At 46.6% G+C, this 144179-nt stretch overlaps 3 protein-coding genes across 4 annotated transcripts; 2 read left to right on the plus strand and 1 right to left on the minus strand.

Annotated features, from left to right (window-relative positions):
- The first annotated feature begins 13675 nt into the window (after window positions 1-13675).
- LOC129069924 (ATP synthase subunit alpha, mitochondrial-like) lies at window positions 13676-15332 on the plus strand. Its single transcript, XM_054572680.1, has one exon. It carries the CDS (start codon window positions 13722-13724, stop codon window positions 15330-15332), a length of 1611 nt encoding a protein of 536 aa, XP_054428655.1. The 5' UTR covers window positions 13676-13721.
- Window positions 15333-38113: 22781 nt separating this feature from the next.
- TACR2 (tachykinin receptor 2) lies at window positions 38114-50515 on the plus strand. Its single transcript, XM_054572427.1, has 5 exons — window positions 38114-38511; window positions 43163-43357; window positions 45431-45584; window positions 46815-47011; window positions 50120-50515. Exons 1-5 carry the CDS (start codon window positions 38129-38131, stop codon window positions 50334-50336), a joined length of 1146 nt encoding a protein of 381 aa, XP_054428402.1. The 5' UTR covers window positions 38114-38128; the 3' UTR covers window positions 50337-50515.
- Window positions 50516-52222: 1707 nt separating this feature from the next.
- On the minus strand, window positions 52223-112320 carry HK1 (hexokinase 1). Of its 2 annotated transcripts, none has more exons than XM_054572682.1 (18): window positions 112152-112320; window positions 94039-94201; window positions 82485-82633; window positions 77806-77925; window positions 74681-74776; window positions 73737-73836; window positions 73438-73621; window positions 71876-72031; window positions 69274-69507; window positions 67064-67368; window positions 65257-65405; window positions 64823-64942; window positions 63433-63528; window positions 61316-61415; window positions 58950-59133; window positions 56838-56993; window positions 54732-54965; window positions 52223-53106 (listed from the first exon to the last, which is right to left on the minus strand). In XM_054572682.1, exons 1-18 carry the CDS (start codon window positions 112212-112214, stop codon window positions 52962-52964), a joined length of 2754 nt encoding a protein of 917 aa, XP_054428657.1. In that variant the 5' UTR covers window positions 112215-112320; the 3' UTR covers window positions 52223-52961. The 2 variants fall into 2 exon arrangements, with proteins under 2 accessions (XP_054428657.1, XP_054428658.1); XM_054572683.1 differs by lacking the exon at window positions 112152-112320 and adding an exon at window positions 101563-101817.
- Between the last annotated feature and the right edge of the window lie 31859 nt (window positions 112321-144179).

The raw sequence follows: 144179 nt of genomic DNA on the forward strand, positions 1-144179 counted from the left end.
ATGAAGCGGAGACACCCCTGCAGAGGGACCCTGGGGCTCTTTGGGGATGTCACAGCCTTGCCTGGGCTCCTAAGCTCCTTCATGGTCCCTCCTCACCCCCAACCTGAACTCCAAGTGCTGAGAGCTGCCCCCGCCCATTTTTGTAAACACTTGTAGACCTCAGAAGTGGCAACCTAGTTTCAACTTTTCTTTTTCCAGGAGCTCTGAGCTACGGGTCAGCAGGTCTAGTGTCAATCCTGGTTTTGCCATGAACTTTCTGTGAAACTGTTAAATTATGTGGCATAGATAGTGTTACATACAGGTGTGAGTGTGACCCTGGCTGCAGATTAGAACCACCTGGTGAGCTTTAACTGTGTCCTGATATCAGTCCTGATAGCCAAGCCCCACTCCAACCTAGAATCCCCACCTACTGGGGCCTGGGAATCAGTAGCCCTGTAAAGGTCAGGTACTTTCTGAAGTGCAGCCAGGACTGAGCATCCCTGGGGTAGAAGTGGTCATGAGGGTGAGGTGGTCAGCCAGCATTTTATCAGAAAGGCCCTCAGCAAGGTCCTTCAGCCTCTCTGGTAGTATGCTGATAAAGGTTTAATAACTATTTCCGTGGCGGAGGACCCTGTCACCATTTTCCATAGTGTAAATACTTCTACCATATCTGATATCAAATTACCAAATAGAAGTCAATGACCCTGGGAGTTAGAGAAAATACACAATCAGACGCAATCAGCACAGCAGCCTCTGAGTCTCTCCATGTCTCAATCCACCCACCCCCAAGCTTTACTGGTTAGCACAGAGAATGCCATAATGAATGTATCAGTGGAATTCACGGCTCATTAATTAGCATGGCAGGAATTAGAAATGAGCTCTCCTCTGGTGAAATTAGTAGTATTCAAGATATGTAGATTGTCTAAAATGGTTTGGGATCACCATCCATTCCTTGTTCAAAGTAAAAGAACCTTCCTTAGGGATTCAGCACCAGGCTGAATCCTTGAGGGGTTGTTGGGAAACACCCCACCTGGTTTCAGGGACTGTAGCCTCCCCAACAGGCGAGAGGGCCCCAAGGCTGGAAACAAATCAAGGAGGCCTTGGGAAAATAAGCCACTAAGAAGATGAAACCTGCCCCTTTGTATCCCCCTGATTGACCCTGTGATGGTCGCTTGTTGATGACAGGTAAGTTCTCTCATGAGGAGGGACAACCTAAGCCAGACATTGGCCAGTATGAGCAGCAGACAAGGACTTGGCGGACAAGGAGAAAGGGCAAAAAGGCCCGCACCCCTTGGCTCAGCTTCCAGGTAGCCAGAGTCCTCATTCTATCTGAGAGAAGTCTCCTTATCTCTTGGTGGCTCTGCCCCACCTGCCTGGCTCAGGCCTAAAACAATACTAAAGGCCCTAAACTGGATCCGGTGGTTCCCAGGGACAACCAGGCCTAGAAGAAAGTTCCTCTAAGCATGCTTTGTTCTTTCCTCAAAAGCTATGATAACCGGCTCAGACTGGGAAGGAGATTTACATTATTCATAGACCCTGACCTGAGGCAGATCTCCTATGATCCTTCAATTGTCTCTGCCTGTTTTCTGTAAACATTGCCTTTTGACATTGATTGATGAGCTTTACATCCAAACCCCTGTGCATATGGTTCTCAATAAAAGCCTTTGGACATGGGGGTTTGGGGCCTTCTCTTTCCTAGGGAGAACTCCTCTCCTGGCAAACAGAGAAGTGTTTGCAAAGACTTGTGTTTATTCCCCCCACCATGACAACCCCAGGACGGGCTCTGCGGGATTCAGAGCCCTGCTCCCTCCTCAGCTGGCTCTGAACAGTGACCCTCAGATCCAGGAGCCCCACACCCCACCATGGTGCTCCCCACAAAGTGTCGCTCCCCACAACAAGGGGTCCCATGTTTAGGTTATTCTGGTTGCCTGATGGGACCATCAGTCTAGCTGAATCCTGCCTCAAATGTTGCACCTTCCTTGAGTGTACCTTCCATGCAAGGTGGTCAAGCACCTAAAAGGACAGAGAGCTGGGCCTTCACTGACTCTACAGAACAGACTTTACAGAACAGGTTTTGTGGCTACTTTATAAATAAATGTTTGTTTTATAAATATTTGTATGGACGACAGAATTTGTTCTGAGATCTGTTTCCACGATAACCTGGCAGGGAGCTTGTAGGTAGAAATAAGTAACCCTTTTAGTGGCTACTACTGTTTATGGAAAAGTTTATGCATGACCAACTTGGCTTGCATAAGTCTGCATTGGGGCCACTGGGCAAGTGGCCGTATCTGGGCCTCTGTTTGCCCGTGTGTGAAACCATGAGGTTGGACTGTTTCTCTCTGAGCTCTAACAGTCCCAGCTAGAGTCCTCACAGTTGAGTCAGTCAGCAAGTGATACTGAGCTTCGCCTATGCCAGGCCCTGACCCTGGCTCTGGGCACACAGCTGTGAACAGCAGAGACAAGAGCACGTATTCTTCTCTGTTCAGGGAGTGCGGGGTTGCTGGGGACATGCAACACATATAAAACAAATACCTGAAAAGGGTAATCTCAGGCACTGATAGGTGCTAAAGATCTGGGAGAAGAGCTTCCAAGTGGAAGAAGCTCTACTTGGAAAGGCCATGAGAGAGGAAAAACTTGGAGGGGTCCCTGGGGCTCATGCAAGGGATCCAGGGAGAGTAGAAGGGGTCATGGTCGGGGGCATAGGCAGAAGCCTCATAGCTTCAGTAAATGGTGTAGTTTTATGTATTTGCAGCTTCAGTGAAAGAGTCACTGACAGGTTTTAAGCAGGGACCCGAGACAGAGTCTGATTTATGCTTCAGAAGGCTGCTGCATGGAGGGTGGGCAAGAGGGGGCTGCGGCTGGGGCGCGAGGGACGCTGGTTAGGGAGACGTTGCAGCAGTCCCAGAGCAAGGCGGCTGGGGCTTGGTCTAGGGACACAGCACTGGAAATGGTGACAAGAGGTTGCATTGGGGACATGTCTTGGAGACAGAGCCAACAGGGCTTATTGATAGATTGGGTATGGAATGTAAGGGAAAGAGAAATCAAGGATGATCCCACATGCTTTTATCTTGAGCTGCTAAGTAGATGCTGCTGTCATTTACACAGGTGAGGAAGATCAGGAAGAGAAGGGGTTAGTGGAGCTTGAGTCAAAAAATGACTTCGCCCCCTTACTCTTTCGAGATATCTTTTCAAAATCCAAGTGAATTTGACCAGGGAACTCAGATTGGATGATAAAAGTTTGAGAGCCATCAGATCAATTTAAACATCACATCACTTACATCAGATCACCTAGGGAGAAAATGTAACAAAAGGAGAGAAGACACGGCAGACCCTGGGGTCCTCCAACACGGAGAGAATGAGGGGCTGGCAAAGGACACAGACGCGGGCCAGCCGGTGCTGTAGAAGGATGATGAGGCCGGTGAAGTGACAGGACAGTCTGGAGAACAAAGGGCTTTGAGAAGTTAAAGGAGACCGTGACTGGTGCGGCTCAGTGGGCTGGGTGTCTTCCCAAAAACCGAAAAGACATCCGTTCCATTCCCAGTCAGGGCACATGCCTGAGCTGCAGGCCAGGTCCCAGGTTGGGGGCGTGCGAGAGGCAACTAATTAATGTTCCTCTCCCTCTCTTTCTCCCTCCCTTCCCCTCTCTCTAAAAATAAATAATTTTTTTTTTTAAGTTAAGAGATGTGCTATAGGACTTCGTGTCCTGGGCATTCCTCTTAATACACTGAGGCTTTAATTATGACCTGAGAGGTCAAGTGGGAGTACAAGAGAGAAATGAGCATCAGCTTTAAAGATGTGGGTCACTGATGACTTCGATAAGAGTCTCTCAGAGATGCAATGGAGACAAAAGCCGATGGAAGTGGATGGAAGAGAGAAAGGAAGGGGAAGAAATGGAGGAGGAAAGTACAGGTACCGCAGGAAATGCGCACTCCCAGGGAGGTGCAGGAAACCATCCCCATGGCAAGGAGTGCACAGGTGAAATTCTTCCCTACCCACCAAACCTCCTAGAAGACCAAATATGCAAGAGTTAGCCTCTAGGTTGAGGAATTTAAATGCCAGGAATTCTTTACAGCTTCTCCATTGTTAAAGAACAAAATTCAGATAAATCTGAAGATCCAATTGGCTTTATTAAGTGATTCCTAAACTAGGAGAAGTTGTACAAAATGGAAAAAGCTTTTTGTGCAAAAAGAGGCTGGGACTAAGAAGGTAAAAGAGCAGCTCGCTGTAGCCAGGACAACTCACAGGGGAGGCAGGGACTCTTATCAATCAGATTACCTCACTAGCGTGGATCCGGAAACTCCAGACTGATGGATTTAAAATTCCACTCCTGGAAGTGGCTAAACTCCAATTAGAATAGTTACTAAGTTTTAGCTTGGTGAGGTGGCTTAGCAAAAGTGATTCCATTCTGGCCTCTTGCTTCTTTTTTTAATAACAAGAGGTGGAATCTATTTCTCTACCTCTTAAATCTAGGTGAGCCCTTTGACTTGCTTTTACCGATAGAATGTGACCAAAGTGAATTTGTTTGAGTTCTAAGCCTAGGAATCAAGAGGGTTTACAGCTCCTGCTTCGGAACTCTGCTGCTTTGAGAACAAATCTGAGCTAGTCCGCTGAAGAGACCGCAGTGGTAGACCCAAGGTTCCTGGCTGACAGCCAACTACCAGACATTTGGGTGAAACCGTCTTAGACCATCCAGCCCCTCACCCCCAGCTGACTATATCTATGTGAATAAGCCCAGGCATGACGAGCTGAGCCCTGCCCAGATGTGCCCAACTAGAGAATCATGAAGGAACACGTCATTGTTGTTTTAAGACACAAAATTCTGGAGAGGTTATTATACTGCAAAAGCTAACCAGTATGGCCTTAGAGCCAGAAAACAAATAAAACCCATGAACTCAAATACTTATTCCCTTTGTTTCTTATCTTCCTCCAGTTCTTCCCCCAAAGTACCGCACTTTCGAGTCTATTTATTTAATTCTTAAGAAGAGACTTCAGTTGTCCTCCAGGTTTTTCTTGCCTCTGTTCAGTGCAATCCCCCGGCTGATTTTAGGCCACTTCTCCTTCCCATCCCATTTTAACTCTCAGTGATGTCCATTTACTCTCTACCAGTTATTCATTTAACATCACACACTGAGCTCTGGGCTTTCACATAATTACTTCTCCAATATCTCATAGCCCATGGAATCTGATGTGTGAATCCCACTGTACAAATGAGGAAACTGAAATTCAGAGAAGTAACTGACTTTTCTCCATGAGGAAATTCAAGCGCTTTGTGGTCCAGCAAACAATGTGCCTTCTACTCTCATGCAGTTATAGCTCCAGCTACGCTAGAATGAAACAATTTAACTATGGACTTTAGAAAGCAACTAGGAACAACACATGCAGCTCAAATATTGAGTTAATACTGGTTAGAGTTGAAACTTTACATGGAGTAGATTACTGCAAGAGATTACTTCCGTGAGATTTTAAGTGTTTTCTGTAAAAATTTTTTAAAAAGACCAATCAAGTATGGAAATGCTGCTGGATTTCTTTATATCTTTTAATGTGAGAATGGAAATTGTGTATCTTTAGGAGGAAAGGATACTCAGCCTTTCTCAGCTATATTTAACCATACAATTCTGTTTTCCCAGACACTAGCTACTGACATCTCAAAGAACTAGTATCCTGCAAAATGTCCTTTGGGAAATGCTACCTCATGGGACTGGTTCCTAATTCTTCTGGAGTTGAAAGTGACCTCCTCAAAGTTGTATGCTGTGTATTTAAGAAGAAAATAAAAAGCAACAGAGGTTATTTCTGTCTTGTGTTTGACTTTGCAAATTACAGAACTGTCTCTGCTATGATTGTAAGAAAACCATATCTGTCTGTGTCCATACTTCGTAGGGCCCTCCAAGGGGTCAGGAACACTTACTCCGAGGGGTAAGATGACTTTGGGGCCCAAAAAGATTCTGGGCAAGAGCCCCCAAGGAAAACCAAATGCTCATTACTCAGAGTAGCCTGGGTCACTCCAGTGGTTTTTCATCCCTAAAAAGCTGCCTCTAAAAGGCTTGCTCCTTCTAGCCCCTCTCCCTACTGCCCTTCACTTACCTCCGGGGAAAGCTGGCTGCCCCACGCCCCTCTCTTTGCATCCCATAGTCTTTCTCTTACCCTTGGCTGCTGGATACCCCTCTATCCAGCCCCCAAGCCCAGGACTGTTTCTGGGGCCTTCAGTACCTCGGGGACTTTCCGCCTCTTCCAGGCAAACAGGACTGAGTCAATCACCTGTCCTAAGAGGCCCATTGTGGTCTGCCCCTCCCCACCCCCTTCTTCTTGAGACATGATCCTGGACCAGCTGTGTAAACATGTCCTCCCATAGAGGTCAGCTGAGGCGCCCCTTCCCACTGTCCTGTGTCACAAGGCTGCGCCTGACCAGCTGTCTAGAGCAGATGCCCTTAGGAGCAGCTGTGGGCGTGCATGGTGCGTGGGGCTGGAGAAGAGATATGTTAATAACCTAACGGACTGCTCATGAGAACTATGACCGAATAACAAAACAGCCGTGCCATAGAGCGCTGCACAGCCACTGGAAGTGATGTGGGAAGGCACTGAGTCTCGTGGGAACTGATCTTCATACAACTGAGGCTGTGTCTGTTTAGGGAGGGCGCTGGGGCCTAAATCAGGTTCTTCTAGTTCTGAGACGTCAGCGAGGCTTTCTGGGCCTCCATTCCCAGGGAGGGGTTGGGGGACAGAGGAGAGGTGTTGCAGGAGAGTAAAACCTATGGAGGAACTGTTGTTGTCCTTTAGAAAGGAGACATCTGCCAAGTCCTGGGAGAAGTGCCCCCACCGGAGCTCAGAGGACCACCCTGGAAGGTCCTACATACAGGTCAGTTGGGCCAGGTTGGGGTCCCAGGGCCAGCAGTGAGGTCAGGAACTAACAGAGCCCAGTCGGCTCCTGCTTACTATGCCCCACGAGCCTTTTGGAAGGGAACAGGCCCTGAATGCACACTGCCCTCAAGTGATAGATGAATGCAGGAGTTGGGGGCAGCCCTGGGGGTCTTCAGCATTGGGGCGCTGGGATCCAGCTGAGGGGGAAACCAGGAGGCCTATTTCATGATATGACTGGGGAATGGAGAAGGCTACCCAATGGTAAGTTCAATATGATCATAGATTTTTCCCAAAATGTACTGCCTCTCCATGTATAGGGTGTGAGGTCTCGCTGACATGAAAGAGGGGCTCTGTTTTGAGAAGAAGGTGGGAGGAAATGAGAAATCAGCAGATGTCCAGTCCTTTCCTGTACAACTTCGTTTCCCAGCCTTGGTGTCTCCACAGTCTTTAGGACATTTTTCATTCCTCATCGAGCAACAGGGTCCTGCGGCCACATGTTCCTGAAGGCTGCATGAGGCTTGGCCATTGAGCACGTCACCTGCCGCTCTCCCAGAAACTCTGACTGACACAGATGGGAGCCTCGGCCCCAGACACGCAGACACCCGCCGTGTCCCTGCCTCACACCTGGCTCCCAGGGTGACTGGGAGAGAACACTCGCCGTGGTCCTGCCCTGGGACATCCTGTCTGCAACCCTCAGGAGGAGAAAGAGGTGCCCTGGTGAGATGTCTCCTTTCTCTTATCTGTTCTTTCTAGCATGATCAACCATTCTGGTTTGCCCACCGCTGAGGGTGGTTTGTGGCACATGGTATGTTCAGTTGTTTTTAATCTTCACTTGAGGATCTGTATACTGATTTTTAGAGAGGGGAAGGGGGTGGGGAGAGAGAGAGGGAATCACCCATTGGTTGCCTTGCTTCCTGCACACGCCCAGCCTGCCACCTAGGTATGTGCCCTGACCGGGAGTCAACTCCCTGACTTCTTGGTTAATGCTCCAACCAGCTGAACCACACTGGCCAGGGCAGTATGTCCAGGTTTAAAACTGGAACAGTTTCTAGAAACCATAACAGTTTGCCTGGGACTGAAGGGTTTCCCAGGATGTAGAACATTTTGTGCTGAACCCGGAAAGTCCCGTACAAAACCAGGACAAGCTGGTCACCCTGCTTCTTTCCAGCCTTCCCGCCATCTCACTGGTGCTCAGAGGGGAGCAGCCAGTGGTGAAAGAGTGTCAGGCCGGTGCCCTCGGAGGAAAAGTGAGAGGGGCAGGAGGGAGAACTCAGGCGGTAGGACCTGTGGCCTCGCCTCTCCGCAAGCTGCTATCGGGGAGGAGAAACTTATTAGAAGGAGATCCCTTGGGATAGAAGTGGACCCCATGGGACACGTTGAAGGAGAACTGAGCTCCCTGAAGCAGCACTGGGCTGGGAAACACGTTTGATTCTGTCAGGAAGGCGGGGGCAGGGGTCACATGCCAGCTCTACCACACGGAAGCCAGCTCTGAATGAGGACACTGGGAACACGGTTTACCCTCTCAGGACACCAGTGCCGTCTGCGAAACGGGACCCTTCAAAGTAAGCAAATGAAATTACCAAGCACTGTACCTAGAACAAAGCAGGGACTCAATAACCATGAGTCAGCTCTGCCAACAGCTGACACACTTCTGCCCAGTCTAACGGGATGAACCAGAACCACTGGCTGTGGAGCGGGGCAACCCCTCGGAGCCCACAGGACCGCCCCCTCTCCTCACAGCCCAGGTGCTGGCTCTGTGCCTGCCATCCGCCCTCCGATGACTTGTGTCCTCTGGCTTACTTTCTCCATCAAAACTTTTTACAGCCACCTATCCGTGCTGGTTAAGGAGGTGTTTGTATGCCCCATTACAAATGAGAAAAGGGAGAGGTGGGGTATTTCCCCCAGGCCACAGAGGGCGTTAGCAACAAACCAAGACTGGCAGTGGTGGTTCAGGAGGGCCAGGGCTGGGGGTCTTTAGACATCATTATGTCCAAGCCTCATGAATGGACACATTGCTCATGGTGTATATTCATATTTCATACCCTTTTCTACATGTGTACTATGTAGAAAGTTTGATAAAAGTCTTCTCATTTTAATTTGCATTTCCCTCAAGTATATTTTTACATATTGATTAGACATGCATAGTTCTACAAATTTCCTGTTTCATCCTTTGCACATTTTCCAGTAAGTCACAGATTAAGTGAAAGATGTCAAGGCTGACAGGCTGAGAAAATGCCATCCCCACCTCTTCTCCCCACAGGGGAGGGGCCCGTCCAGCTGAGGAGACTCCTGGCTGGTCTCCTAGCGCACTGACAGAGGAAGGGTCGTGGAGCCAGCCGCTAGCAGGGTTGGCTTTGTGGGGCTCAGCCGGGCATTCTGGGGAAGCACCCTGGGAACACGGGCTGACAGGGTGTTGAGCCAGGCCCGTGTGACTGATTGGCAGTGGCAGGGCTCCCAGGCATCACCTGCAGCTATAGTTTCACCTGTTACTCAGGAGGCAAGGGCAGTGGCCTGCAGAAGGCCGGGTGCTGCTGGGTGCTGCTGGGGGAGGAGGGAAGCCTCAGGCTCCCGGGGCAATCAGAGGGTGCCAGGAATGGGGGCTAGGAAACACAGAAGTCGGGCCTGGCCTCGATCCTATAGCGATTGAGGAAAGGATGGGAGGCTTTTAACACGCAGAAAACACCCATGGATCTGCTAGTCTATGCCAGGAAAAGTTTACAACCCACAGAGTCCTGCCACATGCTGGTCGCCGTGGGAGCCCAGCAGGCCTTAAGCATGGACATCACAGTTTGCAGTTCACAAAGCACTTGCACCTACATATTAAAACACTTAGCACCCCTCGATTTACTTGGACATGGGCCCCCTTCTCCACTAGATTTGCAGCACCATGAGGCCAAGACCATCTTACCACCGTGGTATCTGGGCGCCTGGTGGGGTGCTGGGCACAGGTAGCTGCTCCTCAAACACGGAAGCCCTTTGGCCATGAGGGCTGACTCTGCTTATGGTACATTTCCGACTGCAGACTTCAGTCCTTGTCTAGGCTTCCGCAAGAGGTCCAGTGACCCAGGTATTTGAAGAAAAACTTGCAGGATCACCAGGAGGATCAGTTCTCTTCTCTCTAACTTTCTGATGCCCTTCTACTTCCTGTATTTTCCCTCAGGCATTTCAACTTCCTCTTTCCTGTTTGCTGAGCAACACAGCTAAGCTTCAGCACCGACTTTCTGTCTTGCATACCCAAATCCCGCTCTGCCCTGCTCAGAAAAAACAAAAGGCCTTCCATTAGCAAAATATGATTTTCTGTTACTAACATGTGTTGACTGAACTATTTTTTTCTCTCCCATGGGGCATCAGAACAGCTTTGTGTGGAAATCAAGACAGGGAGCCTTCTTGTTTATTCATAAGGTTACTTAGTCTTGGAGTGTGTGCCCAGAGTCACACAGCCCCTTAGGATCTGTGCAGGGACTTGAACCTGGGTCTAGTTTCCTACTCCTACTCTGTCTCCTCAAGTTTCCCTCCTCAAACACTAGAGCAATGTTTGCTCATCGTCCCAGGCAACAGGCCTGACTATTTCATAATGGCTGCTGAGTAACCAGGCTAGTCCGGACTTCTGAGGGCTGGGGAGCGGGGCTCCCCACTGTGAGTTGAAGCTACTTTTTGGTACCGGGTAATTAAAGTCAGGTGGGAGTGAAGGGAGTTATGGTGAGTATACTTCTAATGAAAAAAGAAAAAAAGAAAAAAATCTAACCCCCCTCTAATTTTACGCCCTTCTGAAGCCAAATCAGCTGCCCCCAGAACATCCTCTAATTCAGCATTGCTCATACATTTTTTAATATTACCCAGAAATGTATTTTACATTGTAGCCAAATATACACACAAAGCACACAGCTGAGCAACAGTTGGCTGAAATAAACGCACCTTTACCACGTGATGCATGCTTGTATTTTCTATACTATCTCTTTTGTTTTAACACTAGTGACAACCCACTGTGTGACATCACTAACATAATTCAAGTTACTGATAGAATGCCTCCAGAGAAGGCTTACTAGACCTATTTTAGCAAATAAGAAAGTCACACCTGGATTTGCAATATTTGTTTGTACAATACCCAAGATATTAAACTAAAGCGGCACCTTTATAAACTTAAGTGAATCTGTAGCAGGGAATAAAAATTTATACTAGTCTGGTTTACCATGAAATGGGATTAAAATACAATGTACTAACAGACTCATAGAAGATTCATGTATTAAGTTTCCTTTATAAGATTTTGTTGACATCAGCAGTTGCAACTCCTGCTTAACCAAGGAATGACCTTGGCCACAAGAAATCGGGCAAGTGATTCATGTCAGAACTGCAGAAACGCTGTCTGCACCCCCTCTTCCTAGATATCGGCAGTAAAACTGCAGATGGAGCGATGAAACTACACGGTGATGCACGCAGGAGATAACACTGAAACATGAGGAAAGCTGAGAAACTTTCCAAGAACAGAGCTGAAAAACTGCACATGGCCACAAAATCCTTAGTTCCCCTCTTCCCACAGTTCCCCTACATAAACTAGCCAGGATGCCTGAGATGCTAAGATGGGCTTTGAGGCAGGAGACCTCCGTCTTCCAGGTGGCCATCATCTGAATAAAGCCACTTTCCTTTACATCAGCACCTGCCTCTCGAGGGTTGGCTTTAAAGTGGCAGGCAGCCGGACCTGCGTTCAGTTTTTGGCACCTGAGATGGGACAATGTGAGCCTCAGTAGGGCCCAGACAGCCCGGGCTGGGGTCCCAGCTGCTTGTGGCAGGCTGACCCCATGGCAGAGATTGCAGGAATTTCTGAGAGGCTGCTGCGAGTCCTCTATCTCGGGGACTCTCCCTGCTCTCCTCAAGGCAGCGGCCACCTTTAAGTGCTTTACTGATGAAAGGAAACAGGAGGCTGGGGAGTCGATGGACCCCAAACTGGGTGAAGTCTCTGGTGTGCACAGCCAGGAGCCCCCAGCCCTGCCATCTGGGTTCTTTGAACCATTTGGGATTTTGTAGGAATCAATAGGCACCACGTAGCAGCAGGCACGGATCAATGGCTAAGAAAGTTCCCAGTTCCCCGGTGTGGGATTTGGAGCACACTTTGATATTCTGGTTTACGGATTTCTGGGTTTTGAATATTGTTCTGTTTGAGAGCTCTCATCTGTCTGTTCTGTTTGGGACTCTGAAATGAAACTTCGGCTACATTTAGTCTCTGCTTGATTTCCTATCTTTTAAGGACTTGGCTTGCTCTTTGCTGTTTTGTTCACACAGGGAATCCTGTCTTTGTCATCTGGGTATTGTGGCATTTAAAATTTGTGAAAGTCATTCACACCAATGTCCCTGTCTCTCTTTTTAGAGGGTTTAGTTTGAAAGTACTCATTTGGTTGAGGTTTGTCTTTGCTTCAGATGTTGTTTTTGTTTCTGTTTTGAAATGGGCGGTTCAGTCTCAGTCCCCTCAGAGAACCCATTAGGTCGCATTTTAGCTGACTGGTCAGTTTACAGCCATAAGTCAATGCCTAATTAGAACTGTTTTGTCGAAGGTCTAGTAAATGGGATGAGATCACTTATGTGCAAGATTTTATGTTATTACATCGTAAGGATTCTGCTCAGAAATGATTTAAGTTGGTAGTTCAAAGAGAGGGAAAAGTTCTCACTTTCCTCTCAGACTGTGAACTCGGGAAGAAAAAAATGAAGAGATAGGTCTTTTAAAGACCCGGAGTCCTCCTCCTAAAGGTACGGGGGCTGTGGTGGTCCCAGGAACAATGCGGGAAATGAATGCAACGCCCAAATCCTGTGGAAACAGCAGGGGTGACTGCCCCACCTCAATGTAAAGGGAAAAAACGAGCATTTTTAAACTCAGGAGGCTAAAGCCAGCCTAGCCTGATATCTTCCCCATCTCTCCTTCAGTCTCCTTAAAACTGGCAAGGACAAACAAACAAACAAAAAAAAACACAAAAAAATCTTGCCTTCTCTACAATTACTAATAATACTGTTTATGTGTATGGTAAAAAATATAAGAACTATCTCAAATTTTTTTTTTCAGGATCATGTGGTCTAGAAAAATACTTGACATTAAAGCTGGTTTAAATTTAATTGATATCTTTTGAAGTTATTAACATAAAATATATTTGTTTTGCCTGGTTTGCATGAATAAGTTCATGTTATTTATCTCTTGACAAATTTGTCAAGAAAATAGCTTGAGTAATAATTGATTTTAAAATCTCATAAAGTTTTTAAGAACTAATGAGTAGATGTAACTAAAGAGAAAGATTTTTGATAAAGATTTCAGTAATATATACATTACTGTATATATACACATATACACATATATACAGTAATATATATACCTAAACAGATATATATGTGTATATACACACACACATATATACACAGTAATAGATATCTGTGTGTGTGTGTGTGTGTGTGTGTGTGTGTGTACACACATAAACTTAGTTTCCAAAGTCTCAGGTGACTTGGAACTTTGGAGTTTTGCTGGGTTAAATAGTGACAATTATTAAATATAAAGATATATTGAGCCCTGGCTGGTGTGGCTCAGTGAATTGAGTGCCAGCCTGTGAACTGAGAGGTTGTTGGTTCAACTCCTAGGCAGGGCACATGCCTGGGCTATAAGCCAGGTCCCTATTTGGGGGCATGTGAGAGGCAACTGATGAGATGTTACTTCCTCCCTTTCCCCTCTCTAAAAATAAATAAAATATTTTTAAAATAAATATATAAATAGGTATTTTGAAATAACAGGATACTAAAATATTAATTGATCTGAGTTTGCCTACTTTGACTTCTTACTGCAGAGAAGCTAGAAAATGGATTTGGGGTCAGTCCGGAGGCTGCGGCTGTGGAGGAACCATCTGAGAGCTGCAAAGATGTTGTCTGTGCGCGTCGCCGCGGCCGTGGCCCGTGCCCTCCCTCGGCGAGCCGGGCTGGTCTCCAAAAATGCTTTGGAGTCATCCTTCATTGCTGCAAGGACTCTCCATGCCTCTAACACTCGTGTTCAGAAGACTGGCACTGCTGAGATGTCCTCTATTCTTGAAGAGCGTATCCTTGGAGCTGATACCTCTGTTGACCTTGAAGAGACTGGGCATGTCTTAAGTATTGGTGATGGTATTGCCCGAGTACATGGGCTGAGGAATGTTCAAGCTCAAGAAATGGTAGAGTTTTCTTCAGGCTTAAAGGGTATGTCTCTGAACTTGGAACCCGACAATGTTGGTGTTGTCATGTTTGGAAATGATAATAAGGAAGGAGACATTGTGAAGCGAACAGGAGCCATCGTGGTTGTTCCTGTTGGTGAAGAGCTATTGGGTCATGTCGTAGATGCCCTTGGTGATGCCATTGATGGAAAGGGGCCAATTGGTTCCAAGACGCGTAGGCGAGTTGGCCTGACAGCCCCTGGGATCATTCCTCGAATCTCTGTGCGGGAACCGATGCAGACTGGCTTTAAGGCTGTGGATAGCTTGGCGCCCATTGGTCGTGGTCAGCGTGAGCTGATTATTGGTGACCGACAGACTGGCAAAACATCAATTGCTATTGACACAATCATTAACCAGAAACGTTTCAATGATGGAACTGATGAAAAGAAGAAGCTATACTGTATCTATGTTGCTATTGGTCAGAAGAGATCCACTGTTGCCCAGTTGGTGAAGAGACTTACAGATGCAGATGCCATGAAATACACCATTGTGGTTTCAGCTACTGCTTCTGATGCTGCCCCACTTCAGTACCTGGCTCCTTATTCTGGTTGTTCTATGGGAGAGTATTTCAGGGATAATGGCAAACATGCTTTGATCATCTATGACAACTTATCCAAACAGGCTGTTGCTTACCGTCAGATGTCTTTGCTGCTGCGCCGACCCCCTAGTCGTGAGGCCTATCCCGATGATGTGTTCTACCTACACTCCCGTCTGCTAGAGAGAGCAGCCAAAATGAATGATTCTTTTGGTGGCGGCTCCTTGACTGCTTTGCCAGTTATAGAAACACAAGCTGGTGATGTGTCTGCCTACATTCCAACGAATGTCATTTCCATCACTGACGGACAGATCTTCCTGGAAACAGAATTGTTTTACAAAGTTATTCGCCCTGCCATTAACGTTGGTTTGTCTGTATTCCATGTTGGATCTGCTGCCCAAACCAGGGCCATGAAGCAGGTGGCAGGTACCATGAAGCTGGAATTGGCTCAGTATCGTGAAGTTGCTGCTTTTGCTCAGTTTGGTTCTGATCTCGATGCTGCCACTCAACAACTCTTGAGTCGTGGTGTGCATCTGACTGAGTTGCTGAAGCAAGGACAGTGTTCTCCCATGGCTATTGAAGAACAAGTGGCTGTTATTTATGCTGGTGTACAGGGTTATCTTGATAAACTGGAGCCCAGTAAGATCACAAAGTTTGAGAATGCTTTCTTGTCTCATGTTGTCAGCCAACACCAAGCTCCGTTGGGCACTATCAGAGCTGACGGAAAAATTTCAGAACAGATGCAAAGCTGAAAGAGATTGTAACAAACTCCTTGGCTGGGTTTGAAGCTTAAACTCCTATGGATTCACGAGAAATACCAGTTTGATGTTGTCGTTGTTTCTTCTTGCAATCAGTTCCATTCGTAAAAGGATTACTCTCATACTCCAGATGTACAGAAATCACCTTAAAAATAAAGGTTCCATATGCTTGGTGAAAAAAAAAAGAAAGAAAGAAAATGGATTTGGATCTGTTAATGAATATATCTTGCACTTTATTTGAAGTATGTCTCTTGAAAATGTGAATGTGTTTGCCAATGGGGGGAAAACTGTTTCTAAAAGTTACAAAATGTATTCATAAATGTATCTCTCTAAAGAATGCTAATATCTTTTAGCTGTCACTAAAAAGTAAAGTTTCTAAGAATTTAGAATTCTAATTAAGTTGGACAGAAATTGTATAGTTTGATAATAGAAGGTATAAAGTATGAAAACATTTGTTAAAGAAAAAAAGAAAATAATTTGTTCTAAAGTTGATTATTCCTGAATGAATTTTAAAAAGCAAACTAAAATGGACTGTGTAAATTGCAGACTGTCTATACAAATTGAAGATTTATAAAGAGAGATCTTGAGAGAAATTATATAGTTAAGCCAAATAATGAATTTAATTAGGTAAATGAATCTAAATATCAAAAGTAAGCTAATGCAGAATTCATTGGGTTCTTTTCAGTCTATTAAAAGGGAAAAAGTTATCCTGTATTTGCCTAGAAAGCAAAGATTCTATATATTTTTAAAAAAATAGTTATGTGTTATATTGTGTTAATCAGATACTTGATTACTTAAAAACCCATATTCTTTATCATAAGAACTAAAGTCTTTCTGGCCTGTATTTATGTTTGATACTTTTATTGTCACTTTAGATAAATAATTTAATAGTTTCATAATGATATATAATATTTTGATTAAATATGTTTGACAACCTTCTCAGGGTTTAAATTTTAAGAGACTCTTTCTTGACATAAAATTGGCTTTGGGTCATTCCAATGGGTCCCTGGAATACTACGGGGATTTGTTCTTTCTCCTTATGAAGAAGAAATTTTGAACAAATTGGGCCTATTTAATATGTTTAAAGTACATGGGAAGTTCTGTCAAATAAAGAAAGAATAACTATGTTCTATTTGTATACACATATTATTAAAATGAATGTTCTAGAGATTATAAAAAAAATCTCCAAGAGTCTGCAAACTTCTGATATACTTTCATTTATAATTTTAAGTTACCTTAAAATGTTGTTACAAGAAAGCAAATTCCTTTGTCAATTGCATTATAATCAGATCTATAACCATGTCATTTTAAGGGGGCTTTTTGTCATTTAGAGACAATGACTGTTTTACTCTGATGCATTTACAAATATGTTACATCTTCAGAAAGATCCATGGAAAGGACTCTAACTTTCTAAATTACATATTTCTGAGAATAAATTTTCATATTATATTAATTGGATGAAGATTACTAGAACTCAATGGAATAACTGGATTTATAGAAATAATGGCAAAAATCAGCATAAACAAAAATTGATTATGGGGCAGAATGAACTGAATATGATTGTAGTTTTGTAACTTTTAAAAAAATGTATTGCTAATTTTTAAACTGTTTGTTTTTCAGACATAAAGAAACTTGTTTTTTCCCTAAAGCAAATTGGTAAATTATACTTTGATAAGCAATATTGATGCATTTATAATTTTCTCCCTGCTCGATCCCTCTGGAATTTGGAAACTCTTAATGAGTGAATAGTAATATTTCCATGGCAATATGTTTATTTTCATAAATCCAATAGGAATCTGATTTCTTCATAACAGAACACATAAAGCCAGTTTCCAACTATGTTTTCATTAAACAAGTCTTTGACTGGAAAGTCATGTCTGAGAGAGACATGCGTAGACTCTGGATGCCACCAGAAAACTTTAAAGAATGAAGATTGACTTTGAAGCCAGATAAAGCCCCTTGGAGAAATGGCCTGGTACCTTGCTTATTCATAAGGTTCATGGCAGTCTTTCCAGGTAGAAAATAGAGATTGCTTTCCTGGGAGATGGTAAGGAAGAACATCAAGACATTTTGAGGACCTCAAGAACTTGAAGGACTCATCCAAAGTTATAGGTATTGCAGGCAAACTTATGGCAACTGAGTGGCTTGGCTTCTTTGCCCTGCAGGGCTAACTAACTAAAGCTCAGTCTGGAAATTCCTTGTAAGATTCCAGCAAAGCACATTTAAGAGAACCTATATGATCAATTGTTATTACTGTTATGTTTATGCAAATAATTGGGCCAAATTGAAGCTGGACTTAGTGTAGTAAATGAATTGGTCTTGATTTGACTCTTTGATAAAAATGAGGATAATTTTAGGGCTAGAAATTGTGTTTCAGTAGACTCTATAATACACAGTTATGGATATTAAAACTCTAGTTCAGTTCATTGTCTTCAAAGCTTTATTGTTCACTTATGCACAGACAAGATCAGAGCAAGGACACTAGACCAGGTGCAGAAGATCACCAAAGTAGAAAGCCCGGGTGTCTAGTAACTGGCATGGGAAAGAGAAATAAATAAAAAGAGGCACACAGACAGATGGTGAAATGGAATGGTGACTCAGATGATAAACGAGGGGGCCTAGGGGCTCCTCTAAACACCTCCTGACCAATCATTATTTCCCCACTGGAGCCTTAGATAAAATTGACAGTGGGAAACAAATTGATTGACTTGTAGTAGATATGGGAGCCACGTACTCTGTATCAAACACTAAACGGGCTGAAAGAAACAAAACCCTGCAATACTCTTGGCCATAGGGGTAATGAGGCAATGCAGCAACAGGCCTCCCTCCAGCCTTTAGAATGCCAACTCAGAGATCTTAAGTTATCACACAGCTTCTTCTATTTGCCTAAAGGTCCCATCCCTCTCCTGGGAAGGGACTTGCTCTGTAAATTGCCCACCCAAGTAACCTTTTCTCCTGAAAGGCAGCAGCTTCACCTACAGGTCCCTCTGGAACATGCACTCCAACTCCAGATGCCTTTAACCTGTTCAGGGAGACCCAGAGAGAACTGTTCCCTCTGAGATCTACAAAAACTGTTTGAGCAGCTGCGACTCCAGGGAAAGCAATAAATATTCACCTAAATGGCCTGAGACATCCCCAGAAAAATCTCAGACAATGATAAATATTTCTTTAGATGTACTCTGTTATTCTGGTGGAGAAAAACTGAACATCAGCATGTACTTTAGAATCTCTCCAAGACTTTAATCACCATAGCCAATAAAATTGCCACCTTCCTTGCTAATATGCAGAAATCTCTGGACTCTCTAGTTAAATTGTCTTAAATAATTGAATTGCCTTAGACTACAAACCAGAAGAACAAGGAGGAGTTTGCATGACCATCAACTCCTGTTGTTGTACTTACATTGACACCTCAACTCAGGTGGAAGCAAGCACCACCAAAATCAGGCAATAGGCTACCTGGCTTCAACAAACATTGGACCATCACATCCCTCTCTTTGAGGGATATGGAGACTGGTTTGTGAGTCTATTTTCATGGATACCATAAGGACTCAAGTCCATATTAGGAGGAATTTAATTTAGGTTTAACCATTCTTTTCTTTATAATACTTGTCTTTATTGTTTTGAAGCTCTTTATAACTTGTTTCTCCCATGCCAGAAAAATTGTAGTGTCTGCTCAACAGGCACCTCTAAAAAAATATATCTGCTTTTAACTCACAAGATTTTGTTTTACAATAAGCTAAAGTTTTTCACTCCTCCAGAAGATTCAGAGGACATCAATATCTCCATAGATGTTGAGGAATAAATGACAGTGGGGAATTGTAACAGGGAATAAAAACTTATACTACACTGATTTACCATTAAATGGGATTAGAATAAAAAGTACTAACAGACCCATAGAAGATTTATGTATTAAAATTTTCCTTGTAAGTGCTGTATTTTGCCATGTATAATGCATACTTTTTGCCCAGTTTTAACATATATTTTATTGATTATGCTATTACAATTGTCCCATTTTTTTCTCTCCTTTATCCCCCCTCACCATGAACCTCTCTCCCTCCAGCATTCTCCCCCCACTTAGTTCATGTTCATGGGTCATACATATAAGTTCTTTGGCTTATCCATTTCCTTATACTATTCTTAAATTTCCCCTGTTTATTTTGTACCTACCAATTATGCTTCTTAATCCCTGTACCTTCTCCTCCATTCTCCACCTTCCCCCTCCCTGCTAATCTCCCTCTATGTGATCTCCATTTCTGTGATTCTGTTCCTGTTCTAGTCATTTGTTTAGTTTGTTTTGGTTTTTGTTTTCTTAAGTTCAGTTGTTGATTGTTGTGAGTTTGTTGTCATTTTACTGTTCATAGTTTTGATGGTCTTTTTCTTAGATACATGCCTTTAACATTTCATATAATGAGGGTTTTGTGATGGTGAACTTTAACTTTACCTTATCTGGGAAGTATTTTATCTGCCCTTCCATTCTAAATAATAGTTTTGCTGGATAGAGTAACCTTGGCTGTAGGTCCTTGCCTTTCATGACTTTGAATACTTCTTTCCAGCCCCTTCTTGCCTGTAAGCTTTCTTTTGATAAATCAGCTGATAGTCTTATGGGAACTCCTTTGTAGGTAATTCTCTTCTTTTCTCTTGCTGCTTTTAAGATTCTCTCCTTATCTTTAATTGGGTAATTTCTTTATGATGTGTCTTGGTGTGTGCCTCCTTGGTGTGGGTCCAACTTCTTTGGGACTCTCTGAACTTTCTTGATTTATATGTCTATTTCCTTTGCCATATCGGGGAATTTTTCCTTCATTATTTGTTCAAATGAGTTTTCAGTTTCTTGCTTATCCTCTTCTCCTTCCAGCACCCCTATGATTTGGATGTTGGTATGTTTAAAGTTGTCCCAAAGGTTCCTAAGCTTCTCCTTATTTTTTGGAATTCTTGTTTCTTCATTCTGTTCCAGTTAAGTGTTTATTTCTTCCTTCTGTTCCAGATCATTGATTTGAGTCCAAGTTTTCTTCCCCTCACTGTTTATTCCCTGTACATTTTTATTTCACTTTGTATAGCCTTCACTTCTTACTTTATTTTGTGGCCATACTCAATCATTTCTGTGAACATCTTGATTACCAGTGTTTTGAACTCTGTATCTGATAGGTTGGCTATCTCCTGATTGTTCTTTTTCTGGAGTTTTTATATGTTCTTTCACTTGGGCCATATTTCTCTGTCTCGGTGCGCCTGTTACATTGCAAGGGGCAAGCCTTAGGTATTTGGCAGGACTGGACAACCCACTTCATTGTGTCATGGTGTTGTGTGGGGGGGAGGGGTTGGAGAGGGAACAATACTGCTTGCTCAGCTCTAGCCCCTGCTTCAGTCACTTCCTCCACTTCACACAAGCAAATTGTGCCCTTCCAGGAGCTGCCCGGGTGCTGATTCCTGGATCTGTGGGCTTGTGTATGCTCTAGGACCCAGTGGGCCCCTCCAATTTAGTCTCCTATGAGATTGGCAGTTTCTTCTGCCAATGCAACAACCCACACAGGTTTTTACAGCTAGAGGGTTTTGTTTGTTTGTTTGTTTGAAAGATTTTGTTTATTTATCTTTAGAGAGAAGGGAAGGGAGGGAGGAGGGGAGGGAGGAGGGGAAGGAGAGAAACACTGGCCTGCAACCCAGGCATGTGTCCTGACTGCCCTGACTGGGAATTGAACCTACAACGTTTTTGTTCACAGGCCAGCATTCAATCAACCAAGCCATACCAGGCAGGACTACAGCTAGAGGTTTTGAGGCTTTATTTCCCTACGCTGGAACCCTTGATTGTGTGATCTGTCTCAATCCACAGTAGTTTCTCTGGATTTATCAGCACATAAATGTGGGACTGCCCAGTCTGCCAACCACTGCCTCGTCTGCCCAGTCCACCAGCAGCTGCCTTGCTGTGTGTCCTCTCCACCCCTGCAGCCTGTCGCCACCCTTCCTACCAGTCTGGATGAATGTTTCTTCTTTAACTCCTTCATTGTAGGACTTCCATACAGTTCGATTTTCTGGGAGTTCTGGTTGTTTATTGTTTTTAAATTGGCTGTTGACCTTCTTTTGGTTGTGCAAGGAAGCAAGGCACATCTACCTACACATCCATCTTGGCCAGAAGTTTTTTTGCCCAAATTTTTGAGGGAAAAATAAGGATGTGCATTATACTTGGGTAAAATGACTACATACCATGGGTATAATAATCCTGTGAATAATGCACACAAGAACATGGTGTATATTATATGTGGCAAAATATGGTGTTTTGTTGACAACAGCAGTTGCAGCTCCTACTTAACCAAGGAATGGCCCTGACCACAAGAAATTGGGCAAGTGACTCATGTCAGAACTAGCAGAAATGCTATCTGCACTCCCTGTTCCTAAATATCAGCAGTAAAACTGCAGATGGAGCAGTGAAACTACAGGATGCACACAGGAGATAACACTGAAACCACCCAAAAGCAGAGCTGAGAAACTGCACACAGACCAAAAATTCTTTAGTCCCTCCCTTCCCACGGTTCCCTTATTTCAACTAGCCAGGATGCCTGAGATGCTAAGATGGGCTTTGAAATAAGAGTTCCCCATCTTCCAGGTTGCTGGCACCTGAATAAAACCACTGTTTTTTATATCAACACCTGCCTCTCAAGTATTGATTTTTGAAGTGGTGGGCAGCCATACCTGCATTCAGTTATAAATCCTAAAATTTCCTTGACCAAGCATTGCATATCCGCTACCCCTTACCCTTGCCAGCTTACTCACTCGCTATGTAACATAACCAGGAAGCCTTGAAAGAGGAACAGAGACCACATAAAGCCCCTATATCTCCAGAGCAAGGGCAGGTTTGGAGTCTACTTCTAAACTAGAGTAGGAGGACCAGTGATAGGAGAGAAGGCACATCTTTTTTTTTTTTTTTTTTTTTTTGGACCAGGTAGAAGGAAATTGCTTGTTCCCAGGAGCAACCCCACCAATGGAACCCTAACTCTTGTTAAGGATGGGTTGTTTCTGCCAGCAGACTGTGAGGTCCTTGAAGTGCCTACCTCACCCAGCTGACCACCATGGACCTGAACTGATGGACTGATGGGTCCCAGCTGGCCAGTGAGCATCTGGGGACACATAGGATAGAGAGAAATGAAGGAGTGTCTGTATACTAGATCTTTCCTTTGCCAAAGGATCAGGAGAGCAGAAACTGCTGTGTCTTCCACCACTTACTGGTTTGGCCTAGCTCCAGAAATATCAACAGTATAAGGACTAAGGGGGGAAAAACCATGTGCAAGTAAAGAATAATCACACCTGTTTAAAAGGACTCAGCATCATAAGAGAGGAAGCCCTAGTTGAACACACAAAGTAGAACTAGCAGGAAAGACAGAAGGCGATTTTAAATAAAGGAAAAAAATGTTATGGAAACTGTGAAGAAGATGTAATTGTAGAAATACAAACAATTCTTGCAAAAAAGTATGTCTTTTAATGTAACAATTCAATGGAGGTCAGTGCTGAGAACTGAATCTATGGTCTAGAAGATAAAATGAGAGAAATATCTCACAATACAGAACAAAAACACAAAGAGGTGGAAATCAGAAGAGAAAGATAAGAGATGTGGGGACCAGATCCAAGATGAAGAAATGTGGCAAGTGCCATTGGCTGACTAACTCAACCCCATTCCCAACCTCCTCCTTCCTTCCCAGACTCCACAATGGAGGCTGAACATGTGAAATACACTTATTACCAGTTTCCTTTGTTATATGACATAGTTCTGGCCCATAACATAAGTGTCCAGAAAGATTATTTTTTTCTAATATGGAATGCATATGCAATTAGTACAGTACTTTTTTCTGCATTCTCCCTACCTTGAAGGCAAGCACTGTTCCTGGAGCTGCAGCAGCTATCCTGTGACCACAGGGAGAGGCCCAAGAAAATTAAAGAGATGTCAACACAGACCCTAGTGTTGCTGAACCAAAGCCAGCAACTCTACCTACCCATGGCCTTCTTGTTAAATAAGAAAAATAAGCATCTACTTATTCAAGTCATTCTTTATCGATGTTTCTGCTACTTACACCTGAAAACATTCCTAAGTAATATGAGAAGAAATAATTAATGAAATTATGAAAGAAAAGTTCCCCATGAAGAAAAAACTTGTTTCCAAACTGAAAAGACTCACCAAGTACATTTAAAACTCATACTCCTTTATACATATGGTATAAATTGGTAAATTCCTGAATTTCACTGAGAAATGAGAAAAAGCTACAATCTTCTGGTACAAAGAGCAAGTTCCTTAAAAGAGTATCAGACAAACATTAGATTTTTCATTTTTAGCTCCTGAATGTGGGAGACAGGGAAACATCAATAGATTATTGAGAAGAAATAACCATAATCTAAGAATCTTATCCTGCTAAGATTATCATTCACTTGAAAGACAAAAGAAAAATATTTTTGGACATGCAAATTTTCAGAGAAAATACTTGTACCTAGCCATGTCCCTATCCTACATAAATAGAATCTTCCAAGAAGTACACTAACCAAATGGCAATTTAAATCAGAAGAGAGATCTCAAGATGGAGGGAAGATAGAACACAATGGTAAGCAACAGATGTAGTTAAATCTAAATGGATCATGATAGCATGACTGGATATGTTTTATTAAATAAAATTTTAAGTGAGAACTTTTGGTATAGAAGATCTACATTAAAAATAGCTCAAGATTAAAAATGTTAAATGATCTCAGCAAAACCCAGGAATTTGGGTGGAGAGAAGATGGGGAAGACAAAGCTTTCTAGTTTTATTTATCCTGTAAAAGAGAGTGTAAGTAAAGTGTCTTATTAGAGGAGATGTAGTTATTTAATCTTTACGTATTAATAAAGAACTAAAGATTTCATTATGGCTATTAGAAATGCTATGGCAGGTATTCTAGAATTTTACCAATAAGCAAAAAGGAAAAAAGAAGAGAGAGAGAGAAAAGAACCACATTGCACAAAATAAAGTGTAAGTGTAAAATACAATGGAAGGGATAAAGTAGTTCACTTACAATGTTGAATGTGAATGGGTTCACACTCCTATCAAAAGATAGATCATTGGGTGCATTTAAAAAATCTAGCTATATGTTGTTAACATGAAACACACCAAAGAAGTGAAAGGAGAAATTTTAAGTAAAGGAATGAGCTAGGAGATACCAGGTACAGACAAACAAAAAGAAATTAAGAGTCCCAGCATTGATATCAATATGACATACAAGACCAGAGCATGAAATAGGATGAAGTAGTATATTATGGAACTTTAATATCTGTTGGATAGCTACAAACTTTCATGCACCAAACACAACAGCAGAAGTATATAAAGTAAAAATTCTTAGATTTTACAGACAAATTTAGTAAAAAAGATACAGTTTTCAATATTTCAATATACTGTTTTCAAAACTTGATAGATCAAGTAAGCAAATAATCTGATAAAAAAAGAATTGAGTAATATAATGAAGTTTAATTTAATAGAAATGTTTAGTATTTTTAATATCAGAAATACTGAATATAAGATTATCAGCTGAAGGAGATAGCCACAGACAGTAGATTTTTGGAAGTCTCGAACAGACTGCTTAAGATCAGACAAGGTCAACATCTGACATCATCAGAGGTCAACATCTGACATCATCAGAGGCAGATCCAGAAAGTAAAAACAACCATCTCCTACCATAAAAGTTCACACCACAAAGTCAGGAAATCAAGACAGATCAACTTAAGAATCAGAAGCAAAAGAGAAGAGTCTCACAAATAATGGGAAGACAAAGAAATATGCTCCACTCGAAGGGAAAGGAGGAATCTTCACAAAGAGAACTAAATGGAATAGAGGCAAGTAAACTATCAGATATTGAGTTCAAAACAACAGTTCTAAGGAACCTCAATGAGCTCAGTGAGCTCAGAGGGACTTACAAAAAACTACAGGGAAACTACAACGAACCTACTGCAAACTATATCAGCATGAAAAAGAACATAGAAGCTATCAATAAAAGACAAGAGGAAATGAAGAATACAATTTCTGAATTGAAAAACACAGTAGAAGGATTAAAAGCAGGCTAGATGAAGCAAAGGAGTGAATCAGTAAGCTGGAGGATAAGGTAGAAAAAAGGTCCCAGAAAGAGCAAGAAAATGAAAAAAGACTTAAGAAGAATGAAGAGGCATTGAGGGAAATGCAGGACAACCTGAAACATAATAATATCCTTATAATAGGGATACCAGAAGGAGAAGAAGAGGAGGAAATGATAGATAACCTGTTTGAAAAAGTCATGATGGAAAACTTCCCTAATTTGAGGAGAGAAAAGGTCACACAAGTCCAGGAAGCACAGAGGGTCCCATTCAAGAGGAACTCAATGAGGCCCACTCCAAGACACATCATCATTAAAATGGCAAATATCAAAGACAAAGGCAGAATCCTAAAGGCAGCAAGGGAGAAACAGGTAGTAACATATAAGGGAACCCTGGTGTGGCTAGCAGCTGACTTCTCAACAGAAACACTGCAAGCCAAAAAGGAATGGCCAAGAAATATTCCAGGTAACGAAAAGCAAAGGCCTGCAACCAAGACTGCTCTACCCAGCAAGGCTCTCCATTAAAATGGAAGGCAAAATAAGGAGTTTCCCAGATGAAAGAAGGCTAAAAGAATACACCTCCACCAAACCCGCAGTGCATAATATGCTAAAGGGACTGCCTTAAGATGAAGGAAAAGGGTCTATGAATACCCAGTTCCTTGCAGACTTGCCAATACTTGATATTACCAATATTTTTTAATATGTATTAATCTGATTGTGACAATGATGTGTTATTTTAATTGTTCCTTTATTATTTGTTTAATCTGTTTTTATATATTTCTTGCCTATTTCTATTATTTTTAAAAAAGCTTTTAAAAAATAAGTAAAGAATATACATCATTTTCATATGTCTCTGGAAAGTTTACCAAAGTTAGTCATGTATATGACCACAGTGGAAACTTTAATACAAAGCAGTGATTTCACAAAAAATGTGTACTAATATAGGCAAATAAAACTATAAATCAACAAGAAAATACTTGATTCCCCCAATTTTTTGACTCTTTGAAAATTATGAAACACTCTTCTAACTGTTAGATCAATGAGAAAATTGCAATTAAAATAAAATTTTCTAGAAAGTAATGAAATAAAACATACATCTAAACTTAGGAGTTATGGTAAAGCCATACTCAATAAAAGCATTATGGTTTTAAACATTTTTAATTTATAAGAGAATGAAAATGTTTGACTTCCTTCAGTTTAAGAAATTAGAAACAAAACCAGTCAAATATATCATCTCATTCAAAAAAAGTAAGAGGCAATAACTTAAATTTACAAATCAAGAAATAGTAATGTTATGTTTATAAGACATATGGACATAAATTCCAGGAAAACAGCTAAAAGAATTGAAATCAGTTGCATCTGGGGAACTAGAATTGGGTTAAGAAAGTATTACAGGGGACCATTTTTTATGGTTATATGTCTGATGTTATTAGTTGGCATCTTACACTATATAAGTATATTAGTTTGATAAAATTAAATTTAAAAATTTTTAAAGAGTGAATGGAGCCTTGGCTGGTGTGGCTTAGTGGATTGAGCCCCAGCCTATGAACGGAAAGGCCACTGGTTCAGTTCCCAGTCAGGACACATGCCTGGATTGCAGGCCAGGTCCCCAGTTGGGGGGCGAGGCAACTAATGTATTGATTTATCTCTCAACATTGATGTTTCTCTCTCTCTCTCTTTCTCTCTCCTTTCCATTCTCTCTAAAAGCAAATAAATAAAATCTCCAAAAAAAAGAAAAGAGTGAAAAGAAAGTGGATCTGGGCACTTTGACCCATCACTGATATGGTGAAAAGGGTTGAATCTGAATTCTGCCTCTACCGCTTACTCATAAGATTGTGATGAACTTAGCTTTTAAGTCGCAGCTGCTTCTTCTTTTGTAAAATGGGGCACTGACTTGTACAGCCACTGTAGGGGGGCCCAAGATGGGCTCCGGCTTCCTGCAACAGACCAGGTGTCCCCTCCCACTGCCTTTCTGGGCACAAACAGGACCCCCAACCACAGACACATGGAGATTTAACCTGGTCCATCTGCTCCTTGGTTTCACTTCCTGCTTAAAATTGTTTGGGTTTTGATTTTCCATGAACCATAAGTATTTTGTGTATTTTTCCATAATCTCAAGGTCCCTAGGCAGATATTAGCCATAGTTTGTGAATTCTGAGCAAAAAATAGGTTTAAAATATTGTTTTGAAAATGTTAAGAACAGACATCTCTACATCTACATCCACATTTAAAGAGAAAATGTATTTCTTTATGCTTCAGTCACTATAAACAGAAAAATTATAAAATTAGAAACCTGGGGCAAAATTCAAAATCACAAGAATGAGTAGCTCAGTTGGTTAGAGCTGTAATCCCTATATGCCAAGGTTGTGGGTTCAGTCCCCAGTCAGGGCACATACAAGAATCAACCAATTAATGCACATCCACAATGTTGTTTCTCTATCTCGCTTTTCCTTTTCATCTCTAAAATCAATCAATAAAAATAATAATGATAATAAAATTAAAAAAAACAATAAAATGTACCTCTCATGTTGTAAAAATTAGTTCCATTCATGTTTCCACACAACATGGAGCACAATCTTTCCTCTCAGTGGGAAAGGGGTGGTGTAAGTGGGGAAGGCGGGCATTTGAAAAAGCAGGAACAGTACAGCCCGGTGAGTGTGGAGATGGGGAGGGGCACTCGCTTGGATCTGTGTGTGTCCCAGGAAGGCTTCCAAGAGGCAGGCTGCGAGGTTAAAGAAAGACCTGTCAGTGTGAGAGGGTGTGGAAGAGGGTCTCAGGACAAGGGAAGAGTAGTTCCCATACTTGGCGGAAGGTGGAACCACCTGGGACCTTTAGAAAGCACCGAGGCCCGCCTCCCACCCCCATACATCCTGATTTAATTGGTGTGGGGTGCGATGTGGTTTCAGGGGTTTTCAAAGCTCCCCAGGAGATTCTAATGGGCAGCAAAGTTTGGGAACCACTGGCCTAGACCAGGGCTTCATGCAAGAATTGGAAAGAATGAAGAGAAAAAGAAGGGTTAAGATTTAAGATATAGCATGGACAGGAGTAGGTGATAGTGAGAAAGGAGTGAGGAAAAAAGACGTTGGTGGTGATTTGATGCCCAGGTTTCGGGCTTGGGTAATTGTGGGAGTGCTCCATTTCCTGCGATGCAGAACAGAGCAGGAGAAAGGGGTGTGTGGGGGAAGATCTGCTGATTAGAGATAATGCATGCTTATTACAGGAGATTTCGTTCAATAAATATTGTAGCAGCCCTGGCTGTGGTCATGGTCATCGTGGTCGACGTCATCATCATTCATCTTCATCACCATCAGATTGAGAGGCGGCTTAAACCCCTTGTGGTCCTGAGGAGTAAAGCAGTGAGGCCGCCCTCTAGTGTTGTCAACGGTATAGTACAGGCACTCAGGCAGCAGTAAGCACATGTGCAGCAGTCTGTACACATGCAGCAGGTGAATTGAGCACAGGTAGGAGCAGAGGGTGGAAGTGGGAGATTAAATATGAGTAATACATGGTCTCCCTCTTTTTTTTGAGGGATGTGGAGACTTGAGTGGTGGTGGAGTGAGGGGGGTGAGGGGCACCGCGAACCGGTCATGGGGTGGGTGAGGGGCATGAGGGGTATATGGTCTCCCTCTTAATGCTCAGGCCAGGATCTCCCAGGTGGGCCCCCTGATCAGCCGAACTGTAAGGGCCTCCTTTGGATGAGCTGCTGTCTCTGCAACGTGCTCACACTGTCGAGGAAACCTGAGCAGAGAAAAGGACGCTTCATGGGGAGTCTGAAGGCCTTAGCAGCTCTGCTAGCACTGGCTCGTGGCCTCCAGTGCGTGCCTTGTCTGGGCATCAGTGTCTTTACCAGAATTAGGCATGTGTCACCCAGGGCTAAGGCTGTGTCTGTGTTAACGACCACAACACAGACTTTGGGCAATGATCACAACAGCAAGTGGGCAAGGCTGACATCCTCTGCCCTCCAGAGAAAAGTCTAGGGGCAGCGCTTGTACTCTCCCGAAGGGCCTACCAAGTGCCAGTGAAGAACAGAGAGCAATGCCCTGGGAGGCTCCCAGGAGGAGGTGGCATTCCAACCTGGGCCCTGAAGGGATGAATAAATTATGTCTGTGTCAAAACGCCTCACCGTTGGGACATTCTGGAAAAGCTTATCATCAGAAACGCCACGCTCTGTGGTAAGATAAAAAAGGGGTGTGTGCTGCGGAGGCAGACCACGCTTTGACTATTGTCTCCTCCCACTGTGTGACCTTAGACAAGTTATTTAACCTTTATGAGCTTATAATCCCGTCTGAGAAATTGGGGTATAATAAATTAACAACAGCAAACATGTATTTAGCCCTATGTGCCAGGTACTATTCTAAGCAATTTACCTGTATAACTAATGTAACCCTCACAAGAAGCCTATGGGGTAGTACAACTAGCCCCATATTACCGACAAGAAAAATGAGACACAAAGAGGTTGTGTGACTTGTTCAATCACCACGCATATGGTTGGCACTCAGTAGCCACTGCTGTGACCGCAGCAAGGACAGGCACTCGATTGCACTGAAAGAGGGGCGCTCACCAGCAGTGCTCAGTCTCCTGGGGGGGCCCCAGCGACGGAGAGAATGTCAAGAGATAGGAGGTGACACTCTCCAACCAGCATCAAGCACAACGTATGATCATTTGTGATCACATCATGATACCCTAGGGTCCCTGGGACTTCCCCAAAAGGGACTTTGTGGGCAAGGAAGGGCAAGGGCTCTTCGAACTGGCTTCTCCCCGCCAGCCCCCAGGAGTGCCGTGGCGCCAAAACCCAGCCGGGTTTTAAAGAAGAAAGGTATTCCCTCTCCCAGCTTCCCAAGCGGCTCAGGGCAGTCATGGGACCTCCTCTGGCCAAGCAGATGTAAGGGATAAGAGGGACATATGCTGGCAGGGTCCTGGGAGACACTGTCCTCCCAGACAAAAGAGAGAAACCTGGCGGGAGGGACCTTTTCCTCCTGCCTGCTCCCTTCCTGGGATGGGAGTGCTGTCAGGTAAGAACAAGATATTAGGAGCTGTTAGAACCATGATATAAAAGGCCATAAAAAAATCAAAATTCTCATAGAAACTTTGATATTCTTCAACTGTTCAGCATGGAATCACCTATCTCCAGACTTCTTGTTACATGAGAAAAATAAGCACCTATTTATTTAAGTCACTGTTTCTTACAGCAAAAAAGTATCCCTAATATTACATCCAAATTGTTTCAGGGTGTCCATTCACTTATCCAATCATTCATTTATTTAATCAGTAAATACCATTGAGCATATACTATGAGCCAGGCATGGTGGAGGGAAGGGAGGCTGTGGCCATAATCAAGACACACATAATTTCTGGCCTCATGGATTTCTTAGCTTGGTAGGGAAAACACACTTTGACCAGATATGATAGATAGATCAGTGTGTTAGCAAGGAGGGAAGTGCAGGGATGCTGTCGGAGTATAGGACAAAGATAATTAACCTGGGCAAGCATCAAAACAGTTCTTGAAGGCTACTGTATTATTATTTAGCATTAAGCGCTATAATAGAGAGACCTCAAAATACAGTGCCTCAAATGAGGGAGAAGTTTTGTTCTGTTCTGTTTTGTTTTGTTTTTCCTTTTCATGTAACAGCCCTGGGCTCTGCCACCCATAACATGTGGCTTCCCTCTCTGGATGAAAGATAGCAGCTCTGCCCAGTAGGGAGCGGGGAGTGAAAGCAAAGGGCAACTCGGAAATAGATATATTTCTGGCCACATCCCATTGGCCATATCTTAATCATGTGGCCACATCTAACCTGGAAAGTAGCGGGTGTTGGAAACGTAGTCTTTAGCTAGGCAGCTAGGTGACAGCTAACACTTGGGGAGGTTCTGTTGCTAAAAGAAAGAAGGGCAAAGTGGTCCTGAGGGATAGGTAGCAGTCACACCTGGTGAAGGACTGGGCTATTTCCCTCTTAACCCCGAGACCAATGGGGAGTCATTGGAGGGTTTTAAGCAGGAAGTGCATGGTCACATCTGTGTTTTTAAAAGATTCCTATGTGAGGCCTGGCCAGGTAACTCAGATGGTTAGAACATTGTCCTAATATGCCAAGGTTGTGGGTTCAATCCCTGGTCGGGATCTTGAATACATACAGGAACCCATGAGTACATAAATAAGTGGGACAACAAATTGATGTTCGTCTCCTTCTCTCTCTTTCTCTCTCCCTCCCTCCCTCCCTCTCTCTCTCTTTCTCTCAAATCAATAAATTTAAAAAAAAAATTTTTTTTAGAAAGATCACTGTGGCAGAGGTAGAGGATGGGGTGGAGGGGACCCATATAATACAGGAATAGTATAGAGGCTGCTGAAGGAAATCTAACAATAATGGTGACCTGAACTCGGTGGAAATGGACAAAAGGGATTATGGGTCCAGGCACATATTTTGGCTGAGTGGAAATTTTTGTATAACAAGGAATAATAAGGACTTGATGGGATTCCATTGTGAGTTGAAAGCACATAACACCTTTATTCGACCCAATTTTCCATTGATCGGGGGTCTTCAGAACTCCCCTGCTTCATATGTCACTTTAGTGGAACTAAACTTGAGTAACCCAAGATGATACTGTGAGAGCAAGTCAGCTGTACTTTCCAGTGGAGCCAAGCCTGTAATGAGGTCAGGCTCTGCTTCCCTGCCAGGAAGTGGGTAGGGGAAAACATATTTTTCAAATAATTCCAAGTGGACCCCCCCCCCGCCCCCGACCAGGGTCAAGATCAATGGCCAAAAAGTCATGTGGCCCAAAGAGCACATGCTGGTGTATCCTCAAGGAAGTGGTACTTAAGGTGTCCTCAAAGAACAAGTATGATGACAAAGTCCCAGAAAGGACATCCAAGGCTCTCCCATCACCCCACACTCTCCCTTTTCGGCCTCGTCTCTGGAGCAAGAGATGGATATTCCAATCATTTTAATATGGAAACTTAGCTTTAGTTTTTTCTATCTTTCTTTGCACTCTTGAAGGATAGAATGCCTTTTTTTTTTAATTCCTAGGAAGATCTGATGATTAAAGTTGCCTGAGCCCATGAGGAAGGCAGAATTTTTTATTTTTATTTTTATTTAAAAAATTTTTTTGGTTGCTAGGGTTCTGGCCTTATCAAAGACATCGTGAGAAGGCACGAAGGATGGCGGGCTTTAGAGGAGTAGGCTGTGCTTTTCTAGAAGCAGAGCTTCCTTGAGAGGGTCGGGGGAGGAGAGAGGACTGACTGTGTGGCTGGGGAAATGAGCACTCAGTCGCTCTCCCTGGCGGGGCCTGGGAGGAGTGACCGTGATGGGGCCGGGGGGGGGGTGCTCTGGAAGGACGCATCTCTGGGGCCCAACCCCAGCTTAGCCCCCAGTCTCCAGGTCCCAGGCATGTCTCAGAAACGACAGTCCCCGGACCTCAAGGGCCCTGCAAAAGCGGGAAGAAGAGGCACCGGCACAGTGACCTGTGTGGATTAACAACCAGTAAAGGCCCCACCCCAGATGCCTTGCCACTGAATAGCCCCAGGTTGGTTTCCCTGCCAGTTCAACAAGATGGCGACCAGAAGCCAAGACTAATTTGATTTTTAGAGAATAAGGGAATGGGAGTTTCCTTGCACCCCGGGTCTGTGAACTGATATTTATACTTGCGACATCTCCTGTCCCTTTCCTGCAGGAACCCTGGGTGCCCACCAGCCTAGTCCAACCTTTCTGTCCCCTCCGCCATTACTTCCAGGAGCCATTCCAGTGGCAGTGCCACTCACCCCTCAAAACCCCAAACTCCTCTCTTTCCCTCCTCTAAAACTTGAAGCTCATGGTGTCAGCCGTTTGACACATGGGTATGGCAAGTTCTCTCTGCTACGCTGGGACGTGGCCCCCGGCTTGGCCAGAAGCTTTATGAAGGTAGAGATGTGACTTTTTTTCCTAACTCTGGGACAATCATTGGAGCACCTGCCCAGTCAACAGACCTGCTGCAGGGCCCAGGGCTTGCTCGGCCCTTCGTCAGCCCCCTTTCCACACCTCACCCACGCCGCAGAGCTTGTTGCCACGCCCGCCGGCACCCTGGGCAGACACCAAGTTCCCTCTGTCTGCACCCAGGCCGCCTCTGGATAACCCCCAGTGAGCCAGTCAGCATGGAGGTGTTGGGGTGCCTCCTCCTAGGACAAGCCTCGCCTACTTCCTCCTCTGCCTGCCATAAATAGGCAGATTTTGCTGGAGCCTGGTGTTGAGAAGTGAACTCATTTTGTGTTAAGAGCTTCTAAGCTCTGTGTACACCAGGACCGCAGCAAATGTAAACACTGGCGTCCTCTCTTTTCCAGCTAGATAAATGTCAGGCTTTCAGGGCAAAGCACTACCCCAGCACACTCCCTGTGTTTAAAAAAGGTGTCAGCTGCAGCCTTGCTCTGGGCAGAGGCCAGTTCTCTCCCTCAGCTGAAGTTCCAGATCCTGGGCCACTGATGCTCAGGCCAAGGGGCCAGCAGCCCAGAGCTCATCTCCTAAAGAGTCCAACCCGGAACCAGCCCTCCAGCTTACAGACAAAGCGGGGCTGCCCATGAGGAATAGTTTCTGGAATGCTCTGGAGACCTCAGTGTCTTCCAAAAGCCCCACTGCAGCCACGTGCTTTCAGTTTAAGCTTTAGATCCTGTGAAAGTAAGAATGCTACTCCCTTCACCCCTGACAGGATGATATTTTAAACTTTATTCATTATTTGTTATTCATTCATACATCTGATATTTATTGAGCATCTACTATGTGCCAATATGCCTGGCGTTATATTCTTCTGACCACTCAGAGTTGCCTAAAATCGGATCATTAGTGTTAGTCCCATTAGTTTAAGGCTTTCCTATCTATATATGTTAGATGTAAGTAGATACATAGCTGTATAATATATTTATAAGATTCCCTATCTCTCACCCCTGAGTTTTAGTTTAAATTTTATTCATTTTCAGTCAACCAACATTTATAGGACATTTATGATGCTCTGGCAACTCTCCTCAACACAGGACATAAACAAGACAAAGGCCAGGCCCTGAGGAGCTCCCATCCATGCTACAGGGAGGTGGCTTTGATGGGTCTCAGGGGAGAGGCAGCAGACAGACCAGGAGAGGTTGTGGAGGACAGAGAGGAGTGATCAGAAACGTGAGCCCCGCTCACTGACGATGGGACCTGGGCAAGCCCACTGTTCTCGGGGGCTTCCTCTCCTCTTCTCCAAATGAGGCACTAAATTGAGGCTCCTGGATCCTTGAATTTCATGGACCAATAAAATATTAAAAGCTTAACAGAGGGAACCATATGGGTCACCAGCTTTTTATTCCACTGAGTAATTTTAGAGAAACAGCAATTTTAGAGAAAGAAGAAAACCAGGCTAACTACCACCTGCCATCACCATTATTTCATGAAAGAAAGGGCATTTTAACTCAAAAAGCAAAAAAGGGTATAGTCTCAGAATGAAGACTGATCCTTCCAGCTGGATTTGTTTGGCTCAGTAAAAAGCTCACTGCATTGTCATTGTCCTCACTTTGCTCAATTGAAGTGAACTATGTAGCGATTAGATGACCCGCAGAACTTTCCAGCACTAAGGCCCATCTACGTGGGACTCACTGAGGTCTTGACCAAGTGCCCAAGCCCAGCCGCGCCCCCTTTCAGGCACTGTCCGAGAAGCACCCAGTCCTCGGCGTCCTGGAGATCCCGTTCTCTCCATCTACCTCCCCCATCCCTGCAGCTACTCCCACCTTCTCCTCAAAACTCCCGGAAAAAAAATTCCTCTCTCAACTCCAGTCTTCAGGCCTCCAGCCTGGGACCCATGAGAGTACAAATTAATGAGGAGCACGGGTGAGCTCACAACCTGCATACCAGGGAGGCTGCTGTTCAGCTGTGGTGGACGCTGACTTGGGCTCCCACACTCTCTACGGCAGGGCACGCCGGGAGTGCTCTAAGCAGACCGCATGCAGCCCTCGCTTCCTTCAGTCATTGTCTCAGCTGCAAAGAGCTGCCTCGTGCAAGACCACACCCCTCCTCGGGACAGCCTACACCCAGTGATGGATGTGGAAGTGTAAAGACCTGGCCACCTTGGCCCAACACAGGGCTACTCTAACGGGCCATTCTAGTCCAAAGGGATCCACAGGGTTGTCCAAGGCTGCTGTCTACCACAGGGCAGCTCAACTTCCTCCTCCACCCACTATTACTTCCTCCTCCCTTCCCCGAGTGCGGGTCCCTAATAAACATCCTGTCCTCTAAACTCTGAATCAAAGTCATTTCCTAGAGGTTCCCAACTAGCTAGTGGAGGGGACATCCCATACACGAACCTCAATGAGCAAATCAGAGGGTTCATGTACCCATAGGAGCTAAAAGAATTCAAATATTTTTTTTTTCATTTCACAAAGACTAGCCTTCAAGACCAATGTAAAGCGATGGACTCAGCAAGTCAACCCTGAGCAGCAAGGCTGATCAGGAACCTCTTTGTCCTGGATGGCCCCTCACCCTCTCCTCCCATGAAGTTACAAGCACCTAGTTGGAAAGCTGCAAGAACACATGGTTTAAGGAGGGGATAAAAACTCTTAGGTTTAATAGTTCCAAAACAGAATCCCCATTACATATATAATGGCAGAGGTGGAATGATGGGGCGATGGGGAATTTGTACTGCTGTGGACTTCTATGACTGGCGATACTCTTTCTAGTGTCACAGCCCTGCAGTGTGCTTGCACCTGAAGCCCAACAAATTCCAGCTTCCTGGGAACAGGAAGCAGAACAGCAAAGAGAGAAGGTTGTCTTGTGTTTACATCCTATTTCTACACGTTCTGCCTCTGAACCCTGGCCAGGAGAGCAGGAGACAGAAACAAGCCCCGAAGTTGAGTGGATGCTGCTGCTGTCACCAAAAGAGATCAAAGGCAGAGGCCCTTCAGCAAAGTACAGAAGTCCAAACAGAAGCTGGTGGCCTGCTTCATAGAGACATCAGGCCTCTGCCCCGTGGCCTGGCCAGGACTGGCGCCAGCCATGTCCAGTGCTGACTCTGGGAGGGCAGGAATCCCAAGAGCCCCACAGTAAACACACCAATGGGAGGAATAAGGGCCCAGGAAGCAGACCCACCCCAAGGCGTAGGGGCTGGACTCCCAAAAGACCAACCACATGCTTAGCACAGCAGGGCCGGCGATGCTAGTGAATGAGAACCCCCTCTGCTTTAATGAGGGGCACACTCTGCCCACCTTCAGGTCCCACACACCCACAGGTGTGCACAGCCACGCATGTATAATCACTCAGAAACAGTATTGCAGCTGCCCTCGGTGCCTGACACATGTGCACACAGTCAATGACCAAGAGCAGATTCCCGTGGACGAACCCAGAGCAGCTCCACCCAGCCTTTCTGGGGTTCACAGAAGAGGCAGTGAGCCTTATCCTTGTCTTGTGAGAGTGGTCCTCAAAGTGAGGTCCCTGAACCAGCATCATCAGCATCATTTAAGAACTAGTTAGAAGTACTTTCAGTTCTGCCTTCTCTGCAGAGCCCTGAGCTCTCTGGGTGGCCTCCTGTGGGCTACCCCTGTGCTAAGTAGACTTTACACACATCATCTCATTTAAAACTCACAAATACAGTAAGTCTTCATTTATCATTGTCGATAACTTCTGCAACTTCAAGCAAAACAATGTAAAATAAAACCAACTTTACCCTAAGCTAATTGATATAAACAAGAGTTAAGTTCCTGCAACACCTCATCAATGTTATGATGAAATGACATTGAATGAAACATTATTCAAGGACCTGTTGTATACCAAGGGACATACACAGGTTTTTCCTCCTCACCCCCCACCCCCACCCTCCGCCAGCAAGGAAAGCTGAAGCTCAATGCCCGGTGTCACTGAAACTGACTCACACCCACATTGGCTCCCAAGCACATACTCCTAATCACTTTCTAGATAGAGCCCCTGGCCCAGGCTGAATATAAACAGCGCACCAAACTGTGCCCTCCATGCCAGTCCCCACGCCTGCCGCCCCTTTTTCCCCTAGGTCTCTCCCTGCCTGGCAGCCAGTCCTAAATCTTTCCTCAAGAAACAAGGCTGGGTCATCCAAGCAGGGGTGGGACAAGGGGCGGGAGCCAAAGCCCCAACTCATGAGCAGGCACCACCTCTGCCAAGGCCCTCATTGGCCGGCACGGGAGAGCAGCGGGAAAGGAAGCAGCTCCGAGAGCTGGCAGCCCGGCCTGCACCCCAAAGCCTGGAGAGAAAGCCGGCTGCGCAGCTGACCTGTGGGATCCGAAGGCTGCTGCTGTGTGCTCCTCTGATCCAGAGTGGTTCCTGAACAGTATTAGGATGGACCTGGGTTTGAGTCCTGACTTGTCACGAATTTCCTGAGTGACCTGGGCTGTTGTTCACCTCCCTCCTTGGAATCTGTTTTTCCATTTCTGCAGCAAAGGGGTTGACTCATAATTTACAAGAATATCTCCTGCTTTGAAACCGAACTGGGTCTTGGATTCTAGATTTCCCTGTGACACTGGAGAAGTCTAGCCAGGACATGGGAATCTGAAATGCCAATGGCTCTGGAACCCACTCTCTGCTCAGCCTGACTCAGCTCTGTTTGTAACTTGGGAGTGACCCCTGCTTTCCCTGACGTACGTGGCTTTGCACCTACTCCTCTCTGCCGCATATACTCACGCCACAGAGGACTTCTCTTCTATAGCATATCCAGGCAGAGCAGCAGGGTGCAGAAGGAGCTGAGGAGCCAGACCCCTTGTCCCAAACCCAGAGGCAGCCATGGGGACCTGTGCTGATACCAACATCTCATCTGGTTTTGAGAGCAACACCACGGGTGTCACGACCTTCTCCATGCCCGGCTGGCAGCTGGCGCTGTGGGCTGCAGCCTACCTGATCCTCGTGCTGGTGGCCGTGACGGGCAACGCAACTGTCATCTGGATCATCCTGGCCCATCAGAGGATGCGCACAGTCACCAACTACTTCATTGTCAACCTGGCCGTGGCTGACCTCTGCATGGCTGCCTTCAACGCTGTCTTCAACTTCATCTACGCCAGCCACAACATCTGGTACTTTGGCCGCACCTTCTGCTATTTCCAGAACCTCTTCCCTGTCACCGCCATGTTTGTCAGCATCTACTCCATGGCCGCCATTGCAGCAGACAGGTAAGAGGCAGTGGGGGTTGAGAGAAGCTGGGAGGGAGCTGTCTCACTTTGCTGGGGCTCAGACAGGGCTGGTGACTTGCCCGAGGTTTCATAGCAAGTTCAGCGTGGAACCCAGGGAATTGCCTCCCAGTCTGATCATGATCCAAAACTATGCAAAACTCTGGAAGGCAGAGGATTATGGAACAGAAGCACGTAAGGTTAAGGTTAGACACAGGAAGAACTTTACACCCGATGGTTTTTCCAGGCTGTAGGACGAGTGGCAGTGTTTTAGGGACTTTTTGGGGTGTTCTTTCCTGGAGTTGATCTTTACTATGAGGTCTTTCTTTTACTACAAGGAAATTGCTTGCATGGTTTTTCTATGCCTAGATAGATTATATGAGAGGAAAATTTAATACTGCATGCAGTTACCATATAATTACACGGGGCCAGTTACTTTCCCAAGGCTGCTCTCACGGCTGCAGACCGTGACTTCTGCTGGGTGAGTCAGGGAGGGGTGGAGGAGTGATGGGTGAGCAAATATGGAACCCTCTCTTATACGTTTTTTTAATCCTCACCTGAGGACATTTTTTCATTGCTTTCAGAGAAAGGGGAAAGGAGAGGGGGAGGAGAGAAACTGATATGAGGGAGAAATATCAATTGGTGGCCCCCTCCTAAGCACCCCAACCAGTGTATGCTCCCTGGCCAGGTATCAAACCCGAGACCTTATGGTCTACGGGGTGGGACAATGCCCCAACCAACTGAGCCACACTGACCGGGGCTTGGATCCTTAAAATGCTGGTTGGGGCAGGCAGGTCCCTGTGTGAAGGTGGAAGGGGACTGTATGTCCCTGAGGGAGCATGGTTAAGACAGACAGTGAACAGAAAGAAACAGAGGGAAGACATCAGACATGTGTGAGAGGCAGAGCAGGAGCCTGGGACCCTGACAAGGCAGGATGGTTGGGTGAGGCTCACGGTCCCCCATCCCAACCCAACTACCTCAGCAACCTCTCACCGACAGCAGCTCACTTCTCTGCTCTCAGCTGCTTTATTAATAGAGTCTCCCTGAAGATTTCATTTGAGAAATTTATGTCCACTCATTAAAAACAAAAAAGATCCCTGACTGGGTGGCTCACTTAGTTGAGTGTTGTCCCGTATACCAAAAGGTTGTGGTTTCAATCCCCAGTCAGGACACATACCCGGGCTGCAGATTTGATCCCCAGTCGGGAAACATATGAGAGGCAACAGATCAGTTTTCTCTCTCATGTTGATGTCTATCTCTCTCTCTCTCTCTCAAATGAATAAATGTATCCACAGGTGAAAATTAAAAATAATAATAATAAAACATTTTAAATAATAAATAAAAACAAAAAGAAAGTTTAAAAACATTCATCTGGGCCAGAATTAGAACCTTCTAATTCTGCACCCAGGGAAACTGAGGCTGGAGAGATGGTCAGCGTCCCCTGAAGTCAGCCAGCAAGGCAAGGGTAGGGCCAGACGCCTGGAACCTGGACACACAACCCCCCTCCATCACCGCAAAGACACCTTAATACCCCCTGGATATACCCGAAAGTCCCACTAAGATTTCCTTCTCCTTTACTTAACAAATACCTGAGTGTGTCCTCCATTTCAAGCACTGGGGAATGTACACCAATGGGAAAAATTGTCCCAAAATCATAACCTCCTAAAACTTTCCGTTTTAAAGGAGGTGGGAGATGTGGGAATGGACCGTAGAGGGCAGGGTGGGAGCCAGAAGCCCCGGCAGCAGGCTGCTGAATAGTAATCCAGGTGAGAGAGGATGGTGGCTCAGGTCAGGGTGGTAATAGTGGAGACTTACCCGTTTATTTTTTCATTTATTCATATGTTCAGATACTGTGTACAGATACTGTTCTGGGCATTGAGGGAAAAAATCACAGGTAAAGATGCCTGCGCTGGTGAGAATTTAAGTAACAAACGCATGCATAAATATATATTGTATTTTGAGATCACCGGGGCTATGGCAAAGTACTAGGAAGAAGAAAGGGGGTCCGAGGCACGAGGGTGTGTGTGTTGGGGTGGGGGCAGGTTGTAGTGTTTGACACGGTGTCAGAATTCTCCTTATTTTGAGGGTGGGATTTGAGCAGACAGGAAAGAAGCGAGAGCGTGAGCCCCCTGGGCTCTGGGGAATGTTCCACGCAGAAGGCGCAGCAGCAGCAGCAAAGAGGCACGGCAGCCTGGTGTGTGTGAGGAGCAGCACGGAGGGGTCCCCACCCAGGCGGGGGGGGATGCTGCCAGCACAAGGTCGGTAGCTCACTGAACGCTGCAGACCTCAAGACGGGCGCCCCCCTGCTCAGGGCACAGGCTAAATAAAATGTGAGACCGTGTCCCTCTGTCCTGGCCTTGTCCCAAGGTTCAGATTAATCTCCGGGAGGATGACCCAGAGGTCATTGAGGGCCAAAGCCATTTCCAGTAAATTTAAAGGAAATAAATAATAGGAATAATCACACTCTCAAGCCCTGAGCCCCTGCTGCCTGCAGGCACTTTTCAGGCATCTCATTTGCTCTGCCCGACTACCCTAATGGCACAAATTTCTATCAACCCACTTCACAGAGGACGAAACAAAAACAGAACCCAAAGAGCTTAGGTTGTTTGCTTACGAGCCTATTTCTGGGAAGCAGTAGAGTCAGGATTCAAATCCAGATCAGCCTGAATCCAAAGCCTCAGACTTGCTCCTCTACCAATAGAAAAAGAAGAAAAGCTCTCCTTTCCCATCCCACCTCCTAGAACAGGAAGGACACCTAAGCCCACAGGTTGACCATCATCTACGAGGGCGTGGGGTGCTGAAGAATCTCGAGGGACATGGCCTACTTCTCTTGTCCTGCTAAGGTATTTGGCCCAGGGTCAGGCCACAGTCAAGGGAGAAGGTCAGTGTCACAGGGTGGGGATGGACGGGGTCAACAGCCATCTAGTGCTGGCACGCACAACCTGCAACCAAGGACTGTGGGCAGAAATGTGAGGGGTCTTAAATTTGGAGGGGTTCACAATTACAAATGCAGGCAGCACACCGCAGTTTGCTGGGACTCCAGCCGTGCCTGGGACTGTTACCAATAGATGTCACAGATGCTTCTGTTGTGCAGAAATTGCAAAGTAGTCCCTACACTCACCACTACTTCAAAATTTCCATAGTTTCCAGACCTGCTGCTAGATCTTGTTGTTTATTGGGTTGATAAAGAAGTAGATATATTACTATGTCGCAAATTCAATTTATATTTTAATGATGGTATTTCAGTATAATTGGTTATCTTTGTAGTCCTGGGTACTACACCTGCAGCTGGGGAAGAGCAGGGCTGCTCCATGCGCAGAGTGGGCCAGGGAAGGTATGGGAAGTAGTGACACAGGAGGCTGGGAAGTGTGCTGGCCCTGTGCAGAGGTCGCTGAATGCTGCGTTTTAAAGGGTGGACCTGGCATTTTCTGCTAAGGTAGCCATAGCCATACGAGGTCTATCTGGAAAAAGTCCAGCCATTGTTGATATAACTAGAATGGTTTATGCGACAGTGATGTAGCCTGCCAGCCAAGGAGAGTGGACTGGAATGCGCATGTGTGAACAATGATGACTTCACTGTACTAGTCAGTGGGGGTGGTAGACACCATTGAGTGAGCGTGTGTACTGTGTGGCCGTCGTATTCAAAAGAACTGAGCAAGTAAAGCAATGAATCTGCATCTAATTTTGCATTAAACTTGTACATTCCTCTGTGGAAACTATTCAGATGAGTCAGAAGTCTGCAGCTATGGGCAACTGGGGATTGGCAGTTTCATCACAACAAAGCGCCTCATGCATCACGTCTCGTGCAGAATGATTTGACATAATATCAAATCGCCCAGGTGACTCAGTCCCCCTGCACCCTACATTTGGTGCCCTGTGACTTCTGGCTTTTCCCAAAACTAAAATCACCTTTGAAAGGGAAGAGATTTCAGATTGTCAATGAGATTCAGGAGAATACAACAGGGCAGCTAATGGTGATTGGGAGAATTGTGTGAGGTCCCAATGTGCCTACTTTGAAAGGGACTGAGGTGTCATTGTCCTACATACAATGTTTCTTGTATCTTGTATCTTCTTCAATAAATGTCTATTTTTCATAGTACATGGATGGATACTTTCTGGACAGGCCTTGTCTATGCCTACGTTCTAATTAATTAAAAAATTTCAGTTCCTCACTCATATGGGCCACATGTGGTTAGTGGCTGTTGACTAGGACAGTGCATATATAGAGTGTCTTGACCATTACAGAAAGCTGGTGGGCAGTGTTGCTTTGGGCTTTGTTCAGGAGACTACTGGGCTCTGCTGAAGTTTCTAAACAGAAGAGGGACTGGCCTAGGGCTGAGGTGCTTGGCTGGGCTGAGCCAAGAGACAAATGTCCAGAGATGGACTTCCAACGGGGCCACACTGCTCTCTTGTGGCCATTTGAAAGCAAGTCCATATTCAGAGGAAAGTGCTATAGCGGGGGCCTAGCGCACTTCAGGCCACTAGGGTGCCATGTGGCTGTGGGAAGTCACCGGCCTAACTGGCTCTCCGCAGGTCACCAGCAGCAGTGTGGGGAATGGGGCCAGAGGGTGTGGGCCTGTAGTGGGGGAGAGAGTGGGGGAGAGGGTGGTCAGACGGGAGGGTGCCCACTGCTCATACCGCCCTTTGTTCACAGGTATATGGCCATTGTCCACCCCTTCCAGCCACGGCTGTCAGCCCCTGGCACCAGAGCGGTAATCGCTGGCATCTGGCTGGTGGCCCTGGCCCTCGCCTTCCCCCAGTGCTTCTACTCTACCATCATCATGGACCAGGGAGCCACCAAGTGTGTAGTGGCCTGGCCTGAAGACGATGGTGGCAAGATGCTCCTTTTGTAAGGCTGGGAAGGGGGTGGGGGAAGCATGGTGTGCATGTGCATGTACCTGACAATGTGTGTGCTTGTGTGCACAGGGTACTCACATGTGTCTGTGAGAGTACTTGGGATTATGTAGGTACGCATGTATGCTAAAAGTAATATCACTTACTAAGTATCAGGTTTGCTCTAAGAACATTACATATGAACTAATTTAATTCCCCTAACATTATGGGGTATGTAGTATTATTCTTCCCATTTTTCAGATGAAGCAACTGAGGCACTAAAAAACTAAGTAGTGTGCCCAAGACCACACACATAGTAAGTGGTGAAGCAAGGAGTTAAATACAAGCAGTCCTGCTTCACAGCCCAGTCTCCTTCCCACTCCGCCACTTAAATCAGGATGTGTGCATTCTTAAGTGAGGATACCGATGCTTGCACATGTGTATGTGATGCTACATGTGCAGGCATGCTGCACCCATTTGTGTCTGTGTGTGTATGTGTGTAAGTTTGTAGGTATGCTTACAGACATGCGTGTGCACACAGGTTCATGTTCAGGAATGTGTGTATAGGTGTGTGTTTTGTGGAGGGCACTGTAAATGCTTGGACCACAAGGGTCAGGATATTGATGCAGAAAGAGCAGGTGATGGAGCCTGGGGATGTTTTCAGGAGCATGCCCGGTACCTGCCTTGTGCAGAGGGGGGCGCTAAGGGCTCTGGGGTGGGGATGGGGTGAAAAGACTCACCGCGACCCAGCCACTGTGTGACCCTGGGTAAGTCCTTTCCCTTTCAGGGCCTCTATTTGCCTAGTTCTCATGGCATGGCTTCCTGATCCCCAACCATGGCATAGTTGATTAGTAGAGGACAAAGAATTGGTTGAGGTTTTGGAGTCATAGTTGGGGTAGAGAGCCCTGCTCTGTTCCTATTGACTGGAAGACCCTTCATAGTCACTTAACTTCTCTGACCCTTTGGCTCCTTCTCTCTCAAATGGAGGTTTTTAGTAAAAGAACCTTGCTCAAGAGCTGTTGTGAGCACAAACAAGAAAATGTACGTGAAGCCCTTAGCACCATGCCTATCACAGAACTGGAGACCCGGTATGTAGTAGTTTAAATAGGGAACATGAAAACAAACCTGAAGGTGGTAGATATAGTCCAACAAGGACCCAGCTGCCTCAAGCCAGAGGATATGCATGCTCTGAGGGCTGCCAGGTCACCATAGCAACACAGCCCCCATTCACATCTCCTTTAATGTCCCTCCCCCAAAGCCACCCGTACCTGGTCTCTGTCCTGAGCACCAGCCGGAAGAGGGCCACGCTGTGCCTTCAGTATGGGGGAAGGGGCCATTCCTCTGAGAAGCCTGTTCCTGGGGAGTGTTGAGTTTTGAAGGCAGGCCTTGCCCCGGTCTCGCCCTTAGCCTGTATCCTGCCTTCTCAGGACTCACTGCTCCAGAGCGGTGTCTTGTCGGGAAGCGATGCGGCTTCTGGCTCAGGGAGGGATAGAGAGCCGAATGTTTTGTAACTAGCCACTGGCAGGCAGTGTTTCTCCACCTTAATACAGGCTTCTTCTCCTTGTGCTGGGGACCAGTAAGAACCTAGGGTACTGAACACCAGCTCTCTGGGGATGGGTGGGCAACACACACACACACACACACACACACACACACACACACACACGATTCTGGAAAAAAATATTCCAAATATTCCGAATTGTTAATAGTGGTGGGGGTGGAAAAGTAATTTTACTTCCTCCTTTGTGCTTCATGGCCTTTTAAATTTTAAACAAATGTATTACTTGGTTAACATTTTCGTTCCCGTTTCTTGCTTTTCTTTTTTCTTTTTTTTTTTCTTTTTTTGGTACTTGTCTGTCACTTGGTCTGATGCAGGCTAACACTGGTGGTCCCTTTCGCAGCAGGGAAAGCCCCCTTTGGGCACCTGTGCTAGCGAATGTTGCCTTTATTTATTTATTTTCTTTAAATCAAACTAAGGCCTCAGGGTGGCTCGCCAGGGGAGACTCCAGGGCGGCTCAGGGGCGCCCGCGGGGCCCAGGAGACTGAGGAAGTCGCCGCAGACCGTCGGTGCCCTTGGCTCTCCCTCCAGGTACCATCTCATAGTGATCGCGCTCATCTACTTCCTGCCTCTCGTGGTGTTGTTCGTCGCCTACAGCGTCATCGGCTTCACGCTCTGGAGACGCACCGTCCCCGGGTACCACGCGCACGGCGCCAACACACAATACCTGCAGGCCAAGAAGAAGGTGGGCGCCGGAGGTGGGGCCGGGCGGGGTCATTCTTCGGGCTCCAGGCCAGCCCTCAAGGGGGCGCCGCAGGGCACAGGATCCGCTCGTAGCTTCCAGGGTCCCAAGTCCCTGGCCGGCGCCTGAATTTGTTCTCGGGCAAGCATACTTGCCCTTGGTTTTTGGCCAAATACAAAGTTAATGGAACTTTCCAAAATGTTATGAAAATCGTGGAATCCTAAAGCCCCGCAGAATTTCAAATACCTCGAAGAACCTCAGAATGACCGAATCTTAAAATCTTAGACTTTTTGAGTAATCAGAATGTTGAATTTAAGAAGCCCCACAGAACTACAGGAGGCACCTTGCTAGAATCACAGGAGAACTCTTCAAATGCTGGAATTGCAGACCTCAGAGATCATACAGACTATATCGTCTGTCTTGAATTTCCAGAAGTAGTGCCGGTGCCTCCCTCCTCCCTGCCATTTGGGGCCTCCAAAGATCCCGATACAGCGTTCAAAGCTTATCTTTGACTTGCCCACTTCCTGTTAGGAGAGGAGAGGTAATAGGTTAATCATATGTATCAGGTCAAAGTCTCAACTTCTCATCTACATCAGGAATTTTTCAGGGCAACTCAGGGAGGTGGTTGGATTTGGGACACCATTTTGGTGTCCCTCCTCATGGAGAGCTGGTCTCTGTTTGCCAGCCCTGGCTTGTCTTCCATCCCTCGTGAGGTACTGGGCTATGCTCAAGGGCACCTGCTGAAATCAGCCACGAGGAGGGAAATGTCAGCTGGGCCCTAGAAACAGGCAGGGGTCCTAGGTTGGAGCCCCACTACCTATGGGTAGAAGGGCTGTGGCAGGCACATCCCAGGGCAGGAGGTGGGGCTGGAAACCCATAGCTGGCGTATGGGCTCCCCGAAGGATGGGGTTAGGAGAGAGTGCTCATTCACGAGGGGTCCAGGATTCCTTTTAGAGGAAGTGGCCACTGAGTTAGGCTTTGAAGACTGAAGACTTCAGTGGAGGGGCAGCACTGTGGGCAGGGGGACCAGGCTGAGCAAAACCCCAGCATGGAGGGCTCAGGGGTGTCCAGGAGACTGAGGCCACAGAGGTGGACAGGACGTGCTTGTTGAGGGCTCCCCAGACTGGCAAGAGGGTCTCCTGCCCCTGCCGCCCCGCCGCACCCCTGGGAGGAATGGGGACTGGGGCCTGGGGCTTCCAGGCTGAGGAGTGACCTGAGCCTCTCCCGGACCAGTTTGTGAAGACCATGGTGCTCGTGGTGGTGACGTTTGCCGTCTGCTGGCTGCCCTACCACCTCTACTTCATCCTGGGCAACTTCCAGGAGGACATCTACTGCCACAAATTCATTCAGCAGGTCTACCTGGCGCTCTTCTGGCTGGCCATGAGCTCCACCATGTACAATCCCATCATCTACTGCTGCCTCAATCGCAGGTGAGCCCTCATCCCGGCCCCCTTCCTCAGCCCTCAGGGCCCCAAGGCCTGGCCCCATCTGGACCTCTCTGTGCAGCTTGAGCCTGTGCCCTTGTGCCTCCCACCCTCACAGGGGATTGCCATTCTTACAGTGAGGCCGCAGAACAGTCCTCCCTCTGGTGTGAGCCCCGCCTCCTCCCCAAAGCCCCGCCCCATTGCTCTTACCATTTGTCTACTCCTGCTCTGTCTTCTGAGGACTACATCCGGAACAAGGAGAAGAGAGAAGGTAGGGACAGAGAGACGGAGGGAGGGGGAGAGTCAGAGAGAGGCAGAAGGACAGACAGAGAGGGAGGAAGGAAGAAGCCGGGTAAAGGACTTCATCTGTCCTGACGCTATTTTTTAAGATTTTATTTCTTTATTTTTAGAGAAAGGGGAAAGAGAACAGCAATGCATGAGAGAAACATTCCCCCTTTTGCACGCACCCCACTGGGGCCGAACCCACAACCCTGGCAGATGCCCTGATCAGGAATCGAACTGGCAACCTTTTGCTTTGTGGGACAACACCCAACCAACTGCACCACACGGATCAGGGCTGTCCTGGCATTTTTAAGAGCTTCCTGCAACGAGGAAGAACCAAGGACTTGCCTTGGGCGAGAACAGTACCAATCCCAGCAGCATGAAGCACTCAGTCAGACGAGACCCAGAGCCACCCAGTCTGCTCCCTGGGAAGGTCACAGTGCATTTCCTGCCCTCAAGGGGCTCTCAGGGAAGTGACTTTGGCAGAGACAGCCAGGGAGGATGGAGCCAGGATCTCACACCTCCCAGACACCATCTGGTTCTCCCCACTTCGGTACTTCTGGGGAAGCAGAGTCCCAGAGAGGGGCTGGCATTTGTTCTGGGACACTTGGAGAGGTGAGAGGTGCTGGGCCAGGCAGAAACCCCAGCACCCAGGGCTTCCGCTTACAGAGCAGGCCATGCGGCCCCAGAAAACCCTGAAGGGAGGGTCAGGTCAAAGGCGATGAAAGGTGGACACCGAGTCCTGGCCTTACCAAGAGTGATATGGGCGGGATTGGCCCCGGGCCTCTTTGTTCATGTCTTCTATTGCCTCCCAGCCCGCATATCCAGGCCACTCATGCCACTGGTTGTTCGGACATCCTACCCACCCGGGGAAGGCCAGAAGGAAGTGAGAAAACTATAATTTTTTTTTTTTTTTTTTTAGTATTTAAAGGGTGCCAGAACCCTCCATTTTCTCCTGCCATGTAAGTAGTTAATAGAGAGAGGGAGGTGTTGCTCCCATTTTAGAGATGAGGAAACTGAGCCTCAGAAAGGAAGACTTTCCTAAACTCACACAGCAAGCAGTGGAGCCAGCATTCCCTGTGTATCCAAGGCCTGTACCCTTAGCCCACATCGCACATTTCCCCTGCAAGCAGCTGCAGGAGTGAGAACTTGGAGACAGGGACTGTCACATGAGGGAGGTGCCCCCCGCCCACAGTGTCTGTGTTGGTCATCCTCTGCGACTCAAGGACACAGTCCCTGGGAGGCGAGCAACACTGCAGGGCTCTACTTCTCCAGGAAACTCTCCAAGTTCCTGAAATAAGTTCTGGATCATTCCATATTTGATGACACTAGCTCTAGAGGGAGACAAGTGGCCATGTGTGCCCAGCACTGTCCCAGGCACTTGGGAGACACAAGTGAATAGAAACAACGCTCCTTTCCTCAGGAAGCTGACATCCTAGTGGGGGGGACAGTCAATAAGCAGACATAGTGAGTGCATGAGCCACGGAGTGTTTTAGGTGATAAGTCCTGCAGATAAAAGAAGAAAACGAAAGCCGGGTGAGAGAAGACAGGACAGGAAGGCTGGGGGAAGCAGCAGGCGGGGGCCACAGCCTTGCAGTGTGGCCAGGGTGGGCCTTACTGAGGAGCTTTTTGAACAAAGATTTGAGGAGTGAGTGGGCTCTGAGCCCGGGAGACACATGCTCCGACTTCCCTTTGGAAAGAATCAGTGCGGCCACCGTGCTGGGACCGGACTACAGCAAGGCAAGGGGAGAAGCAGGGCGATGATGCGGCTGCGGCACTAACCCAGGCGAGAGATGGTGGGTTTAGACCAGGGCGAGGAGAGGTCGGAATTGGCGTTATTGCTAAGGTAAAGCCAACGGAATTTGATGGAGGGAGGGTGGCCTGGGAGAGGAAATCAAGGATGACCCCCAAGTTCTTGGCCTGAATAACTGGAAGGACAAGGACGCCAGCTGTCAGGAGCTGAGATGAGGAGGGCTGTGAGGAGGGGCCTGGGCACAGCGATGGTTAGCCCGGGCTGGGCCGTGCTGACTGTGGGTGCGGGGGGCAGAGGCCACTAAGCTCCCACGATAAAGGCATCTGTTGGGCCACACCATGGAATCTCGCAGAGCTATGAGGCAAGGAGCTAGAGTGAGCACATGAATCACATGGCTCTCCTGGAACGTGGAGCCCTGCGGCCCCTGGGAACAGACAAGAGTTCTCCCCCTCTCGGCGGTTACGCAGGGTCTCATTTATTTCTCTTCCTCTCTGACCGGCCAGTGTTCCTCTGTTATTTCTGCTCCTCTTTGATTTCTTTTGCTCCCTGTCTGCTTCCTTTTACCTCAGTGATGCCAGGGGGAGAGCTGTTTATTTTTTAAGCAAATGTACCAAAACTTCACAGTTCCAAATGCACATTTCCTTTCAAAGCAGTCCCCTTAGGAGAGCATCCATATTCCACCGCACACTGCTAAAGCCCCAGGGTTTTGTTTGTTTTTTTTTTGACTTATATGAGTATTCCTTTAGAAGCCAATTAACAAGTCAAACAAGAAAATCTGTTGTTTCTATATAATTTGTACTTGCTTACTTTTTGTCTGTTGATAATATCAAGTGGTGTAATTCAGCTCAATATCCACTTTAATCACTGGACTTAGCTCCAGATTACTTCTGGCTGTTTCCAAAACATAGTCACTAAAGAATGTGTCTCAACTGGGACCCTGAACAACCGTAGGTGCTTGGGAGCGAGGCAGTGACTTTCCTAAAGGGGAGATGGGCTTCTGGGGGCGGGGGGCAGCCACACAAGAGCTCCTGTAACTTGTCCCCCTGACCTCCTGCTCAAGCTGACTCTCCATGGCCCAGGTTTCGCTCCGGATTCCGGATTGCTTTCCGGTGCTGCCCGTGGGTCACGCCCACCGAGGAGGATAAGATTGAGCTGACTCACACTCCATCCCTCTCCCGGAGGGTCAACAGGTGTCACACTAAAGAGACTTTATTCATGAATGGGGATGTGGCCTCATCTGAGGCTACTAATGGGCAGGCTCGGGGTCCCCAACATGGGGTGCCCACTGAATCCTAAAGCCTTGCACCTGGCTGCAGGGTGAGGCTTAGCACCGTCTGAGAAGTAGCAGGTCAGGAGACCAGATCTGAAAATTCAGCCCATGCCTCACCCTTCAATACATCGATGGAAAAAGATGGGTCCGGGAACTCTAAGTAGATGCTAACTTTAAGAGGGGCCAGCCTTCCCTCTCAGAAAGGGCTTCAGGAGAGCCAGGAAGAGAAGAAGACGACAGTGTAAGCTCAACTTATCTCATCCAGGAGTTGCAAGCTCAGATACCTTCCTGGGGCATACAACATAATGAGCAAATTGGATCCCGTATAAAAGAAAAACTGCAGTTATGATGCTAAAAGGCAACAGGCTTCCAATGTTGGGGTCATAGGGAGTGGTGGGAACGGTGGCAAACCAGAGGACATAGGCATCCGAAGGGGACAGTGACTGATCAGCTCTGAACAAATGTTGCCATGTCGTAATGGGGATCCACTCTTGCCCGATCTTCTAAGTCTTTCAAGCGAAGCCAGGAATCCAAATTTATGAGACTTCCAGACTTGTTATAGTTGGTTCGCATTTTTATAAATGTTGGGTAAACAAAACAAAACCCAGCTGTGGGCAGCACCCAACAGGACACTGATTCATCATCAGGTTCCAGACACAGCGAAGGGGCTTCTCTCCCTCGGCATCGAAATACTCATCCAGCCCAGTATTGATGGTGAAGCGTCCAAGGGACGGGGGAGAAAACAGTTAAAGGCAGCCTCCGCTGTGTTGGCTCAGACGATCCCTGTGACCCCCAGCTCCTCCTCCCAAAGGCACGGCTTGCTGTGCGGGTGACACCACCAGGCCAGGGACAGACTGAATGCTTAATGAACAGCAGCCATGGTTCTTGTTACGCCCATGACAGCTATTTTACAGGAATGGCTCCCGCGAGCCAGCAACACAACTCCCACCCTCATTTTCACAGCAAGGTGGTGGCAGGAAGAAACCACCAACTGTCCTGACTTCCAGAAAGCTCCAGGCCCGGCCCAAGGACACACCTCTCCCTGCCTGCCACCCCCCCCTCAACACCCCAGAAGAACCATGTAACACTAAATGAACATCAACAGAGTGTAATGTTTTGTGTTCTCCACAAAAATCACTGTGCCGTAAATAAAGGGAATCTGGTCTCACCAAACCAAGCGAGCATGCAATCAGTCCTGGGGGAGGCCACTTAGAGCTGTGGTCGTGTCTTGGGGGACTCTCATGGCACCTCAATCACAGGGCACCAGAATGCGGACTGATGTGGGATCCACCGGTGGGCTGTGGGGAGAACCCCAAACGGTGGGAGAGAGATGCAAGGGTCAGGGGAGGCCAGGTTCCTACAGAAGGGGGCAGGGGAGAGTGCAGCCATCTTGTTATCCCAGGCTGCCGCAAGGTTTCATCTATGTTAGGGCGGGGGAGTCTACGGCATCTGTTGTCTTACAGAGTTGGCAGAGAAGGTGACGAAGGGCAGGCTCTGCGCGGGGACGGCAGGGAGGCCAAAGTTGCACTTGCCTCTCATTAGGCTCTAACAGCTCCTGGAAGCCACGCTGACTTTTTCTTCGTGCCAACTGCAAATGAGGCCAGGCTGCCGGAGGACAGAAGACATCTCTTTACCTTAAAGGTGTTGGGGTGAGGGCTGCAGGAGCCTCTCCCCAGGATAGGACCCTGGGGCTCAGGTGCTGGGAGGCAAGGGGAGAGGTTAGGTCTGTGACACTCCGCAGGGACACCACAGAAGTCCTCAGAACGTCCAAAGGAAGGCTGGGGCTGAAGAACACAATCTTCGTCTCAGTTCTCTCCTTAACCCAGGAGGCCACAAAAGTCCCCAGGGTTTGGTTTTTGCTGTATCCCCAGATATCCCCCCGCCTCCCCAGCCATTAAGCATCACTCAGGTCTTTGAATTGGTACAAAGTTTACTAGGTCATACGACATGGCTCACAGAAGCGATGGGACATTCCAATGAGGGCACTATTTTGTTGATTGGTTCCTTTTAGGCAAATAGAGACAAGACACTTTGCCACAGGACTGCCTACCTCCCCCCCACAAGATAGAATGCAAGACAGTCACAACGTGGCTATGACCAGGTCCACAGACACACAATCCAGTGGCACTGACGTGCCCGGACGGGAACCTCGGGACGCCAGACAGCAGTAGGTGCTGGGACGGAAGGAAGGGGCGCGCGCCCCTGGGAGGAGCCCCGGCAGTGTCTGCTGGTGATAATACGTTTCACACAGGGGATTCATCCCCAAGGACGGGCTACGGACGCCCACAGGGCCTGTCAGATGGTGTGACTTTTCATCTCAGGCCAATAAATAACTGTTGGACGAATGCATAAATTAGAAATGGACGCCACGAAACTTCACACGTGGGGACCATATGGCCAGGTTGAAATCAAATCATGCAGAGTGGCAGGGCGGGTGAGGAGGGACCTCAAGGTGAGAGATATTATCAACAGCACACACTCTATTTTGTACCCTACGTTATGAGCCGTTAGTTGGCTTCTGTTTTCCTCCCTGCTGTGGCAGTGGCGGGCTCTGGTGCTGGCGTCTCCCAGCACAGCTTGCTGGAAGAACGGTGGGGCGCCGCTTGGAGAGAGAGGTGCTGGAAGGGCAGCGGGCTCGGGGTCCAGGCCTCTTAGCAGCTCGTCTCCTCCCGGAGCCGCACACCCACTGCCGTGATGAGGGCAGCGCCCTTGCCACTACCGTCTTCAGACAGGAGGAAGGACACATTACACTTTGGTGACAGTTCCTTCACGGTTTGGTGCATGATTCTGGAGAAGCTGAAAAAGACAAGAACAAAAAAGGTAAGTAGGGGAAGATGAGAGGCGACGTTAGACCCACCCGGAGATGCTCAAGGGCCCTAAGCAAAAGGAGGGCGAACAAGACAGGAAGGGGCTGCTTAGCAAGAGCTGTGGCTTACTGAGAACGGCAGGGAGGAAAATAGATTTACAGTCACGCCTATTATCACAATTTTCAGCTGAGAATCCAAAAACAAACTACTCTGTACAGTTTATAAGGGCCCGGGCATGAATAAGGCACTCAGACACACCTATCCTCAAAGGACACACCTTGAAGTGCCCAGGGGACCAAAAACCAAGAACAGCACGAAAGCCTGGGCGTGGGCGGCCGAGGCGGGCTGACGGGGGCCGGGGCTGGGTCATGTCAGCAGACCACATGGGCACGAACATCATCTCCCCAGAGCTGCAGCCTCTGAGACCCCCAGCCCATCATCACTAATACAAGCCAACAGCGGGCGGTCCCTGAGCGAAAGGTAATCTCTGAATGAGAGGGGACTCAAGGTTCCTGCGTTTTGTGCTGAAAACAAGACAGGACCAGGCTGAGAATGCTCAGGACAATGGGGCTCTTAGAGCTAATATGGATGCCCTCTGTCGAACACCTACCAGGGACCTTACACGTTATAGACATCATTTCCAGTCCTGCCAGTGGCTATTATCCCATGAGGAAGAGGAGACTTGGCAGAGATGGAGCAACTGAACCGAGCTTCCAAAGGGCGGCGCCAGGATTAAATCCCAGTGTGTACGGCTCCCCAGCCTAGCCCTAACCACACCTGTGTGCTGCCTCCAGTGAGGGAGAGGACAGCTATTAAGGTGGAGAGATGAGGTGAGAATGGAGCAAGGTATATGAGCCCATCCCCAGCCATGGCTGTGAGGTAAGGAAGGTAATGCCCATGATGAGTTGGGTAATGTTGCTTTAAAGTGGGGTGACAGCATGGCCTGGTGTACCTGTGATGGTCCTGGTAGGATTATTAACGGCATCGTCTTCACTGGTAAAAGTGCCCGAGAGTTTAGACAATAAATAATATGGTCACTCTATTCATAAGAGCCAAGATTTGGGACAATGCGGTGGATCAGAGAGCAGATGAGGCCATCCCTCCTCCCCGAGCATTGAGTGTTGGGCGCTTGAACAAAAGAAATTATTCCCCACCGCCCTCCCTGCTACAAACCCAGAGCCAAGACTACTCCTGCCTTCCCGGCTCTAATTTAGCAGGTGAAGAAGATACCGAGCCCTCCTCCGCCTTTCCTTCACTCCCTCTTGCCACTTCCCAAACAGCCTCCTGGCCAGGCTGCAGCCGGCCAGGCCGATGGGTGAGCCCACGCCCATCTCCACCTCCTTTCCTGCTCCCCACCTGGACTCTGCCTGACCTCAGTGGGGCCCAGGAGGAGCGGGGAGAAGGACATGTCACGACGCTGGTGTGAGCTGGCCAAGTAAAGCCACTTTGCCTCTCTCAGGGAAACTTCAGAGCAGCTCACTGCTTCATCCCAGATCAGACCCAAGTCCCCTGAGGAGTATTCCTGGTGGGAATTACATCCTCATGTCCCATAACCATCGAAGGAACGCTCCAGCCCAGGCAGCTCGGCCCATCCCAACCGGAAGCCCCACTCACTGCGGATGAAGCTTGTAGAGTGTTCCATCCACCCCCACGGTCACATTGAGATGGTCCAGCCCTCTGTTTTCCCGGATCTTATCCACCACGGCAGCCATGCCTGCACCACACAGCTGCGCGGCCCTCTTGGACACTACCCCGCACACGGTCTTGACTAGGATACTGTCGTCGCAGGTGCTATTCAGGCCCAGCTGCTGGAGGATGGCCCGGACCTGGAGCAGCGCTAACCGGTCACTGCAGGGGACAAAAGCCAGGAGGCGGAATGAAGCATGACCCACGAGAGCAGCCTGGGAGCCGACTCACTGTACTTATCCATGAATGGCTCATGGGGTATTTTTCCCTTCAAAGTAACATTGATTTGTTATTTTTAAAAATGATCCCCAAAGCATCACATGTTAAATTATAGAAAGTCTGGCAAATCTAGAAAAATAAATATTGGAAAATTAAAACTATCCCCCAGTCCCAACACTGGGGGAAATGCTATTAACATTTTAATATGTTTCCTTCCAATCTATTTTTTCTGAATATCATTAAACAATGTCTTTGTTCTTATGATATACAAAATGGCCTTGTCCTTTACATTTGGGTTTTTTATTGCTTTTTCCTACTTCATACATCTGAGCAATTTCCCCCTCCTTACCTAACAACAGGATTGAAAACAGTATTCCATTCAGGGGATGTACCACAACTTATTTAGCCAGTTTAGGGAAATTTAAGTTGTTTGTAACTTTCCGCTGTTATGAAGTAACATTCTGATAAAGTTTCCTTTAAATTAAAGTGTGCAACTTTAATTTTTCCCTTAGGACACATTTCTGGGTCAAAATGATATTGATACATATTGCCAAGTGCCTTTCAGAAAGTTGTCTCAATTTATTCTCTCTCCAGCAGAGAATCTGACTGTACTTGTTCCCAGGGGAAAGGATCACTTTTCAAAACATTTGACAATTTGGTAAGAATGGCATCATACCGTAGTTTAATCTGCATTCTTCTCTGTTAGTGAGGATGACCTTTTTTTTTTTTCCATTTGTTTATTGGCCATATGTACTATTACATTAGGGCTTTTATTCTCCTGGGATATTTTGTCTCATTCTCACTCCGTTGAAAGGGTTGTAGGCGACTGATGATGACGATGGCAACGGCAACAAGAGCAGCCGGCCTTGTTTGAGGACTGACTTTGTGACAGGTGCTTTATATACATCACCATATTTCCTCTTCATACCAACCAGCAACGTGTAATTACTCCCATCTTAAAGATGAAGAAACTGAGCCTGGGAGAAACTGAGTAACGCACTCACAGCACAGGGCTTAGGACCAGACCGCACCAAGCTCTCGCCAACTGTGTCACACTCTGCACCTCATCACATACAATGTCAATGTTTTCCTTAGTTTGTTGTTTGTAGCATAAGTTTGATTAATCGATCTGTTAAACTTATAGACGCTATTAGCAAAATTTGTTAATTTTCTTCTTTCCTTTTTTTAAAAGATTTTACTTCTTTTAGAGAGGGGGGGAGGTACGGAGAGAGGGAGAGAAACATCGATGTGTGAGAAACACTGACTGGCTGCCTCTTGCGCGCGCCCCAACCAGGCCCCAGACTGTAACCCAGGCATGTGACCGGACTAGGGACGGAACTGGCGACCTTTCAGTGTGCCCACCCAACTGAGTCACGCCAGCCAGGACTCAATTTTTCCTTTATGATTTCTTATATACTTCATTTTAACTTTCTGTCTCTGCCCCGCTCACATAGGTGGGGTCCCTGTTTGTACCATACACATGTAGTTAAATTTGATTATTATGTCTTGTTTATCTGTCCTATGTAGGTTTAATTATTAGACATTCTAAAAGAACCCAGAAGGGCGGAGGAAAGTTTCTTCACTGTCTTCGCGAGCCTGAAATGGAGTCAATAACCTAGTGACACACATGATTTTCGAACAAATCAATATCATGCCCCAACATAAAGGACAAATAAGAGGGAAGTAATTTATAATAAAATTATAGGAGGAAAAAAATCTCCTCACAAATGGCCAAAAGGTCCCCTAGGGTACCCGGTGACCCCCAGCCATGTGAGCCTCTCACAGGCCCCTGCAGGGAGGCCCCTCTCCACTCACCTCTCAATCTGAGAGAGAAACTTGGTCTGAAAGATGCCCCGAGTCTTCAGTGGTTCGGAGATCTGCCCCCGGAAGAGGAAGCCCTTCTTGGTGAAGTCAATCAAGATGTTGCGAACAATTTCACCCAGGTACATGCCACTGATCATCTTCTCAAACCTGAAACAGGAAGAGGGGGCTGGGCGTTTATGTGAACCTTTCAGTCTCGGGGTCACCCTGGGTGTCTTCCTGCCCCAATCCGCACCCCCGGCCCTGCGCTCCCAGCGGAGGCAGAGGGAGGCCAGGAGCGACCGAGGCCTCCTCTGATCCTTGCCGGGATCAGAAATGAAACTACCAACATGCATGTCTAAGTGCTGGTCCAGTTCCCTCCTCACCTAAGTTCTGGCCTTTCTCTGAGAAGTCCCATTCCAGCTCTCAGCACCAACATCACTTCTCCAGAGGCCTGCCTGCCTCCCCAGATCAGATGTTATCTACACGCCTCGGGCCCCCACACGCTGTCCCTTCCACTTCACGATGCACACAGGGCCCCTGCCTCTCATCAGCCCTGCAGCAGGAGCCCCGTGAAGAGGGACAACGTGGGTCTTGTTCAGCTTTGAGTCCCAGGGCCTAGCACCGCAAAGCACCAGACTGTCTGTCAAGTGCTCTATAAATATCTACAGAAAAAGCAAATGACCGGCCGAGTCTGAAAGGGACAAGACAACAAGAACGGGAAATTTCCTACTAGATTTTTGGAAGGTCCTGCAAACCCCGGAGTACTTGGTCAGGCCCCTGGCAGCGCCGATTAAGCAAAGCAGAACTGGAGGATGCTGGCGGCCACCGCGCTCCTGGGGGCCAAGTCGTGGGGTTTTTATGTCCTGCCTCCTTCACACTCGAGGTCCTCAAGAAATGACCAAGGCATTAAATGCCTCCATGACCCATGCCCAATCCCAGCGCCCCCAAGCAGGGAAGAGTCCACTGTAACCTGGATACTCCAGATTTCAGGTGGTTCACAGAAAAAACATGAAGTGGCACTATCATTACCAGTTCCCACCCAGCCCTTCCCAGTCCACCAAGGGGGCCGTCTCAGTTTGATGCTGACATGGCTTTCACCCCTTCCGACACCTGCTGATTCCTTTTTAACAAGGTCTTCGTTTAGAGCCTCTGGTAGGCAACAGTTACTAGAATTAAATAATGCTTTTTGCTATATTCATTTTATGACTGCCATCTATTGATGGTAATATTGGGTTTCCCGTTGTTTTCTCCTTCATTAAACTTAACACTATTTAGTTTTATTTAAATAAATACATTTACAGAAAAACTTTAACAACAGCATAGGTAGTATTTGGAAAAGGCAAAAATCTGGAGGGTGGCTGGAGAACAACTTATATTTGACAGGTACTCCCCAGCCCTTCTTTCTGCCCCTGGGGACACAACTTAGACCTACTCATCCTGAGGATGGCAGAGGATGATGGCCTGAATCCCAGGAGCTAGAGACAGGTCATTTGTCTCTGTGCTTGGCTGGGAAGAGTCCCTGAGACCCAAGCTGTAAAGCTCCAAACAGCCACTAGGTGGCGAAGGAAGTCCACTATGGGAAGGATGAATTGCGCTGAGCCTCCTGCCTCACCCCTGACCACATGGCCCAGCCCCCAGGGCCCCCACGGCCCCCACGCCTCTCCCTGCCGTGACACTCCTCCCCACCCCCACTGGCTTGTCCTTTGACATTTGCAGGTCAAGTGTGTTTTACTTCCACTAAACAGGACAAAAACTACTGACTAAGGGATTTCTATTACTTTGATGGGGAAGAAACAGAGTAAGGGGAAGGCTAGAATGCTCCAGGTTTGAACACGGTCACTGATGGAAGTGGTGTGGCCACCCCGACTCTGTCCCCAGAGGAGGCACCTGAAGAGGACATCAACCTGCAACCTGGGCCCTCTTGTACAATGCCAGGGGACCAACCCCTATTACTACTCCCCTGGGGCCTAAGCCAAGGTCAGGAGGAAACCCAAGGAAGGTACCAGCATCCCAGCCTCTGTGCAGACCCCATTCCTCCTACTAGAAACTTCTCTGACTGTTAACAGGCAGAACACCCTCCCAGTCCTGACCCCCTTCTATGCCTCCTCTGATAGGCAGCATTACCTCTGTTTCCCGGAGTTGAGAGAATATTCATCCACCACTCTGTCATAGTGTGTTCTGATATCATCCAAACACCCATTGTCCCCAAAAGCACCCCACTCCATGTTGATACACATTCGCCCATCATTCCCTTCCAGCATCTCCACGTTCTTCATTTCTTCCATGTAGCAGGCATTGGTGCCAGTCCCTGGAACACACAAGGTGGGAATTAATGGACATGCAATTAGGCCCGGGGCCTGGGATTCCAGGTAGTGGGTGTTTCTGAAATGAACAAAGTAATAGCTTCACTTCCCCAATGTTTTCCAGAAAAACCTCAGAATGTAAAAGGAGAGTCAGAGTTAAACCCTCCAGAGAGAAATTTTACTTTATACTAAGACATCAGTGCCAAGGGCCTCCTCTGTTTACCGGTCGAGGTAGAGCTGTATTTATTGTAATAGAAATGGTCTTACAACAAAGGGATGTACCTACAAAGGCGGACGGTTAGGCAACATTCAGATTGGAAGGATATTTCTCCCACTCCTGCTCCCTCTTCCTCTCTGTCTCCCTCTCTCTACACGCACACACATACTACATGGGGGGTGTGTATGCGCTGTCTACTATCATACCATGGGTGTCCACTTATCTTTTCTTGCTAAAGATGGTCATGGACTACGCCTGCTCAGTACACCCTCCCCTAAGTGTTCCAGAACGAAGCCCAGAGTTAGACACTGGAGGACATTGTTCTGAGCGTTTCAGGGGTGCCTTTTGAAAGTGATGATTCCTCACCATTTTGGTATCACAGACCTCTTTGAAAATCTGATGATTCTCAAAGGACCACTCTCCTGGGTGCACCACACACTGTGACCAATGGATTCCAGGGGCTCAGGAGCCTGATTCCCAACCCTGAACTGCCCCAGAGCAGGGCCGCTCTGACTGTGCCCCCCTGCCCGCCCCCCGCAAGAAGCAGGTGGGACCGCAAACTGTCTGTTCTCATCTGTGAGGAGTTCAGTATTGAAATCGAGTGGGAGAGATCTAAAACTTTCACGGCAGTTTTAATTGCCACGATATCCCAGCTTGTGGGTCACTGGTTTTGCCTCAGTGAGTAGCCTGGAAATTTAAAAACCAGCCAATTAACCAAGGAGTTCTGTAAGACAGTGTAAAACAGAAATGGAAGTGGGTACAAAAAAAGTCAAACATGAAAAACCGCACTTTTTGCCAATGGGAGTGCTGAGCAGCAGAGATCAATTAACAGGGAAGGAAAGTGTGGCTTGGCAAGCAGCTGGAGCTGTGGAGAGCCCCCCTCCACCCCCCCCCCCCCCTCCTCTCTGGTGCCAGAAGGAGCTAATTGGGCTTCCATGACCCTCCAGGCAGGAAGGTGAGGCCGGGCCTGGAATAAGAATGTGCTGTGTCACTCTGGCTTTGCATTTCACACCCAAGCCCATTCATAAGGCAAAGACGGGAGGGGCTGGGTGGAGAAACAAAGCTTTGCAAAAGAAAGAAGAAACAACAAATGAGCCTCAAAGCCAGGCCCCCAATAACCTTTCACCCGAGCTGCTTCCTAGTTTTCTGTATTTCCTGGGAGCCAAAAATGGTTTAACAAATGAAAAGGTCTTCCTGGCACCAGCAGGGCAGCCTGCTGCGGGGCTTTACCCCAGACGCTGCATGAAAGGTCCAGGCAGCACAGTGCACCCGTCCAAGTCGGGTCTGCAGATGTCGGCTAAGAAACGGGGCCTTTTCCCAGCATCCTCTGACACCAGGAGCAAGTTCAATTAGACAAATGGTTTTCTCACGGCCCAAATAAATATGCTTCAGGAATTTTGTGCTCATAAGGCCCAAGCCCCTAAAGTGCTTGGGTTATAAAGGAACAACGGCAAAGCCAAGAGATAACCCTTCTCAACCCACTTCAGTGGCTGAGACTGCTCACAAACAAGCAGTGGCCGCTAAAGGCAAAACAGCACCCAAAACTACTATCTAGATTTCCCAAGGTCAAAACAGGAGGAGAGCCCCTCTTCCTTCCCAGCGGCAGGCCTGGCAACACCAGCCCGAAGCCTCTCCATTCAAGCTCGAGAGCTGCCCTATAGGCCAGGCCAGCTGCAGGTACCCTCACGCCATCCACCTCGTCACTGAGTCACTTAAGACCTCATTCCTGGAAAGCTTTCTTCTTGACAGTCTGATCACAATCAAATGTGGGGGGTGGGGAGCCTCCCCGAGGGCTCTGTAGCCTTGGTCCAGGATATAACTCTGGAGGTGGTAAGGGGACAAAACTGACAGATACGCTGTCTCAGTTATACTGTCTCCCATAGAGGGCTGAGCCGCAGGTTCAAGGCCCCACAAAACAGGAAAACCCAGCCTTCCTTGCCCCAAGGAGATAGACCTTCTGGGACACCCACCTACGATGAGTCCAACCTCACAGGTGGGCTCCTCATAAGCACAAGTCATCATGGTGCCCACTGTGTCGTTGACTACAGCCACCACGTCCAGATCAAATTCCTTTGGAAAGAAAGAGACACAGCGTTAGCTCGTGGGGAGGGAGAGCACTGCCTGGCTTGAACTCCTCAGGGTCACTAGGCTGCGTTGCAGTCAGAAAGCCGCTGGTGCATCATCTGAAATGGTTTTCTTACCAGCCTGAAAAGGCAATTAAATGCTCCTTCACTGACTAAACCCCTACCATTAACGACATATCTAAAAGCTGAGGTCTAAAGAAAGGAAGTATTCTACCCACTTCATGGATGGTATCGAGTTCTAGAGAGGCAGCCTGGAGGGAACTGTGGAATGGATAAAAGACAAGGGACTTAGCCCAAAAGCTCTTATTCCTGGGAGTTTAAAGTGTTACAGCTTTTCAGAGGGCAAAATGAGAACACCAAATCTATTTCTCAGAATCTGTCTTTCAGAAATGGCCATGCAGGTACACAAAGGTACCTGCACAAGGATATTTACTGCATGACCTGCATGAGCCAGAAAGAACCACCCAAAAACAGACCCAAAGAAGTTACGTAAACCATGGTTCAGACAAACACGGGGATCCTGTACAGTCAAGAAAAAGAATGAGGTTGGTCTACATGTAGTGACATGAGAAGATGCCTGTTTCATATTAGATGAAAAAAGCAAGTTGTAAAATAGTACACACGGTAAGATTCCCATTTTTAAAAAATGGGTGTTGGTATATAAATGGAAGGTATGTTGAAAGAACACTAGCATTAAGAGTTGTGAGATGGGCCCTGGCTGGTGTGGCTCAGTGGACTGAGCGCTGGACTGAGAACCAAAGGATCGCCGGTTCGATTCCCAGCCAGGGCACATGCCTGGGTTGCGGGCCAGGTACCAAGTGGGAGGGCATGTGAGAGGCCACCACAAATGGATGTTTTTCTCCCTCTCTCCCTCCCTTCCCCTGTCTAAAAATATATAAATAAAATCTTAAAAACAACAACAAAAAAAGAGTTGTGAAATGGGCCCTGACTGATGTGGCTCACTTGGTTGGGCGTCATCCCATAAAGCGAAAGGTCAATGGTTTGATTTCTGGTCAGGGCATGTGCCTGGGTTGCAGATTTGGTCCCTAGTCAGGGCATATACAAGAGACAACCCCTAGATGTTTTTCTCCCTCTCTTTCTCTCTCCTTTCCCCTCTCTCTAAATTACATAAAATCTTGTTTAAAAAAAAGAGTTGTGAAGCGGGCAAAAATAGATCAGGTTTCTTTTCAATGATATGTTTGTTAGTTGTTGTCTAGCATACTCTTCTAGGTGCAACCAATCCCTCTTTCAAACCCATTCATTTCAGTCTTCTTGCCCATGTACATGCCTGCTCTTTTAAACTGGAAACATTTGAACTACTTTTTTTTTTTAACTTCTTACTGATTTCCCTAATTAATGAGTTAAATAAAATTTCTGGAATCTTTCATTTTATAATTTGCCCATGTTGCCCAGCCAAAGACCAACAGAAACAGAGCTGCAGTGGAACAAAGCTAGACTGCCGGCTGGTTGCAACCCTGGAGAACACATCCCTGCGGGCATCTCAGAAAGTGTTGGAAAGCACTCGTTAGAGGATGTGAGCCTGGGCTGGTGGTTTCAGGGGGGTTCAGCGGAGGGGGGCTTTGGTCTGGGTTGGATGCTGCCAGGACGCAGGGCACCTCTCAGAGCGCGTGCTGAGCTCTGCCGTGCCTAGGAAGCACTCTTATCCTTGTCTGGTTCCATCACAGTCAGGGAGCGGCTGTGAGGCTGTTTGTGACCAATGGGAGGACACCGTGGTCTGACTAGTGGTGCTGGGCTGTGCCCAGCTGTCAGGGACTGCTTTTCTCTTCTTCAGTCTGTAGGAGGGTTATGATTTTACCTTTTTAAACAAACTATCCTTTAACAACTTGAAACTGTTCACCTCTGTTTTACTGCTGACCGCTGGGGAAATTTTTTACCCAGGCCACATGCTTCTGGATCGTTTGAATTCTTTATGATCAGCAAGTATGATTTTTATAACCCAAAAGCACAGTAAAGATTTTTAAAAACACCTTTTTAATAATTACCTCTCTCCTTTTGATCGCCTCCCTTAGTAAGGTGGCTACGTCGTGCCCCACGCAGTCTGTTGCCTTAAACCCCTTCGTCCAGGTGATCAAGATTCCCTGCAACAGGAAAGGCACCAGTAATTAGCCCTGATGAGCAGAACACAAAATCCCATTCCATCCTGAGTCATCACAAACTTCCATCCCTTGCTGGGAATTGTGAGGCGATGCTGGAAAGGCTGAGGCACAAACTAATAAAATACTAGTGGTCCTCCGTAGGCCCAACCCCTCTTCACTATCCTCACAGCAGTCTGATTTATAACCCCCATTTCACAGATGGAGAAACTGAGGCATAGAAGGTTAATGGCGCTGCCCCAGATACAACTAAGTCCCCTGAAGAACAACAGTCTGCCAACAACCTAAGTAGAGAAATGGACATTTTTAGTTAGCACTATAACTACCTAAAGTAAAACTGAGGTTTGTTTGGACTGCAGTGATACAGGAGGCGGGTATGTACATGAACTGCAAAAAACAGCCTTATGTGGATCCAACTGCTGATGCCTAAACAGCCTTAAGGGGAAAACTGCCCCTAGTCGGCACTGAGACTTCATTAGCTGGCTTCCAGAGGCAGGCGGCTCCACCCAGCTTTCCTAATTCTGCCAACCATATGCCTCAAACCCCAGCCTAAGGCCAAGTGTGATGTAACACCACCTCCAGGGCCTCCTGCCTGGCCACACATCCACCTGTGACACGCAGAGGCACTGTGGCTCTTCCAGCAGGACAGGCTTGGTCTTGCCTCCGTGACTGCAAAAAGGTTCCCTCTGCACGGAATACTCCCCCACCCGCTGGCAGCCCCTGGAACAGTGCTGGGCGGCTGGTGCAGGGCTGGGTCCCCTAGACCGGGGGCTGCCTGAGGACAGACACCGTAACCTTCAGCTCACCCAGCTCTTAGCACTCAGCAAGTGCTCAAGTCCTGACCTGGGACCCTGTTTCATCCCATTTATTGAACAAACATTTATTTACTAAGTATTTCTTCTGATAGAATTCTGTGCTAGGGCATGTGGGGAACAAAGGTCCTCACTCAAGAAACATACAACAGAGCAGAAAAGAAAGACACAATCGTTAATAACTATAAAAGGTACTATAATCGAGCACCATTAGAAGGAACAGGGAACCCAGAAGAGACTGAGATTCTTTTTGTCTAGAGGACAAAGGCTTCCCAGCAAAGGTAAAAGGTTCAAATGATAAAAGAAGAGTCTTAGGATGTACTGAAGGGTGTGGCATAGAGCCTAGGTCAACCCACTGTGACATCTGAGCCATACCCACTAATGAGGGATGGCAATGAGGCTGGAGGAGGCCTCAAGAGCCAGCCCCCATGGCCGGGACGGTCAGTGCGGCCCAGGGTCTGACTCACCGCATCCAAGCTCGTCTGCTTGCAAGGAAACGAGAATGTGAAGCCCAGAGGCATCCTGGGGCCTTTGATCCCCATGTAGTCCAGGAAGTCGGAGATGCAGGAGACGATGTGGTCAAACAGCTTTAGGAGAGAAGAAGAGATTATGTGCGCTCTCTGGTTTCACACTTTTGGTGCACTTGTCCAAATGCCCACGTGTGCACACACAGACACGAACCCTGACACATGCAGAGCAAGTCTCTCTCTCTCTCTAGGACCTTCACAGCCCCTGAGCATCATAAGCCCAGCACTGGAAAGAACCTGACACTTTCCAGCCATGAGAACGTAGTTGCACAGCTGCAGGCATCACATGGCAGGTTTAGGGGACCATGATTGCCACCGTGGCCATGTGTGCGACGAATAGATACCACAGTGGTGCTAATGCAAAACCATCTCACCTCTTCCCCGGTGCCCTGCATGATTTCAATGGGAATGGCATAGATCTTGTTGTGCATTTCCACCGTTCTCTTTTTCCCACTACGGATTTTCACCAGCAGGACTCGGAAATTTGTTCCTCCAAGATCCAGGGCCAAGAAGTCACCATGCTCTGTCATAGTCAAGAACATAAAGAATGTCAAAAACAGCCCTGACTGGTGTGGTTCAGTTGGTTGGGCATCGTCCTGGAAAGCAAATGTCGCTGGTTCAATTCCTCATGCACACCCTGTGTCAGGCAGGGCACGTGCCCTGGGTTCCTAGTTCAGTCCCAGCTAGGGCATGTGCAAGAGGTAACGGGTCAATGTTTCTCTGCCTCTCTTTCCCCCTATCTTTCCCTCTCTAAAATAGATAAATAAAATGTTTTTTAAAAAAAGAATGCCAAAAACAGCTAGTGGCCTCATGGCAGCCAGTGACCCTAAGACTATAGACATTCAAAGGGTAAACCCATATTGAAAAAAGGAGAGAAGCTCCAAGTCTCTGCTCCAGCACACAGGTCGGACTCAGGGAGGGGTAGGCGCTAACTCGCCAACCACCACAACCTTTGAGACACACTGGAAGGACAAATGGCCCCATGGATGAACCACTTGCCACAACAAGCAAACAAACGTCACCAAGGGTTACTAAAAAGCTTGGCAACAACAACCTGATTATAGGGAGCGTCATACAAAAATTAACAACATACGTCCATGTGTAGAGCTTTTGCAAACATGGCTGCAATCATTCCCCTCCCGATCCCCATGCTTCTTTGCAAAGTGACTGCAGTTCTTCCCATCAAAAGGCGGAGTCTGTTTCTCCTCCCCTTGGATCTGGCCCGGCGTCTGACTTGCTTTGGCCGACAGTGTGGCAGAAGCAAAACTGAGCCAATCCCAGCCTAGGCCTCCCAGAGACTTTATAAACTCTTCCCTCTCCCTGTGGACCCTGCTGCTGACCATGTAAACAAGCCCAGCGACCCGCTGGAGGATGAGACGCATGGCCGGGTTCTCCTGCACCCCAGCGGATGCTCACCCACTGCTGAACACGTGAGGGAGGCCCCTCGACTGACCCACCAGTGACTACAGACACATGAATGAGTCCAGTAAAGTTCAGCCAAGCCTGCCCAGGTGAGCAATAATAAATTGCTCTAAACCTACACACACTTATGAGCAATAATAAATGGTGGTTGTTTTAAGGCACTAAGCTCAAGGGTGGTTTATAATGCAATAATACAAAGTAACTTATCCAAGGGAAATATTCCTATCACAAACATCCATTACTCCAAAGACCCACCAGAAAAGTCCTTTAGATCCCCACGGTGATCAGCTCCCATGACGCCCAGTAAGGTCAGCATTAAGGGCTGAACTCTGTTCTCCATTCTGCCTGGATATAAAAACCCCTATGCCCATCTGCCTCAAGCACACACTGTCAGGACTTAGGAGGGGTGCATGGGTGTTTATCCTTCCGCCAGTTTACCATGTTTGTAAGTGAACATCTCAGTGTTCTGGGGTTGGCAGCTTTCGCTCCTTTAAGAACACTAGCAGGGCTGTGGTTTGAGAGATGGCACTTGCCCAGGAGGTGCAACCAGGGTAAGTTAACTGCCCTGAGGCACACGTGGGCAAGTCAGTGGCAAAAATGGAAAAAGAGAGTCTGAGTGAGTGCCTAGCTCTTTCCAAAACCATGCAATCCCAGTGTAAATATATCCACTGGAGAAGCCAGCCTCCCTGTTGCCCTGCTGTGACTTGGTCATCGGTACGAGAAGAGGAGGGCATGTCGGCCCCCAGCAGGGGCCCTCACCAGTCCCGTCCGGAGTGCTCCGGACGAAGGAGGGCAGCATCTTGACGACAGCCTTGTCGTTTGTCTGCTTCCTCAGCCCCATGTCCATCTCAGTCCGCATCCTCTTCTTCACCTCCAGGAGCATGTCCCTGGTGAGGTGGAAGTGGGCCAGGGTCTCCTCTATCTGCCGGTGCTGCTCAGCCAGGCGGTAGGCCACCGCCGTCACCATGGCTGCCCCCTTGCCACTGCCGCTCTCTGACAGCAGGAAACGCACGTCGCAGTCAGGCACCAAGCGCCTCAGAATCTTGTGGAAACGCCGGGAATACCTGGGGGGAGAAGCCACCGCAGCTGGACTGAGCCACCTGTCGGGATCCTCCGGTACCCCTTTCTTTCTTTTTTTCACCTTAATTCCATTTTCTAAACTTGCCTTTCTCATTATATAAGTCACATACATCCACTCTAGAAAAGTTAACAAATGCAGACAAGTAAAAAAGAAAAACAAAATCGTCCACAGTCACACATAAAAAGAGAGGATTCTCATTATTACATGGGTATTGAATACAGAAATCAGGGTTCAGAAAGGATTTCGTCCTCCACCGTGACAAGGAGATAACAATCCAGCATAGTGCTCAAGAGCCCAGTGACCAAAAGTCAGATCAGGAGACATGGTGGGTGAGCTCCACCGCTTCCACACCAGACGAGCCTGCGCCCATTACTGAGCCTTGGAGTCAATGAGGATGATAGTGCCTGGCTGACCGTTGGGTGGCGGAACTAAACCAGGTCATTAGATGCTTTGATTAGTAACTGACACGGAAGCGAAAGGGCTTCACAAGGAATCACTCTTGCTTTTTATTTTTCCTAGGCCCTTTCCTCCTGCCCCCAAGAGTCCGGACACTTTTTAGTGGCCAGGAGAGGACTTTAGGATGGGACTCACCAAGACACAGACTGTCCTAGAGTCTGTGGTCTGTTGTGAGTATGGAAGGCCGCCTGCCAAAGGAAGCAGGGGAACCAGAACCCCAAAAACACTAGCACTCCAGGGGGTGGGATTAAAAATGACTTCTATTCTCCATGTAATTATTTGAATGATCTCAAGTTTCTATACTGAATATATGCCACTTCTGAAATAGGAAACACTTAACTGAAGTTTCTTTTTTTTTAAAATGTGATGTTGCAGATAAAGTTCTGGAGATGGCTGGTGTTAACAGTTGCACAAAAGCATGAATGTACTTACTACTACTGAACTGGACCCTCAAAAATGGTTAGGATAGTAAATTTTATATTATGTGTTTTGACCACAATTTAAAAAAAAACTTAAATGCAAAGTTGCATATCTCTAAGCTTTCTTTCTAAAACTTTGCCAAGAAATCCCCCCCAAAATGGCTCCTTTCGTTGTCAAGAATTTACAACTACTTAAAAAATGAAAAGAAATAAAATTATTACCCTGACAGATAATAATATCTAACTTGCTCAAAGCCTATCCCCTCAGCAACACAGAACTACTTCAGTGTAAGTCAGTGTTCATTAACTGTCACTAGAACTGGGTGCGAAGGTACAGTATCTACTTGCAAGGCCACTCTGCTCACATATTATATATCTAGTGGGAAATATATCTGAGATCCTGTACAAAATCATGTCATAGGCAGTTAGTGTTAAAGCTTAGTATACAAAGACTTAGAATTCACCTTTGGCCTTCTAAAAGGGTAAAGCCATGTTCTTAAGTGGCTAAAATAGGCTTTTGAAGCTAAGGCTAAGGCGATGGGGCCCTTATCATCAATGTGAACTGCTTACAACTTACACACTTTCTGGCTCTCAAATGCAAAGTATCACCAAGTTGCCCAAGTAAAAAGGTTAATGCCTGAGGGGACTTTCGCAAGAGCTTCTAAATGTGAGCACTCATCCATGACCCAAGCTCCCAAGCTACAATAAGGATAAAGGTCCCTGATGAGATAAGGACATGCAAGAGAACTGGAGATACAGACACATTCTACCCAGCATTCCTGGCAGCTACAGAAATCTCTAAAGAGGAGAGAGGACAGTGCTGTGCAGGAACACCAGTGAGATGCGGCTGAGGGCGGGATCCTTCTCATGTGGGCAACTCTGACCTTTCTGGCCAGAACTAGTATTGTCTTGTCTGCCAACACTGCTTCACTAGATGCAAAAGCCTGACCGCGGGAGAAGGTCCTTAGCCCAGATGGGTACTGAGTACCAATTATAGCAAAGGGCAGACTCACTGTGGGTGCGTCTTGTAAAGAGACCCGTCGACACCAACCGTGGTCCGCAGCCTGGGGACGCCCTTGTTATCTCGAAGGCGATTCAAGATGGCGCCCAGCGTTGCAGCCACCAGGTTGGCAGAGCGGAATGAGACGATGGTGCACACGTGCTGGACCGAAACACAGTCATCGTGAGACGGTTCCACTCCCAGGCGGGTCAGAATCTCTTTGGCATTGTGGAGGCCTTCCTTATTCCTGTGAAGTTAGAGGCCAATACTTGTGAGTTAAGGACCTCGTCAGGCAGTGTAAAGCACTGAGGTTCGAAGGTCCTAAAAGGGTGAACCCCGTTCACCATATGTGTATGACACGGTACGAAGACACAGTCAAACACCTGAAAAGAGCCTGAGAAAGGGTTTCCTCCATAAAGAAATAACCAGTAGGAGAAAGAAAAACTGAGTCCTATGCTGAGTTATGACGAGCACATGGAAAGAAGTAGCGACATGAGACCACATGGCCTCTGAACAGGTGGAGGAACAGTTGCTTGCACCCCAGCGCTCGGTGCTCATGCAGCCAAGGGGGCATCGCCTACTCTTCGAGTCTGAGTTCCCCTGGATGCTTACACATTCTTCCTTGGTGTTTTCCCGTCAGATTTTAATTTTCTGGATACGTGCTTTTTATATCCATTGTTGAATTCATTCCAAGATACTTTATAGTTTTGTTACTATTACAGGTGCTCTCTTTTAAAAATATATGTAGTCTTTTTTTTCTTTAATGTAACATAGTGATATAAGATGTTAACAATGGGAAAACTGCATGAGGGATTGTGGGACCACTCTGTACTATCCTTGCAACTTTTCTGTAAACCTAAAAATATTTTAAAATAAAAAGTTTATTTTAAACATATGTACGTATTTTCATTATTGCCAATATATTTAGAAATTTAATTGACTCTTGGATCTTCTCTCCAGACATCTTCCTAACCTCTCCTGTGATCCTATTCACTTGCCTGGATATGTTTTGGTGTTTCATACAGACAATTACCATTTGCAAATAATGACAGTTTTACCTACTCTTTTTTTATTCTTATGCCTGTAATATCTTTTCCTTTCTTTCTTTATTATTTTTTTAAACACTAGCTAAGACTTCAGGGCAATGCCAAAAAAAATGGTGATACTGTCTTGCTCATGATTTTAAGAGAATGTCCTGGGAGGATGTTTTTGGTAGGCATTTTGGAGATAGTCTGTATTGCAATACACAAGCTTTCTTGAGCTAGAATTCAAGTGGGTTTTTGTTTCTTGGTCATGAAAGAGCCAACCCCTGACACAGGCCAAGAGGAAGGCAGGCATTTCCTGGCTTTGTCAACAAGTCTGAAGACAAGCCATGAGCCTCCTGCTCCCCTCCCCTCCCAGGGGCTGATGGGGGCGGGGGAAGCGGGGACGCTTTGAGAAGACAGTTGGAAACTCGTTTGCATGCTCTGTGCTTACACTGTCTCTGCACCAATCACTCCCAAAGGTGCGTGATCCTAGGACACACACTAGTACATCATGTGACAGAAGAGCAGGTCCTGATAAACTCCCTTCCACTTCCATCTGCCCCCTAACCACAAAGGTTGCTGATGCTCATCTTCTCCCAGGACCAGAGCTCTGAAGCCACTGGCTCTCTCTGAATTTCAAGGACCACAGCAGGGGCCATGGGAAATGACCGCTTTGTATGGAGATGAAAGAGCACTTCTAGCATGAACCTGGCCCTTATTTTTCAGCAGGTGGCCCCCCCATGGGTACATGGAGTCTCCCGAATCAGGAATCACAAGCCAACACAAGGCAGGAGTCCTTCAGACTCGGAGATACCTAACTATGTCAAACTGCCACAGGATCAAGTTTACCTTCTTCCCTTTCAGGGTGAAGGCCTGAAAATAAGTCTCAACAGAGAAGTCTGAGCATCTTATGTTGAGGTCAAAAGGTAGCAGTCAGGTTGCTGGCTGGACTCTGTCCTTTTGTGTCTATCTGTCCTGTCTCATCTGCTAACCAGTGTTTCTTAGCTTGTGCCAAGGAACACTTCTTCTGCCTGTTAACCAAGGTAAACTGGGTTTTCTTTAATATGCTAATGATACTGTAAAACTCTAAGGGAGGGTAAATATGTAGTACTTCCCAATCCTATTGGCCACAGAGCCCTTTCTTCAGACAACACCTAATTATCTTGAGTCACTAGGGTTCCCTGGAGCCTAGTCTGGTGAAGGTCCTGATACCCCAGGGAGGAATTCCAAATCCAGCCCCTAGGCTCAGTCAGCTCCTTGTCCACTAGCAGAATGCTCTTTAATCTCACCCTGTGGTGGGGGAAAGGAGAGAAAAAGTGGGGGCAAAGTGAAGGACAAGAGACTGCTTCAGTAACTAAGTCATCCAGGAAGGATACGTTGCTAACCAGAACATTCTCTAATGAGCTGACACCAGGCACCTGCAGGGAGCCCGGCCCAGGATGGGACAGCAAAGAGAGGGAAGATGGACCCAGAAAGCCCTGGAGCTCTTGAGGGAGAAGCCCACCACACCAGGACTCAAGCAGTAACAAGGGACCTGTCGCTCTTCTGCCCCCAGGACCCTCCCAGAAAGCCTCAAGAGGTGGCACCTACTTTTCAATGGCTGACACATCACTGGTGTTGAACTTCCCTCTGGTGAGGAGCTCTGGGGTGATCCGCCCTTCAAATAAAAGGCCCTCCTTGGCCATCTTGACCAGGATCAGTCGAACCAGCTCCCCCAGGTACATGCCACTGACCATCTTCTCAAACCTGCAGGAGAAAAGCACCCGGGCATTTGTCAGATCCTTCCTACGTACCCACCAGTGGGGCAACTCACGGGGCATGGGACACACAGAAGGAGATGAGGCCTCACCCCTCGCAAGCTCCCAGCCTCGCGAGCAGGCAAGGCCAAGCGCTTGTGTGATGAAACAACAAGGGGACGGCAGGGGGTCATCCAGAGCCCACACCTCTCCCCAGGGTGGGCAACAGGACAGCACCCCAGGGGCAGGCAGGGAAGGCTGCCTGCAGTCGGGGAAAACAATAGGATCTAGAAATGAGCGGAATACAAAACTCTGTCTGCACTTTTTAAAGGGCTTTCGTGCCATCACTCCCTCAGGGAGGTCACCAAGTGCTGTGGGAAGGGGGTGGCCAGGGGGCATTCTTGCCATTTCCCAGGGCAGAAAGGTAATGTCTTCTCAGAGGGAATGCTGAGTAGAAGACGGGGCTGCAATGCAGCCATTCCCACGGGACCCCTGTCACAGATCACCTCACTGGCATTCACATTCTCCCTCTCCAGCCGAAAGGACCAAGATTTGCTTTGAGGAACCCATATGTTCCCCACTGACCTCACCCTCAACTCTAGGGGAGGCTTCTGAGTAGCTTAAAGCCGATCAGCACATCTCACTGCCCCGGTCACATTCAGCCACAGGCCAATCACAGGGCGAACCCGCCCTCTCGCCTCCCTGGGAGGTGTGGTGCGGGCCGTGGACTCTAAGAGCAGCAGTCATCGTGAGCCCAGTGCTGCAGGGGAGAGGCTGCCATAAACAGGGGCTCAATGCCACACCTGAGACAGACCCACGCCTGAGTCCTGGCTGGCCAGGGGCCAAGAGAAAGCCCCAAGTAGCACAGATCAAAGAGGCAGGTCCACATCCGGGCGGCCGGCCTGTCCTCCGAGGGCACCCAGCTGGCACGCCCACAGCTGGCTGTAGCACAGCAAAACAATCTGTTCCATTCAGAGGCAGACCCGGAAGCCAGGGATGCTACTGGGACCTGAGCACCGGGCCCTCCCTCATACGTCAACACAAGCACAGAGAAACACAGCTCTCCTTGTTCCTGCTCCTGACAGGACCAGACAGGAACGTCCCACCACGGCTGTGTTGAGGATCCCTGGCAGGAGAGAGCCTTTCTGAGACCGGCCTGCCCAGACATTCCCCCAAGTACCTACTGGAACAGCCTCTCAGCAACCCTGAGGCGGAATCTCAGAGCCTGCAGGAGCCAGACTGCAGACTCCACAACTGTGTCTCTCTACAAAGGAGTGACAGGTAATGCAAAGCTGACAGGCTTTTCCCTTTGTGATCACCCAGCTTTCTGCCCCTTTCATCGCCCACCCCAGATTTTATGTTAAGTGTCCCCTAAGCCATGCAGATGCCTAGTAAGGAAAGGTGGGTGGGACTCACAGCTGCTTTCCAGGGTTCAGAGACCCCCGGTCAATCTCGCGGTCAAACTCGGTGCGGATGTCTTCCAGGGATCCATCGTCCCCAAAGGCCCCCCACTCGGTGTTGATGCACATCCTCCCCTCGTCGCCTTCCACCAGGTCGATGTGCCTCAGCTCCTCCATGTAGCACGCGTTGGTGCCAGTGCCTCGGAGAGAGAGAGACGAGATCAGAAGCCGTGACCACACAAAGTCACAGAGAGGAGGCGGTGCCTTCTGGAAACACCGCCTGCAGGAAGGGATGAGGACAGGGGTGAAAATTACCAATGATGATGCCAACTTCACACTGCTGATCATCATAGCCACAGGTCATCATGGTCCCCACAGTATCATTCACCACAGCCACAATGTTGGCATCATAATCCTGAGGACAAATAACAGGGCATCACCATCCACTCAAACATGGGAGCAGAAATCACAGCCTCAAAGAGAGAGTGGTTTTCGTGGCCACCGTTGCTCCTGCAGGTGGTGCTGCTTCCATCACGGCTGGCACGCAAATTAACTGGATCAAGTGGATTGAATTATGGAAACTGCACAGTCCCCTTCATTGTCTGGCATAAAACTCTTTTCAGAGTGGCCCTGGCCAGTGCGGCTCCGTTGGTTGGAGCACTGTCCCTTAGACCAAAAGGTCGCAGGTTCGATTTCTGATCAGGGCACATACCCCAGTTGCAGGTCTGATCCCTGGTCAGGGCACATACAAGAAGGCAATTAATCGATGTTTCTCACTCTCCCTCTCTCTCTAAAAAAGCAATGAAAAAATGTCCTCGGGTGAGGATTTAAAAAAAAAAATTAAAAGATTGTTTTCAGAGTGGATTTTATACAGAGAGCCACAGCCCTCTGCAAATCACCCCACCACGTCCATGTGCTGACTGCCCCGGTTCCAGCCGCAGCAGGCTGCACCTGACCCCCTGGCTCCCTGCACCTACGTCCAGCCTTCCTCTGTCAGAAGGGGGCCATCCCCTCCCAAGGACGTGGCTCCTTTGGGCAGCACCTCCAAGAGCTCTGTTTCAACCACTCCCAACCTTCCGGACTGACTTACTCTTACTGCTCACTCAACTGCCTGGTCCTCCAAGACCTCTCATGTGGTGTCTCAGGCCATGCTAGTGCCCCATTCCTACCTCCAAAAGGGCCTCCGTGTGTTTTGGAACACACCTCTCTCCCCACACACCCCCCCACCTCCATGTGGCCAAGGCCTAGACAGAAGTTACCCCACGCTTTTTGATGGCTTTGTTAAGCAGCTTCACCACATCCGCTCCCTCCACTCCGCTGGCTTTAAATCGCTTTGTCCAGGTGATCAGAATGCCCTGCAAAGGAGAGCAGAGGGGCGGGGTTAGACAAAGAAGGATGGGAGGCCTTCAGAAGTCCCAGGCCCTTGGGGAGGACCAGGACAAAGCAGACGCCCAGAGGGACCAAGTCGCTGGATCTAGATCACACTGGGTAACAGGACCAGACTGTCCCATTTCCTGTTCATCCACCTACACGATGGATTTCTCTGGTGGCTGCCCTGGGAAAAGTCTCGCAGCTCACGCCAGAACACAGCAAGCAGCTGGACACTACAGGAGTGTCATGCGGCATGCGGATCCAACTGGATGCCAGCTGCTCAGCCAGACTTCATGTAAAAAGTGAACAGGGGAGACCCAGTAATTGCCTGATCAGCCTTTCCCACTTTGAAAACAAACCTCTCACCTCCACAGCCCCCAGGAAAGAAAGTCATAGCTAAATGAAATGAGAAAATGCTATGACAATTCTTGCCTAATAAGCTTCAAAGAAGCAGGTCCTGGAGATTTAAGGAAAATATGGCCTATATGTATATGATTTATGTCTCTTTCCCAACTTGGGAACTGAACCCCCACTTGAAAACAGCAACTCCAACATTTCTACAATGTGACCCATTTCTGTTTGTATATCAATGGAGAAACTTCAAGGAGGATTGACATCCATTGGCTATTCACTTGGGAATGTAAAAGGATAGAAGTTTTCTTTTTTGCTTTATCTCTTTATATTATTTCAGTAGTTTTATATATTGCTTTTGTATGTTTAAAACAATCAAAGATACTAGAGAAGAAAAGTAATTGCTATACTTGACTGTTTTTCTCTGACTGCAGAAAGTCGCTGTAAGTAATGTGGCAGGTTAGGAAGAGCTGCTGGCTCGCCCGTCGGCTGGGGGGTTGTGTGAGACCCGGGCATGGGGAGCTCACCCAGACAGCTGCCATGCTCACTGCGGGAGCTACACAGCCTGCAGGGTGCACGGGAATGGCAAGTTTGTGGTTCTTCGCTCAGCAACAGCCTGCAGCTAAACCCGGCATTCTACAAGCCCCTGGGCACTGTCTTCTTCCGCTCAACCCCCACCGAATACAGCAGATTCTGAGAACATGGTATTGTAGAAAGAACATGGGGCTGGAAATCGGGAGACCAGGTCCTATTCCCACAATTTCGCTCACTGTTTTGAGGGATGTTTCCCTAACTCCCCTGGGGTCACTTTGCAAATCGGTGGAATAAGGCAGCCAGTCGAGATTTAGACAATCCTGAAGGTCCCAGGCAGCCTGGAGGAGGGGGAACAAGCCCCCTGGGTGGGTAAGTAGAACCTGAGACCCTCCGGCTTCCTGGTAGGTGGTGCAGCCCAGTCTAGGAAGGCCCCCCCAGCTGAGGGTCAAGGCCTGCCGGCGGGGCCCCCACCTCTAGCTCCTTCTCTGCCCGCAGTGCCCCTCTGCCGGGCACATCTGCAGCAGCCTGTGAGGATCCTGTGGCCCCAGAGACATTCCCTCCCACTCCCGCAATGCCTTGGTCCCTGGAAGACTGTGCCTCCTGGGGGGCAGGCCAGACCATCTGCTCGGGGTCTCTCCTAGGACCTAGCTCAGCTCACACTGGGCAATAGCTGCCAAAGAATGAGCAACACGGAGTACAATGGCTTCATCCGCACCTCTCCCGGTGGGAAGGGGGCTGTCTCTGCCCAGGGAGTGTGACTGTCATGTCTCAGTTCTCAAAAGCCAAATGACACGTAGTGCCAACAACAGGCTTTGTGAAAGGTTTGGGAAGACACCTTGAAGGCCAAAGTGATCTGAATACCTTGGAGGTATAGCAATATCAGATAGAAAAAGAGAGAAAAGAGGAAATGGAAAATCTCAGAGGCCTTTAGATGTGTGGGGGATGGGGTTCCCCTGGGTGGGAGGTGCGGCCTGGAGTTCTGGTCCTAGATCTGCCTTTAATAAACCCTGTGACCTTGCTGAGGCACTTGGCCTACTGAACTCTCCGGCCCTTTCTTGCTCTGACATTGTTACTGCACAAATGATGCAAATGTAAGGGCCCCAGCGGCATGAGGCAGAGCCCAGGAGAGGGTGTTCGCCCCACTGAAAAGGAGGTACGGGGCTACTGCCCAGAAGTATGGGGGGCGCCTGTACCCAAATGTGACTCTTCTACAGAATGGGAACTGGTTACCCGCACAGGCTCTGCTGCTTCCTGCTCGGATGGCCTTGCGCAGGTTCCCAACTCCTCTGAGCCTCAATTTCCTCATCTGTGAAGTGGGGACCATAAGCACTTTGCTCACGGGGGTTGTTTGCAGGTTATGTGTGTTAACTGGGAAAGACACAATAGAACACCTGATGGACCCTCAATAATGCTAACTATCAGAGTTCCTATCATGGAGCGTTTGTTCACAGGCTGCTCTGTGTGTGTGTGTGTCTGTGTGTGTGTGGTTTTTCTGTCTCTCTACGTAGAAAAGGAACAAGGTGGCAACCCCTCGTCTTGTATCCCCACAGTGCTCTATGACACTGGCACATGGTATGTCGGAGTCCATCTGGGCTGAGCCGGTGGATGAACAAATGACAAACAAGGTGGGCAGGCGCAACAAGTCCCCAGAGGTCCGAGAGAGAATCGAGGCCCTTTGCGGGGAGGGAGCCTCAGACCAGCAGATGTTACAGAGAGGCGGCCCTCACCCGGGAGGCGGCGCCCTCACCAGGTGCGCTCCAACAGGGACGGCTTCCCGGTTCGCAAACACCACGGTCTTACAGCTCTGACCAAGGGCTTTCCAACCTCACTCCACCACTAAACCTGCTTTTTTTTTTCCTTCACTTGCTTGCATTTAATACATGGTTCTCTCTACCTGGTAGCCACAAATAACACAACTCACTTCCAAAGATACGTAAATAACTAAAGTAATTGAAAAAATAAATATAATATCGTCACCTTACATTAATTTCTACAAAGTTTCTTAAAAAAAATATAAGACACACTGGCCATCCCATAAACAAAAGGGAATAGCAGTCAAGAAAAGGGGTTCATTAGCTTTTCCACTCTGGGTCTTCTGTGGAGCCCGGTAATCCCAGAATGCCCTTACCTCATCTATTTTGGATTGTCGACAAGGGAAAGAAAATGTGAGTCCCACAGGTAATTTCTTGTCCTTGATTTTTCTTTTCTCCATGAAGTCTCCCAGGCACTCAGCGACATGATCAAAAAGCTGGAGGAAGCATGACGGAACAGTCAGGAGGGGAAAAAGCATTTCAGGAAAAACGTAAACGACACAGCACCCGGTGGCCCTGCTAGAAAAGCCACACTGAGTGTGAATGGGAGGGAATATCCCTGATCACTCCCTGTGGGCGGCCGCAGCTCAGGAAGCATTTCCCATCCTTCAAACAGAACTGGCCACTCAGCAGTCACTAATATGTATTATCAGGGGATTGGGGGTATTTTAAAATATTAAATATTAAATGTAGTTAATAATTTAAAATATTTAAAAATTTTAAAATAACAGAAATCAACCTCTTGCTCCACATCACACAGTCTCCATCAGCCACCCAGGTGAGGTGGCCGCCTGGCCCCTGCTCAGAAGTCATTATTCCATCTCCAGCTTTCCCAGATCTGTCTCTACCTCTATCTGCACATTCCAGAGGCCCCACAAGCAGTTCCACAGGTGGCTAGCCCTCCTGAATGAGTTAGCAATCTTCAGGCTACTTGTATTTTTACTTTTCCCTGAAGTATAATAGGCATACCCTCCCCCCCCAAAAAGAAGTGCACACATCCTAAGTGCAGAGTTGACTGGATTCTCACAGGCTGTACCCACCCGTGTCATCAGCACTCAGATCAAGAAACACAGTGCTATCAGCACAGACACCCCGCTCAAGTCCCCGCAGCCACAACCACTGCAGCCAACCCGGCAAGGGCAAACGCCAGCCACCCTGACTTCCAACACATTCAACTGGTTTTTCCTGTCTACTACACATAAATGGAATATCCTTGTGCACTCTTTGATGAATGTCTTCTTTCACTCTACACCATATGCATGGGAGACACCCACCTTGTTTTGTGTCTTTGCAGACTGTTCATTCTCACTGCTGCACAGTATTCCATGGGGTAGATATACCATAATTTATCTCGTGGACTGCAATTTAAGCTTGCCTGCCCCACAACTCATTGCCTGGGATAGGCATGCACCTATTAGGTCCTTCAAGGAGCCCCGAACACTGTTTCCCTAGCCTTCGAATGCACACTCTCAGAGATGGGAGGCTCACCTCGTTTGAGGCAATCTTTTTGGATCTACTACCTCTCCTCATCTCTAAAATGTCCCCAGAACCGACTATACTATTTCGTATGTGTTCTGACCAGAGGAGAGCTAAGTTGGACTAAGAACTTCCTCTTCCTTAGCCCTATGCCTCCACAGTCTAGTTACCACCCCCGACCCCCACCGTTTTCACATGGCTGTCACAGCACTGGCCCTCCCTTACGTATGGAATTACCACGACTGTGGAGCATCTTCAAGCCCAGAAGAAGGCAGTATTGGCAAGCAAGGTCAAGCCACACAAGTCACAGGAAGCAGACCCAGTCCTGCTCCCAGACAAGGCCATCTGCCTGAAGTCTATCCTTGCAGGGGTATCCTTGACTGGACGCCAGATGTCAGTATTCCCATCTTCGTCCCTGACCCAGCTCTGCAGTCTGACTTTTCTGCCAGGGTGAAGAAGAACCTGTCAATGTAGGAGCCTCTGCTGCTGAGTCACTATTAGTCAGGCTAAGCCTGCAGTGGGCAATACTGATCGAGGAAAGACACATGACCACCTGCCCTGGAGGGGTCCTGCTAAGCTCCCTGCGACCTATGTTTCTGAGGGACATAAACCCACTACTAAGTCAATGAGCACGCCCCACATCATACACACTCAGAAGCTCCAGGCTCCCCCTTGGCACTCAGGAGAGACAGCCAGGAGGAAGGAAGGAAGGTCGCTGGCAGGAAGTGACAGGGAGAACACAGGCTACAGAAGTGGATTTACATGAACGGGGTGCACTAACCAGCCCTGAGCCCAGCTAAACACAACCATCCTGAAGTGCTCTGTTAAGAAGGAAACGCAGTATTGTGGAATGTCCACAACCCAGGGGCTCCAGGTCACCGGAAGCTACCCTCAGGCAAACTCTGTCTGTGACCAGCTAGGGAAGGAAGTGACCCAGGCTCTCTGGATTCAAAATGTTATAGTCCAAAAAACATTAATTTTTCTTTTCTAACAACACACTAGTTATTTTAAAAGTTCCCACACACAGACTCGGTTCCTCTGATGATGGCAAACAATGACTAAAATAAAAACCTAACTATGTCTTATTCAACATCCCCAAATTAAAGGAGTGATGTTTTAAGATTACATTTATGTTTCCAAGATTATTAAAGCTTAAAATTGCACTGAAACGTGAGACACTGTGTGTGTGGTGTGTGTGGTGTGTGGTGTGTAAGAAAGGGGAGGATGAAGCCAATGGTTAACAGTTGGGCGTCTGGGTCAAGGGTGACATGGGAAGTCTTTGTGCTTATCTTAAAACTTTTCTGTAAGTTCAATATTATTTCAAATACAGTGTTTAAAAATCAATTAAGAATTCCCACACATTTCAGAAGATGAGAGCACGACCCCAAGGATAGAGCACTGTTCATAGTCTATGCTACTTCATGGGCAAAATGGGGCTCTTGGTTTTCCAGAATACTGTATACATCCATGAGAGATCTCACAAAAACGGACCACCCAGTACTTATTTCTAATTTCACATCAGACTTCTGGAAGAGAAGTTTCTGTTTCATCCCTAGTTTCCAATTGCGAACCCTCCCTCAGCCCCTGGACCTTCTTCCTTGCCCACAGCCCTCACATGTCCTCACCACCAAAAAAAAAATTTTTTTAATAAAAACAATCAAGTTCTATGTCAGTAAAACTATAACATCCGGACCCAGGCGGCCTGGGTTCAGATCCCAGCTCCATGACTTATGAGCTATGAGACCCAAAGGGCTGGTTACTTAACATCTGAGCCTAAATTTTCTCATCTGTGAAATAGGAATAATAATAAACCCACCCAAGAGAGTTGTTGTGATCATTAAATGAGTTAATCCATATAAAGTGTTTACATCAGTGCTTTACATATAACAAACGCTGTGGTATTTACTATAATAATACATCATTATAATTATTATCATCATCTTTTTTTCTTTGCAAAGGAACAGAGAAAAAAATAGAGCAGGAAATAAAGTGCTCCTGGGGCTGAGAAGATGAGGACAGAGGCTGGGAGAGACGAGGTCCCAGAGGCAGCCGTAAGAAGAAAGTCACTGTGAGAGTGAACGTAGTAAGGATGTGCCTGCAGGGGAGATATTCCCTTAATTTACAAACCCTGCCAACGCACACAGGAATGTCTGCAGCACAGAGGTGAAGGCAGCAGGCAGAGGTGGCTCAGCCCAAGGACCATGGGAATAGAGTGTGACAGGTCAGTGCTTGTTGCCACACGGAGAAGGCAGGATGCCACCCCAAGGCTGCTGGCCACCCGCAAGGAAGAGCAATGCAGAGACTGCTGGGCAGGATAAGGAGCCCTACCAGCTGGCAGTGCGCGTGCTCACGCTCTCGCTCGCGTGCGCGCGCTCTCTCTCTCTCTCTCTCTCTCTCTGAATGCGCTGGTTTCCATGGCCAGGAATGGAGGTGTAGGCAGGGAAACACTGGGCCACTGATGAGTGACACACCCACTTAAATGGCTGACTGAAGTGATTCATCTGTTCTAATGACAGCGTCAGTTTGAAAAGCTCTTAACCAACCCCCCAGAAGTAGGTTAAAGGCTGGGATTAGCTCTTTTCTTGGAAAGGCAGAGCATTTGCTCCAGGTCCCACTCAACAAAGTAGAGTCAAGAAGGGGTAACTAACTGCCGGGCATCATCTCAAAGGTTAGCCCAGGGCAAATGGGTTTTCTGGAGAACTTAGTCACGAACCTGGCTGTGAACACACCCTTCCTAAAGCAAATATTTGACAGTCTCTGAATACTCATCCTGGACACCTGCCACAACCCAGGAGGGGAACTATGAACTGGAGGAGCTAGGACCTCTACAGGAGTACAGGCTTACAAGACACAGATATGGCCGAAAACCTGAGCAGGGGCCATCTGAACCCTGTTCACAGGGCCCTCAGGGAGCTAGGAACACACCACTCACCGCAGCCAGACAGGCGGGAGAGGGGTGGAAGGGCCCTCCCCCTTGGCCAGCAAAGGCAGCGGGTGGGGCTCAGATACCAAGAGAGAGAGGAGGGGCCGGTAATTTTTCAATCAAAGCCCCACCCTATTTGCTATCATTGCTGACAACCAACGAATCACAGGAGGCTATTAAATCAGAAGGCCAGGATCCCTTGATTAGCCCTGGGGTTCCAAATGAAAATCCTGCTTCCCCACAGGTGACAGCCATGCCCTACAAGGCCTGGGCCTTGGGATGAGGTGAGTGAGAAGGCCAATGACTTAGAAGAGGAGTTTTGACCCAAGTGCTATGGCTAAACCTGTGCATAGGAAGGAACCCCATGGTCCTTAAGGAATGAATGCCTTTATCCAGCAGAGCTGCTCCCTCTCCACCCCCTTTCCCCTGTGAAAATCCTGCAGCCCCTCCCACCCACCAGTTTACCAAGGGGAACCATCTCTTCAGGAAGTCACACTCTTCCACCCAGGAGTCGTCCCCACTGCATCTCTGATGACTCCTTCCAGACCTCAGGATACCAGTGCTTTGGGATCTGTTCCTGGAGGGAGCAGGACCCACCTGGCTTCCACTGCCGTGCATGATGTTCTCCGGCGTGTCATATACCTCGGACTCCATGTGAACATTCTGGTTTTTCTCATGATTCACTTGCACCCGCAGAATTCGAAAGGAAGACCCACCAAGATCCAGGGCAATGAAATCTCCCTTTTCTGTTGAGGGAGACAACAGGTATTGCATCAGATTCAAGTTTTATGAGAAGGCCTCACACTGTAGCTTCTCCCAGCATCTGGCCATCCGCCTCCCCCTGCAGACAGCACTTCCAGCCAGGAAGCAGGAGTCATGTGAACCTCAGTGGTGCTCCCAGCCCACACCGGCGTCCCTAGGCAGACGCCTCCAAGCGGTCCGCTCTCGCTCCTCACAACAAGGACTGTAAGTACAGACCTAAGTACCAGGTCCTACCCCATCTTTCTAATTCCTTACCCTTTGTCAAAAACAGCACTGCTATCCATACATTAAAAATAAAAATAGCATTTCAACCCAGAGAAACCCTGCCTCTGAGGCCATCTCCTAACTTGGGTCCCCTCCATGTCTGCTCAGACACTGATTACGGCGAGGCCAGAACTCCATTTATTCCCCAGGGGATTTTTTTAAGTTGTGGTAAAATATACATAAAATTTACCATTGTCACCATTTTTAAGTGTCCAATTCAGTGGCACTAAGTACACTCCCAATGTTCTGCGATCATCACCACTATCTATTTCCAACCTTTTAAACTCTATAACCATTAAACGATAACTTCCCATTTCCCCTTCCACTAGGCCCTGCCTGGTAGTCTCTATTCTACTTTCTGTCTCTATGAATTTGCCTATTCTCAATATTTCATATAAGTGAAATCATACAATATTTGTCCTTTGGTAGCCAGCTTATTTCATTTCATATAAAATCTCAAAGGTTCAGGTAAAAAAGGTGGAGGAATTAAGCAAAAATAAAAATAAAATAAAATCTCAAAGCTTCACCCATGTTGTAGCGTGTATCAGTATTTCATTCCTTTTCGATGCTGAATGATACTTTATTGTATGGACATACCACATTTTATTTATTCATTCATCTGTTGGTGGACACTTGGGTTGTTTCCACCAAAGGATGTTTTAAACAGGAGTCCCTCTTAACCACATGAGAGTAAACTGGCCTGATACTGTTATATCCCTCAGGACCAATATGTGCGGGCAGCCTCCGCAGGAGAAGGGTGATAGGACTGTATGCCAAGACCACCATATAGCACCAAGGGCGGTGCCACAGGCAGGCTTCCAAACCATTAAGCTGCCATCAAACATTACCCTATTTCTCATTAGTTATCCCCAACATGTGCTCCCCCCCAAAAAATCAGTTAAAATCTGTTAATTTTACTTCTGATGCTAAGGTGACCTTCCCACTGTTCCAATGCATGTCATGCCGGGGGGACAGCCATTCCGCCCATGCTGGGCCCCAGTGGTCCACTAAGCCCTCAGTCCCAGAACAGCAAAGCCAGGTCCGCCTCGGACATCTTGTTTTCCTAGGGAATATCTTTATTATTACGTTTTTCATAACAGCATCATTGAGATATAATTCATACACCAACAATTCACCCATTTAAAGTGTACAATTCAATGGTGTTTAGTATGCAACCATTACTACAAACGAGTTTTAGAACATTTTCATCACCTCCAAAAGAAATCCTGTACCCTTAACTACCCTTTAACTATCACCTCCAGTCCCTTTTCTCCCACAGCCCTAAGTAACCATTAATCTATCTATTCTGTCTCCACTGATGTGCCTATTCTGGACATTTCATATAAATGGACTCACATAATATGTGGCCCTTTGTGACAAACTTCTTACACTTACCAAAATATAAAATATATCTTTTTTTAGGAAAATATTTTTAAAGTTCATCATATCATAGCATGTTATCAGTACTTCATTCTTCTTTATGGCCAAATAATATTCCGTTGGATGAATATACTTTATTTCATTTACCCATCCATCTGTTGATGGACATTTAGATTGTTTACACCTTTTGACTAGTATGATTAATGCTGCTATGAAAATTTGTGCAAAAGTTTTTGTGCAGACATTTATTTTTATTTCCCTTGGATATATAACCAGAAGTAGAACTGCTGTGTTAAATGTTTTCCAAAGCAGTTGCACCATTTACATTCCACCAGTAATACATGAAGATTCTACTTTCTTCACATCCTCAACACTTGATATTATCCATATTATTTTGATTCCTATTTCTCTGACAACTAGTGACAATGAGCACTCTTTCATGGTCTTATTGGCCATTCATATATGTTCTTTAGAGAAATGTCTATTCAGATCCCTGGTTTATTTTAAAAATTGGATTGTCTTTTCGGTGTTAAATTGTATCAGTTCTTTATGTTCTAGTTACAACTCCTTATCGGACATATGACTTCCAAATATTTTCTTTCATTCTATGAGTTGTCTTTTCACTTTCTTGATAGAGACTTTTAAAGCATAAAAGTTTTTAATTTTGATGAAGTACAATTTATTTTTTCTTTTGCTGTTTGTGTTTTTGGTGTCATTTTCTAAAAATCTATTGCCAATCCAAGGTCACAAAGATTCGTACCTATGCTTCCTTCTATTATAGCTTTAGCTCTTACATTTAGGCATATGATTCATTTAAAGTTATTTTTGTATATGATATGAGGTAGAGGTCCAACCTCATTCTTTTACATGTTGATAATTATCCCAGCATTATTTGATGAAAAGACTATCCTTTCCCTTATTTAATAGCCTGTCACCCTTGTCAAAAATCAAGTGACCATAGCCCTGATCAGTGTGACTCAGTTGGTTAGGTGCCATCCCACAAACTGAAAAGTCACCGGTTCGATTCCCAGTCAGGGCACATGCATGGGTTGCTATTTCAGTCCCCAGTTGGAGCACTTGCAAGGGGAAACCAATCCCTTTTTTCTTTCTCATATCGATGTTTGTCTCCCTTTCTTTCTCCCTCCCTTACCCTCTAAAAATAAATAAAATCCTTTTTAAAAAATCAGGTGACCATAAATATGTGGGTTTACTTCTGAACTCTCAATTCTTTTTTCTCCCCGTTTCACTGAGATATAATTGACATCCTGCACTATCAGTTCTGACCACTCACTGATCTGTATGCCTCTCCTTATGCCAGCACCACACTGTCCTGCCTATTGTTGCTTTATAGTAAATTCTGAAACGGGGAGGTAAATGTCCTCCAACTTTTTTCTTCTTTTTGAAGATTATTTTGGCTGCTCTAGATCACTTAAGCTCTTTTATTTTATTTTTAAGTAAGGACTGGCTAAAAAAAAAAAAAAAGCATTCTCTTTTATAAAGCCAGCACATCTTTGTATTTGATTTCACCAAGCTGTAAGCTCTGACAACTACTCTATTTCTGGAATTTAAAATGGCATTTCATACAGTAAGAGCTCAACAAATACTTGAACTAACAAGGGTGTAAAGGAATAAATAAACAAACCAAAGAGCTCTTACACTCATTATCACTGTTCTGATCCTCGCTCTCTCAAGTTTCTGGAGGGAAAGACAACTTAGGATTCTTTACACCTGCCTCTGACACCCAGGACAGCTCAATAAACACTTGGTAGCTGCTAGATCACAGGGGCTGGGGTTCCTCCATTCATTCCCTCACCCAGCTGTGGTGTGCCTGCAGTTGGTCATTAAGCATGAAGCTGGTATGCCCCAGATTGGTTGGGTTTTTTACTAAGCACTTTATTGAGAAACAATTTACATATCATACAATTCATCCATTTTAAAGTGTACAGTTTGAAGTGTCTTAGTATATATTTACAGAGTTATGCAACTATGACCACTAATTTTAGAAAATTTCCATCAACCCAAAAAAGAAACTCCATACCCATTTGCAGTCACACGCATTTCTTCCTAACCCCGTGTTATCCAACAACAACCACTAATCTACTGTTTTTCTTTACAGATTTCCCTATTCTGGACAATTCATATCAATAGACTCATACCATATGTGATCCATTGTGTCTGGCTTCTTTTGCCTACATTATTTTCAAGATTCATCTATGTTACAGCACAGATCTGTGCCTCATTCCTCGTTATGACTGAACTATATTCCACTGGATGATACTGCTGGTTTCCAATTGCTTCTATGGTCCCAATGAAAGAGATCAAGGGACAATGCTGGGAAGCAGGTGCCACAGATTTGTGGGAAATACTGCTACCAGGTTAAAAAACTGAGTTTGGTATGAGGTGGCCCCTCTCAGGAGGATGTATTACTAAAATATCAAAAACACTTTATATTACCATCTGCTGGCATTCATCGAGCCTCTCAACATTCCAGTCACTAAGTGCCTCACATGCATCATTTTCCTTTTAACCCTCTCGACCCTGTGAAGTACGTACCATTATGATCCCCATTCTGCAGATGTGCAAATACAGGCTGGGGGGGTTAGGTAACTTAGACAAGCACACAACCAGTAAGCGGCAGAGCCAGAATTCAAATCCAACACCCAAATTCATAAGCAATGGCTAACCCTGCCTCCTGGACAGACCACGGGGACAAGGATCCCAAGGATGGCACCTCAGGGACGACTACATTCCTCTCTGGGGGTCTTCAACCTCCACGACTCCTTGCAGCTTTTGGTTTTGTTTTGTTTTGTTCTTTAAATGAAGATAATTAAAACTCAGTCTGGTAAACAGCTATAAACCGCTTGTGTATAGGGAAATACTAGGCACAAAAGTAAGCACCACGCTAGGGTAAAATTATGAATGTTTTTGTTTCAGCATTTTAAAAATTAATTTCCTCTTTTAGTGTTTAAATACATATTGATTTCATATTTTACACTGGTTCTTCATCATAACTTGAAAATAAAATAGCATGGGAAACTTTCTGATTGGCAGTCTGGTCAAAAGTCTCATTTTTAGTTGACTCAAAAGCCCAAGTAAAAACAAGTTTCTTGTGCTCAAGTTCCAAGTGATGGAGACAGAATACCCGCTCAAAGGTGTCGGTGTTGACACAGCACGTAGGAGCTTTCAGCCCCTCGTGCAGGAAGCGGTCAGGTTTCAGGCAGTACCTTTACAGGACCCAGGCCAAATGTTTTTCAAGCAGGACTAGTGAAAATGACGTCAGCTGCCTATGATCCAGGAGGAGCCTGGCCTGAGGGTGCCTGCTGGCCCACACTTCCGCAGCTCTGCAGAGACCCCTGCCTCGTTGCCACCTCCTGCTTGTAGACGGCCCACCCGAGCACTCTGCTGCTCCTTTTTTTAACAAGCACAGGTCAGTGGAGTCCTAGGGAGTTAGAGCCAGAAAAGGCAACCAGAAAAGGCGGCCTTGAGATGTCAGGACACTGCTAAATACTGGACACTCCACACGCCGGGAAGTGGGAATGGATGATGGGCGGGGGCCTTTCCCTGAAGGCGGTTTACAAAGAAAGGGTCAGTGTCAAGCCCAGTGCAGATCCTGATCCTTCCCTGAGCAGTGACTCAGGCTCCGAGGTGTGTCTGTGCTAAAAGAAATGGCAGTTGGCACTTCTGTAAATCGCATTTGCAGCTCAGGAAACAGGGGATGCATAGTAACTCGCTTTCTCAGTTTATGGATTAGGAAGTTCCAACCAAACCAGCTGAATGACTTCCTCATGGTCACACCTGTGGCAAGACCAGGGTCCCTCCCTTTTCTTAGTCACTTGTATTCTCACAAACACTGTGACTCTCATTATTTTTTATGGGTCTATGTCCTATTTTCCACCATCGGCTTATATGCAACTTGAAAGAAGGAGCAATTTAACATGCTTACGTCCCTCCCCCAGTACTGAGTCCTGTACGCAGCAGGCCATCAGTAAAGGCCTGCTGCTAGTTCAGTGAGAACTGCCGGGGACAGATACATGGTCTGCTCCGCCCTATTCTCTGCCACGCAAATGACAACAAGGAGTGACTTCATGTAAGGGCAACAAGTTTTGTTGGCTGTCTAGCATCTTCTTTAGATAACCACCCTCCTGTTTTATGTTTGAGGTTGGGGGTGGGGCGGACCCCCCTGCTCTAGCTCCAGGGGACCAATGTGTGACCCAGGAGCATACAGAGTCACCCATCTTGGCCACTAGGATTGGTTGAGAATGGGCACATGACCCATGTCAGACAATCACCACCATCGCCAAGATGGTGGGATCGCCAGCTCTGAGGTGAGGCGCCTGCAAGGGCTGCCGGGGCCGTCTGCACCATGAGGGAGAGGTGGCCCCCGAAAGAAGCCAACAAAGAGACTGAAAGACAAGAGACAGGTGACTCCCTGGATACAGAAGCCAGCTTACAACTAGCTTTCCCAGTTACCTGAACCTAGAACTTTGACCTCTTTTGCTTATACAAATCGGAGTTAGATTTCTTTCAGCTACAACCAGAAAGCTCCCAAGTTCAATATCCTTCATTAGGGAAGGAGTCCCCCAAATACTTGCCCCCTTAACACAGGGGGTCTGCCATCCCCTTTTACTGCAGGTTGGTTCTCCAATTCAGAGCTGTGGTGTCCAGTCCACCCACTGCGGAGGCACCGGAGCTGCTGTCTGTGGGATTACCCCCATTTTGTAGGGCATCGGGGTGGGGTGACACAGCCTGTCTTTGCTTCCCCCTTTACCCGCCATGCCCTGATCACAATGTCACAGGGATGTCAGTGAATTCTGAAAAGCTCTTGAGTCTTTCCTCCAGGGTTAGACGATCACATTAGGCCTGACGGGTGGGGGTCTTCTCGCTGGCCCCATCGGTCGGAAAAGGCCGTCCCAAAGAATTCTTACAAAGTCAGTTATTAAATTACAGGAATGAAGAAGAGGACCATGGCCCCCTCCAACTCGTATGGTGGTTTGTAGTTTCCAAAGCACTATCACTTGGCCCTCCTGACAGCCTGAAGCAGGCAAGGTGAGGATCATCATGCCCATTTTACAGATGAGGAAAGGGAGGCTTAGAAAAGTGAAGGACTTCTACAAAGTCACACAGACAATGAGCAGCAAAGCCAGGGATTGGTCCCCTGTTCCAGGCTTTTGTTTATTTATTTTTCTCTTCATTTCAGCCTCTTTTTGCAGCAGTGGGTGTCCCTCCAATTTCCTCTTCAAATCTTTGGACCCAACTTTCCTTCCTACTGCTGGTGCCTCCTACTTGCGACTTCTTTCCACATGTCCCATTTCACCGCAGCCAGGAGAACCACTCCTCTAGAGAAGGCTCATTAAACAAAGGCATCTGAAGGGCTCCTGGCAACTCTCCACTTTCTAATGACAGCCATTATTACCAGCAAATGATAGAAAACAAACACGAGGACAGATGTCTCTCTTGAGTCCAGGCCTGCGCTGGAATAGAGGGCAAACAAAAACTCCACTTGCATGAAATGCCTACCTTTGCCATGCTCAGTGAATTAATTCTGCACATGAGATATGAAGGCGTTCCCTCCTGTCTGCAATCCAGATACTTGATGAGTTAGATCAAGACACTAGACATTCCCCTGTGACCCTAGACATTAGGAGACAGATGGAAAGAACTCTGAGATAATCCCACCATCTTCCCAGATAAGGAAACAGAAAAATATGTGACCAGCCCAAATGTTGTGGGAAAATAAAGGAAATATTTTCCTCCTTTTGGCTGGAAAGTAGTATTACATATTTAGGGGACTCAGAAAATTAACAGTGACCACAAATCAACTATTTTTAAACTTACTCTTTCAGATAGAGTGTGCTAGGAACCAAGAAGCAGAAACAAGGAACTACTCAACTCAATTTGCCTTCAAAAACTTACAATATAATTAGTAATAGTCTTAAGGATGAATGAGAAGAGGAAAAAAAAAAAAAGGAGAGGTTTTACAAATAAAATAGAGAGACCAGGATCTTCTGAGGGAGACTGGGAAGCTTTGAAAAGAGATGTCCGTTCAGCCCAGTCACCAGAGTAAAAGGCTTCAATATCTTCCTTCTCTTATTTATTCTCCATGTCTTTCCTATTCCAGAAAGGATATGCGGCAGCTAAAAGCCACTTTAGGGTTTAAAATTTTTAATGTGCAGATTACTGGAGAGCAATTAAAGAAAAAACACTACCCATAAAAAAATGTCCAAAGGTAAAAAAAAAATTAATAAACATGGGTTGATACATTTACAAAAACATCAGTGGATATTCAAAACTCTGAGTCCTGTCCACCAGGGTAAAGGTGAACAGGAAAAGAAAGGTTTGTTTCTCCCTTTGGCTTGGAAGTCACAGCACCACTTAAGGGGCAGGAACATCTCTCCCTGCGATAAACCCAGTTTATCCTTCAGTGGTTTGGGATTACCACCAATTCTATTGCCGACTAATTACAGAGTTGAAGCAGTAATTAACATTTCAAAAAAGGAACAGCATCACGGGTTTACTGTGAAGGAGACCGGCATTCTGACTCCTCCAGGGACCTTCTGGTTCTTGGTTGATAAAGTAACACAGGGGAGGTGACAGTGGAGGCATTTCTGACACACAGGGGCAGGGACGGGACTTGGGTCAGCATGCGAGGCTGTGGCATCAATGTGTCAGGGTGGGGCTGCAGAGGCCATTCCAAGAGGAGTGTGGGCTCCAGGGCACCTGAGCTGAACCCACCCATGAATGAACCCACCTGTGAAAATTAGGAACAGCCGCAAGGAAAAAGGCTACAGGGTGTGTTGTGGTTGCATTGCATCCCCCAAAAAGATATGTTGAAGTCCTCACCTTTGGCGCCTACAAGTGTGACCCTATGTGGAAAGAGAGCCTTTGCAGATGTAATCAAGTTAAGATGAGGTTGTTAGTGTGCATCTTAATCAGACTGTTATCCTTCCAAGAGGAAAGTGTCATGTGTAGACAGAGACACACAGAGAGAACACCATGTGATGACAGAGGCAAACAGTGCCAATCAATCAACACCCAGAGCAGAAGCGAAAAGAGGCAAGGAAGAGAATCTCGGGAGGAGCACGGCCCTGCTGACACCTTGATTTTGGACTTCGAGCTTCCAAAACTGTGAAACGGTCCATTTGTGCTGTTTAAAGCCACCAGTGTGTGGTCCCTTCTATGGCAGCCTCGGAAACTCGCGCAGGTGAAAGAAACAATCAGTGCGGCGAGGGAGGGCGAAGGAGGTGGGGGGTCACAGGGGAAGAGCACTGAGAGCAGGCCAGCAGACCAGGCCCCCTGCACAGGAGGGTGGGGCCTCGCACTTCAGACCTCTGGTTTCACCTCCTCCTCTTCCTCCTGCTCTGAACGGCGCTCTGCTCCTAAGAGGCCAGAGGCAGCCAGCCCTATCCACACTGGAGAAGACAGAGGCTCAAAGGACATCATGCGGCCCAGGCTCCTGGCTCCCGTTCCATAAACCCTAGGACCAGTGATCCCCAGCGTGGCATAATGCCACCTCTGCCATCACACCTAAGACAACACTGATTGTGAAACGCATCATTACGTTACATAAGAAAAAATCCTGCCAATAATAATAAGATGTGATTACTGTACAATACATTGCTGATTTCAGAGATATTCAAATAAAAAATTATCTCAAAAATAGATCAAATATGGGGGAAAAGATCCAACACGTTTGGGGAGAAGGCAGGTAAGCCAGGTTAAGCAGATCTTTTTCCTCTGGGCCTGTCACCGCCTATTTTGGTTGGTGTCTGTTATGAATCCCTTTGCGGGGGCTGCAGAAATGTTGATTTTCCCAATGAGTCTGAGTACTGAGCCTTGTTTTGAAGAGCGGCAGACGGGGGCAAGTGTACTAGTGTACTTGGATCACACCCTGAGACCCCCAACCTGGAAATGGTTTGGGAGAGAGGAAGGGAGAGCACCCCAGCTGACATCCAGCCCTAGGACGGGGAGCTGGCTGAAGCGGGGTCAGGAGGAAAGGGGTGTGTTAGCCCTAAGCAGTCACACAGAACCAGATACCCCAAAATCATCAGGTATCCTTCTGAGCTCTTCCAAGTAAAGTGGGGGCACGCCCACCCCTCTCCCCTCCCCTTCCTCTCCTCTCAGCTGGTAGCAGGCACAGACAGGCCTCTCCTACAGAACGCCAGGACTCCACTAGCTAATCCTGGCCGTGCATGCCATCCAGGGCTAGGAAAAGCAGGAGTGAACTACAAAACCCTGGGCACACCACAGTCCAGTCACTCTGGTGGCCAGAATTTCTTTGGTAGTTATTGCAACGTGAAACTGCTGGTAACAAAGACCTTAAAGAGAACCAAAGGATAGAAGTGAGGGAGATTTCAAATAGTCAAGAACCATCAGAAATACAAACACCAATGTGTGTGCATGAAGCAAAGCTCGCCGGTGGCCACAGAGCAAACAGAGCACATGCCCTTCCGTAGCATCTGAATCTTCCAGGACTTGTCAAAGCTGGCTGCGGGCACAGCAGGACTTTCTCACAAGCCCTGCCCTTGCCCACCTTTCATGCACACCAGCTGCAAGAGCTGCAGTTTCCCTGACATCCATTTTGCAGGCGGCATACCAGATGCCCCAAATCTCAGCTTTGCACAGGCCCCCAGAGCATGGAGTGAGGGCTGTACTCTTAGGGTGGATACTCACAATCTCAGGAAAAGCTTCTCTCCCTCTCTCCTGTGCAGGTGAACCCCAGCCTAGAGCACAGATCACAGCTCAGAGCAGATCCCTGCACAAGCTGGGGCAGGCACAGTACCCACCCCTGCAAACTACTACCTGCGGGTTGGCTGGACGGAACAGTCTCCACGCAGCAGGCCAGGCTGTGCCCTCTCAGCCTCCACTCTGTCACGCTCAGGGACTGAGCACCCCCAGCTCCCCACTATGGGGTATGGGCCACACAGACACACACCAATGGGATAATTGTTTTTTTCTTCAATTCTATCTCCCCTTACCATTCCTCTGCTTTGGGAGCTACCTTGATTCAGCATCTATAAAATCTGTTCAGATGAGGACTTGAATCTCCCATCTTGAGCCTGAGACCCACCTGGTCACTGGGATTGCTACTTTTTTTGTAGGAGGCCTTGATGCCCTGATGGGAAGATTCTCCTAAAATGAACTCTTCATTTGTTCTGAAGACATAAGCATCTCTAAGATCTTACACAGCATCTGTAAGGTCCATAAATACTACACTTTCTTTTCTTTTTTAAAAATAGTTTATTTATTTATTTACTTACTTACTTACTTATAGAGAGATGGGAAGGGAGGGAGAAAGAAAAGGAGAAACATTGATGTATGAGAGAAACATCAATTAGTTGCCTCTCGCATGTGCCCAGCCAGGGACCTGGCCCGCAACCCAGGCATATGCTCTGACTAGGAATTGAACCAGTATTCTTTCAGTTGGTGGGACAATGCCCAACCCACTAAGCCCCACTAGTCAGGGCAATATACTACGCTTTCATATCACAAGCCACTAGACAGGACAATAAGGGCAGGTCAGCCTTGTCCAACCACGGTATCCCTAGTGCCTGACACATGGTGGATGTTCAGTAGACCTATGTTGGATGGATGGATGGATGGATGGATGGGAGAACAGGTGGATGAAATGGTAAATGAATGAATGAGTAGATGAGTCAGTGAATAAATGAAGAAATGAATGAAAGTTGGAATGATGTTTTCACAGAGCATTCAGCCCTTAGAGCTGATCTTTGGATAAAAGACTCACCTGAACCATCAGGAATGGACCTTACAAACGTTGGCAACATCTTGACTGTGGCTGTCGGATTAAAATCCCGGGAAAGACCGTTCTTCATCTCCTTCTTGAAACGAGTCATTATATCTATCAGAGTTTCATCGGAGAGCCGCATGGCATAGAGATACTTGTCAATCTGGGGGAAGGATGAGAAGGAAGGAGAGTGAGGAGGGCCGCTGCAGTTCAGATTTGGCTACGGAAGGACAGGGCAGGTGAGGTTTCCACTTGCCTATGTCTATCCAGGCTCCAGCAGGCACTTGACCACCTATGTTGGCATGTCACAAGATGGGAAGTCATGCAAATGCCATCAACCATGTCACTCAGAGCACACTTGCAAATGCTCTGAGCCCTAATTCCTCCCCTGTAAAATGAACCAAATATCTCCAAGACATTTGGTTCATTTTACAAGACATCTGAAGCCTCAAATATTACATGGAAGCTGCCCTCTGATCCCCAAGGACATACCAGAGGCACCTTAAGCTTCCACACAACTCCTTCCCTCTATAACAAGTGGCTGGCTCATCCTCACATGAATGGCAGTGCTACAGAGGTTAAGAATGAGAGCTCCAGGGTCAGCAACCGGGGTTCAAATCCCAGCCCCATCACTTAACAGGTATGTAAATTTCAGCTTACTCAACTGAAAAACCAAGATGACTTATAGGACCTAACTCACAAAATGTTGTAAGATCAAATGAGATGGAAAAGCACTAAGGACACAAAGTGCTGGACAGACATCAGCTGACTAACACGAGACAGTGGGCTGATGGGTTTCCTTGGCTGTGATTTCTAGGTAGGTAGAAATAGCAGCTGAAGGGCTAGAACCCTTCGGAACATGGGACAACAGGACTAGAGCAGAGACTTTAACCTCATCATCCCTAGAAGGTATGGAGACAGCCCCCCAGGCTCCCGTGCCCATGTCCTACGGCTGATGTGATCACGCTTCCAAGTCATACGATGTATTGACCCAACCTGCTCCTCCTCCTGAGTCCCCCTTCTCCTCAAGGTTCCCAGGCTCCACCTCCGGCTCCCTGGGCTGTCCATTGGTTGTTCTTCCTTCATAGTATCTTCCTATTTATTCTCTCAAAAAGTATTTATTGGGCACATTCTATGCGCCTGGCTCTGGGCTAGATATCTGTCCTCATGGTGCCAGTCCACGTGTTCACCAGAAGTCATTTGGAGTCACCATTCATTCTTTTTACCATTTCTCAACTTAGGAAGCTCTGATAACCACATGTGTAGATTACTGATTTCTGGTCACTCACTCATTCACTGTAGTAGCCTTCCATCTGCAATCCCTCAATCTTCCAACTAATCCTCATACACCACTGCCACACTCGCCTTCTTAAACTGTAAACCTGGTCAATTCAGACCCCTGCTCAAAGCCTTGTCATGCCTCCCCATGTTTGAGGCACCTGTGCTCTGTAGGTGTAGCTCTACACCAAGCCTCCTCTACCTTTCCTGGTAAGTGCTGGGCTTTCCTACTACAATGCCCTTCCCTCTCTTCCCAGATACCCAAATCTCACCTACTCTCCCATGTTCAGATCAAATGTCATCTCCTCCTGCAGATGTCTGAGTCCAGCTAGAGATAACCCCTCCCTCAGCACTGATGTCACCCCAAGGTCTAGCCAGGGTCACAGCTTTCTGCACCTGCCACCTTGACAATGTCTGCTCCATTCGCCTCGAATGCCCAGGGCGTCGCATGCACCCTTGCATACAGAAGGCTCCTGGTGGATAGAGAGACAGATCTATGGCCCAGAGAGGCTGAAAAGACCCTGATGCCAATTTGCTTCTGAGAATGGAATTCCATGCTCACTTTTCAGGGTGGCTGGAAATGTCCTGACTCAAGGACACAGTCCTAGGTCATTTCTGCATATTTTGCTCCCAGGCCGCCTTCTTGCTTTGGTCTCCAAGCCTCGTGCTCCCCCAGGCCCTGCCTACTCCTGCCTCACTGACAACGAAGGCATTGGCCCAAGTCCCTCAGCATCCTGTGTTTAGAGACAATCCTGCCCCCACCGCCAATCTCTGCTACTTTTCCTTTCCCCTTAGTGGCAAAGCAAAGAAGAGCAATCAAAAACCAATGAGAACTGACGTAGAAAATGCCAGAATCACAACCCTATGGGGAAACATGCTCTGTTCTACCCCCAAGGTTGGCAGCACCGGATCAGCAGTCCTGGCCCCCACGGCACCCACTGTCTGCTGAGGGTGCAGTGGTCAAGATACAAGTGTGCCTGAGTGGCCACAGAAGCACTCGGGGGTCTACTGAGCACAAGCCAGAGAACAGTGCATCCAGGCACAAGCATGAGCATGTGTGAAGGTCAAAGGCAAGGGAAGGTGCTTTGTGCAATGAACAGAAATAAATTCCATATGGATCAAGGACACAGTGTTAAGTGAGACAAGTGAAAAGACTTTCAAGAGCTAAACCGTGCAGGGCTCTATAAGCCACATAAACAAATCTAGATTGACTCCAAAGCACGGCGGGGCTTGGTTAAATAACTCTAATGAGTATTCACAAATAAGATCTGTGTTTAGAAAATACCAGGCTGTGTACCGAGTAGAGAATGGGCAAGCGGGTGCAGGTCTTGCAAAATAGTCACAATGCTACTCTAGCACTTTGGACATGCTTCGACTGCCACACTCCTCACCCTATATATATTATGGTTATCTGTTTATTTACATTCCCATCTCCTCTGATAACGTGTGACTTCCCCAGGGGAAGGAAACATGTGGAACAGACCTTTGGAAGTCACCCAGTTGCCTGGTACAAAATAGAAATTCAATTAATGCTGGACGCTGGAATAATACTTTATCATTATGCCGTGATTTACAAATGATTTCACATCCAGTATGTCATTTAATCTTCAAAACGACCCTGTCAAGGAGACATTTTTAAGCCCCATTTTACCCTTATAGTCAACCCCATCCCACTACCCTGCGGAGGACAGGCCCAAAGTAAAGCTGCTGAGGCTTTCCAGTTGGACAGGGAGAAGCTTCTAGAAAAGGCAGGGCTCTCCATTACTCCACACGCACCCTGCCTCCTAACTCAAGGTGCAGCTCAGCACAAGGACACCGATCTGAAAACCCCAATGTTCTAGGGCAGCCACGCCAAACCCAGATAGAGCCTAGCAGGCAGGAGGCAGAGAAAAACCTGTCCCCCGAGGGTCTATGGAAGGAGGGCGTACCTCCCCTGCTTCAGGTTCATCAATTATCATCCCATGGCACAATCCCTCTCCAAAGAGATGTGGAAACCGGGGCCAAAAAGAGGGTACAAATTGAGGGAGAGGCGGCACCGAACTTGAGGCCTCCTGGATCTCGTGTGAATAAGGATAAGCTGAGGGGAGCCCTTTCCACTGGTCTGCAGGAGATCAGGAGGGGCCCCTCAATCAGCGGAGATGCTGGGGCTGGGGCTGCCCAGGCCCCCACTACTCTGCACACCTTGCTGAACGAGGGACTTCCTTCCCCTCATTCAGACCAGTCTCGGGCTGCCGCTGTCCACCTGGGAAGGGGGCCGAGAATGGGTGGTGGTAGAAGGAGGTAGAAAAGAAGAGCGTCAGGGAAACCACTCCTGCCTGTTCGCTCCGGATCACAGCGTGGCTGTGCCCTGTGAGAAACCCAGCAACAGAGCTGCTACTTCTCCTTACGGAAGGCGAGGCCAGAAGCCCAGGAAGGGTAAGAGGGCAGAGGATGTAGACCTTGAAAAGGACAACTTCTGGTCTTCAGAAGTTTGGCAAAGTTATGGTCCTTTCAACCTTCCTATTTTGGTTCCCTCTTCGCTGCGTCTCCAGATCTCTTCCTCTTCCCGCTCTGTTTCTCTCACTTCCACTTCCCCAGTCCTTCCTCTTCTCTTAGGATGCTCCCTCCAGCTGCTCTGGCCAAACATCGGTGCCCAAGCAATCCCTCCTGTGCCTCCAACCCCCAGCCCTACATTCTGGTGACCGGAGGGCACAGCACACAATCTCTTTTAGTGGTTTCAAGCTGCAAACTCCAGCCTTTGGAACACCTGTCACAAGATGGCTGCCATTGCACACGGGCATGCAGGACTCTGGGCGGGCTGGGAAGGATGTGGGGAGGTGCCAGGACCCCAGACACCACAGACCAAGCAGAGTCGTGCAGACTCTTGGCTGAGACTGAGGAGGACCCCGGTCCAGCCTCCAGGGTAGCTTTCACCCAAAGAGGGAAGAGCCCTTCTAAGGAGGGCGAGAGCCAGGTCGGCCGCACAGGGTGGGCAGTTTCGCCCAAATATTGGGTTGGCCAAAAAATTCATTCATTTTTTTGGTAAGAGGGCTCTAGTAGCACTTAGTTGTTTTTAATGTCATTCAAAACAATTTTGTTAGATTGCACTGTAACAGCTGTCATATCAGCATGCATTAAAAAGAACTTATCAAAATTGGTGAATTTTTGTGTAGCCATTTTAATATTGAAGATGGAAGAAAATACGCAACATTTTTTGGCATATTACGCTTTATTATTTCAAGAAAGGTAAAAACACAACTGAAACACCAAAAACAAAAACAAAAACAAAAAAGGTCTGTGCAATGTATGGAGAAGGTGCTGTGACTGATAGAACGTGTCAAAAGTGGTTTGTGGAACTTCATGCTGGAGATGTCTCACTGGACGATGCTCCAGAGTTGGGTGGACCAGCCGAAGTTGATAACGATCAAATAGAGACATTAATTGAGAACAATCAATGTTATACCGCATGGGAGATAGTCAACATACTCAAAATATCCAAATCAATAAAGTTATGGATGGAAATGAAAAACGTGTCTTTTATTTTAAGAAAAAAACTAAATAGACTCTTTGGCCAGCCCAATACTAGGAAGTACTTGTCCTGAATTGTCCTTCTTGTGGACCAAGGGAGCCTGGAAGCCCCAGAGGCTGGAATGCGGCGGAGGCAGCTCAGGAGATGTCAGAAGGGAGAACACAGCCTAGCCAAGTCCCTGGTCCAGAGCCGCCAGCTAATGAACAAACCCAGTGGCCATGCACTGTGCTAAACTCAACCTTGCTCAACCTTGGTGCCCCTTTTGCTCCCAAGAGAACACGCACAGGACATCAATTCAAGACCAGACATGCCCAAGTGAACAGGCCAGTCGTGGCAGGGGGTGTAACCACTGGTGACCTGGGCACTTTGCCTTACTGTGACAGGGGGCACAGCCATGGAAAATTTTCACTCCCTCTCTCGTCCTCTCCTGTGAGGATCAAGAGTAAAGCAGGGCAACAGGTGTGACTGAAGGTGCCCAGTGCAGGCCTTTAAAATGAACCTCGTGAAAAGGAAACCGGGGAGCTGGCAGTGAAGGGTTAAGAAGGACTCTTGCTTAAGGGCAGGGCAGAGGTTTCAACATGGGATTCACTTCTCATTCCTAGACTGACTCAGGAGAGAACAGGTCCTGGGTGACTGATATTATCTTAACAATAGCTCACATCTGCAGAGGGCTTTTTCATTTACACACAGGACTTTCACACATAGTAGCCCATTTGGATGTCACAGAAAGTGATGAGATGAGCTCACAGATGCCAGGTGCTGGGCATGAAACAGGGGCTTAATATTAGTTCCCTTTCTCCCAGCACAATGACCCAGTGAAGTAGGTAGGAAAGAGAGTGTTGATGTTTTATAGCAGAGGAGATTGAGACCCATGACTCACAAAAGGTCACATGGTTTGTAAATGACAGCTGGGTCTAGAATCCAGTCTTCTAACCTCTAATTTTGGGCTCGCCCTTACACTCATCTATTCTTTCTCAAGTGGTGGGAAGAACATGGAGCCCTGGGCAAAGAGAGCTGAGTTCAAATCCAAGATCTACCATTTATTAGCTATGTGACTTTGGACAAGCCATATATAACTTCTTTGAGTTTTACTTTCTTCACTTTTAAGATGAAGATAATAATACTTTCACCTCTGACAGCTTCTGGGAGAATTTTAATACTGTTCTAAGAACAAAGGAGGCATCAGATATCATTTCCCACCCTCCCATCTAAAAGAATGGGAGGCCACCTCCCTCCCTCCCCTGACTGACCGAGGTAAGTACATGTCCCTAACGCCTTCTACCTAAATACGCAGGAAATGCACTGGTTACCAAATGTTATGGAGCCCTTTTGTAGAAGAGAAAACTAAAGGTAGGTGGCACTATGCCTAAAACCATAGCAAATGAAAGATTCTGGCAGTCCTCTGAAACATTTGCGGTTTTATTAATTTTTAAAAACAACTAACAGTAAGTTATAGTGAGAACAGTAATACACATTTATTATTAAAGGATATCCAAACAATACATAAATGCATGAAAGTAAAAAGTATGAGTTCTTCCCCCCATATCCCAGGGATAGCCCTGCAAATAGCTTTATGTTCTAGGTCGGTTTTCCTACATAAACAAACACTTAGACATACAGAGCTTGGTTTATTTCACTTTTCAAAATTGGAATCATATCATAAACACTTTCTCTTTTGAAACCTTAACTCTGCCTTCTTATTTCCCCTGGGAACTGCTTCTAACAGCCATACTTAGATTTCCTCCAGACCCTGCCTGCTTCAGTGACGGTGCACAGGCGAAGCAACAGAGACACCTGCGTTTGACTCTGGCTTGTCATCCTGTAGGAACCTCAGTCTTCCCATCCACAATGTGGGTGTGTTTGTGACTTTGATCCATAAAGGCCTCTCTACTTTGCACAGCACTTTTACATCGTGGTCCTTGAGCTATCCTGTCCAGAGAAGTAGGGGAGGTGTCACCACTTCCAACACCCCAAGGAAAATCGGGGGCTGGAGAGGCTCTCCAACTGGCCAAGATGACTCACTGGTCAGCAAGGGAGCTGGAGTGGACATGGGTTCCCCGATGCCTGGTCCCATGCTCCTTCCTGTGCCTTTCTTGCTCAGCCCAGGGAAAGCCCTGGCCAGGGGCTTCCTGGAGCACGGAGATACGAGAATACTGGTGGCATTAATGCCACAGCTCTGTCCATGCCAGAAGCAGCATGGCTTTCCTGCATTGCAGAAAGCACACTACTGCCATTTGAGTTTTAGGAAGCCTTGTTCATCTCACACCAGCTACAAGTTGCCTGATCTGCTCATTTCCCCTTTTATGCAATCCGGAGAAGGAAGTACAAAAGCCATAGCGAGTCCAAAGATCCTAGCCCAACAAGACCCTCTGCTGTGGTGTGTGCCCCACCCCATCCTGTCCCTTGGCAGAGTCCCAACGCCTTTGCCTGCCTGCCTATGGCTACCTGGGCTGTGGGTGGTGGCCAGAGGAACCTAAGTTTCTGTCCTGCTCTTAGCTAGCTGGTCACAGGGGAGGGAGTCGGCCACAAAGGGAGGCATTTGGCTCTGTGGGTTCCCTGCAGGAAGCAGCTACTCCCAGCGCACGGCTGTCCTCCCTCAGGCAGCCCAAGCCTGACAGTGGTTCTTTACCCCCAAAGGACCTTCCTCACAGATTCAGTGTCCACTCTGCTTGCTCGGCCTGTGCATGGCCTCTCCACGCGCCGCTCTTCCGTCTCCCAAAGCCCATCTCCACACTCACCTCCTCCAAAGGGCATGCCATGATCCGCCCCCCCCAACAGCGGCTGCTCCCCTCCTCGGCATCCCCTCGGCCGTTGGTGTCGCTATGTAGGAATTAATTTCCCCTGGTGGATGCGTCGCCGAGTAGGAGTCTTTCGTGGGCCCTGAAGCAACACATGCATGGTCTGTGCCTACAGCTAGACCCCGAGTGCCAGGGGTGCGGGGACCATGCCTTCCAGGCCTTCTGTGTCCCCCTAAAGCCCTCAATGTGGCTTCTCGGCTGGGCTGGGTGGCTGTTCTGCTGGGCGGGAGGGCCCCTGGTGACGCCTAGCCCGGGAGCTCAGAAGGGTTTGCTGTCTCAGATAAGGCCGGAGGCTCCTCTTCCCTGAATGGCCCAGCCCTTCTCCAGCATCAGCCCCTCACTTTTGACCTGTGTGGGGCCAACGGCTTCCGACTGAGGGACACAGTGTTCCAGGCAGCCTCTAACCCCCCTTCTTCTCACAACGTCTGTATCTCAAGGCTGACGCCCTGAGGAACACAGAGCCCTCTGAGGATTCTCAGGCCTCTAGAGCCTCCCAGAGACTCTGCCGAATATCTGAAAGTCACCAGAGGAAATGTGGGAAAGCAAATTCCACTTTAGAGACTCCCCAGTGAAAGATGGGTGTACGAACATCACCAAAGCAAAAAGGGTCCCTCTAGCAAGTTAAAACAGTGTGAGGGTGGCTCCCTAACCCCAGTTTCTTTTTCAAGGCCCAGACACAGCTCTCAGTGGCTTCTTCATCATTTTATTTATGCCTCTGAACTGTTAGTTCTGTTTCACCATTAAGCACCCAGGGTTGCTGTACGACACTTTTACTCTCAAAAAACAAGGAGGAATAATGGGATTTGCACTCTTGATGCAGAAACTGAGGTCCCAGGAACCAAGATGTAACAGTTAGCTTGAACAGGCCGTGCTGGGCCCGTCAGCCTGCCCTGATCCGATCTGCAGGGTGGGTACTATTGACCCCATTTCACAGGAGGAACCTGTGGCCACACAGTCAAGCGAAAGATCCCGAGCACCCAGCAACCAGGGCAGCTCCAGCTTAAGACTCCGAACTCAGCGCTCCTTCCCTTATTCCAGACGGCACTAGCCAGGAGTACCACAGGAAGCCTTGAGGTCATGCCTAAGGTCCTCCCAGTGACCTTGGCACCCATTAACAGATGTTTCCTAGCTGGTGAGAGAAACCAAGATGCTGCCCAGGACGTCACCAAAGCTGTCATACTGAACTAGCTAAAAACAAAGGAGGCACCCGGTCCCTCAAGGGGAACGGAACAGCCCTGGAATGTGGCAGGGCAGGAACAACAGGCTTCATTCTGGGTGTTGTTGGCTGGGGCAGAGGGCCAGCCTCTAGGCTCCCAGTCCCCAACGTGGCAGGTACCAAGAAGGAAAGGAGATCCAAAGTGCGGACAGTTTTGCTTTCACTATGAGACAACGAGACCCTAACGCCACCAGCTGCATACCGTACTACAGGGGGATGGGATCTGGCTAGAAATCAAAAGACCTCAGGCCTCCTTTAGCTACAGCCCCCCTCTCTAGCCTTGAGCAACTCACTTCTTTCTCTGTTCTTCCATTACTAAACAGCAATAATAAAAACTACCCTCTCACCCTGGCTGGTGTGGTTCAGTAGATTGAGTGCCGGCCTGTGAACCAAAGGGTCGCTGGTTCAATTCCCAGTCAGGGCACATGCCTGGGTTGCAGGCCAGGTCACCAGTTGGGGACATGCAAGAGGCAACCACACACCAGTGTTTTTCTCCCTCTCTTCTCTCTACTTTTCCCTCTCTCTAAAAATAAATAAATAAAATCTTAAAAAACAACAACAACAACAAACAAAAAACTACCCTCTCGCCCTCACTTATGGCTAAGGAGCTCCATGGCAATGGCAATGGATTCCTCAGAACACAGGCTTTCCAGAAGCGCATGCTGGTCAAGGCAGAATTGGTCCCAGGATCACTGCCCCACTCGGGGCCCTGGCCACCTAACCTGTTATCCAGAAAATGGCACTCCCCCACCACGCCTCTCCAGGTGTGTTCGGGGTGAACCACCCTGGTACCATCCGGCATTTGTATAGTTCTGTACGCTCTCCAAGTGTTTCCACATCCATTCTCTAATTTGATAAATGGGCAGATAATAAGGCAGGACTCATTTACCCCATCTGACAAGTAAGTAAACTGAGGCACAGAAAGCTTGATGCAAACAACACTGCCCAAGCTTAAAGGATCCTTTGAGGTAATGGATTCCTGGCCTTACAGAAGAGGAAACTGAGGCCCCAGGACCCTGAGAACTCACTGCTTTAAAGGCAGAGCGCTTCTGTCCAAACTTCTGAGCCGTAAAATCCACTGTCTAGTAGCGTACTGTCCAATGGGGATACAACGGAAGCCACATGTGCAATTTTAAATTTTCTAGTAGACCCATTTTTAAAAACCAGGTGAAATTAATTTTTATTAACGTTTTATTTAACCCAGTATATCCAAAATAGTATTCCTATGTGTAATCAATATTTTAAAATTTACTAATGAGCTATTTTATATACCGTTTTGTCATACAAAGCCTTCAAAATCCTGTGTGTATTTTATATTTAACAGCACATCTCAAACCAGACTCTCATCATTCAAATGCTCAATGGCCACACGTGGCTCGTGGCTACAGTTCTGGACAGCATAGCTCTCTCTCATTCCAGTCACCCCATCATTACGGGGGCCTTGGGTGATGGCTTCTGCTGGGAGACCACCACGATGCACTCACTGCTTTGGAAGTCTGAAGCCCTGCCCCACAGTCCTCGTTCTGCAGGCACGGCGAGAGCTACCCACGAGGGTCCGCGCGACCTGTGTCCCCATCTCATCCCTACTGCTTTCTGGCCATCAAGATCATGTCAGTTCTACTTCCTGAAGCCCCACATGTCAGATGCAGGAAGAAATACCTACATCCAAGCTTACTGTAAGGACTTGACTAAATAAAGGATGTGAAAATACTTTGTAAAGGGAAGAGAGCTCTGCAAAGGTGAGGTGGTGTCTTCCTCACAATGATGGCCTGGTTCTCCTAGTCCACTCGCCCCATACACCTGAGAGGGTCCTGGAAGGCACCAGGGAACATCAGAGAAATGGATCAGATTGAATAAAGGCTGAAAGCAAACCCCATGCCTGTGTCAATCAAACAAGAAAATCAGCTGCTTACAGCACACCCAGACAGAGACTAGAGGAGAATGCTAGGAGTGAGCATTATAGAGAGTATTAGGCAGTCTACTTGCAGGTTAAGCAGTTCTCTCCCTGGAGGTCCTCTTTTAAATGCAAACAAGGATGGGGGGAGGTGATCAAATGGAAAGGGTAGAGGGAGAAATGTGAAAACCAGGAAAAATTCTAGCACTGCACTGGAAAAGACTTTTTCGGGCCAACTTCCTTCCCAAGTAGCAGGAGCTGGTCAACACCCCCGCAGCTGAGTGGCGGAGGGGTGGAGACTGACAGCCACGGACCAGGGTGCTGGGGTGGAGGAGGTTGGGGAGGAAGAGGAAGCGGGAGTCAGGGCCCCTAGTGGGTCCTGCACCAGCTCTGCCCCTCCCCCCAGCTCTGTCTCTCCTTAGATGCTTTTCCAAACAGCAAAATGAGCGAATGGGTTTCTGAGTCAGGAGCCCTGGTACCGTTCCTGTCACTACCCCTTATGAGTTGTGTGTTCAGGTTCACAAGTCACTTCACCACATGGGGGCCTCAGCTTTCTCGTTTCTAAAGGGAGACGATGGCGTCCTCAAGCTGGATAGAAGCAGGGCTCTCCCAGCAATTCCCATCCTACACAAACACCTGAGAAAACGAAAGCAGATGTCCACACAGAAAAAAATGTGTTCACAAATGTTTAAGCAGCATCATTCACAACAGCCTCAAGGCGGAAACAACACAAATGCCCATCAACTGACAAATGCATAAGCTAACTGTGGTATATCGATACAACTGAATATTATTCAGCAATAAAAAAGAACGGTGTGATGAGACATGCGACAGCATGGATGAACTCTGGAAACGTACTTAGTGACAGGAACCAGATACAAAGGCCACGTGTTGTATGATTCCATTTATATTAAATGTCCAGAAAAAGCAAATCTATTTTTAAAAAAGGGGAGGACGGGAGGGTTTGAGTAGACTAGTTGAGGCCAGGGGCTCGATGAAGGGAGGAATGGGGAGTGACTGCTTATTGGGGTTTCTTTTGGGGGTGATGAAAAAGTTCTGGAATTAGATGGTGGTAATGGTTGCACCATCTTGTGAGTGTACAAAAACCACTGAATTGTCCACTTTACAACGGCTGCATTTATGGTATATGAATTATATCTTGATTAAAATATAAAAGCAGGGCCTCTGCCATCGGACTCGGGTCTGAATGCTGCCTGGTTTTTCCGTGTGCTATGTGAGTCCTCATCCAAAAGTAGAGATCATAACAGTGCCCACCTCACAAGGGCGCTGTGGGGATGCGATGCCTGCAGCACACACCTCGCAGTCACTGTGACAAGTATTATATGTTGGCTCAGATTAGTGTTATTACTACTAATGATTAAATAAGGTCCATGATGGGGGAAAAAAACAGGCCCCCAGCAGACATTTAGTGCACCCTTTCCACTGAGGTACCCTCCAGGTCACAGTGTCTGCGAGCCTGTAATCAAGCTGGGAATCAGACGAATGTAATCTGGCATTTTCTGCCTAGCACATAAATGGACCTCTCCCTGGGCTTCTGTTTGCAAAGGGCTGAGCTGGAGACTTCACATTTCAGTTTCCTGTGCTGCGGGGGCACAGCCAGCCTCTCCTTTTATGGAGGACAGTCTGGGAGGCTGCTGGCTTGAGTTTTCTTTAGCAGAGCTGGGCATGCTTAAGGGACTGATAAGCCAGCCGGCGCTGCCCAGGTCGGATCCGCCCAGGAAGAAAGAGGGTGTGGGGGCAAAAGCACATGTGTGTGCTTTAATTCCCAGAAAATTTTTAACAGATTCATGCCAGATCACAAGGGGCCACGGAGAGTCCTCATACGCCTTTCTCTGCACCTACTCCCCCTCCTTGGCACAGTGCACACATGGCGGCGGCGGCCACCGCTCACAAGGAGACCTGTCGACTTCGTTCAGTAACACTTTGCCACGAGGGCTCTGCTCGATAACGTAAACTAAGAAATGGCTAACTTTAAACTAAGCTTGAATGTTGTAATAGGAAAGGAAGTAACTGAGAAGAAGCAGAGTTTTAAAAAATTCTCTAACATCTTTAAAGGTATGACTGTCCCAAGGGTTGGTGTGGAATAATAGGAACGTGTACAAAGTTCTGGTGGGAATGTGACCGCAGACGATGGCAACTTGGCAAAATATTGAAAGCTGGAAGACGCACACACCCCTCTACCTAGCAATTCCAACCCTAGATAAGCAGCCTAGAGCCTAGAGAAATGTGCAGGTGTACTGAAGATGTGGAAGAAACTGTGGCTTGAAAAATTAAAATCCCACCCTGGCCAGTAGCTCAGTTGGCTGGAGCCTCATCCCAATTTGCCAGGGTTGCAGGTTTGATCTGTGGTCAGGGCACACACAAGAATCAACCAGCGAGTGCACAGATAGGTGGAACAACAAATCGATGTCTGTCTGTCTGCCTCTCTCTCTCTTTCTCAAAATAAATCAATAAATTAATTAAAAAATAAATTAAAAGCCCAAAAGGCCACCAGAAGAACAGATACACTAATTATGGTGTATTTACACAATATAAGAGTATACAGCAGCTTAAATGGATGAAATAGAGCTATCTGGATCAACGTGGGAAAATCCCAAATATACACCGTTGAGCTAGCAAAAGCAAGCTGCAGAAGGATACATACAGTACAGCACCATTTACAAAAGGTTAAAATCATATAAAGTAACACTACATACTGCTTATAGATTCATGATATGTAATAAAGTATAAAAGCATGCATGGAAATGATAGACACCAAATTCAGGACAGAGGTCACCTCTGGATGGAGAAAGAAATGGGGCTGAATGAAGATGGGCGTAGGAGGGGCTTCCGTTGTGCCTGTGACGTAACCATCGTGTCTGTTATCTCCCAAACAAGGAGCGGATACACAGGTGTTGGTTATGTCAACCTCCATATTCTTCATACACCTCAACTATGCCATAATAAATAATTAATTCATGTGTATACATAGTAATACATATTCCAAAGTAAATCATTAAAATCAACAAAGGTGAGTCTTTCCAGAGGAAAGAAACAGAGGGAGCAAGAATAGCCCTCTGGATGCCATTTCAGATTTTCTTAAGCCCTTGAGAAAGTCACGTATCTCCTCTGGAACTCCAGCCCCTGTTTCTAAATGGGGAATGAAATCTCTGCCTTCTGCCTGCAGTGAAGGGAAGAGAGCTGCCCTGGGACGCATAGGGATAATGCTTCCGGTCCTGACACACGGACGTGCGTGCACACACACATACTCTGATAAGTTATCCATGAAGTATTTCGGGATGCTCAAACCATTAAAGAGAGAGAAAGAAAAAATCACATTTTGGTAACTATCCACTTGACTCTCCCTTACACAGCTTCTAAGTATTTTCTTTTATACATCTAGAGCCTGGCTTGACGCAATTTTAACCTAGTGATTTCCCACCCAAGAACTGACCACTGGCCCCTATCTGCCCTCCCAGCATTCTATGCTTTGCACTTAGCATAAGAGAGCAAAAAATTGACACTCCATGAGAACAGCAACCATTTCAACCAGGTTCATAGTTGTCCCCCAGCTAGCACAATACTCTGCACATAATAAAGGACTTAAACATTTTCTGAAGAAACTGTTGAATTCCCGGGATCGGATTTGGTTGTAAAAGTCCTCAAATCAACGAGCAGATGCCAGCAGGGCAGCCACGACCAACTGCTTCCTGGATGCAGAGGTGTATGGCTGCCTCTTCACCCAGTTACCTCCCCAAGGCATCCTCAGAGCTGACTCCAGCGCCTAATTCTATCAGGCAGGATTCCCTGACTGCAAACACACACGGACATGGTACTAGTTGTGCCAAATCAGTCTTTTTAGGAGAAAGCTGCCCATGCCTTCTCCAGCAAACAGCAGGAGCGTGGGAGGACAGCTCAGCATGGCCAGATGTGAAAGTCCCTCAGACCTACCCACTTTCTCAGTTTATTCCCTCACGACAGTCCCAAATTATCAAACCAAATGAGTGTTAGGGCTTCTCTTGGGGGAGAACTCCTAGTAACGTCCAAGGTATAGAGGGCAGGGATTATTATAAAATGAATGTTCACAAAGAAGTGAGAGTTCTTCCTGGATATTTGTATAACACCAGACCAAAAGGTGCATGAGACATTTTTCATAATTTTCTAACACTCATCTATCTCACCCCTGAGGAAAAATAGGCATTTTTTTAATGCTTGTTTTGCAGCTGGGACACACAGGTCTCTGAGAAAATAGACCTTGGGTAGCCTTTTAATTGCTAAGCATTCTCTCCTCCACCTTCCCTGGCCAAGCACTCTGAAGACTCCTAGATTCTGTCCTTTGGGGCTAATCACTCCTGCAAAGGGGACTGCTCATGGTCAGGGGAAGCCCACCCACAGAAAACCCACTGGCGTTTGCTCGGGAATTCTGACAATCCTGGAGAAAAGAAAGTCTAGTCTTTCTTTAGAGACCAAGTTGCTGACCTTGATGGATTCCTCTTCCTTTCCTAAACAGAGGACTATGCAATACTTCGCCCTCCTGCAGGCTCCTAATGGCAAACCAAGTGGAAGAAGCTGGTGAGATGAGAGGCACGTTAAAAGTTACTTGTAGGTCAAAGGACCCAGTCTCTAGCTGCAAAATTAGCAGATGTCTGGGATTCTGATGAATGGAATCTTTCACAAGCACACATGTGCCTCCTTTTCCTCCTAAAAGCACTAAAAGAGTGAAAGGAAAATATGCTTTGTGCTTAGTTCAGTCTAATGCCAGGACACCCTTTGCTCAGGACTCCATTAATCAATATTATGCAGACAGTCTATTAAAAAGGGCTCCATGCCAGGAAGCCAGACATTCAGCCTATTTCAAGCAAGGACAGATTTATGAAGTTGAATTACTGACATGTCTCATAGGCAATGGGGAGAGAAATAATACCCTTTTCGTGGTCACTTTTGTGTCCTGAGCCATCTCGTTGGCATCATCCCCATCTTCCCTCCTCCTACCCCTAAGGCCAGAGAGTGAGAAGAGGGAGAAGGGACAGGAGGGGATGCCAGAGCTGCCTCTGGAGCCCCGGAGGCTACCTAGGGTTGAAGGGCTGAATCATCATGGCTGCCCACGCTGGCAGATTTGTGGGGGGACTGTTCTTACGAGGCCCCCGTCAGGTTGTAGGTAGGACCCAGCTCCCACAGGAAGAGCAGGCCTTGGAGTCATGCGCCCCCACCCAGCTTTCCCCCACAGTCCGTGGTGGGTAGGGAGGGCTGGCCTCTAATAAGTCCTGAGCCATAAGAAAGCAGACACAGTCTGCCAGCATCTACACAGGTGGGAGTGAGGAAAGCTGACTAGGCCTTCGGAACAAGTGCCTGCCATGTGCTTAGGAGGGCCAGGCAGCTGCCCCAGGACCCCACCCAGATACGGCAGTGCCCACACTCCCACCATAGAAAGCAGCATAAAAAGTCCTCAGTGCAAGAAGGCCATCTTGTTTTTAAGACTATCCTTGACCAATAATATTATCTGGTATACGTTTTGGTCTCAAGACTCTCCTCCAGAAAGGTTCTGAGGCCAGAGGAGGGCAGGGAGGGAATGTCAGAATTCCAGTCTCAGAGAAGGAAGGGTGTGAAGATGGATTAACTCAGAAGCACAAACTCAGGTTTGTACAGGAGCCTCAGGGAAAGGGAGTAGAGGCTTCTGGGGCCACACTAAACAATGTGTGCTGGATAAAACAGGTCTCACTGAATGCAGTGCAAACCTCAATCCAACTCAGCCCTGGAGGCCACACAGGGGTGGTGGGTGCGGATGCCCTTGGCTTACAAGGTCACCTGAGTCCCTACTCCAGGGACCTGCTGTCTGGAGCTACAGAGGGCACCCAGGGAGGGAGAGCACAGAGAAATCACCCAGGCCTTAAATTCTCACTATGAAATAGGAAGAATATCACCAATAGACAGCTCATGAAATGCACATGTTGGCATGCACAGCTCCCTGAGCTCCGTGGCCAGGAGGCGGCTCCAGGGTGCTCCATAGGGTAAGCATGAGTGCCATGGTTTGACTACTCTAGAGTCACTGTCACTTACAGCCAGGAGGGACAGTGGCAGATTCCCAGGCCTGTCTCCTTACTACCCCACTCTGATCCCCACTCAGCACTAGATCCAGGATCTAAGCAGCATCTCCAGGGCCTTTGTCGCAGCACTTCCCCTTCAGCTGATTTCCAAAAGAGGCTGGTCAAGTTCCCAGTGAAAGGGCGGAGACCTGGGTCACACCCTGGCTCAGCCTGTAAGTGACTGTGTGACCTTGATGAGGTCACCCTCATCAGGCTCATTTCCTATTGTGGCCGAGGAAGAGGTTATCTTAGGTGGATAGGAAGAGACTGAACATTCTGCGGTTTGCAGAGCAGAAAACCCAGGCCAGTTGCTCCTGCCTCTCACCTGTAGGTAGCACTCCCTTGTTTGAACTCTAAAGTGAGGCTAACTTTGCTTGTCCATCCCAGCTTTCCCCAGCAATAATGTCACTCATTCAGGGCGTGAATGGGTCAGTAGGCTGTGCTAGGCCTACACTGATAAAATGGGCCTTCTCCTACAGCCTAGACTGTTTCTTTAAAAAGAATGTTTCTTGGTGGCAAAGCTGGCATACGGGTGGCATATACATCTTTAGGACCTGCGAGCAGACAGTATGTCTTAGATGTCAAAAGTAGCAACACCTGGAAGATGCAACCAGGTACAAGTGCACACATGTCACAGCACACACGCCAAAGCCTCCATCCAACTCAAGAGACCAGTCTCTTATTTGAGCTCCCTGTACTGGAAATTACAGCTTTAAGAGGGCGGTCACGTAGAGTAAAAAATTCCATTCAGACATGCCGCTCCAGTCCTGAGGCCTATGAGCAAAGTTTCCGGTGCCTTCCGAGCCTCTCCGCGTTCCGGGAAGACAGGCTGGCCACTCAGTCTCAGATTAAGGAGCAGCCGCAACAGCTGGGAGAGCCGGGCTGACAGCTTCTCCGAAGCACCCGATGCCTTCCGCCGGGAACCCCAAATACGGGATGCCTGGCCTCCAGCCAGCAACCCGGCCTGCTGCGCGCTCACCTCCCCAGCATCTCTGTGATCACTCCTCCGCCCACGGCGCTCAGACCCTCACAAATAGGCCACTTCCCCTCATAGCCAGTGGCCCCATTTGACATCCGCAACCCGTTTCAAGGACACTGCAGCAAGCAGTCCAGTCTCAAGGGTCTTCCCCCGCCCACGAACACACACACACACACACATACACGGAGATAATCCCTGGGAGAATCAAAGGGCGAAGCCTTTCGCCACCGCCCGCAGTCTAACCAATGCTGGCCTATGCAAGGCCGGGAGCGGGAGGATGAAGGCTGCGGCGGAAAGCGGATGCCGGAATGCAACGCCGCGGTCAGAGCGCTAGGAGGCCGCGCGGGCGGGGCTCACCTTTTTGACTTGGTCATCCTTCAGCTCAGTGAAGTAATACGCCAGGAGCTGCGCGGCGATCATGCTGGCGGTCGGGGGCGCGGGGAGGCAGGCGTGGGGCCGGCGTCTGTCCTCCGCAGCCTAGGCAAGCAGTGGTCCTCGGGCTGCTCCTCGGCGACTCCTCCTCCAACTCCCGCGGCTCCTCCCCCACGGCCCAGGGCAAGGCGGCGGCTCGCGCGCTCCCAGTCCGCGCTCCCGTCCCCAGGGAGGTTGACAGCCGCCAGCAGTCCCACCTCCTCGGTGCTTATTGGCTACCGTGCGCCTCTGCAGCGCCAGGCGGTAGCGTCCGGGCCAGGGCGGAGGTAGCGGGGGCTCAGCGGCCACTCCCTCCTGCGCCGGAAAGGGGGCGGGCGACGCTGCAAAATCCCCCCTTCCCGGCCAGGCATCTACCCGCACGTCCCCCACGTAGGAAGCCGGCGCGGGGGCGGGAGGTTCTCTCGTGCGCGCGTCGTCACGCGTGGCGGCAGTGTGGCCGGGCGGGATGCCGCGGAGAAGGGCAGGGCGTGGGGAAGGCAACTCCCGGCTCTGCCTGTGCGAGCGGCCGGAGGGCTTGTTGCGAGACGAAGCAGCCCAGTGAGGCGGTCCCTTTTCTGAAAATAGGGCTCGCCCCGGGGGTTGTGTGTTTGGGAAGACGCCTGGCAGGGTCTGGCAGAGGTAGGCGTGGAAAACAAGCAGGGCCTGTGTGGGCGGAAGCGGGAGCCCGGTAATTCGCCGTCCTGGCGCTCAGTCCCGCGCCAGCCGGTTCTCGTGGGCCCAAGTGGTCTAGCGCGCAGCCCCACCTGGGTCCCCACACGCCTGCCAGTGCTTCGGCACCTCCGGCCAGCCCGGCATAAACTCCGGCTTGTGGATTTCTACTGCCAAACCGAGAATTACTTGCCACACGCCCCCTCCACAGAGTTACCGGTTGCAAGCCCGAGGGTACAGGCCTGCTGGGCGGGACTTGGGCTGCAGGTCCCGGCCTGTCTCCCACCTCCAGGTCTCTGCTTCCTCTTGGGCACCCAGGCTCGCTGGGGTCAGGGGGACCGTTTAGGTGCCCCTCCTAGGTGCCACCTTTTTTACTTCCTCAGAGGAAGTTAGCTAGCGTCAAATGGGGGAGGGGAGATGCCGAATCAGGTGTTTATGCTGCTACTAGGATAGCAATCTTCTGATTCTTAGATTGCTTCTGTGTGTGGGACACCACCACGATTTTTGCTGCCTTAGAAGATGACATGCCATAAGCTCAAAATACAACGTGGTTACTACCCTGATTCAACAGACTAAAAATTCGACGCTCTGGGAGGCCATGTATCTTGTGGGACTTTATACAAGCAGGAAGCTGTAGATCCAGGATTAGACTTTGGGTCTATTTTCACAGCGGTGCTCACCCTTGGGGTTTGCAGTCTTCCCAGCTGTATGTGGCTCTCTGCCTGTATCACCCAACCATCCTGGGACCAAGACTGCACTATGTGGTGCCCTGAGATGGCTAGAGGTGGCTAGATGGTGCTCACTACCTCTACCCCAGGCTTGGATCCTGAGGGCCCTGGCCAAGCCTAGGAAAGATAAAGTGGGAACCAGGGTAGACGGCTCAGGTCCAGGACAGCCCTCCTCAGGACCTCAGAGGCTTGACCTCTGCCATCACGGACTAAAGAGGACTTTAGATGAGACCCTTGCGGCCAGATACCTCAAGGGGGTATTAACCCTCAAGAGAACTGAGCACCCCCCCTTCTTTATGACCCTGGCACCCTGAGTCACCTCTCTGAGCCTGCAACCTCATCCATAAGATGGGGACACTAATGCTCGCCACCCCACCTTGGTTGTGGAATACCACAAATGAAATACCCACTTATATATTTAATAAATGGTAGGTATTATCATATGATAGACTAGGGAGCTGATGAGGCATAAATTTCAGGGCTTCTCACTTGCATCCCTCCCAATCTTGGCCCCTTGAGAAGGCCTAGCAATTTTATGTTTGTAATTTCAAATTATTTTCCAAAGTGGCTCCCTGAAATTATTTAAGCTTTAAGCTCCACAAAACCTGGATTACCCCCTTGATAATATCATTAGAAGTCAGGAACAGAGAGGTTCTCTGGCATCCATCAAACACTTCAACTACCTACGTGACCAGAAAGCAAAATTGGGTGAGTGAGAACAATTTGGTTGTTCTTGAGTGCCATTCGAGTCCTGCAAATGTGATTCTGCCAGGCTCACAAGGCTGGAATCTCCTTGAGAATCAAGAACTGTGCTTTGCTACTTGCTCTTGTGGACAGAAAAAAAAGGGGGGGTGGGGTTGAGGGGTCTATGGAAAGTAACCTCACCTGGTGATTCGATGATAAGGTTCCAATAGGGCTGCTCCTGATGGGCAGTCACTCCCCAGGCCTATAGGTTCTTTAGTGAAATGTTTAAGCTGGCCCTACCCGTTGTTCTTGTGCATCTAGGTTAACTCACTTTTGAAATACCAAAAGTAATAACCCTGCATGGGGGTATTAACCCTCAAGAGAGCACATAATCTTACTATCCTCTAAACCAACCCCACCTTGCTTTCTCCAGTCCCCTCCTAAATTTTAAATGCATAAAAGAAACTAAAAACTGCTTTCTCTGGGAGCATTTTAGATTTTGCTCCCAGCATATGTTGTCAGTTTGACTCAAATAAATTCTTAAAAAATTTTTCTACAAGTTTGGATGTTTTTATGTAGACACTCTGCTCCCAAAGCCATACGGCCTGGCACTCAAGATGGAATGAGCCCAGCCCTGGCCAGGAAGCTCAGTTGGTTAGAGCATCATCCCCATAAGCCAAGGTTGCAGGTTCGATCAGAGCACATACAAGAAGTAACTAATGAATGCATAAATAAGTGGAACAACAAACCGATGTCTCCCCACTCCCTTTCATCTCTCTCTCAAATCAATAAATTTTTTTAAAAAATTGTTTTTAAGATGGAATGAGCCCAGCCTAGTCAGTAATCCAGAGCATACATACCCCTTAACCCAGCTCCCTGCTAGCATCACCATGGTGCCCCCATTACAACTGAGGTCTCTGAGCTGAGCCAGAATGAAGCTGACCCTCCCAATGACCAAGCTACCCTGACATGTTCTGTTTGCAGGCAGGGAGGCAGCCAAAGCTTTCTCCTGCCTGGCCTTTGAGAGAAAAATTACTCAAGGCAACTCATTCGTCCCCACCCCTTGCATGCAGCAAGGCCCCAAGGACTACCAGTATTTCCTAAGAAATATCTCCAGGCCTGACCCACTGCCTCCTTCCAACCCCTAGCACTCATCACCCTGTGCCAGAAATATTACAAGAGTCTTCTAGCCGCGCTTCCTGGTTCCTGGCTTCCCGCCATCCAAGTCACTGTGAGGTCCAAGCCACATTATTCCTTCTAAAAGCAGCCTAATCACATCATAACCCAACCCCAGATCCCTCAACGGTCCCCTCCTTCCTGATGGAGCCAATTTAAACATCTCTGCCTGGTGTCTGAGGCCTTCTGTAATCTGACTCCCCTCTTCCCCACTTATCTCTTCCTTCACTGCTGGTCACAGCAAGGCCACTTCCCGCTGTCCTCAGCTTCTACCATGTCCGTTCCATTTGAGCCCCTTCTCGTATATTCTTGCTCATCCTCCCTTCGCTCACCTCCACCTGACCAAGTGCCTGTCTTGCGTCGGCCCAGCTCACCCACTCTCCCCAAGAAGCCTTCCCTGATCACAACTACTCACCCTAGATTCCCAGGCCTCAGCACCACCACAGGACAAACTCGGACAGTAGTCAGAGTCCATACAGATCTAGACCAAGACTCCTCTTTACAGATGTGGAACTTGAGACACAGCCGGTGGGCCATCTTGCCAGGCTGTGGTGGAATTTGGAGCTGGGGCTCAAACCCAGTGCTGCTGCCCAGCCGGCGTTCTGTCCATCCTTCCCACCACCTCACTGCAGCCTGGGCCTCAGATAAGTAAAACTGAGTCACACCAAACTGCCTAATATCGTTGACTGTCTTCTTGGGAGCCAGCCTTATCTGGCCCAATCAGACATCTTCCTGAGGCCAAAGCCCATGCTGCACTGCTGTGTACCACATTGGGCTTAGAGCTGGGCCTGCGTGCCCTCTCTCACCTCATGCATTTTTTTTCTTATCTCATGCCTTTTTTGCTCTTAGACCTCAGCTAAGCCCCCTCGCTGATTACTCTCTGGGCCTTTAGGAAGACCAGCAAAGACCTCAACCATAGGAAATCTATTTTCATATGTCTACTTCCCTCACCTTCCAGATGGCCTTCCCTCTCCCTGAAGTCTCCTGAGTTTCTCTGTCCGTTTACTGTGCTTCCTCTTGCACAAGTTAAGGTAGGAGGGTGGGGTCAGACAATGCCAGGCTGTCACCCCGTAAAACATGCCTGCTGGTAAGAGGAGATGAGCTACAGCTAAGCCGGTGTACCCCTTCATGTCTGACCCATGGCACTAGGAATGCTCCTCCAGAAATTCTCTCCAGTGGATCAAAGCTGTACCCCCGCACCTGGGAGCACACTTGTAACAACAATGTTTATATAACATTGACAGTTTACAAAGAAGTTTCTCATTTATTCCCTCATTTCTCCTGATAACAAGCTGGTAAGGTTAGAAGGGCAAATAACATTATCCCCACTTAATCAGTCATTGAGGGTTATAGAGGTCACAGAGCTTGTTTAAAGTCTCAGAGAGAACGTGAAAAAAGAAAAATTGAGCCCAGGGCCCAACCACGGCTGCATCTTGGCATCTGACACAGGTTGGGGGCGGGGAGCATCATGCATAGCACATTCTGAAAAGATGCACCTGGAAGGGAGCCTGACCCTTCACTCGCATTACTTAGAGCCATGGTTTACAACGTGACTGCACAAAAAAATTAGTCTGGAGAGCTTTTACAGATACTGATACCCAGGCCCCAGCCCAGAGATGATGGCTGAATGGATCTGGGGCGTAATCCACACATCGCCTTTTAAAAGTTCCACAAGTGAGTCTCAGGTGCTGCCAGAAATGAGAACGACTGATCCTAACTTTCCACAGGAACATCTGGAGGAGATTTCTGAAGTGAATTGACCCATTCTGTTTCTAGCAGTCTCTCCCAGACAATGCTGAAGGTGTTTTTTCCAGGGTCTGAGCGGCTCTACAGACCTGGAGCACCCTGAGCTGAAAGTTCCTTTCGATGACGTTCTCATTAACGTTGCAGACATTTCTGTTTCCTGCATGAGAAGGCTGGCGAGAAGGCACAGGCGCCCAGCCCCTGGAGTTGCTGCGTTTGTAAAATGACATTTTCAGCTTGTCTCCTTTCCTCTTTCATTTGCCCAACGTTCTGCCTATTGACAACATCATAACAGAGGTTATAAACTGGCAACCACCAGGCGAAAACATGGTCTACAGCATATCTTATTTGACCGATCTTATGTTTCACAAATATGAACCAACACTTGAAAATTAAGAGATTTCACTTTAAAATAAAGATTTTTGGCATCTGAAGTCTAGCCACACAGACCCCAGTCATTGAGGCAACAATCAGCTAGAACTGAGGGCCCGCTGCCCCCTTCAGACGGGGCAGGGGTGCTGCAGCTTGCCCCAGGCCCCGCCCCACCCCCCGACCCCCCACCCCTCCCTGCACGTAAACGCACTGCTGACTGGCCCCTGTAGGCATTTACATTTTCAACGGATAACTGGAATTTGTGGGAAGAAGGCCTCAGATATTGGGGCTGGGATTAAGATGAATCAAGAGAGGGGCCTGGGTGTGCAAAATTTAAATCTTGCACCCAAATCTTGCACCCTAGGCATCTCTCTTGCTTCACCCAAGTCTCAGCCTTCTCAGGCCCCTGACTGTCTGCCTCTTGTTCATCCCTGACCTGTTCACCTGGCTAAGAAAGGTAACCTGACCCCCGAGACACCTTTCACAGCTCCTGTCCCAAGAAGGCTTCTACTCCCCTTTGAGGATGACGGTCTCTCAGGGGAGCCAAAGAAAGCCAGCCTGGCTCTGTCACTTCCTGGACATCTCATCCTCATTCCATTGCTTCTGAACCTGAGAAGCCTTCTGCACATGAAGCATAATGGCCTGGCCTGGCTGCTGGCTCAGTTGGTTAGGGCGTCATCCTGATATGCCAAGGTTTTGGGTTCAATGCCCGGTCAGAGCACATAACAGGAGCAACCAATGAATGTATAAATAAGTGAAACAAAAAATTGATGTTTCTATTTCTTCCTTCCTCTCTTTCTAAAATAAATTTAAAAAAAGAAGAAGAAGAAGAAGAAGAACGGCCTGGAGGAAGCAGGGTTAACTAGACGGCTGAGACCTGCCTGGCCTCAGCCCTGCTTCTTATCTCAGGCCCACGCCTTCCCCAAAGGAAGCCCATATCTTGTTGGAACAGAGCAATCTCAAATCACCCCGCTGGTTACCCTGAGTTTCCTGGGTAGCTCTCCCCAGTGCCCACACACAACCACCAATAAGGGGCCAACAATAGGTCCTTAGTCCTGCCCCTTAGAATCAACACCAAAATACAGAGGGAATTGCTCATGCCAGTGCCTAGGCAGGGTTCCTGCCGATGGGGTTTCACAATCTCGCATATTAAAGACACAAGCAAAAAACGAGGTACTGGCCTTCTGTTTTGCTATGAAAGGGTATTTTTTAAAGTTATAATTTCCCTCTCCTACCATCATAAGTTTCTAAAGAAAAAGAAGTTTTAAGCCAAAAAAGTCAAAAATAAGGGCTGCTTTTTAAACTAAATACATTTGGCTTTTTAATAATAACAGCTAGTGCTTAGGTAGAACTTACTACGTATCGGGTATTATTCTCAATTCTCACTTATATAAATAACTTATTTGACTCTCAGAACAATCCAAGGAGGTAGATACTAGTTATAGCTCCATTTTATAGATGGGAATACTGAGTCACAAGGAGGTTAAGTGACTTTTCCAAGGCTACTGAGTAGAAGAGTTGGGCTCCAGACCACCCTGCTGCTCTAACAGGGTGAAATATTCACTTTACCATATTGTCCTTATTTCTCTTATTCCACCCAGGCCCAATGCCACTTCAGTGACAGATTGGTTCAAGGACCCACGTTATGAAGCCTTTTCCCCAGGATACCAAATTGTACTTGGTTAGATTTGTAGCCACGGCACACATAGCCTGGCTCTGCAGGGCCCTCTTACAAAGGGCATTCTCAAACCAAGCGATGAGTGAGAAAGGTCCACAGGGTCCGACGGGCCGTAGGAAGGCAGGGAAGCAGCTGGCCCTCCCAGTGGGGTGGGTGGGGGCACCTGGCTGGCCGAATATGCCTTCCTCTCTCACTGTCCTCTGTGGGTCCATCCCGGCGTGCCCTTCGCAAAGAATCACTCTTGTCAAGAGCTCCAGGCGACTCTCTCTCCCAAGGTCCAGTCCCACGTTTCCAACTGCCTGTGATCATCAACTCATAGATATCCCGTAGGCTCCTGAGACTCGAGATGACTCCCCTCACAGTCATTTTCTTTATCTTAAACTTACTTTTTCCTCTCAATTCCCTGCCTGACCATTTAGTCACTCAACAAATATTTGTGAAGCCCCTAATCTGTCCTGCACTTCCTAGTCACTAGAAACGTGCTGGTGAGCAAGACAGAGTCCCTGCTCACAGGCTGGAGAACAGGGACAGAGATTAAACAAATCACAAATTAAATATATAGTAGATCAGGTGCCAGGATGAAAAATAAAGCACAGTGTAGCCCATCCAGCTATATCCTACAATTTCCATTTCCCCTCTGTCCTAACTAGTGAATCCTCCAATTTTTAGCTGAATTCAGACACCCCCACCACCATCCACACATAAAGACTACATTTTTAGCTTCCCCTGAAACTGGGTGTGGCCATGTGACCAAGTTCTGGCTAAAGAGAGGAGAGTGCCTTATGGTAATTTCCAGGAATCTTCCTGAGGACACGGCGATGGGGCAGCCCTCTTTGTCAGCCTTCCTTCCTCCTTCCTGCTGGCCGAAATACACGCACGGACTGGCTGGGGATCCAGAAACCATCCGGGATTATGAGCTAACCTCGGGAATGGCAGCCATACAAAGCAAAACAACAGAATAACACAGTCACCCCGTCACCTCCTGACTACCTCCAGATTTCTAGAACTTGAGAAAAAAATAAAATCCCAGTGAGTTATTCCAAGTGCTGTTTGGGAGTTTTGTGTTACCAGCAGCCAAATCTAATCCCCAGGTTGAACGCACTGAAGCATCATTTTGGTATAGATTGGGGAAGGCCTCCGAGGATGTGACATTTGGACAGAAAGCAGATAAAATGAGGGTGCATGCCGTGCCAGCGTCTGGGAAGAGTATTCCAGGCAGAACTGTCTCCCTGTCAACCGAGCTGGGAACCTGGACATCATCCTTGAGCTTTTTTCCCTCCCAAGCGTCCACATCTAACCTGTCACCAAACCCTGCTAAATCTACCTATAAATGTATCTCAGGAAAAACTAAAACTAACCAAACCTAAGAACTCTTTTGAGTCTATCCTCTGCTCCCCATTCGTTCTCCTAGAACAGGCCTACAGTGGTTTGAATGGCGCCCCTCCCCCACATATCTTCTAAACCCCACGACCTGTGAATGTGACCTAATTTGGAAAGGTCTTTGTGTATATAATTAAGTCAAGGATCTCAAGAGAAAATGAATCCGAATTACCGAATTACCGGTGAACCCTAAATCCATTGACCATCCTGATAAAAGGCAGAAGAGAAGACAGAGAGAGAAAAAGAATCCCATGTGAGAAGGGAGGCAGAGATTAGGGAGAGCCCTGCAGCCACACACCAAGGGTCATCTGGAGCCACCAGAAGTGGACAAAGCGAGGAAGGATTCTCCCCCAGAGCCCGTGGAGGGAGCAGGCTGTGCTGACACCTTGATTTTAGACTTGTGGCATCCAGAACTGTGAGACAATAGATTTCTGATATTTTAAACCACTAGGTATGTAGTTATTTGTTATTGCAGCCCTGAGAAAACCCATAACAACAGCAGCAACTCTGTCCTAGCCCCAGGCTATGGCACTTGGCTGTTCAGGAACCCCTCTGTTAAAAAGCATGTATCACAACAATATGAACCTTGGTACTCATCGGCTTTAGAACTTGTCAAACCCTGTACTCTTCTCATTTTGACGAGATGTTTCAGCACTCAGCACTTGCTCAGGACTCATCGAGCTTGCTCTGGACTCATTGCACTTGCTAGAACTTGTATGAGTCGTGACACTGCCCCGCAAGAGAAAATGTCTTATCGCTCACTCACTTGCCACCCTCCTCTCTCGATGAAGCAGAGGTCGAGGCATCAGTCTCACAGTAGCTCCAAACAGTGCAAAACCCCCACATACTCGTCACTACTGTCTTTTACTGTTGTACATTTTAAGTGCTAATCATGGGCCGCACAAAGGTTAAGAGTGATACTGCTAAGCCTAAAAAGTAGTTAGTAAGAACCAAGATCAGAGGGAAAAAAGAAGCCCTAGCTGGTGTGGCTCAGTGGATTGAGTGCTGGCCTGCAAACTGAAGAGTTACTGGTTCAATTCCCAGTCCGGAGTCATGCAAGAGGCAACCACACATTGATGTTTCTCTCTCTTTCTTCCTCCCTCTCTTCCCCTCTCTAAAAATAAATAAATAAAATCTTTTAAAAAAATTTTTTGAAAAAAGAGGTTGTAGTGAGTATGCGAGTGGTATAGGTGTGTGACTGATATTTCTCTTATGTTCAAGGTGCCTAGAACGACGATCTCGATGGTAGTGAGAAATAAGGAAGCAATTAAAGCAGCAAGTGTTCCTAAAGGTGTAAAGTCTGTGGCTAAGCAATGTTCACAGACATTGGAAGAAGTTGAAAAATTGTTTTACATCCGGATTAATGAAAGACAGCAGGTGACAGCATTTCTGAAGCAATAATATGCAAGAAAGCCAGGCAATTCCAGGCTGATCTGTTAAAAGACAAGCCTGGAACAAGCAGCGAGAGCACTGTAGTGTTTAAAGCCAGTCATGGATGGTTCGATAAATTTAAAAAGAGAACTGGCGTTCATAGTGTGGTGAAACCTGGAGAGGCTGCCAGTGCCAACAAAGAAGCTGCCGAAAGCCAAATCGCAGAGTTTAGGAAGTAAGTGGAGGCTGGGTTTTTTTTTTTTCCCCCAATAAGTGTTTAGCTGCGATGAGACTGGTTGGTCCTAGAAGAAAATGCCTAACAGAACCTACCTCACTCAAGAGGAGAAAGCATTGGCAGGTCCCAAGCCGATGAAGGACAGGCTACCTCTGTTGTTGTGCAGGAATGCTGGCGGGGTTTAAAGCTTAAGCCTCTACTAGTGTATCACATGGAAAACCGGCGAGTTTTCAAGAGAGAAAATGTGATAAAAAGCGAGTTAAGAGTGATGTGGAGAGCCAGTACTAAAGGTTGGGTGACGAGGCAGTTCTTTATAGAGTGGACGAACAAAGTTTTGGGCCCCAGTGTGAAAAAATATTTGCAGGCAGATGAAGAGTCTGAGGCCTTTGTTGATTATGGACAATGCTCCTGCTCATCCTCCAGGCTTGCAGGACGACTCACTAGAGGAGGTCAGTTTTGTAACCGTGAAGGGCTTGCCCCCTAACACAGCTCCTCTGCCCCAGCCCGTGGGCCAGCAGGTCATTTCCAACTTCAAAAAGCTCTCTATGGAGGTCCTCTTCCAGAGGTTGTTTTGAAGTAACCTCAGATACACGGTGACGCTCAAAGAGTTCTGGAAGGACCATTTTAATATCCTCTATTGTGCTACTTTTATAGATGAGGCCTGGCATGAAGTTTCTTACAAGACCATGAACTCTGCTTGGAAGAAATTGTGGCCAGAGCTATAACTCCAAGGGACTTTGAAGGCTGTGAGGATGGTCCCAGTAGCCCTGTAGTGGAGCATACTGTGTCTCTGGGGGCATCCATGGGCCTGAGCTCAATGATGAAGATATTGAAGAGCTAGTGGAGGAGCACAGAGCAGAGCTCAGCACTGAGGAGCGGCAGGAGCTTCAAAAGGAGCAGCAACAGACAGTGGCTGAAGAAATTTCTTCAGGTGAGGAGGAGAGAAGGGAGGAAGCGTCTACTATACCAAAGAAAGAAACGTGAGGTCAATGGGTTGAAGTTCAAAGCTTTGTGGAAAAATGTCACCCAGACAGAGCTCTGGCAAGCCAAAATATGGACCTGTTTAATAAATAGATGATGTCACACATTAGGAACATTTTGAAACACAGACAGAAACAAGTTTCTTTTGATAGGTTTTTAGTGAAACTCCCTAAATCTGAGTCTCCAACAGTGTTCAGTGAAGCCAAGAGACAGAAAACAGAAGAAACCCCTGAGAAATCCTCTGAAATTGTCTTGGAAGATGACTCCTCTTCCAGCAATTAACTCCTCTATCTCGCCACCATCCCATTATGCCAGGAACTCCTCTCAGTACAGATAAAGTGAAGTTAAATTTTATTTTATTTGTATGTAATTGATTGTTTTTTTTATCCATGTCTGTTTAGTTTTAAGGTTCTGTATTGCAAAATAAGCTCTTTACTTAATATCGGCCCAGTAAAATGTGAAAGTTCTGGAGGAACTTTCATGAATTATTTCTAATTCCGTTACTTCTTATGGGAAAAATTTGTTCAGTACTCATCAGTTTCAGAACTCATCATAAGTTCCAGAACAAATTGACGACAAGTACTGAGGTACCACTGTATATTTATTTATAGCAGTCAATGCGTACTACAGTACTAACATGTATGGTATAAAACATACCTAAAACATAGACATGAAAATGGATGAGACAAATGGGAGTGCAAAATGATACCATTACTTTGGAACTGTTTGACTGTGTCTAATGAAGTCCAATATACACTTACCTCAGGGCCTAGCTATTCCATTTCCGGGTATCTACCTGGGAGAAATTAAACCATGTGTCCATACAAAGACTTGTATACAAATGTTCAAAACTAGAAACAACCCAAATGTCAATGAACAGGTGAGTGGATAAATAAATTATAGTATAGCCATACATACTTTATACTTCTAGGCTATAAAAAAAAAAGGAATGCTTTCTTTGCGGGGGGGCGGGTAGGTAACAGTTTTATTGAAATATAATTCACATATGATAGAAATCACCCATTTAAAGTGTATAATTCAATGATTTTTAATATAATCCTGGAGTTGTGAGAACATCACCACAATCAATTTTAGAGCATTTTCATCATTCCAAAAAAGGAACCCTGTACCAATTAACTGTCACGTTCCAAACCCTCACATTCACCAGCCCTGGGCAACCACTATTCTACTTTTTGTCTCTACAGATTTGTTTATTCTGGATGTTTCATATAAATGGAATCATAAAATATATGATTTTTGGTGAGTGACTTTTACATTTAGCGTGGTGCTTTTAAGGTTTATCCATGTTGTAGTAGATATCAAACATCATTATTTTTTTATTTCTGAATAATATATTATTTGTTTATCCATTCATTAGTTGATGGACACTTGGTTATTTCCACTTTAGGGTTTACTAAGACTGCCATATAAAATACCACAGACTGGGTGGCCTAAACAACAGAAATTTTTTTTTCTCACAGTTCTGGGGGCTGAAAGTCCAAGATCCAGGTGTCAGGAGGTTTGGTTTCCTCTGAGGCCTATCTCCTAGGCTTGCAGGTGGCTGCCTTCTTCACATGGTCTTCTCTCTGAGTTCACATATCCCTGATGTCTCCTTGTATGTCCAAATTGTCTCTTCCTCGAAAGACACCCATCATACTGAATTACAGCTTACCCTGAAGATCTCACTTTAACTTAATTACAATTTTAAAGACCTAATCTCCAGATATGATTACATTCTAATGTACTAGGAGTTAAGACTTCATCGTATGAATTTTGGAGGGACACGATTCAGCCCATAACAGATGTCATATTAAGAAACCATTGCTAAATCCTTGGTCACAAAGACTCATACCAATGTTTTCCTCTAAGAGTTTTATAATTTTAGCTATTGCATTTAAGTCTTTAATCCATTTTGAATCAATTTTTGTATATGGTATGAGGTAGGGTTTCAATTTCATTCTTCTGCCTATGGATATCCAATTTGTTGAAGAGACTAACCTTTGAATTGAATTGCTTTGGAACTCTCAATTCTATTCCATTGTTATATAGGTCTATCCTTATGCCTATACCACATTGTCTTGATTACTATAGTTTTATAAGTTTTCAAAACAGGAAATGTGAGTTCTCCAACTTTCCTTTTCTTATTCAGTATGTTTGGCTATTCTGAGTCCCTTCTATTTCTATATGAATTTTAGTATTACCTTGTCAATTTCCGCAGGAAAGCCAGCAAAGATTTTGATAGGGATTGTTTTGAATCTGTAGATCAATTTGGGAAGTATTGCCATCTTAACAATATTAAATCTTTTAATCTATAATATGGGATGTCTTTCCATTTATATAGAGCTTTAATTTCTTTCACCAATGTTTTATAGTTTCAGAATATAAATGTCGCACTTTTACAATTATTCCTATTTTGTTCTTTCTGGTATTACTGTAAATAAATTTTTCTTAACTTCATTTTTGGATTGTTCATTGCAAAGGTAAAGACATACAAATGGTTTTTATATATTGATTTTGTATCCTGCAACCTTGCTGAACATGTTTATTAATTCTAATAATTTGAGGGGAGGTGTGAATACCTTAGGATTTTCTAGGAACAAGATCATGTAAGAATGAATGCTTGATTTATGTAACAATAGAAAAACATTAAAGCCAGGTACAAAAGAGCACATGCATGATTATATTTACATGAGGTAAGAACAGGAAAACTAAACTATGGTAGTAGAAGTCACAACAATTATAGCCTCAGGACAGTGGATGGGGAAGTAGTAACTAGAAAGAAGCGCGAGGAGATTTTTGGGGAGTGATGAAAATGTTCTGTGTCTTGAACTGGGTGATGGTTACACAGGTGTACACAGTCAACGATGGACCACATATACAACAGTAATCCCATAAGATTATAATGGAGCTAAAAATTCCTATCACCCAGGGACATTGTAGCCATCATAACATTGTAACACAACCCATCACTCATGTGTTTCTTGTGATGCTGGTGTAAACATGCCTATGGCACTGCCAATCTATAAAATCACATACAATTACAGTACTAGGCTATACCAGCTAAGTTTGTGTAAGTGCACACCATGATGTTCGCACAACAAAATCACATAATGGTGCATTTTTCACACTGTATCCATCATTCAATGGTGTAGACAAGTTCAAACTTATTAAGATGACACTTAGAACTTATGAATTGACTGCTAGAAAATTATACTGTAATAAAAGTAAAGAGATAACAATGCAATAAACTATTTTGCAATGTGGTGGGCTACAATAGTATCATTAGCTAATTATCTCAAAGCCTCTGTAGCATAGGGACTATCTCATCCTTAGCGGTACACTAAGTAAAGCCAGATTTCAAATAGCCTTGCTTGATTTTATTCTTTATTTTTTGACTTATTACATCCTATGTCTGATCAGATCTTTACTTTCTCTTCCCCTCAAGATGTGGCTGATGAGAGGCTTGTACCAGGGATTGAAAAGATGCCGGTGTTCTTATTTTCTCATGGTCTATTAGCTCCAGCCTACAGTTTCTATGCAGAGATCCTTCTAAGCCACTTGCTTATTTTGTGAAAGTCAGTTTAGTGATAGCCAGATAACATAACACATGAAACTACTTTAACCAGTTATAAAACAGTAATGCCTTTATTAAAAAAAAAAAAAAAAGAAAAAAATAAAAAGATAAACATGGCCCGGGGAAAAAGGAGGGGGCTGCTATCAGGTCCTCCTCATTGTGTGAGACCCTAGGTACAGGATGACGCAAGCAAGGCTACCAGTGTGGATGGGCCTGAAAACTGGGAACTGTGGAACCTGTAACACTTCCCTCGCACTCCAAGGTGGGTCATCTAGCACACACACTGCTCTGGAGCTCTCTCTACACTTATCCCCACTGCTCCCCGTCAGGTTTCCTGGGTGCCTTAAGCTCATGTTCCTTGTCACTGCCAGACAGAAAGCAGTTTAATCACAGGACTCCTCAGCCTAGAAGGTCCTATGTGCCCCGATGGATTCCGATAGATTCCTTACCTGGACATCCGATGCCGGCCCGTCCTGCCTTCCCCACCAGCACCACGCCCATCAGCCCCTCTAGGCTACTTTCCGTCCTTCGCAGGCGCTGCTTTTGCACTTGCTGCTCCCTCTGACCGGAATGGCCTTCCTGGCCTTGCAAATTCCTTTCTCTGCTTCAAGATCCTCTGCAAATCTCACCACCTCTATCCAACCTGCCTTATCTCCACAAGACAGGATCTCCACAAGATCCCTCCCTCCTCTGGTTCATCTCACATATCACCGTATACTGTAATTGTTTTTTCATGTTGAGTTTCACTTTTTAGCCCCAAGTCCTCAGATGCTAGAGATTGTGTCTTATTCATTTTTGAAAGAATGAGAACATAGCTGCTCAATCAGTGTAATAAGAAGTAGGGTAGAGGTGGCTATGAACCCAGATCTCCCCTTGGGCCTTACCTGGGACAAGGTAATGGACTCAGAGCAGGAGGAATTGAGAGTTTCTGCACTTTTTCCAGCAGACCAGCTCTTAACCACTATCTCACCACCTTTGCATGAAGCAACCCATCTCAGACCCACTCTATTGTAATTTTAAATGTGCCAACTAAGGGAATGGGAAGGAGGTTGGCAACCATCACCAATAGCGCAGAAACCTCCCTTAACGGGGACCCTATGGAATATGTCGATAGGACACATTTGAAACTTGTCCATGTCCAAATGCAGACGGATGAATGCCAAGTTTCTTGCATGCTTGATTCTGCACATTGGAAGTGAGAGGAGAGAGACCCTTCCGTTATTTCCCCTAGAGTCTGTCCCAGTGAGCATGCCATGCAACTCCAAAGCAGGAGGGCCCCGTGTTTAGCTCTGATACTTAGCATTTTGTTTCCAGGCAAGGGCTAAGAAGGGAGCCTAGTAACCAAGGCCCCCTCAAAAGGCACGTGCTCTGTGGGGTAGGCTGGACCCCTGGGAGCAGGTTCCAGGTAAGTGCTCTTCCTCGCCGTGGGACTGCCAGATGGCCTGGCTCACTAACACCGTGATCAGAATTCCCACACAGGATTGCCATACCACATCACTCTTTTACAGAAAATGTTATGGGGGAAATGGAAAGACCATTTAGGTTTCTTACCTTACTTTCAGAAAGATGGGGCCGGATTGATTTCTGACATCCTAGCTCCTTTAAGAAAGACAGGACAAGAAAACGTGTTACAAAGGCATCTTAGAATGTTTATTCTAAGCATACTGATGTTTATAACTAACGAATCATACTCAGGAAGCAAAAGTAAATATAAGTAACCTTGAAATAGCTAAGCAAAATCTAACATAATTAATGATTCTCTGGGTGAAATGCAGCAGAGCTCAGAAATGTCCAGTTCCTGAATTCATTCATGTGAACATTTATTAGGTGCTTACATATGTGCCAGGCACGGTTCTAGGAGGTGGAGGTTCAACGATGAAAAACAACAGTGACTCTGCTCTGAGGGGCTCACTGTCCACTAGAGGAGAGAGAATTATTGGTGCCTACACATCCCCAAGATGGCAGGACACAACGCTTCCCAGGTGAGCATGGAGGGAACAAGCCCACCAAGTGTTGACCAGCGCTCGGTGTAGGACGCGGTGAGTCAGCATTCTGTCCTTTGATCATGTCCTCACAGATGCGGAAGCCATTGACCATCAAGGGAGAGGCCCGTGTAAATTTCTTTTTGATGGCAGTGGCAGGGATAGGAAGGGTGTAGTACATTGTTTGCAAAAAAAGCCACAACAATTCTCCCTGTACCTACGTTCTCATACAGTCTTGAACCACAGTGAGCCTGAGATTGGCCATGGGAGTTGCTTTGGCAGAGGCTTGAAAAACACTGTGCTTGCCCGCTATTGCTGTTCTTGGGGGTTCTTGCAACCACCAACGCTGGTGGGTGAGAAAGGATGACAGAATGGCAGAGCCCACAAGACAATCCTGCTTTATAAGGAAGGAGACTGAGGTTTCTAAAAGGTTGCCTAGCAATGCGCAGATGTGCGAAGAATCCCTGTAAAAATCAGAGGTAAGCCACATATCCTCCCTGAAGGCCACGGGCCACCTTTTCAGTGCTTCCTGTTGCCCTGCCTCACATAGGGTGGGCGCTCAATAAATGTTTGTTGCTCATGAACTGAAAAGCCGGGCCTTCTTCTGAATGGGCCCTAAATCACAGAAGCTTTGTAGAAACCGTGGGCCTAGGGAAGCTAGGAAAGGCAGCCCAGACAGCCCGGGTGACCAGGACAATCTAGGCACGTTTTCCACATGCCCAAGGTCCACACAGTCTGAGCCTTACACCAATATCCCCTTAAAAATGAACTTCCTGTAAAAGGGTTCTAATGAAGCTTTGCAGGTACTGATAGGCCTGCATGAGAATTAAAAGTAAGGCAGCAGTGAAAATCACTACCTGGGCCTTGGAATAGCCAGGGAACCAAGGAGAAAGAAACTGAATGGACCATATAATTTTGGGCCCTTACTTGGACAAAGAGCAAGGATTCAATATCCAGAGCACAACATTTCTAAGCTGGCAACAACTCCAAATACAACTGTCTTTAGGAAGCTATGATTGGTGTAGTACGTCTCACCTTCAGCCTTGGCTTTGTTGTGGAGGTAGGAAGAGTTCAGATTTAGAATCAGAGACCTGAGTTTGTGCCCTGGATCTGCCACTGATCAGCTATGCAAACTTGGGCAAACAATTTAACTTCTCTAAGCCTCAGTCTCCCCACCTGTAAAATGGGATCGATACCTACTTTGCTGGGCCTTTGTGAGAGATAAAGGAGCCTGTGTAAAGTGGAGTGGCTGGCACAGAGTAATTGCTTGTTAAACGGCAACAGCTACGGTAAAGATCACGAATTTGTCGAGGCACAAGGCAATCAATTACTGCAACTTCCCAGGGCCACGTAAGGGGTCAAACCAATTTCCAACTCCTGGGTTTCCATCTTGTGTCTGAGACCCAAGAGCCTGTGTTCCTGTCTCTGGAACCCCAAGTACCAGCCCTAGACCCACAGGTTGACACTAACCTCTGACGCCAGTGCCCAAGGCTGCTGACTGCCACATGGCGCCTGTGACACTGGCTGCATTGTGCCACCTCTCCAAGCTCGGCCTGACCTGCTTTAAACTCTCAATGGCATTCTGCCCGGGACTGGCAGAGCCAGGCAGGGGCAGACAGGGGCACAGGAAGGGGGCAGTGGAGACCACGAGAGGTGGCAATGACATCTCAAACAAACCTCCTGGTTTGGAGGTGCTCTCCCTTTCCCAGGGCAGGCACAACTTTTCACCCCGGGGAATAAGGGAGAAGAGAAGGAAGAGGCACAGGAGGTCCAGGGGCCTGGGGGAATCTTCAGGTTAACGTATTTAGTGGCCTCCACTCTCCACTGCAAACCAAACCAGAGCTTTGAATTCTGCAAATGAAACTGAGACTGAGCTGCCATTTGGGCACTAGAAATGGGATGGAATTTCATTCTGTCAAAGCCATGTGCAGTAGGAAGGTTGCTACGTTGGGTGTGCAAAGCCTTTCTAAGAGAGGATGAAGGGGGCGTTTTTAAACCATCCTGGGGGACTGAGGGAAAGTCGCCTGCGGCTCTGGGTTTGCCCAGACGCCTCCCCCGCAGGTTACAGCCGCTGCTTGAGCTTGCAGTCCTCCGCCCGCCTTCCAATGCTAACTGGGAACTAATAGTCACACAAAGGCGGAGGCGGAGAACATCTTCACAAAGCAAACAGGCCAGGCCTCGGCCGCGATGGAGATGCTGCTCTGAGTTCTGTCCCAGAGCACTCCGCAAGTCCTAGCCCTGGGTTTTATCATTGACATAAGCCACACTGTACCCCAACCTCCCAAACTGGAAAAAGGGAGCAACCTGTAGTCCTTGCTCCAGATGGGCCATCGGCAGCCCAGGTTAATTTAAAATGAGCCAGCTACTCAGAAAAACAAAACTTGTCCTATAAACATTTCCCAGGGTTTGTTCAACATCCAGGGCAGACGCAAAGCTCTGCTTTCACATGGCAACATAAAACCTGGAAAGGGAAGGCTTCTCTTAGAAAAGGCCGCACTCCTGGGTTCAGCACACATTCGCGACTTCACGGCATAACCAGCTACAGAGTGATTAACCAAAGGGGTTATGGGAGTGATTCCTTGGTCAGGACCTACCTGGGCCGGGTGAGCGTCTTTACAGAGTTAGAGGCCTGATCTGAGGGGTTCCTGCCTTGTCCCATGACATGTCCCTGCCGTGCTCTTGGCCTGGGTTTCCCTAAAACAGACCCCAACATAACACCCAGCCGGAGAGGGTAGGCGGAGGGGGCCACGGCGCCTGTGACCAAACGAAGTCAGAGAAAAGCTAGGGGAGATCTTACGCATGCGCGCTGGCAGGCCTGCCCCATGGTTGGCCGACGCCTGCTGTCCCTGGGTCCTTCCTCCTCTTCTGCTCTCAGCAGCAGGGGCTGGGATGCCTGGAGAAAAGCAAAGTCCAGAGGAGGCAGTGTCAGGGGTTCGTCGGTCTCATCCGAATCCTCGCCAGTCGGGAGCCTAAACCCTGGACACTGAGGACCATGGGCAGAGTGGGGGTCCCTGTGTCCAGGAAAATCTGTAATCCCAAGTAAAATGCCCTAGGTTTCTGGCAGGATATTATTCTGGAAGAAATTCCTTGGACCCTGTCTGCAGGTGGTGCCTTATCACCAGCTACAGTCTCCTTGTTTAAGATGAGGTCTAAAAAGGGGTTGTGCTTTGGGGAGGAAATCAAATAGAAATGGAAATTAGGTGATTTGATTATGAATTCCTAACTGGGCAGGTTATGGTGGGTAGTCATGCCCCAGGCCTATAACTGCTTTAGTGGAAGGTTCTAAGCCAGCTTTATCCATTGTTCTTGTGCTTCTAAGTTAACACACCTTTGAAATACCAGAAGCAATAACCATGGGGGGAAGGGTATTAACCCTCAAGAGAGCACATAATCTTAACTATCCTGTAATCCAATCCTCATTTTGCTTTCTCCAATCTTCCAACATCCTCTCCCTCCTTAATTTCAAGTGCATAGAAGAAGCTCCAAAACTGTTATGCTTTGGAGCACTTGAGGTCTTGCTCCCTGGCATATGTCATCAGCTTAGCTCAGATAAACTCTTATTTAAAAAAAAAAAAAAAAAAAAAAAAATTTAAAGGAAGTTAGCCAAAACAGCTTGAAAAGGCCAAAATTTCAAAAGTGTGATTTTCACCACAATGTTGTTCTTTTCCCCTGTCTGAATGAAACAGGGTAAGAAGGATCTCTGGGTAAAAATTACTTTTCTAATTATAAAAGCAATGGAAACTCATCACCAAAATAGTTAGAAAATACAGGCAAGTAGTTTAAGAATTAAAATCACCTTTACTCCTATAGAAATAAATTCTATTAACATTTTGGTATATATTGTTCCTGATTTTTTTTCTCTGAAAAACTACATAGCAATAGCACACAAAAATAGAAATATGACCCTTTTTAAATCTACTTTTTAAAAATCCCTTTTTAAATCTATTTTTTTCCTCATAGGATAATATATTACCAAAATCTTTTCACGTCAATAAATATAGATCCCATTAATTTTATTGGTTACACTGGGTAGAGATTTTATAATTCATATATAGAAAGGTTAACTCGAGTCCCTATTCAATAAATGTCAGATTTAATAAGTCAAAATTCCTTACAATACTTTTAAGTCTCTACCAAATCCTGAGCAGCTTATAGATGTTATGTGATTTGCCTGACAATCAGCATGTTGCAGCAAATCCAAAAGCCTCCCTACTGTTGAAGGCCTTTTCAGCTCTAAGAGAGTAAGCCAAGACGCCAGCATTCTAACACTGGCGTAACCCGGGGCACCCGGCCACTGACACCGGCAGCTCAGGGCTGGCGAATTCTGCCAGAGTTGGTCTTGGCAGCCCACCTGTCACCCCTAACATCCCAAACCCTCCCTGGCCCAGTTCAAAGGCATAAAACGCCATTTGATTTAAAGCTCATACTTAAGTCCTTCATCCCAAGGGGTTCTGGGAGAGAGAAGACACAGAAGTTGGTTGTTTTGTATTCTTCAGAGGATTTACAAATACAGGTACTAGTCTTTTATTTACTTGATAATCACACACCCTCCTCAATTAGAGGAAAATCTCCCAGGGTGCAGGAACATAGTAGGGATGGATTGCTGCCTAGAAGTCAACATAAGTATTGAATGCAGCCTCCAGTGGCTTGGCTTGAAAGCCTATGCAGCCATGCAATAGCTTTGACTCTGAAAAAGTTACATAACACAACTGAACTCTAGTTTTCTCCATTGTAAAATGGGGATAATGACAGTAGTAAAAGAGCCACATAGGAATGTGAGGCGTGCATATGTAAACAGAAGATTGAGAACAGTGCTTGGAACCTAGTGGGTACTCAATATATGTTACTTAACAATTTTTGTTGATTGTTTAGCAATTTTACTGAAACTCAAAACAATTACGCAAGCAAAAGGGCCCTAAGTGCCATAGTGGCTTATAACTGGAGCATAGCCTATTCAGAGGTGGTTTAAAACAGTGCGTTCACAGGAGATCTCTGGTCAAAATGACAGAGTAGGTAAATGTGATACTTGCATTCTCCCACAACCACATCAAAATTACAACTAAACAACACAACGGCCATCATTCGTAACTGCTTAAACTCTAGCTGAACAGAACCTCTGTAATTAAGGATGCACAGAAGAAGCCATGGGGAGAATGGTAGGAGGGGTGGAGGCACAGAACAGGTTGGCCCCATACCCATGTGTGGTGATTGAAACTCAAGAGGGATATCTCAGTTGCGGAGGTACCCCATGAGGAGCAAGGGGTCCCAGCTTCATACCAGGCTTCCTTGCCCAGGGTTCCAGTGCCAGAAAGAGATCTCCCCATAACTTCTGGCTGTAAAAAACAGCCAAGTGGAAATTGTGGCTAAGTGAGAGGGAGGCTTCTGAAGTTCCAGGCAGTTCCTCTTAAAGGGCCCATGCATGGACTTACTTGGACTACTCCCTCTGAGCTCCAGCACCGGGGCAGCAGCTTGAAAGGCACCAGGGACATACTGAGAGGAACTAAATTGTCTGGCATCAAGGTAAGAACAGGGGGAAGCTTTCTCCCAAACACAAGTGCTGTCAAAGACTATCATTCCTTTTCTAAGCCCTCCCTGACACAGCCAGCAAGCAGGTGCCACATCTGAATCTCCACCAACCCAACACTGTTTACCCTACCTGGTGATTCCTTGAGACATCACCCTACCCAAGTTGTGGGTCCACCCAATCCATTTCCAGTGGCTTTTCCATAAAAATGGCTTGTCTTGGCTCATGCTACAGACTTTTCTATCAACAAGCAGCATCTGGCCTTGGTGTACCCCATACCTCTTGCTAAGTGGCCCAGGCCTGGCACTAATGGTAGCCAGCGTTGGTTCTCAGCTGGATCTCTCCTGGGCACCTCCAAGCCCAGCACAAGTAGCAGCCATCTACAGATTGCTTTGTAGCTCATGCCAGAGGCCCTAAGCAGGGCACAGACAGCAGTTGACCTTGGCCTGCAACTCCCAGTAGGCGCCAGAGCCAGAACACTGAATGGACAGTTTCAGACCACGCCAGAGCTCCACCCAACCACCTCCATGAGCAACACACTCAAGGGACGAACTCAGAAGGCACTGAACCCCGCTAAAATGAGACCTGCTCAGTAAGGTTGCACAGTAGATCCTTCATGGTGGTTGGGGCCAGTCTTCACAAGTGATTGGCCTGGGGGCAAATCCTTTCCACTGATATGCCAACAGCAGTCAAGGCTCCACTAAAACGTGGGAGTATGCACAACCCACACAGAGATAGGGGAGTATGCACCTGGAGTGACCAGATAGGGTGACAAGGAGGATATGCCACTGGGCCTACAGAACACCTACTACATAAGGCCACGCCTACCACGTCCAGAAGATATAACTGCTCCACCTAATACACAGAAACAAGCACAGGGAGGTGGCCAAACTGAGGAGACAAAGAAGTACGTCCCAAATGAAAGAACAGACCAAAACTCCAGGAAAAAAACAAAAAAACAACTAAACGAAATGAAGACAAGCAATCTACTAGACACAGAGTTCAAAACACTGGTTATAAGGATGCTCAGCGAACTTAGGAAAAGAGTAGATTAACTTAACGAGAACTTCAGCAAAGAGATAAGAAACATAAAAATAGAGATAGAAAACATTTAAAAAAAACGAACAGAAATGAAGAATGATATAACTGAAATGAAGAATACATTACAGGGAATCAACAGTAGAATAGATGAGTCGGAGGATCAAATCAGCAATTTGAAAGATAAGAAGAAGAAAACACCCAATAAAAACAGAAAAGAAAAAAAGAATCCTCTCCCAAATGAGGATAGTATAAGGAGCCTCTGGGACAACTTCAAGCATACCAACATTCACATCTTGGAGGTGTTGAAAGGAGAAGAGAGAGAGCAAGAAATTGACCTAAGAAAGGAAATAGGCATAAAAGTCCAGGAAGTCCAGAGAGCCCCAAATAAGATAAAATCAAAGAGGCCCAAAATACATTGCAATTAATTCTAAGGGTAAAAAACAAAGAGAGAATTTTAAAAACAGCAAGAGAAGAGCAGTTAGTTACCTACAATGGAGCTCCCATAAGACTATCAGCTGATTTCTCAACAGAAATTTTGCAGGCAAGAAGACTGGCATGAAATAATGATATATTCAAAGTGATGAAAAGCAAAAACCTATCATTAAGATTACTCTCACCAGAAAATATCATTTATTTTTTGAAAGTTATTTGTGTTTTTTATTTTTATCATGCATTATATAAAATCTTCTTATAACCTTGGGTTTTGAGAGAACTTTCTAAGCATGACACAGATATCAGAGCAAGGAGACTGCATAACTATTACCATATAATAATTTTAAAAGTCAGAAACAAATTAAAAGTCAAAAATACAAGGTTTGCCACACATACAACAAAGAGTTAGTATCAGTAATCTGTAAAAATCTTTTCTAATTAACAAGAAAAAGATATACATGTCAAAAGGAATCTTTTTTAAAAAAAAGAAGAAATAGAGGTAATTTGATAAGCATAAAATGATATTCAAACCATTAATAATCAAATCGAAACCTTTTATAGCTTGGCAAAATATGAAAGGTTGGGTTGTGGTGGGTGTGTTGAGATTAGCACAGTTATCATTTAGAATTGAAGGATGAATAAAGAGCTTCTCAGACAAAAAAAAAAAAAAAGCCAAATGAGTTCATCACTACCAAACCAATATTACAAGAAATGTTAAAGGGTCTTCTTTAAGAAGAATAAGGAAAAAAAGATAAAAATATGAATAATAAAATGGTAATAAATATATATCTATCAACAGTTATTTTAAATGCAAATGGTTAAATACTCCGATCAAAGGACATATGGTGAATAAATTGATAGCAAAACAAGTCCCTTACACATACTGTTGATAAGAGACTTACTTCAAATCTAAAGATATACACAGACTGAAATCAAAGAATAAAAAAAGATATTTCATGAACATGGAAACAAATAACCACAAAAATCTGGGCTAGCAATGCTTATATCAGATAAAATGGACTTTAAAATAAAGGCAATAATAAACAACAAAGAAGTACCCAGCAATTCCACTTCTGGGTATTTATCCAAAGAAACCCAAAACACTAAATCTTAAAGACAAATACATCCTTATGTTCATTGCAGCATTATTTACAATAACCAAAATAGGGAAGCAACCTAAGCATCCACCAATAGATGAATGAATGAAGAATATGTGGTACATATACACAACGGGATATTACTCAGTCATGAAAAAAGAATGAAACCTTGCCCTCTGCAAGAGCATGGGTGGATCTAAAGGGTGTTGTGCTGAGTGAAGTAAGTCAGACAGAGAAAGACAAATGCCGTATGATTTCACTTATATGTGGAATTTAAAATACAAAATTAATAAACAAGCAGAACAGAAATAGACTCATAGATAGAGAACATTTTCACAGTTGTCAGAGGGGACGAGGTTGGGGAAATGGGTGAAAAGGATAAAGGGATTAAGATGTACAAATTGGTAGTAACAGAATCATCATGGGGATGTAAAGTACAGCAGAGGGAATATAGCCAATAATATTGTAATAACTGTTTATGGAGTCAGTTGGCTACTAGATTTATAAAGGTAATCGTTTTAAGTTATGTAAATGTCTAATCACTGGGTTGTACACCTGAAACTAATACAGTATATCAACTGTAATTGAAAAACTAAAAATTTTTTAAATAAATAAATAATAAAACAGTGTGTCCAAAGGAAGTACTCAAAACAATTTGTTGGAGTGAGGGAAGACAGTATCAGAAGTTTTATTGATGACTTTTTAAATTCTCACCCTGTAAGTTTTTAGGCTCTTCTTTATAATCTACACATTATTTTAGTATATTATTAAATGTATATATTTTTGAGATATAATTCCCATCCCCAACAGAGTCATCTTTTAAAGTATGTATGTAATTCAGTGGTGTTTAATATATTAATAAGGTTGTGCAACCATCATCACTATCTAATTTCAAAACATTGTCATTACCCGCCCCCAAAAAAACCCTGTATCCATCCGTAGCCACTCCCCACTCACTGCTCCTATCCCCTAATCTACTTTCTCTATGGATTTGCTTATTCTGGGCATTTCATGTATCTGAAATCTTAATGTATATACATAATCTCAAAATAATAATGGGGAGTGTATCTGTAAAAATATCTTACTAGTAGAGTGAATGACCGAAAAGCTTGGGAGAGCCCTGGCTGGGAGTATAAAGCTTCTCGGTTTTGTCTCCATCTCTGCTCTGAGTTTGCTCTACAGGCACTGAGGAAGGTGGTGGCCTCCATCAACCTGTGCCTGTGAAATTCCAATAGCTGGCACAGTCCAAAGCAGAATGTGATCTAAACATAATATATATTTTGCTTTGTATTCATGATTTAACTTTGTTCTTTTAAAAAAGATGTTCTCCTAACGATGGTGGATAGTCTAACAGTTAAAACAGCAATGCAGCCTGGGACCTGGGTTCTAATCTTTACTCTGCCATTTAATGAACTTCTCTGAGCCTATGTTTTTGTCTTTTTTTTTTTTTGGTCTGCAAAATGGGGATCACAGTAGGTAAGAGCTAGTAATCTTTTCCCTTTTTGCATTAGAATTTGTCTTTAGGTTAACTCTCTAGTTCTGTTCCCCTGGTCATACATATTACTGGGCAATAATTCTCATGACAAAAATAATCCTTGATTGGTAGATTGCTTCTGTGTTGGAAGAACTGCAAATACTAGATGGATGTCACAGCTTTGGGTTTCCCTGAGTGAGGCTACTCTTGTCTCCTGCAGGGACCCTGAAAGGTGTCCCTGTGGAGATGTTACAAGAGATTTTGGCTCCTGTGGGGCAGGAAGCTTTAAAGCCAAGAGGAATCCTACATTTGCCCAGTGAGATCTTGTCTCTTCCCATCGGAGCTGCTGCCTGTGTGTGGACTGTTGCACAAACTTTCTTAGGAAAGAACAACTTGACATGGCCCGGTGCCATACTGTGGTTCCTGCCTTAGAACCTTGCAGTCTGGGGCCAAGTGTGGCCTGTGAAAGTCTTCGAATCTGGAGGTTTAGTGGAGTCTAGCAACACTTCTGATGTGTGTTGCAGATTAAGTAATACAGATTAAGAGCCTGGCATACAGTAAGTACTTCAAAAGTGACAATTGTAAGTACTAAATGAATAGCTATTTTGTTTTGTTTTTTCATTTGATAAAACTTTTCATGCATTTATCATTTGATTATTGGCAAGAGATGATTCTAACCCTGAGAAGCCCAGGTGAAGATATCAGGCTGCCAAATATAACCCCCTTGTAAAACATAAAAGAAAAAACCCAAAACCTCTATAATTCTCAGAGAAATTAAATAAATATTTATTTATTTGCCACTAACTGTATGCCAGTCTCAGTACTAAAAACTGAGTATGTTAGGAGCCTTATAGGGGATAAAATGAACATGATCCCTGCCATTGCAGAGTTTATAACAAAGAGCAATATTTTAACATTTTTTATGTATTGGCTTTTTAGTGAGAAAGAGGAAGGTAGAAAGAGACAGACAGAGAGACAGAGAAACGTCAATTTGTTGTTCCACTTATTTACACCTTTATTGGTTGTATTCATTGGTTGACTGAGGATCGAACCCACAACCTTGTCAGACAATCCAATCAACTAAGCTACCTGACCTGGGGACAAGAGCAATTATAGTGCATTGTGATGAGAGAAAAGTGGGGAACTGTATTTTGATTTATATATATCTGGGAATCCAGAAGGCTTTTCAAAGTAAGAACATCAGCATGGGCTCGTGGCCCAGAATCCCGGGTCGGATAAAGATTAGAGCCCCGGCACTGCCCTTCCTCCCTGCTCTCTGTAGGCATGGTGGTTTGCTGCAATCATGGGCATGCCTCTGCATCCATGCCCTTAGCTAGTTCCCACACACAATGGCCTGGGCTTGGCCAATGACTTGCTTTGGCCAACTAGACAACAGCAAACTTGTCACAAGAAAAAACTTTAAAAAGTGCTTATGCCTGGAGGCGGGGGGGTGCTTACTTTTTCTTGTTACTCTTAGGACCCCTGCCACCGCAGCTATGGGAAGAAGCCCCAGCTAGCCTACGGGAGGATGAGAGGTACAATGGGGCAGAAACAAGCCGTCTCAGCTGAGCATCCTAGGCTAGCCAGCCCCCAGCTGGCCAGGGAGCTGATTGAGATGCAGGAGGGAGCCCAACCGAGACCAGCCATGCCTGGCTCAGATATGCAGAACCGCTATATGCTGTGATTTATAATAAGAAATATGTATTTGTTCTTTGTCCCAGTTTCTTATACACGGCTCCTAAAACCCTTGTGATTTCCCAAGTGATAAGAGCAATGGGAGAATCTTTTGTTATAATATTATTGTATTATCATTGTTATATATTTATATGTATTATATTATTATTTTGTCCTCAAATATCTCCAGTTCCTGAAATAGCTCTGAGTGATAAAGGTGAAAGGAGTGTCTTCTTATTCATAACAAGCCTCTTTTCTTTCCTTTTCCTTTATCTTTTTCTTTTCCTTCCTTCCTCTCTTCTTCCCTCCCTCCCTCCCTCCCTTCCCCTTCCTTCCTTTTAGGTAAGATTGATATAAAACATTATAGAGGTTTCAGGTATACAACATCATAATTTGACATTGTATCCACTACAAAGTGATCACTCTCAAAAGTCTAGTACCATTCATCACCATATAATTGATCTCCTTCACTCGTTTTTTCCCCTCACTACTGTTTCCTGTTGTAACCACTAATATGTTCTCTATAAGTTTCTCCCTATTTTATTTCTCTAGTTTTTTAGATTCCACATATAAGTGAGATGATATGGTATTTGTCTTTATCCATCTGACTTATTTCACTTAGCATAATACTCTCAGGTTTCATCTATGTCATTAGCAATGGAAAAATTTCCTTATTTTTTTATGGCTGAATAGTGCGTGCGTGCGTGCATGCATGTGTGTGTGTGTGTGTGTGTGTGTGCATACAGGGTCTGTCCAGAAGGTATCCAGCCATGTACTATGAAAAATAGAGATATTTATTGGAAGAAGATACAAGATACAAGAAACATTGTGCATAGGACAATGATGCCTCAGTCCCCTTCAATGTAGGCACCTTAAGACCTCACACAGTTCTCCCAATTGTTATCAGCTGCCCCATTGTATTTTCCTGAATCTTATTGATGGTCGGAATTCTCTTCCCTTTCAAAGGTGATTTTAGCTTTGGGAAAAGCCACAAGTTGCAGGCCACCAAATCTGGGCTGTAGCGGGGCTGAGCCACCTGGGTGATTTGATGTTTCACCAAAAGACTCTGCACGGGATGTGATGTGTGACTAAGCACATTGTCATGATGAAGCCAGTCACCAGTTGCCCATAGCTGCGGCCATCTGAATCATCAGAATAGTTTCCACAGAGGAATGTTTAAGCTTAACACAAAATTTGATGTAGATTACTTGTTCATTCATTTTGAATGTGACAGCCAAACAGTACACATGTTAACGCAACAGTGTCTACTGTCCCCACTGGCTAATACAGTGAAGTCGGCATTGTTCACACATGCACATTACAGTCCACTCTCCTTGGCTACCAGATTACATCAATGCCATATAACACAAACCATTGTTGTTATATTAATAATGGCAGGACTTTTCTGGACAGACCTCGTGTGTGTGTGTGTGTGTGTGTGTGTGTGTGTGTGTGTGTGTTTTGTTTATCCATCGGTGGGGACTTATGTTGTTTCTGTATCTTGGCTATTGTAAATAATGCTGCAATGAACATAGGCGTGCATTGGTGCATATGTCTTTTTGAACTAATGTCTTTGTATTCTTTGGATAAATACCCAGAAGTGGAGTAGCTGGATTATATGGTAGTTCTTATTTTTTTCTGCAGCATCTCCAAACTGTTTTCACCAATTTATATTTCCACCTATAGTGTATGAGGGTTCCCTTTTATTCACATCTTCTCCATCCCTTGTTACGTCTTATTTTTTTGATATTAGCCATTCTAACAGGTATGAGGTGTTATCTCATTGTGGTTTTGATTTGCATTTCCCTAATAAGTAGTGATATTGAACACATCTTTTTATGGGCCTATAGGCCATCTGCATGTCTTGGTTGGAAAAATGTCTATTTAGGTCCTTTGCCCATTTTTTAATCAGATTGCTTGTTTTTTGTTGTTGTTGGGTTTATAAGTTCTTTGCATATGTGGACCCTTTGTCAATGAATGTATGATTTTCAAATATCTTCTCTCATCCAGTAGTTTGCTTATTCATTTTTATGATGTTTTCCTTCACTATACAGAAGCTTTTTAGTTTTCTGTAATCCTACTTGCTTACTTTTGCTTTTGTTTCCATGTCTTTAGAGTCAGATCCACAGCAATATCACTAAAATGGATGTCAAGGAGATTACCCCCTATGTTTTCTTTAGGAATTTTATGGTTTTTCTCTAGGAATTTTTATGGTTTCAGGTCTTATCTTGAAATCTTTAATCCATTTTGAGTTGGAGTTTTTTTGTATATGATTTAAGACAGTGGCTTAGATCATTCTTGTGTATGTGGCCGTCCAGTTTTTCCAACACCATTTAGTGGTGAGACTATCCTTTCTCCATTGTGTGTTCTTGGCTACTTTGTCATACATTAATTGTCCATATATTTGTGAGTTTAATTCTGGGCTCTTACTTGTGTCCCATTATCTGTGTGTCTGTTTTTATGCCAACATTACAGTGCCTTGATCACTACAGCTGTAGTATAGTTTGAAATCAGGGAGTGTGATACCTCAAGAGCTTTATTCAAGCTTTTACCAAGAGCTTTTATCAAGAGCTTGGAATTCTTTCCAAGATTGCTTTGGCTACTCTGGATCTTTTGTGTTTCTATACAAACTTTAAAATTATTTTTTCTAGTTCCATGAACAATGTCATTGGAATTTTGATAGGCATTACATTGAATTTGTATATTGCATTGAGTAGTATGGACATTTTAACAATATTAATTCTTCCAACCTATGAGCATGAAATAAATGTATTTCCATTTATTTGTGTCTTCTGCAATTTTTTTTCATCAGTGTCATATACTTTTCAGTATGGTCTTTCACCTTCTTGGTTAAATTTATTCCTGGGTATTTTATTCTTTTTTATGCAATTGTAAAAGAAAATGTCTTTTTAATTCCTCTTTCTGATATAATTCATTATCAGTGTATAGAAATGTTATAGATTTCTGTATATTGATTTTGTATCTTGCTACCTCAATAAATTCATTTATTAGTATTAACCTTTTTTTTGGTGGAGTCTTTAGGGATTTTTATATATAGGTATCATCATGTCATCTGCAAATAGTGAGAATTTTATACCTTCTTTTCCAATTTGGATTTCTTTTATTTCTTTTTCTTGCTTGCTTAATTGCTGTGGCTAAAACTGCCCTGGCTGAGTGGCTCAGTTGGTCGGAGCATCATTCCCCCATATACCAAAAAGACTGCATATTCAGTCTCCAGTCAGGGCACATACCTAGGCTGTGGGCTCGGTCCCGGTTGGGATGCCTATGGGAGACAACCCATCAACGTTTCTCCCCCCCGCCCCCGCCCCCTGTCTCTCTCCCTTCCTCTTTCTCTAAAATCAATAAACATATCCTCAGGTAAGAATTAATTAATTAATTAATTAAACTTCTAATACTATGTTGAATAAAAGTGGCAAGAGTGGGCAGCCTTGTCTTGTTCCTCTTCTTAGAGGGAAAGTTTTCAGCTTTTCACCATTGAGCATGATGTTAACTATGGGTCTGTCTTATATGATCTTTATTATGTTTAGGTACATTCCCTCTCTGCCTACTTTGTTGAGAGTTTTTACCATAAATGGATGTTGAATTTTGTCTCATGTTTGTTTGTTTTTTTGCATCTATTGAGATGATATGATTTTGCTAATCCTTTATTTCATCACAAGCCGCTTTCAACCACACCTCAGTTTATGTTAATGAAGATGAGGCCTGGTTGCTAGGTAATCGATCATGTGATTAGAGGGTTAAAAATTTCAGCATCTGCCCCCACCTCCAGAGAAGGGAGAGTGGCTGAAGGCTGAATTAATCACCTATGGCCAGTGATATGATCAACCGTGCCCCTGCAATGAAGCCTTCATAAAAACTCAAAAGAATGAGGTTCAGACAGCGTCCAGGTTGGTGAACACGTGGCTTTGCTGGGAGAGCGGCTCACCCAGAAGCTCCACCCACATTCCCATATATCTCGCCCTATGTATCTCTTCCATGTGACTGTTCTTGGGTTAAATCCTTTTCTAACTGGTAATCTAGTATGTAAACTATTTTCCTGAGTTCTGTGAACCACTCTAACAAATTAACCAAATGTGAGGAGGGGGTTGTGACAACCTCCGATCTGTAGCCGGTGGGCCAGAAACACAAGTGACAGCCT

The sequence above is a fragment of the Pteronotus mesoamericanus genome, unplaced genomic scaffold, assembly GCF_021234165.1.
Source record: "Pteronotus mesoamericanus isolate MK-2021 breed Mesoamerican mustached bat unplaced genomic scaffold, CSHL_Meso_final contig_24, whole genome shotgun sequence".
NCBI lineage: Eukaryota > Metazoa > Chordata > Mammalia > Chiroptera > Mormoopidae > Pteronotus > Pteronotus mesoamericanus.

What these genes read in the sequence shown, in the direction of transcription:
- HK1 (XM_054572682.1), bottom strand. Translation starts at nt 112,214, where the DNA reads ATGATCGCCGCGCAGCTCCTGGCGTATTACTTCACTGAGCTGAAGGAT. An exon ending in GTCCATTCCTGATGGTTCAG is followed by an intron (nt 82,634 to 94,038) that starts GTGAGTCTTTTA and finishes CTCCCTCAACAG; the next exon opens with AAAAGGGAGATTTCATTGCC. An exon ending in AGGCGATCAAAAGGAGAGAG is followed by an intron (nt 61,416 to 63,432) that starts GTAATTATTAAA and finishes TTCTTTCCAAAG; the next exon opens with GAATTTGATCTGGACGTGGT.
- LOC129069924 (XM_054572680.1), top strand. Translation starts at nt 13,722, where the DNA reads ATGTTGTCTGTGCGCGTCGCCGCGGCCGTGGCCCGTGCCCTCCCTCGG.
- TACR2 (XM_054572427.1), top strand. Translation starts at nt 38,129, where the DNA reads ATGGGGACCTGTGCTGATACCAACATCTCATCTGGTTTTGAGAGCAAC. An exon ending in GCCGCCATTGCAGCAGACAG is followed by an intron (nt 38,512 to 43,162) that starts GTAAGAGGCAGT and finishes CTTTGTTCACAG; the next exon opens with GTATATGGCCATTGTCCACC. An exon ending in GGTGGCAAGATGCTCCTTTT is followed by an intron (nt 43,358 to 45,430) that starts GTAAGGCTGGGA and finishes CTCTCCCTCCAG; the next exon opens with GTACCATCTCATAGTGATCG.